Genomic DNA, 143,545 nt, shown 5'->3' with positions numbered 1-143,545 from the left:
GGTCTCTGTTTTGTTCATCCTATACAAGCCAGGCCACCATTGTCTCCTCGTGACCCCGGGGTCAACTGAACTCACCTCGCCCGACCACGGCCCATTCAGCTGTGAAGCTTCACATAGGACAAAAACATCTCACAAGAGCACTTCAAGCGAGGGGGTGGGAAGACACACACACACACACACACGCACGCACATGGACAACCAACACGCTCTGCAGTGGTTTGGAGTCAGGAGCTCATTTTTGTTATATTGTGGGGTTTTTTGTTTTTAAAAAGTAGCAAGAGCCACGTAGAGGGAACACAAAGTGATCAAAAATTGAATTTCAGTGTTGATTTATTAGAGGACAATTTATTGTATAGTCAGGATGGTTTCCCCCATTGAAAGCATCCAGTTTAAATTGGCCGAGACACACCGGTCTATTAAAAAAGTCAATTATAGAAAGTAGTAATGAAGTTATCTTTGACACATTTTCTAATTCTTCCCTCAGATATTAAATACATCACTCGCCGGAGGGGAAATTGCATTTTGCTGCAGGTTAAGAATGAGGCCATCCACGCCTCCTGTCGTCTGCAGCTCTTTATTATAAACCTACGCATCAGGCTACAGGCCAGAAAGAAAAGTAGTGCATTGTGGAGAATAACTTACCACAATGTTCACCTGAAAGAAAGTCGTGTAAAAAAAACAACAAAAAACACGCTCTCTGTATAGGTTTAATTTTAGATGAGCAGTTTCCTTGTTTGATGCACAGAGCACATGTCCTGAAGATCCTGCAGTCTGGCTTTCAGAGGCAACAGTGTCCCTGGTGGAGGGAAAGCTCATGGAGGCTGACAGGTTGAAAATGTGCGGCATGATGTGGCTGAAAGAGCATGAAACATGTTCACCCATGGATGCCGTGCTCTGAGCCACAGGAGACACTGCCAGACAATTAAACGCTGAGAGCTTTTATTATAAAAAAAAGAAGGAAGGTTGGCATCACCTTTACACAAAGTTTGGTAGAGCTACAGGCAGATTTCACACATTTACTGCACCTGCAATGAAGACACTGCAACTGTTCATCTACATGAGCGTCCAGGGAAAGCATCTGAGATTTTTATGCATAGACTTTTTGTATTTTGTGGTATTTTTTTCCATGTAGAGAAACTCATCATGGTGCTGTTGACTGCAGAATGACAGTCACTGTCCCATGAGCATCATTACCAGACATGCTCCCCCGAGCAGCAGCACCTCAAAAATTATTCAGAAAACTGTTTTGAGTTTGAAGTTAGTTTCATATCAACCACAGCTAAAATGTAGCAACAGAAATAGGCTTTAATGCTGAGTGAGACAACAGGGGTCTTAACAGAATGCAAATAGCGGCGCTGCTAATGTTGCCCCCACTGCTCTGCTTAGTCATTTTGTCACCGCGGCGAAAGTTGTGATTTATCAGTCGGCTTGAATTCAAAGTTTCATTTCTCCTTTATATTCTGTTCATTTTTTCCGTGTGTCCGTCATTTTCACTTGTGCTCTGGTTGGTTTCGGAAAGCAAAGAGAGAAACACTGAAGTAGAGACGACTGACACGTTGTCCAGTTTTTTTTACATCTTTAACAAGAAACAAAACCATTTCCCATGTTTCCATTACACTTTTAAAGCACAGCCTCCTGGTTGCATATTGAACATTGTTTAAAATTAATCATGTTTTACAGAACCAGTAGTGTGTACATGAAAGCAGCCTGCAGCACAAAAAACATTTTAAATAAAGTTTACACAATTCAATTGTGAGAAATTCACAATAATTAAAAAATTGTGTTAGTGTGCACTTGTTTTTCTTTTCTTTTTCTTTTTTTAGATTTATCAATAAATTAAATAAAACACATTTACTGTACAAATTAAGCTGCTGTGTGCAGTGGCAGTGAGAAATAACAGATTTGTTTGAAATATACAAACATTAACGAATTGGCGTTTGCCTGTCGGGAAGTATTCAGATCCTTTACTTAAGTACAAGTACCACTACCACCACTTAAAAATACTATTACCGTTACTGATAAAGTTCTGTATTCAAAATGTTAAGTAAAAGTATTGTCAGGGAAATGTACTTTGAGTATCAAAAGTAAAAAGTAAAGGAGCTCAACACAAAGAAACAGTAGTGTGTATGGTTATTTTCTTAATCAAAAGAAGTAATATCTGCACACCTACTCCATGTCACAAATGTTTAATCAAGATGTTTCGATCCTACTTGGAACAAAACGTTGTCTTGAACTTCATCAGGTCAAACTGACCCTTTGCTAAGCCCCGCCCCTGAACGTAGACTGGCCAATCATAACGTAGCATCAGGCCGGCTCAGACCAGGGTCCGACAACAACACAGCTGTGCTCCATTGACTCTAATGCAATAATTTCAGATTTCCTTCATTGTCAGGCTGGTTTTGTGGATTTGGAGCTAAATGTTGAGCCTGGGGCACGTCGTGTATTAATGATACTTGTTACCTGGAGAGGTTGGAAAAAGATATACGTTTCTTCCCTGTTCCAAAACCAAAATCAAACCCTGCAAAGTGTAGGGTTAGCTAACGTTAGCTAGCTACTGAAGATATAGCTTACTGAATGTATACACATGCTGCTTTTGCTTTTTAATGATTATAACAGTGAAACAAAGACTGACCCTGCTGTACAGGAACCAGTGAAGGGAAGCAGGGAAACTTCGCTGATATTCAGCCAGCTGTGTGTCATCACAGTGTGCGCAGATGAACGTTGTTTGACTTCCCCCGGAGATCCCTGCCCATCTGGCGGCTGAGGTCCGGGTGCTGGCAGCGGCACAGGAGTGAAGCCAAACACCGTTCATCTGCACACACTGTGATGCCACACAGCTGGTTCAATATCAGCAAAGTTTCCCTTTATATTCATTGTCTTCTGTGGCGATCAGCAGTGATGTGGTGGCTCACTTTTACACTGTGATCTGTAGCCTATAGTTTGGCTTTAGCTTCTAACTATCTTTGTCTTTTTAACCTGTTGTTGCTGCTGAGTCAGTTTGACCCCTCTGTCTGCTTCTCTCTGCAATCACTGTTTCATTTTTCCAAAAATATGGTAAGGGCTTAACGAAGGGTGAGTTGACCTGATGAAGATACTTGTTGGATTGAAACGTTGCGATAAAACTTTTGCGGCACGGAGTAATTATGCAGGTGTTACTTCTTTCCTTAATGTATGTATTGTATGAATGTATGTATTTTTTTAAAGCCTATGTGATGTGCGTATAATTATTCCCCCTCAAGTATTTCCTTGATCAAGCCATGTATTGTTTGGTTTGTAAAATGTAAGAAAATTGTAAGAAATGCATCACAACTACAGCTCCAAGTTTCCAAGCTCCAAATTCAAACGTCTTCTTTTGTCCATCCATAAGTTCAAACAAACCTCAAAATGATTCAGCAAAGCAGCAAATCTGAGAAGCAGAAATTATAAAATGTTTGTCATTTATGCATGAAAAATTACTTAATCAATCAGTTATCAAACAATAGCTGATTGATCAACTAATTGTTAGTGCCCCCTGACAGTCGACCAAATATTAGTCGACCAGAAAGATTATTGGTCGACAAGATTTCATTGGTTGCTTAGTCGCAGAAGAAAAAAAACAAACAACAAACGAAAGTGGAACTCTATGAGGAGCTGCACCTTGTCAAAATGAATCAAAACCTATATGACTGGACCATGTGGGAATTTAATTTGAAAGGACACAGGAAGTGGCCACGCTCAGCAGTCAGACAGGAGTCACGTTAATTTCCAGGGCTGGTACCTGCGGTTATTCCACAGGCTAGTTAATAACATGTCGGGTAGGAAATCCAAAGTGTGGGATCATTTTGAGAAGGTGAAGGATGAACCCAAGGTGATATGTAAACTCATCTTCATTGGTCGACTACAAACATGACGTATCATCTGAAACATGGAAGTAGCTACATGCCCATTAGCCACTTAGCACAATCATTACTGCTTTGCCGACAGCGTCATTAACAGGCGGCTCGCTCAGTGTGTGACGTGCACTTGTAGATAAAATATAGGCCTATATTAATGAAGGTTCATTAGTACGGTTTTGTATTTCTCTGTAATGTAGCACAGTGTTAACAATGTTACTGACACTATTCTTTCTCACACCTTCAACTCAAACCATTGTGTTGCCCCACCCAAAATATATCATTTAATAATCAAAGTAATATCGGAAATGTGCGGGCGACTAGTTGTCTAATGGCCCTAAATGACAAGTGTTGGTTGATTAGGAAAAGTCTTAGTCGGGGGCAGCCCTACTAATTGTTTAAGCTCAGATTTGTTGACTGTTGTGTAGTGTAATTTCTTGAAGTGCATCATATTGTTAAAGTTTTGTATGTAAAGTCTAAACTGTGGCTGCTGTATAAATGTAGCGGAGTAAAAATCACAATATTTCCCTCTGAAATGGAGCCGAGTGGAAGTATAAAGTGTCATGAAATGGAAATACTTCTGTAAAGTATCTCAAAGTTGTACCTTAGTACAGTACTTAAGTAAATACACATCCAACCACTGGTGTTCGCTGTACGCTTCAAAACGTATTTCACAAAACAAACTGAACACAGCTGAGTGACATCCTCCAACACATCAGTTTCCTCTGTGACTGTCTCTTCAGAAGAAAACAGCATTTTGTGCACTTGTGGCACAAGAACAAGGAGAAGTATATGGTCTGTTCTCTCAGACCAGGCCTATGTATGATCCCTCAAGTGACTTTTCCTTACACCCACTAAAAGGTTAAAACACTAAAGCAGTGGAGGTGCTGTGTGTGTGTGTCTCCGACAGTTTAGGATTATCCGCCAAAGCCTGGCATTAGAGCAGCAAACATTAGACTTTGTAGTAGATGTTGGTGGGACTCTGGGGCGTTATCTCCTGAACTATGTACACAGGGGGCCCGTAGTCGCTGCTCACACGCTCATAATGGCGGCAGAGCATGCTGTCAGAAGGCCGCAGAGGAAACACGACATCGCTGCGGTCCGAGCCGTTGTTGTCGCTGCCAATGCTGTCCCGCTTCGCCACGGCCAAAGTGTTGAGGGACACGGAGGCGGACTGCTGGCTATCTGGGACACAGCGTCGGTGACGGTTCCTCCACAGCACGACCAGCAGAATTATGATGACCAGAAGGAGGATTGCACCGCCAGAGACGACCCACATGAGCAGTCCTGGCTCCGAGCCGCCACCGCTGCCACTGGGGTTTGTTTGTCCTGTTTCTGAGTCTGTCATGAGAAACACAGAAGTGACAGAAAAAAGGAAGGAGAAAGTGAGATGAAAGAGTGAACTGGGGCACGAGACGGAGAGATTTAATAACAGTTTCTCCCAGTTTGTGCCCTGCATGGTGCAGCCTGATCAGTGTGTGTGTTAACATGAAGAACTCCAGTCAAAGCTGCACACGGGAGAATATGCTCTAATCTTTGGTGTCTTACTGGTAAACAGCCTGTTGTCTTCTCTCTGGACGGACTGATTATTCATGATTAGGGAAGGTTTGGGTACAAGTTGGAATATGGAAACAACAAAATACAAGGAGACACGCTCTGTGTCCCAAATTTCTAGTTCTATTCAGCACTATAATTTATTGTTTCAGCAGTTAGTATACAACAAAATCATCTTTACCTTTTTATACTTTTATTGTTAATCGAAGTGCAACTTTGCAGATATAAATAGATGCCAATTACACTTCACAAATATACATTTTTCCCCATGAGCTGCTCCTCAGTTTCCTTTGTGAAGTGCAATTAGGTCTGCATGCAGCCTTGTTGGAGTGTGCTTTATTTTGTCGCTTTTCTAACACACTAAAACACACTACATACTAAAAATCTGCTTAAAATCAGGCTGTAGAATATATTTGTGACACAGCGAAGAAGGATATGTACTTCATTAATCCCTGAGGGGGAATTCAATTCAGTTTTTTTCACTCACAATACACACATGCACAAATATGACCTATACATGCATTAAATGGAGTGACGTCAGGGCAAGGGGGCTGCCCACAGACAGACACTGAGCAGTTAGAGCGTCAGTACCCTGCTTGATGGCACTTTAATAGTGCCCAGGAGACAAACTGGGACCTCTCCAGCTACCAGTCCACGCCCCATATTTGGTGCTGATGGGGAGTTGAACTGGCAAACCTCCACTTCCCAACCCAAGTCCCTATGGGCTGAGGCACTACCGCCCCTAGAATGTTAGTGTGGTGCACGCTAAGGTCTGCTGATGCAAACCTCCTGCCCCTAACCACCGCACCTTGGGGGCCTTTTCCATTGCTGCTCCCACCCTCTGGTACTCACTCCCTAAAGTCACCAGAGACTCCTCCTCACTCTCCACCTTCAAGAAAACCCTCAAATCAGACCTCTTCAAAACTGCCTACGACTGCCTTTCTGCATTATTTCCCTCTCTACCTCCCTGTGGATTATTTCATCTTCTTTCTTTTTTGATTGCTGTTGTTGGTCTCTGTAAAGCATCTTTAAATATCCTAAAAAGTGCTTCATAAATCAAATGTATTACAATTTATATTCATTTTTATCACTCCTTTCAAATGCCGATTCAAAGATGCCTTAGATGTAAGAGACAAGTGAAAATCTTTTGTGAGCTAAATTCAAATAAATCCATCTGCAAAGGACTATTCTAGTGTTTTTGCATTTTACATAAACTTTAAAGCACTTTCCAAAGCATGTTTTCTCCAGTGTAGAAAATTAAAATACATTATGAATCACCTGTGAGAGAAGTTTATCAGTAGAGCTAAAGGATACGTCTGTGATATTCTGTTTTTTCTTATCAACAAATCCCATGAAAAGACAAAAAGTAACAATTGATTGATCCTGCTGTCAAGTACTGTCCGAGTATCCAAAGTCCGATATAGCCTTACAGAGCTCTACTGCTGCCCAAAAACATTTAAAAATATATTACTGAGCCTCTCCGTTTGCATGATTTCATGGGCAATGTAGATTTACTTTGAGTCAATCCCGTGTATACAGGAAATACTCATTCAGAACCAAATTTGTGGCTGAAAATAGGCCCTAAAAATACAATATAGACTCCTGTTTGGGTAACCATTACTAAAAACTACAGTGCCTTATCATTAAAAAAAATTAGAGCATCTCTTTTCGACCTTCTTTTCAAGATTTACATCTTCGGTTGGGTTTAGAGACAATGTAGGAAAGTTGACTGAAGATAAACTAACATTGTTGTTTTTGTAACGAGAACATCACCAGCATCATCCTTCCTAAATATATTATGTGGCTAACAGGCTAAAACACTCAAAAATATAATTATGGACCCTTAAATTAAAACACAACACAGATCACATGTGTGTCAACATTAGCAGTACATCTGTACATATTTTCCAGACAATATTTTTGCTTTGTGTTTGTACCAGTTTTGCCTGTTATATCCTTTTCCTTTGCAGAGGGGTCCTTGGACTTTGGTCGTGTGGGTGGGAATCTGGTGGGGGACTCCTGGAGGGTTGAAGGTGGATCTGAAGAGTCTGGAAAATAAAAAAGGACAGCTTAAAATAATACCAAAACGTCTACAAGCACCAAACTTCACATCTTCTCATTTTCGCTGCATGTGTTTTTGCATTTCTGTGTAAGTGAGTTTACGTCATGTCGAATTGTTCCTAATTTTGTCTTGTGAATCGTTAGTGTTTGGTGTCACAATCAAAGCAGGAAGAGGTTTTTCTTTAACCGATTATTTTTGCACTGACAGTCATCTAAAAACAAACTGCAGAAGAAGGAGGAGAGAAACCATTTTCTAACCTAACCAGACCACAAGAAGCTGCGTTCTGAGTCACCACTGGGACTCTCGTTTCTGTCGGGAAAAACTATCACTAACACTTTCACCTTCTCCACCCACACATCACCAACTGAATTCAGCCAATTCAAATTCTCCTCTGGGGATTTTCCCAACAGGAATTTTGGGAAATTAAGGGAATCACAAGCGTAAAGGGAAACTCCACTAAAGTGACAGTTGTATATTGTCCCCTGTCGCTCTGGAGAAAAAAAAGATCGAGCGACAGAAACGTTCATTTTGTGCCACTTCATACCTCAACTTCACAATATTTCAGAGGAAAATATCATGATTTTTACTCCACTACATGGATTTAATGTTTTTCAATAATATAAAATATACTAAGCTGATCAAACACACACCAACCTTTGAAGCTTGTGACCACTTACAGAAAAAAAACAAAAGAAAAACAAAACAGTGTGTGGTTGGGCCGCCTTATTGTATTTCCAACACATTCTCACTATAACCTCGTCACATATTGACGTTTGGTCATGGACTTTCCACGTCAACATACAACGTGCGAAGTACCCTGGGTACGTTGGTGCCACTCGCCACATCCACATTCGGCTCACATTATCTACTTGCACTTCATGGTTGGAAAAAAGTGAAAGTAAAATAAATAATAGAGGCAAATAATAATAAATAATGATGCTAAATCAAAAGGGAAACTAAAATGATAGATAAAACAGGGTATGTGGATCAATAATTAAAAAGGATTGGGCATAACTATACTCGTAACAGGTTGCCATCTTTAATCGAATGTTACTTTCTGCACGTGTAAGTAATGTGTGATCTTTTCCAACAGTACATTTTCCATAGAATTTCCATGAGTACCAGGGGCGATTGCCCTGAGACAACAAGGGAGGCTGAACTTCCCCTAAAATTTCATAGAAGAAATGGTCAAATATGCACTATTGAATTTACATTAAAATAAGAATTTACATTGCATTAAACGCACGCTAGGATGCGTTTAACATCATGACTATGATGTTCAAACGTCAGCTGTTTATCAGCAGGTTTCAAACGCGACCTCCCTGTCACATTCTCCTGTTAGCACGGTGGACGCGGAGCCTCCAAGCATTCCTATGAGACAGCGCTGAGCAGGTTTTTTTCATGCAGCAAAGCGAGACGGTCATTGGATAAATGCAACAAATCGTCACTTCCAGGGAGGCTCAGCTTCCCTGGGATCTAATGGAGCGGTAGGCAGGAGAGGACGCTCGGTGTATGCATGATGATTGGAGGAATTGTCTAAAAGGCTGAACTCCTTTGTGATTGACAGCACTTTGGAAATACACACCGGCATCGGTGAGTGGAGTCTTCTGACAGAGTTGCTTATCTCCATAAGCGATATAGTTCATTTTGACAGTTAAACCCATCGGAAAATCTTTGACGTGTGTTTTGCTGTGGTTCTATGGCATGAGTGTGGCTGAAAGCGGCTTCAATTAACTGTTCCTTTTATAAGTTACTGCCTCGCTACAATATGACAAATTTATGATGTAAACTTAAAGTGAGCTTCCCCTGTTTGAAAGACGAGCACCCGCCACTGATGAGTAGGAGAGTTTGGGTCCAGCCAGCGAATAGTGATACATTTGATAGCTGCAGCTAATAGAGAGTAGTTCCCTTATTACTTCTGTAAGAGTCTGTACTTTGTTTCATAGTGAAATCCGGCATAGTATACCTCTAACAATCTAATAATGTGATGATAACATGTCAGTCAGTGGGACAAAAGTAGCCTATTTATGTTTTCCTGATACTTCTGTACTTTAGCAGAATATTTTAAATGCAGGACTTTAACTTGTAATGGAGCATTCTTAAATTGCTTTATTGGTACTTTTACTTTCTGAAAGATTTGAATTCTTCGTCCACCAATAAAACTTTCACACGTGCCTAATCTTTAAGGAAGTGCAATATTTAAAGCAGAGTCAGGTGAGAGTTTCGATGAAAAATACAGAGGCCTAAAAGCTACAAGAACAACACTTCACAAATGACAGAATAACTGCTGAGATTCATTTAACAGCATGAATAAATGCTATCCACAGTGTGCAAATGGCACTGAGCAACCAAAACAACTGAGAAATGTGGCCTTTAAGTGAACTACGGATAAAATAAAATCAGTTTATATCCCCTAAGATTTCATTCAGGGGTTTTTTCTAACTTGTTTAATTAAATTTATTGATTCATCAGTTAAAGTGTTCACCAGTGAGCCATCTTACTTTCAACTGCACTCTTTTAAGTTCAGATTTTGTTTCATTGCATTCTTTAATCCTCAGTGTTTTACTCACACCAACATGATTAGATTTGTTTTTTAGTTTAAAAGGCAAAATCCACAAATCCAAATCTAAACAGAAGGGTTGCGACACCAGCAAAGATCTAAACACAAGACCGGGAGCCGCATGAATTTTAATATATGTAGAGATTAACACGAGATTACAACTAAATCTGAGTTATTAATGTTTCCCGTTGCTGTTTAAAAGGTTTGTTTACATCAGTGGCGGTTTGTAAACACAGCAGGAAAACAGCCCCCGTATCTCCAGTTTTGATCAGACGAGCAACACACAAAATGCTTATTTTTCATCTCGAATCCTTGAATAATTTATATGAATAATACTTCACATTCCTGGGGTCAAAAAATAAAATTTGGGGCTTTAACAGATTTAGCTTTTTAAGTTTTAAGCAGCAGCACAGCGCAGCAACATATGTATAAACAAGCTCACTGTAATGTGTCTTCACATATACATTTAATTGCCTAATAAAAAGATGAATAACACCACTGTGATGTTATCCTGATATGTAAAGATATGCAAAAAACAATATGTTTCTGTGTGGGTATTACAGAGTGATTTATCCTCAGGACGTTTAAAGTAATGGCAGTGAATACGTTCAGAATCTGCTTTATTAAATTTTAATGTATATTACGAGAGCACAAAAAGAATCATCCGCTATTCTGATGTTAATACAGGGGGAAAGATTATTGACTGCCACAGCCGGTCCGAGTGATCGCATGCAGGATAATACAGACGGCCTTAAGCTGCCAGCGGTTCGAATTAAGGACTAGAGATAATTCATGACGGCGATCTCTCGTCAAGAGAATGAATAGATGATCGAGATTATCTGACCGCTTAATAACTCCACAGAGGAGGTGATGTTATAATAACCAGAGTGAGACAACTGTTTTTGTCACTTTAGCATTGTTTGTCAGGTATCTGTGTGTCCTTTTGAGTCACACACACGCTGGCACACACACACAGACACACACACACACACACACACACACACACACACACACACACACACACACACAATACTTACTCTGGCCGACTCTCAGCACCAGCTTCATGGATTTGGTTTTACACACCCCTCCATTAGTATTATCCAGACCCTGCAGAGAGCCTGCAGAGGTGGCTGACATACGCACACACACACACACACACACACAGAGGAAGATGAGGCAAATATTATTAAACAAGTATTGTTTAGCATTTATGTTTCATTAGATCATCACAATACAAGATTATCAAGCGATGCAATTATACATTATGATTTCTTCGCAGACGGTTGAGCCAGTTACCGAGCGTTGCATCACATAGGAAAATGCAGACACACTGTGATGTTACATAAAGTATATAGATGATCACAAGTGTAAATAAAAAACCACAAACCCCATGTGGTTTAACCGGGGCTGCACCAAATGCTGATACATTTGTTTGGTGTATGAATGTTAAAGGATGATTCATCTGTTGCACCACGTTCACTTTTTGTAATGCCTCAAGTGACTTGAAGCGTTTGCAGTATCGTCCTGTTGTTTGGTTAATGTTATTTTGTATTTTTTATGTATGTTTATTTATGAATAACAGTTAACATCCTGTGACGCACGGCAAATGTCAGATTTTTTTCTGATAATAAAGGGAAATCTTCTTAGTTATCGTCTTTGTGTTTTCCTGTGTTGCTTATTTTTTTGATTGTACAGCACTTTGGCCAGCTGTGGTTGTTTTTTAAATTCATTCATTCATTTTCCATAATCTCTTATCCTGTTAGGGGTTGCGGGGGAGCTGGAGCCTATCCCAGCTGACATTGGGCAAGAGGCGGGGTACACCCTGGACACGTCGCCAGACTAACACAGGGCTGACACATAGAGACAGACAACCATTCACAGTCACATTCACACCTACGGCCAATTTAGAGTCACCGATTACAACGTACATGTCTTTGGACTGTGGGAGGAAGCTGGAGTACCTCGAGAAAACCCACGCTGACACAGGGAGAACATGCAAACTCCGCAAAGAAGGGTTCTTGCACCAGGAACCCTCTTGCGGCACGGTGCCGCAGTGGTAAGAATTGTTGCCTCACAGCAGGAAGGTTCCTGCTTTTAAATGTGCTTTTTAAATAAATTTGGATTGAATAAAATGTCGGAAATCAGTGTGAAAATGCACATCACAAATTTCTATGTGACATTTTCATTTTGCTTGTTTTGCATGAATAACAGTCTAAAATAAAAAAAGATATTTTGGTTTGTTATCTCATAAACAAGAGCAGCAAATCCTCAGTACAAGAAGCTGGAAGCAGAAAATGTTCAGCACTTTTCCATGATAAATTACTTAAAGTCTTAATCAATTATCAGAATAGTTAATTATTTTCTAGCTGCTGACGTGTAGTCTCGGCTTGAGATGCAAAAAGTGGTGGACAAAGTGAATAAATAAGTTTTTATCTTAACTAACATAGAAAATTACTGATATATTAACACACAAACACACACACCAAGAACTCTTGCTCACCCCGTCACTCCCACACACACACATATAGACTTGTTAGCAGCATTTAGGTCAGATAACAACATCTCACAGTCTACAAGCCACGTTGCCATGAAAGCTCCCATCAAATCTGCCTGATGCTGTAAAAGCCTTGTGTGATTTGGGGCATGTAAGCCCTTGGAATCACACTGGCCTGCCAGAGCGAAGTGTGCTGTCAGAGCGTGGCGAGGCGGATGACACTACATGGTCAGACTTGCTCTCTATCTCATGCATCGCTTGCCACTAAGATGCTGGTTCAACCGACAGTGGCCCAATAACGAGGCCACGTTTTTTTGAGTCTCACGCAAACTGACAAACTGAGAGGGAGCCGTGGGTGACGGCTTCCTCTTCTCCCACGAGAAGAAAGAAACAGTTGCTAGCATTGATTCACATCCACCTGTAGGGACCAGCAGCTTGTGTCTCCGTACTACTGATTTTAAAGTGCTCATATGCACCGTGACTCACTCCAGATTATCACGTCTGAGCTGAACATGAGGCGTGAGGTTGCGCGCAGTGACTCACAGGTGATGTAATAGTCCCTCCCCTTGAGGAACTCCAGACCCCACAGGTTGGGGCTGAACTCCTGGAACTTGAAGGTGAACTTTACATCCCGGTGGGGCTTGTCACAGTTCAGCAGGGGCGTGTCGGTCTTGTCAATGGTGCAGGTCTCCATCTGACTTCTGGAGACCAGGTACACTCGGTAGAACTCCTCCTTTTCCCCCAAGGAAGCATCTGCCCGGGGACACACAATGTCCATCTTGTCTCCGATCTGAGGGTACAGGATCAGACCCTGACCTGGACTAAATCTGTGTGTGAGATAAGAGGGTAAGAAATAATGCAGAGTAAAGCATCATTGTTTGTTTCTCTGTTTGGAGCACAAAGTGAATCACAAACAAACAACTGTCTAATCAACAGAAACATACAAGGGCGTAAGTTTTGCTTCAACGTTGGGGGGGGGGACATATGACATTTGGGGCGTCCTCTGCCTGAAAATTTTGAGCATCAGACACTTAACTTCCTGCATTCTACTACGTTTTTACACACTATTTTGTGCCTTTTTGGCATCATTCTAAGGAGGAAACATCTCTAATTTCGTCAAAATAAAAGTCCTTTACTACTTTCATGTTTTTTTTTTGTCTACTGCGTCCCCCCAAAGAGCCTAGTCTCACTCCGAAGTCAAAGTCCAGCAATTGGGCATTGACTTGCAGTGTCAGAAACCAACAAAAAGAGGTGTTTGTTAACGTCGGCATGATACGCGGCAAGTGGCTGTTATAGTTTAATGGCGCCCGGTGGAGTCAGGGGGAAACGCAGCAGGACAAGGACGAAAGTTAAGGTGGCGAAAGTCCGAATGGGGCAGGCGGGAGGGGTGGTGGATGGGACCAACAAACATCGACTTTCACCCGAGAGAGTGGCGTTTGTAGCACGAAAGATTCTAAAGCCAAACCCTGTTCTTTTTTCCTAAACCCAACCATGTGTTTTTGTTGTTGAACGAAACAAAAAACGTCAATTCGCTGTGTTGTAGCAACATAGTGCGTTTATTTTGAAAGAGACAGTATGCTAATGTTAAATTTCCTGTGAAATCAGAAGTGTATTTTGAAAGAAAACAATGCATGTAACAGGCAGAACTTGACCAACCAATGCACCCAGGGTACCTTGTATTCGTACCTGGACGTGGAAAGTCCACGACCAAATGTCAATATGTGACGAGGTCGGAGTGAGAATGTGTTGCCCCAAAATCTACGGCTATGGGAGCATTTGAGCTTTGCAACCAGATCCTTTGGATGTTAATGCTCTAAAACCTCCCTTCAATATAATGAAAATACAAAAAACAGCCTGAGGTGACATCTTTACATGTTTAATAAACAGGCCAAAATCCAAATATGTTCAACTTTAAAACTGAAATGATTTGTTGATTAATTGGTCAGTCAATCAACAGGAAAAAAAATAGGAATAATTTGAGTGATTTTTCAAGCAAAATTTCCCCAAATCCTCTCAGTTTAGCTTTTGTCTTGACAGTAAACTAAATAAATGTGGGTTATGGAGTGTTTGTCAAACAAAATAAGTACTTTGAAGACAACATCTTGAACTTGAGGAATCTCTGATGCCATATTCAATTTAATCATGATAAAAAACCTCAGACTGGAGGAGCTGCAACCAGAAAATATTTGGCATTTCTGCCTCAAACATGAGTTAAACCTATTAATGTGTTATCAAAACTGCTGACGATTAATTGTCTGTGATTAATCAGTTAATTGTGTTAGCTGCTCAAAGCTGTGATGGCATGATTTGCAGTGACGTGGTTAAATCTCAACTTAATCAATTAGGTCACACTACAAAGGACAAGGCGGCAGCAGCAACAGCAGCAGCAGCAGAAAGTTGCACCACATCTCAAGTGTGAACCTGCTTCCTCCACTTACTTTGTGTTGGAGCTGCTCCAGTGGATGGACTCCAGAGTGACGGCACGACATGAGCTAATGATGGCCAGCAGGGTCACGGCACCGCAGCTCCATGTGATTCTCCCCATCACAGGAATCAATCTCAGGTCCACAGCGGCTCAGTATCATAAAACAGAGTAGAAACAGGCTAAAATGTGTTCCCTCTGCATGTCTCCGGCGGCTCCAGGTGCGCGCACAGGACACATCCCTGACTGAAACCCCAACACCAAGTTGCGACTCTTCCTCCTGCGGTTCAATGAGATCTTCCACATTGTGCGTAATTGGCTAGAAAATCATCCGTGTGACGAAACCCGTGTATTGAGGACAGAGATTGTGAGGAGTATTTCAGTCATCAGCTGACTGACCGGTCCGCCCATGTACACTGGAACATGCGTAGGGGAGACCGGGGCTGGTTGGCACACTGTGTTTTTTTTTTTCACATTAAGATACTGAGATTAATACAAAGATCAATTAACCGTTTTATTTCTTTGGTGGAAGTGATAAAAGATTGGTTTTACCCTCTCAACACCTTTTAAAAATAAATTTTGCAGAGAAAAAAAAAACACTTATTTTTCCTATTTTTCCTTATTTTTTCTAAGTTCTCATCAGAATAAGATTTATTACCAAGCAGGTTTTCACTTACAAAGAATTTGTTTTAGCCTACATGCATACATTAACTATACAATAATCATATTAACTCTATCTCCGCCATTGAGGAGATAGTCCAGCAATCCGTGTTTTCACTGTTTTAAAATAGGGGGCGCTGTTACACACCTTCTCCACAAACAAATGAAGAAGAAGATCTGTTGGAAACCAGAGGAAGATGTTTATAGCAATATAGTCCCTTGTAAACCACACAAAAATGACGGCGCCAACGGAAATGTTGATGGACTCAGACTCTGATAATTCCTGTTTTGATCAACATTCTGAATGCGATTCAGACGAAGAAGCAAACAACAAAATGGGATGACCACGACGGTGACAGTGACTCACGGAGAGGGAGACAACAGAACGCTGAACGATCACTGAACATGGCAACGTGTGCCGCCACAGCTAAAAGAGAATATAATTTTTATTTACAGTATTATTATTTTTCATCTATACAATTAAAACTGACATAAAGAAATAAAAAAAAAAAAAAAATTAAATTTGAAATTGATTTTATAATTGAAAATGACAGTCTTTGAGAAAAATGTATTTTTCTCAGCTTTTTGTTTTTCTTTTGTTTTTTTTTTTTGTTTTTATGAAAATGCACAAATTCAAGAGTTGATTAAAAAAAGAATGGAATGGAATAAGATAGAATAAAAATATTTTCTGTGTATAAAAACAGAAGTTCTGTTCTCTACTTTCATGCATACACTGTTTACATATTCACAGAACAAATTATTCTGTGGGCCTTTGAAGACTGGTGAATATGATCAAAAATACTGGCGGTGGCTGGAGACTTAAAGATAACACTCTGGCGGGGAAAGTGTCAAGACAAAATAAAAATATAGACAATGTACTCCAACAGTCAAGAACATAAATATAGAATAGAAGAAGTACAAAATAAATATGATAAAGATACTAACATAATAACATGACAAATATGTACAACATAGCTGTGACATAGTGAGACAGCTGTACAGCTTTGTGCAGGATGTGTGTGATATTTAATTTATCATATCAACTATTTTATATGCAGGTAACAGCTTTGATTTCTTGTTAAAAGATTTAATGATTTTTCCCTCACCTGAATTAAACACTATAAAGCCCTTGAGACTATTTAATGATTTACATGAATTAAAATTGACTCATCATGACTGGAAGTTTATGATAGGGGATTTTTCGTGGGGAAAAACAGTGATTTGTGTTCTGAATAAGCTTTTGTGTCCAGGAAACCTACATTCGTTTGCTTTTGTTTGTGTTATTCACTGCATTCTCCTACGCTGCACCTTGGACACGGAACAATCTTCACAAAGATCTAAAATTAGAAACACTTATATCCATTGATGAATTGAACGGCATCGTAAAGAATGCGGTGACAGAGACATGTGCTTGTTTTTCTTGAGAGGCCACTATGTTTGAATAGTGTTTTTTTATTGTGGATTTTTGTGTTATCTGTTGTATTTGTTGCATTTTAAAGTGTTTTAATTGGCTGCTACCTCGGCCAGGTCTCTACTGTAAAAGATTTTCAATCTTAATGGGACTTCCTGGTTAAATAAAATAAAATAAACTACTTCTTACTGTTATATCATATTCAATATAACATTGATTATCAGGCGCAGTCTGTTTTTTCCACCATTTTAGTTCCCTTTTAGTAGCCCTTGTACTTTTGTACTCCCATTGTTACTCTGTTAGGCACTGGTTTTTGCCTCTGTTCCTAGAAAACACTTATATCTTGTATATTTGTACATTTTGCCAGATATTTAATACTCTATTGTTTCTAAAACTGGGCCCGTTGAGCGACCCTGACCCGGGGAACCCACTGGTTGTTACTGGTTGTGAATTGTTAAAATTGTGGCTACTGTACTGTTTACACACAACAGTTAAATACTGAGCAAGTTTAGTACTACTTTAATTTTCAACTCAGAGTTTTAATTCTTGTCAGTGACATGGCCCATGAGGGAGCTCAGGACAAGAGAATACAGCTGTGATTGATGGTGCATTTTGTGGTTTCCCCCTGTTTGGGAGGAAACATTGATGTGGTGACAAACAGAAAGAAGAGCTATGACTCAGTAGTCACCTTAAATGAACCCACTCTGCCCAGAATAAAGACAGACTTTAAATGAGGACATAAAGATGTTCATCTACCACTAAACAGTGAGTAAACTCCTCAAATAAAGAAACGGCGACCACACGAGTTTGGGAAATCCTCCTGTTTTGTTGTCTTGTGGATCAATATCATCATTAGATGGAGGGGTGGGGTGAAATTCTGTGAATACTTCATCAAGCTGTGTTCCCCTCCTTTTCAGAGGATCTGCACTAATGACAAAGCGGTTTAACAGACTGTACAGGACGTGTGTCACCGAGACTAAAGAGCCACAAACGATGGCTAAACTGCTCAGAGATGTCTACGCCTCTGTTGGAAACTGACTGTGTTCAAAGTGCTGGCAACATCTTTTCATATGTATAATTCATTTAAACCTGACATCTTGATGTCGACTACACAGAAGAAAACAGATTTTTTTTCCTCATGTAAACACAAAATTATACAGGTCACACCAAACAAACTTCGGGTGTTTATTTCTGATTTTATTTTCTCGTCATGCATTCAGCAGCCAACATACATTTACAAGGAGAGTCCAAACAAAACACAAATTCAGGAGTCAGTGGAACGGCATAAATTCACCTCTTGTCTGAACACAGCAAAAGGTGAAACAGGTGGTGAAAGGTGAATCAAATCATAAAACAAAGCTCGGTATGTTCTGGGTGTAACAATGAATTTCTTTTTTCACTTGTTGAACTGTGATTGACATTTTTGTTTTTCCTTCTGTGTCTGTAATCGCCGCAGTTGCAGATACAGTTATCTCTGCTGGAGCTAATTACTCACAATAGATAAATTAAGCACAAAGGAAGGCAGATTACAATCTATTACACAATCTGAACCACCAGATATTACAGTGAAAATCCCCTTCAACTCAAAATACAACTGTGAGAGCCGCATATCCCCCAAACATGAGGATTTTATGAGTTATTAAAAAGGTCTTTGTTGTGATGATGCGTTTGTTGTCACATCATGGTTACCTAGATTTTGAAGCATACATTTTTTTAACCCATCAAAGAAACACTTAATACTTCTACTTCTACGTCTACACAGTGTAACACCATAAGATGTTCCTTAATGCCATGATATATGTCCAAAAAAAGGTGCGGACGTGAGCAGAACTGCTGTAAATTTGAACTATATTCTCAATCCAATCATAACGGAGGCAGGGAAAAGTCCATCTGCACACACCTACGAGGAGGTCTGATCAGCCAAAATATCTGCTGTACCTATGTGGGTTTACATTTTAAATCATGTTGCACCAAATAAGACTCAAAGATACGCTCAAAGAAGGGCGATGAGGAGGTCTGGGCACCTTAGGCTCCAAATAAACTGTTTATTTCTCTTTTTTTAATGCTTAAATCTTCAAGAAATCTTCAGCTTGCACACTTGTCCCTCTCCTAAAACACTCTAGACTGCAGCACCTTGACATCTTCACAGTCTTTTGTACGTGTTAGTCCATACATGTTTCACTCTGTGTCTGTTTCTGCCTCATATTCCATCAGCTGCATCATGACTTCTTCCTCCCAGTGTACCAGCACCACAGGTGGCAGTGTCGGACGCAGCCGTTGGTGGTTATCTCCCAAAGTGAAGCTAATGCTAACATGTTAGGTGTCTGCCAATGAACAACCCCTATCACGATTAGCATTAACCTCAACCTGGGATGAGACTTGACGGCCGTTTCATCGTCCACATGCTTACCTCAGAGTCCGTGTTCAGGCTGCTGACAGTCTCCTGCAGGGGGTGACAGAAGCATTCATCAGTGGTTGGCTTTGAGAGATCATTTAGACATTTGAATTGCAGATGTTTCAGTCACTACAATGAGGCAGCAAGTGGACATTGGTGTGACTTTGTGGTAACCTAGGTTACAGTTACAACAGCAAAGATATTGGAATGAAGGATTACAAGAAAATTGCCTGTCACATAGTTGAATTATACACTTTTTTCTTTACTTTTAGTGGCAATAAAATCAGGTTAGCCTACTTTAAAAAAGGTCTTGAGGAAAAAATCATTTAATTTCTATCTAAAGTTTGACTTTGCCAACAGAATTGCCCCAGTTAGACAACAAAAAATACAGCACCATATCCACTATTACCTTCCTCGTGTCTTCCCTTAGCAAATTTTGAAGGAAACTCTTATTACAGACTATTCCCTTTCATCCAGCCTGACGTGTTTAGTATCATCATGATATCTGTGACCCTCTAAAGGATCTCGGAGATTAAAAAGTTTAAATCAGGCACCTGGCCGTGTGTTCACCAAATTTTCACAGCCTGAAACAGCCCAGGTGTGAGGCAGCTGAAACTCTCAGTAAAGTTTTGTTTCTGTAATCGCTCCCCTGAGCTGTTGAGACTTACAACAGGATGCAGCAGGTGCTGCTGTGTGCCGACTCTGGTTGAGGATTAAGATACTAATCTGAGCTGTTGCTGTCAGGAAGTGAGCCTGTGTGTGTGTGTGTGTTTGTTGTAATGGTAGTTAGGTAGTTACTGACCTGCCTTAACTTCCTCTTTCAGCAACTGGTGTCTGTCTCCTTCTTCTTCTTCTCTGCCGAGCGCCTCTTCCTCTCTCTTATGCGTGCTCTCCTCCCTCTGTATCTGTCTCTCTCTCACTCCCATTGTGCAGTAAACCAAAATGTGGGTTTACATGTCTTTTATACACTTGCGTGTGACTCATGTGAAATCCCCCGTCTGACAGAATGACTATCAAAAAGAAAAAGAAAATCACGCAACAAATTTGCAGTAAGATGCCATTTATCTTTTATGTAAATGCTGCCTACAGGAGAGAAATTCGATTCATTTCTCGAGCTTAAACAGGTTATTTACAGTTATGTTACAGAGATGATGGCAGTTTGACATCACGAACTTTAACACATCAGGAAAATAGAGGAAACACGTGTAAAAACTGAACCTCTTTAAGCGCATGTGAAAGTGTTTTTAATGTGATAGTCAGGAGACAAGTAGAAGTAAAAGTAAAACAGATATGAGCCACAGAGGCAGCCGTTATCGTCACACATCAAATGAATAATACCAAATTTGACATATATGGTAGTTTGAGCTCTGTCTGTGGAACCAAACCCTGTTGGCTGCTTCAATAAAGACTGGCTTGATGATGGAAGATGACTTAAATACAACAGTTTCCTCACTTTCCTTCAAGAAATAAGACTCTGTAACTGTATCTCTGATCCATACAGTACATACTCATCAACACACTGTTCCAGCAGTTAGTGCACAAAAAGAAATCAACAAAGTTAACGGCTCTAAACTCATAGGAAATGACATATGTGCGACGTCAGACATCCATCAGTCAGCAAGTTAAACTTTAAATATGATACCTATATTCTGGTGCTGCAAGATCTTTCTGGAGATAAATCGTGGTTGTCTCACCTCCACCCACAATTTATTTTAATTTTTTTTTTTCCAGCTCCTCCATTTCCTCTGTGCACTGCACTGGGTTTGCATTGGTCTGGTTTCATTTAGTCACTTTTCCAGTGTGGACACGCTGTATACTAAAAATCTGGGCAGACTGAAGGCGCAATGTGGATTTGAGATACGAGTCTACAGCCATACAGCATCTCTTTGAGGCTGTATTTAAGACACGGTGATGGTTTGAGCTAAATATTAACATCAGCGCGCTAACATGCTGATGGTTAGCAGGAGAAATGTACTATGTTCACCAGCTCAGTTTGTTAGCATGATAGCATTAGCTGATTAAAGGTCCAGTGTGTAGGATTTAGGGGGACATACTGGCAAGAATGAAAAAAAAATATAATAAGTATGTTTTATGTAGTGTATAAGAATGGTTGTCTTTTTATTACTTTAGAATGAGCATGTATATCTACATAGGGAGTGGGTCCTCGTCCTCGAAGTCCACCATGTTGCACTGTCATGTTTCTACCGAAGCCCAGAACAGACAAACCAAACACTGACTCTGGGTGGGGCCACTTGCGACAAGCAGCATCTGAAAAACACACTTTATTCAGTGTTTTTACAGGTTTGAATCAGCGGGTCTGTTTGTTTCGGAGGGGAAGAGACCTCTGCGGATAGTTCGGCTCCTGGTAGAAACCTCCTGAAAGACTGGATCTTAAGTTATTGAAAGAAAAGGTGAGCACATATTAGCAGGTGCTGGGCTCGTGGCCTGCCTCAGACGAGCCGAACAGTGTTGGAGAAACACTGATTTGAAGGTGTTTTACCGCCTCAAATCACCACGTACATTTATTTTGGAGAGGAAGTGACCTTTGCGGATAATTCGGCTGAACAATAAACACTAAAGGAATTCTAACTAGGAGAAGTTTAAGCTGGTTGCAATCTGCAACCCTACCCTCCATAGATGCCACTAAGTTCTACACACAGATCCTTTAAAACACACAATAAAGCTGAGGAATGTCTTTAATTTTAGCGTTATATTGTTGCTTAAAAATCAAAAAGAAATGGACACATTATAAGTTTTGACTTGATAATGGCACTAAAAGTTCATTAACATGTTTGCAGTTCATTCTGATGGGGAATATAAATGAATGTGTACCATTTTTATGGCAATCCTTTCAGAAGTTGTCCAAAATTATTGGTCAAAACCTCAAAAATCAACCTCATAGCCGTGCTACAGGATAAGTCACTTAAGTCATGTCTGTGTTAAAGTTTGTGCCAGTCGTACCAAGAGATGTTGACATTTTGATGGTGGCGACAGATGAAAAGTCAGAGGATGACCAAAGAATTCATCATCTGGGAAACATGAAAATGCAGGGCAATCTTTCGAAAAGTTGAGATATGTCACTAGAAATCATAGGAACCTCATGGTGGCGCTTGAGCAAAAGTGGAGAAAAAAATGGGAAAGCTGTCAACAGCTTCAGTTCCCGATCTATGCTCTTGTCAAAGCCACCAGACTCCATTGACAAAAACAGCAATTTTAGCACACTGAACACAGGAGCTTCTGCTCTACCACGCTTCAATCAGCTAGTTGGTTTGTGTTATAGTGTGACTTTGGTGAATCCAAACTAACCCTTTTACATGCCAAAGTCACACGATAACACAAAACAAAACATAAAGAAAATAACTGAATATGGCAGTGGTAGACCAGCGGCTTCTGTGTTCAGCAATGTTAAATCACTGTTTTTCTCAATGGAGTCTGGCTGTGAAAAGAGCGATGGAACGGCTTCACTTTCCCATTGGTAATCACTGTCTGACATTAAGGTAACAGTGAAAATAATGTCATTATAGCGTACAATTAAAGTAATATTGTGTTTTTAGGTGGCTGAAATATGTTTTGTCGCTGACCCCTCCACAACAGTGCATTCCTTAGCTTCTGTGTCTGACTCCAGCCTGCTTCTCCAAACTGGGGGTGTGCCGACTGTTGTCTATTGTATGTAATATACTGTCTATAGATACATACAGCCCCACTTTAAAACAACCAAACTATCCCTTTAAAGCTTTTGAACATTTTCATAGATTTTCTGTCTGGGATCACTTCACTGAAGTCACGGTGATGCTAAAAACGTATATATATACATATATATATATATATATATATATATATATATATATATTTACATCTTTACTCGCAGATATTACGCATCCATTTCTTATCAAGCCACCTGTACAATCACTGAGCGTTATGACTGTGCAAGGTCGTGAAATGAATTGGATTTTTGCGTGACAGTTATGGGAGTGCCACCTGCGGGGATTTTGAAAGAGACCCCTTTCCACTAAATGACTGTGATCCTGCACTATATCCCCGTTACATATCTCAGATGCCGCCTATAAACTGGCCCAGAATCTTGCTGCCCGCAGTGTTTGCTTGTGGTAACCCAGTAACCAAGTCATACTGCTCCGTTTCTGAGAAGACAAGGTGCCTCCCCATCCATTCTCACTCTCTATCCCTCCCCTCCCCCCCCCTCTCCTCTTTCTTTTTCTGACTCTGTGCTGCACACTTTGGCCTCATGCAAACCTCTTTTCTTACACTCATTCACTGGACTTGTGTCGTTTATATCACATCCCTGTGTGCGTGTTAAAGAGGAAACACATTAGAACACGCAGACCGGCGGTGTCGTAGTTAAAGGGAAAAGGCTGAAAGTACATGAGGAGGCGGGGGAAGAAGCAGAGATGCGGCAGGGACCCTCCCCTTCATGTACTGGAAATTCACAATGTGTAATATGCCAGCTGAGGAGGCTTCAAACGCACTCCTCACTTTTTCTGTCTGGCTCTCTGTCTCCTACAAGATTACAAATTCAGGGAGGAAGTCTCTTTATAAGTTTCCATTTTCACTTTAAAAAGAGGCCGTGTGTTGTCTTGGTCATCAGAAGACATTATATCACGTGGAAATAGATGTGTTGAGAGGCAGTGTCGACTCAAGAGGAACTGACATCATATGTAGATGTTAAGGGGAAAGCAGATCCTAATCTTCCTCTGAAGTCAAAGTGAAGGGACTAAACATAAAATGTTGTCGAGAAGCCCTTTATCACCTTCACTCATGACCTTGTCTTCTTTCGTTTCTTTTTTGAGCCACTGCTGTAGAAACCAAAAAATGAAAGCCAGTGTGAAAGTTTGTGAATTAGTGCAAATGTATCTTCTGTGTTGTATTTATGTCACGTCAAACATGGGAGGGGGAGATACTTTCTTTTTCTCTCTGTTTGTAAAGCAGAGCTTTGTTTCAGCGTTTCCACGTGGGCAACCCGAGGGCCTGATTTCACTGTTTTCCTGTCATATATGGTATACGCATGAGAGGCCCGACAGACACTCAGCTGATATGATCTGATAACATTTCCAGCTCTCTATGCCGTCATCTTGTATTGGTCTGTGTGTCCTCAAAGTGTGACATGTGTGCCACCACAGGGGAAATTTCTCACAGAGACATATAGCTTATTTTCATATCATTACCAATATCCATTTCAGACTGACATGCGGCTATTGTTTTTACTCCAAAACAAAATCAAACAACTTAAAAACCCCACAAAGAAGCAAAGAGCCCAGAGCTTTCTTTCATTCCTGTTCTCTCACAACGACATATAAGTGCTTGATTTCCCCGACCAAAACCCCTGTGGCTAAAAATAGCAGGTTTAAAGGAAGTGTGGGTGAAGCTTCAGAGGTGGAAAGACCAACACTGGTTACGATTAAATTCCACAAACTAATTTAAATATACGTACACTTCTCAAATTTTTGGTTATTGGAACTGATAGGCTACGCTGACTAATTCCAAGAAAATCAATTTTAGATCCACTGTTCATAATCGTATCTTAAATATCTGCATAACAAAATGTCACTTTTATTAAAACTTCATGTATGAAGTTGTTTGCTTTTTAAATGCCACACTATGTGTCATAAATGTTACACATAACAGGTCTGTATTATAATATGCCTCCACTGTCTTCAGAAACTAAAGAGAAACTATTTGTCTTTCAAATATATAATATAAATATAATTATCAAAAGCATTACTTTAAAAATAAACATTGTTCTATACATACATCCATATACACTGTACATACAGACATATAGACATTCAATCATATATACACACACACACATACATACATACATACATATACGGTATACATATTGTAGGTTGTTATTCTTTTTACACTGCTATATAAACATATATTTGTACCACGAGGGACATTATGTACATAATCCTTAATTTTTCTTATTTCCATTCTGTATCTCATCTTATAATCTATCACAGAACATATGTATAATAACAAGTCTGTATAATATCAGTACACTATTGTTCAAAAAGCAAAGCACATACATTTGCCTTTGCACTATACAATATATCTTTCTACTCTTGTGAGGAGCACCTGCAACGCCAACGCATACATACATATGTGCATACATACATACATACATATTGTGCATACATACACACGTACAAACATACATACATACGTACGTACGTACACACACTATGAGGGGTCAAATGTATCAGTGTATGAGGGGTTAAACGTATCAGCGAACACACACACACTGCATTCACTGCGTACTTGATACGTGTAAATTGCGTGTGCAACCATCACTGTGTACTTGCTTCGCGTGCACTGCGCGTGCATTCACCATGTACTTGTTACACATGCAATGCACATGCAATGCCTGCACACACCTAGATGTGTGGTTATTGGACGTGCGTGCGTAGACACGTCATGTAATCACAGGGGTCAAAAGTGTCAGCTGTTGAAGCAACAACGCGTCGTGTTACAGACATGTGACACGTAGCATCGCTATGCTAACTAGCTTGCTATGCTAATCAGACGTGCGTGCGTAGACACGTCATGTAATCAGAGGGGTCAAAAATGTCAGCTGTTGAAGCAACAATGCGTCGTGTTACGGACGTGTGACAAGTAGCATCGCTATGCTAACTCTGCTAATTGGACGTGCGTGCGTAGACACGCAGGTGTAGTGTATGTGTAGCGTTTGTAACGCGCTGTGCACGCATACTGATAAGACGTGTGAGCACGTCGTGTGAGTGGAGCGCACAACGCCTGCGCGTCATGTAGCGGGCGTGTGTGTAACACTCGTGTCTCCATAGTAACCCTATGTAAAATGTAGGAGTACGCTCACGCGGTTTGATTAGACCTGATGTGTCCTAAGTAGGCGCAAGTGACGCGTTGTAGTGTGGTTGGGTGAAACGTTTGACCCCTCATACACACACACACACACACACAAACAAACAAACATACTTCTACAAAGCTACAAATTGTGTGGGTTTCAGGCTAAATTTGATCCATTTATGTGTGTTTCAAATATATTAAACTAGTTTTAAACAAGTACAGCCTGCTGAGTTTCAGAGTGTTTCTCCTTTCAGTGGTCGCCAACCATTAGAATATTTTATGCAAAGAAAGACTAAGAGGACAGAATGAAGTAACGTCCACACTGTACCTAAATGCATCTTTTCAAAAGCATAAAGGAAAATGTTTCAGATCTTCACATGCCTTTCACAACCCATATAATTATAATAAATGAAAGGTTAATCTATCAGTAATGTTGAATGGTCATTTATGACTATGATTCCTTTATCAATCTGTAATCAAAATATACTTTTGTGCCTTTGATACGTTGTCTGTATATATATATATATGTATATATATACATATATATACACACATATATATAAAAGAAAGAGCATTATGCAAGGCAAGGCTGTTGCCGCAGCAGCCTGGGTTCGACTCCAGCCCGTGGTCCTTTGCTGCATGTCACTCCCTCTCTCTCTCCCCCCTTCACGCTTGTCTGTCCTATCAAATAAAGGCCAAAAATGCCCCAAAAATATCTTAAAAATAAAAAAAAGGTCGTATCTCCACATTAAACCAAGCCTTTTATTTCTAAACAATTACTTTTAGTCAATGTCTGCTTCTGTGAAATTATGTTCCGTATGATATAGTCTCATTCTTCCAATCCTGCTCAAGTATTTTGTAATAAACTGATGTGCACAGTTGTGTCCATTCAATGCAGAATAGATAGAAATAAACACTGAAATTGCAGTCATGTTTTTCTGTCTTCTTTTGTTGTTAATGAACAAAGGCAGGCTGATTACAGTAACAAAAAATAACTGCAATGTTTTAATAAAGATCAAATACATTTGTGATAATCCAGATTCTGTTAGTATTTGTACAGTTTGAATTAGCCCTATAGTGATTGACTAACAAAATGTTCCTCAGAAAAGTGGCTGTAAAGTTCCTTTTTCAAGACACAGTATACAGACACTTAAAAAAGAAATATTTCTTTAAATGTCACAGATGTGTTAAATGTAACAATAACATTCCCAAAAATGACTGAAGTAACTGTCTTTGCTGTCTTCACTCCAGATGTGAGTCCTGTAAAGCTGCTCGTGTATTTAGAGTCTTCACAAAAAACAATGGATCAGGGATATTCAACTTGCTTTGCACAGGTGCCACTTTTTGCAAAATGGCAGAAGACCACGGGCCAGTTATTAAAAAAAGAATTAATAATATTTATCAGCATATATATAATAAATGAATTGCCTGTTCATCTTTGCCAAGAGGCAAATCCAGTTGCAGCAGTCCAGCACGGGTCAGGTGTACGCAGGGGTGCTTCTGGGATTTGAGGACATTCAGATCATAGCCAGGACTGGGGGAATCCTCCTCTACCACTTTCCTTTTGATTAGAAGCTCAATTTAATGCTTTTTTCATTCACTCTGGCACCTTATTTACAGTCACAGTGCAAAAAGAATATCAGTATAAATTAATGTGTTTTTCATTGTGAAGTAGAAAATGGTCTGTGGGCCACCCGGCACCCTACTGTGAGACAGATTTGGGACACAGGCCACAAGTTGATTATCATTGCTCTAAATCCTACAAAAAACACATTTCAGACAGAAGTGACTCATTCGATTTCTCCATTGTTTACCAAATGAGCAGCACTGCCATCTACTGGTTAAAGTTGGCTATTGCAGCATAATTATGGACTTGTGTAGTGCCATTCTATTTCCACCACTCAGCGCGCTGTCACGCAACTTGACACATTCACCCATTCACACACACACATACACACATTCATGCACTGGGGACCATGCAGGGTGCCACCTGCTACTCTACCCACTCTACCCACTGAGCCACAGTGCCCCATAAATCAAAAGTGCATCAGTTTTGTGGCTTCAGATCACAACACTGCAGTAAATTGACATCAAAGCACACACTGATATAAAGGCTCACTTTTCATTAAAAAAACAAATATGTTAAGGACATAGCCTATTTTCTCCTTAGAAAAATATGTTTATTTAATCCTTATTTAACCAGGTAAGTCCTGTTGAGATCAATGGTCTGTAGTGGTTATTCTTGATCCTATATCACCACTGTGGTGACTGAGCAAAAATATGTCTGAATCAACACATCCTAAAAATCCAAAGTCCACAGAAAAAAATTCCAGAAATGAATCAGTATTTATAATAAACAAAAAATTAATATAATGCTCAGAAGATGTACATTTTTTTAAAAAAAAAAGGTCAGTCTCCGCACCAGGCCTTGAGGATGTGAGTCAAAGACTTCTTCCTGCTCCAGCCACACCCTCTAGGCAGCCTCCCTTTGCTTTATCTCCATACATGCACAGCCACTAGATGGGGTCAACTCAGAGAGCAGAAAGAGGTTACAATTTGTTTGCATAATTGTGGCTCCTGCAGGTCTCTTTTACAAGGGAGACCTGGCCAAGACAGCAGCATACAAAATGATACAGCCAAGCAAAAACATTAAAAAAAAAAACAACCCACAGTAACACATAGAGATGTTAGAACGCCTACGCACAATGACAAGACCCGACCGACTTAGTCATCCTTGAACTTATGAGAGCTTCAAAATCAGACAGAAAGACCGATTCACGTAGTTTCAAATCTTTTTGAATGTTATTCCAAATGAGAGGAGCAGAGCACATACAGTCTTTCTTTCCCAGCTTAATCCGAGCATTAGGAACAGACAACAAAACTTAGTCTTAAGATCTCAGGCTAAAGCTTCAGTCAGATCTCTGTTCAAATAAAGTACAAATGTATGGAGGGAGTTTACCCAGTATGGCTTTAGAAATGAACAAATACCAGTGAATGAGCCTGTGAAAGGTCAAAGAAGGCCAAACAGCCCTGGAGTAAAGCGTACAGTATAGAAGTAATCCCTCTAAATCATCACTTATGACCCAGTAGAGATGTGTTGCAGTGTATTTATCTCTAGACTCTACCCTCTGCCTGCATTTTCTTATTTATAAAAAGGTAGTGACCAGACACCAGACAGTAGGGGTTAGGCATCCAAGAGACAAAATAAAAATATAGTGAGGCGAAATGCCAAAAGAGTGAATCTAAGGGGTTGACTTTTACTTTCACTTGTGCTGAAGTGAGTGAGTGTGTTTAGGCCTACAAACAGCAACGAACAGTCCTGCATAGTAGTGATGGCCAAATGAAGGCTCATGAAGCATTTTCTTTATTTTCTGAGCCCACTAGATGGCACTCATGGCTTAAAGAGAGAGGCTCAAAGAATGGCAATTTAGTGTGCTTTCAACCTTTTGATGAACAAAAAGCGCCATCTAGTGGGCTCAGAAAATAAAGAAAATGCTTCATGAGGCTTCATTTGGCCATCACTACTGCATAGTATACCATATATTCATTTATTTATTTATTTGTTTTTCACTCCCATTGCTATTCCTCTTTGTCTTCGATGTATTTTGCTGTAAATTGTTTTTTGATGTGTTTTTAACCTATTTCTGTAAAGTGACTTTGAGAACTTTTTAAAGTGCTGTATAAATAAAATGTATTATTATTATGTATTATTAAAGGATAAGAGTGATGATATAGATTCTTGTCAACAAAATCCATAAAAAGACCAAGACCAACAAGTTTTATCTGCCCAAAAACTACTGAAAACACATGAAAGAGTCACACTGTTGCACTGGATGACATTTTGCTTTGTTACCATAAACATGGGAACTGTTGTTTATTTAGACCCAAACCCACACTCTCAGCCCTGCTGCTGTAAATACCTACTAAAGCTGTAAATACCTACTAAAGCATTAAAACTACATTTGAAAAAAGCATCCAACCTTTACCTTGACATTCTCTGATGCAGAATGGAAAAACATTGTTTCTAAAATTTTTACTTCTTCTATTTGACCTCGCTGTAGCTTTATTCAGTTAAAGCTTATTCACAGAGTATACTGGACTTAGATGAGGCTTGTGAAAATAAAACCTGACATAAGCCCTCTCTGTGACAGATGTCATCTAGCCAACACCACTCTTATTCATATGTTCTGGTTCTGTTCTTCTTTGACACAGTTCTGGCAAGCTACTGTCAAAACCTTTTACTCTGTTGCAAATGAAAACATTGACCCTTGCCCTGTTGTTACACTTTTTGGTACTGTACCCAGAGACTCATCTATACCCCTAAAACTAAGTATTGCTCTTGCTTTCTCAAACCACTAGCCGGGCGTCTCGTTCTTCAGAATTAGAAATTACATAATGCCCATTTGTTTATTCAGTGGATGAGAGACCTGATGAGCTTCTTGCACCTGGAGAAACTTAGATACACAAGGAAGGATGATTGAGAAAAGTTTGTCAAAATTTGGGGACCGTTCTGGTCTCATTTCATCTCTTCGAGACCTCGTGAATTCTCCTCTCTTACCTAAGACTGTATTGTCTATGTGGTTTCATACATGTGAGCCTTGAATTAACCTTATCGTTTTATCTTTATCATGTAATCCATTCTTCTATCCATTGTATTAACTGCTCTTGCACCTCATGTCACTGCTCGATTTTATATTTATATTGATGTCTGTGGTTTGTGACCAGTTTACGTCTTCAGTGGACATGAATGGGCTTGGGGCTGAGAGCATAGCAGGCTGGGGAATTTGGGTTGAGAGACGGACAATTGTTGTTAGTTTGGGTCTGTTCTTGGGATTTGTTGACAATAACTAAATAAACAATTTTGCCAGCCTTCTGTTGAGAAATTACAGCTACGTAAGGCATAATTCTGAGTGCTCATTTTAGCTGAAAACAAGCGCTTTAGTGCATTCAGAAGAGCCTCAAAATCTCTACTTAATCAAATCCAGTCCATGTCATGGTAAAGCACAGTCAGTGACTGCAGCGTCATTAGCAACCTACAGAGTTTTTTTTTTTTTTTTCCGGTGTTAAAACCACATTTTCTCACTCTGATGATGGCATCCGTCACGCTAAGCCTCCAGAGAGTGACACATAGACAGCCAAGATGTTTATTTAAACAGAAACAGTGGTGGGGTGAACACCCTGTTATGTAACGCAGGCACACTGACTTTTAATACAGTGGAGTTTAATTCAATTCAAAGGGGCTTTATTGGTGTGCACATTTACACTGCCAAAGCAAGTGTAGATTATAAACAAGATATACTTACAGTAAATAAAGACCTACTGGACATTTATTTAAATACATGTCACTGCTGATGGGGAAACACCTCTGACACACCCAGCAAACAAGAAATGGTGAAAACCCTTCTAAGACTGAACACGTCCCCACTCTTTCTCCTCATTTCCTGTCACATCTCTCACCATCTACCGTCTAATTAAAGGTCCAGTGTTTTTAAGATTTGGTGGCTTCTAGTGGTGTGGTTGCAGAACTGGACTTCTACCACCTGCCAAGTGCGCAGGAGAACTACGATGGCTGAAGCAAAAACTCGAATGGCACTCAAAACACAACATGGCAGACTTCATGGAAGAGGACCTGCTCAGTTTGTAGATATAAACAGCTCATTCAAATGTCACAAAAACACGATTCTTATTTTCAGGTGATTATAAACTAATAAAAACATGTTGATCGAAGAAACAGAGTGTTATATTTCTGTATAAATTAACTAACAGTTAAGTTACAGTAATAACACATTCACTCTGGAGTGCTCTGGATGATTAAACGGTTCATTCCAACAGCATTACAAATTTACAAACGGTCCAGTTTGTGCCAGAGTGCAGTCCGACATTTGGAAAGAGTGTTACTGAATGCACCACTTGCATCATCTTCCTCCATTGTCTGCAACAAGCCAACAGAACTTGCTAGCTAGTGCTAGCTAATGTCTGCGGAGAACTGTTCTGCCTCCAGCTAAGCCCTGCCCACCAAAAATGTCATACTGTTTACTATCAGTAAAAGGGTCCATAGATGCCCCACCTCCTACACAATGGACCTTTAAGGCAAAAAAAAAAAAAAAAGTGGCTGAAAAAATATTTTAAATGTTCAAATAAAGTTTCTTCCTGAAAGGCTGTGAAACTATTTTCTGTAGAAGTCTTTTCCAGAGAAACAAGCAAAAGAATGAAGAAGTAAATTTGAGAAAATTAATTTGCAACACTGATGTAATTCTATATAATGTTACGTGTTTTATGCACTCTCATGAAATGTGGTCTGTTATACGTACAGTGTTGCTGTTCCTGTTTTAATGTATTTCATGTGTTTCTTGTAGTCGTCATCACACCTGCCACAGACTACAGTCAACATTAGGCAAATTAGTTAAACTAAAACCTTAACAGAAATGTTTATTAATGTGCACTGACCCTGTCATAAATGGTCTCTACTTTTTTATTTCCCTGCTGAAAGTTTAATGTGTAACTTTGTTTAATTGTATGGCTGTAAGATTCACAGAGGAAACAGAGGAAATGACATTTCAAAGGTCATAAGATGATCGAAACTAATGTTTTGAATGTTCATAGATTTCATAGATATGTTTGTAGGAAGGAGTGTGTGTGTGTGCGTGTGTGTCGCAATCACACAGGAAAGAGAGAGAGAGAGACGGAGAGAGTGAGAGATTGTTCTTATTACAGCAGGCGGGCACTCCTTCGTTCTTTATCTCCTGCTCCATTTCTCCCACACACAAGGCAGATAAAGCAGGTAAGAAACCAACACTTTAAATTAACATCCAAATGAAACAAAAAAACTTTTTAATGCTGACTTTAAAAACACAGATTGATCCTAAAATCCTAAACTTCTTGGTTACTGTAGATTTTCGAAATCTGACCTTTATGAGTTTTAAATCAGGGAACCACATGCTATCAGTAACTTTGGCACAGGTGAGCGGCGCCGCTACTGTGTGGAGACCAGAGGATGTGTGTTTCATTAACACAGGAGTGTTTGCGTGCATGCTGCTTTCATTCCAGCTGCACACAAACAGGCCTGGTCTAGATGTACATTAAGGTAGGGCCCCTGGTTCCGGTGGGTGCAGGAAAAAATAAGAGATTCCTTTCTACTGTAATCATTATTACAACACCTGAAACAAGTCCTTAAGCGCGTGTGGGTGTGTAAGTATGTGCTTGTATTATTCAAGTTGCGGAGACAAAAATGTTGTCACATTGTGGGGACTAAACTCCCATTTGCAGACAAACAGCTGGTCCTTGTGTGTTAACCATTCGATTCTCTATGGTTAAGAAAGGGTTGGGGGGCAAACGTGGTGGTTTTGGTTGAGGTAAGTCTGCAGCCGATGAATGTAAGTTGGTGCAATGTCCTTTTAAATGATGTAATCAGGTGTGAGTTAAAGAGATATGACGCAGACTTCACAGTGCACTCGTGTGTAATCTGATAAAATAAAGTATGCAGTTGGTATTTCATCTTTTAATGCTGGCTGCAACACAGAACAGGTTCTCAGAAATGAAACAAAACCAGACAGAAGCAAGGAAGGAAGTCTGTGGTGTCATGTTGGTGTATGATGTGGACATCGACCTGTCTGCATTTTGGGCAACTGACATGTGAAATTCATGTGCAATCATGCATGTTTCCATCTTCGTCAGTGTTGAAATGGACTGCATTAATATTGTGACATTCTATTTTTGTAGTGACGGCATCTATGAATCTGGTGACATCAGATCAATGTCTACTGTGTTTCAGTCTGTCATCTCAATGGCTGCTGTGAATGGGACACGGTTTTCTGCCCCCGCAGTAGACCGACTTCTAACCAACACCAGCAGCAGCTCCAGCGGCTCCATCAGCTCTTGGCAGGACGAGGCAGTGCGGGGAATCCAAATTGTTGCCACTCTGCTCATCTTCCTGGTGAGAATCATCTATGGCTCCAGAATGTGCCAAAATATTGGCATAACTGTTGAGATCATCTGTTGGTTATGAGTAGGGATGCGTGATAATATCAGTGCGTCAACGGTATTGGCCAATATCAGCTTTAAAACAAACTATCAGAATCGGCCAACATGCTTTTTCTTATTTTGTAGAATGAATTAAAATTACATACACTGAAAAGCATAGTATTTCATGTCTCCATCTGCTGGTGGGCCATCACGATAAGTGTATGCATGCATAATATGATGTTAATTCCACTACAGAAGAGACTTGAGGATCACTAAAATTAGGTGGGGGAAGAAGTGGATATATCGATATCGGCCAATTGAGTTGTTACATATCGGCATACGGGACATTGGCAGAAAATCCAATATGGTGTTTCCCTAGTTACGAGGTTTGGGGGCCTTAAACATAACCCTGTTCAGACCCACTGAATGGCTCTGTCAGCTTGAAATTGTGTAAATCTTTGTATGCGTTTGCTCTTAAAATATTTGAATGAAAATAGCTCAACACTTTGGGAAATACTTTTATTTGCTCTTTCTGTTGAGAGTTGGATCTGTACCACTATCATCAGTAAATATGAAACTAGAGCTAGGGGAAACAGCTAGCTTCAACATGTTTGAGGCCAAGGACCCTTTTGCTCAAAGAGAGGTTGAACAGGGACCCCCTATTACTTAGTATAAAGCTACGGGTCTTCTGTTGTTTGCACTTGCCTGCTAGCTGCTTAGTTAGCAGCAGTTGTAGCATGGCTAGGTGCATTAGCTTCACTCTCGGCACTTTCGTTGGGGGTTTCTGAGGTGGACAGTGTGTCAGAGTCTTGAAAAGTGCGCTTAAAATAATAATACAGCTAACTGGCTGATATGTGTCAGTAGTATGTTACTGTTAGCTAACTAGTCGACCTCAGTTTATGGACAGTTGCCACACAGTGATTACACGTTAGCTAGCTCACATGATTGCATAAGAAGTTAGCAATAGCAGTTAGCCTATCATCAATGTTGTGTACTGTGAATGTTTTTTTTATGAATAGGCTGATTTATTTCTACTAATATGTTGGATTCTTGTTGATGCATGTTTTAAACATATTCTAAATTCTGGGGGGGGGGGGGGGGGGGGGGAGATTAAACTCTGAGCGTCCCCTAGGCGTCGCGGACACCATGTTGAAGACCCAGGCCCCAAAGCTCACTAATTAAGACGTCATACCTTTTTTACAAAAACATGAAGTGTAAAAAAACAAGAGGTTATCTTTTTTACCGGGGGTTATGTTTGAGACTATTTCTTGGCCAGGAGCAGTGATTTCCTGGTCTTTCCAAGAAACAGTCTGACATATAACTTCTTCAAGTAAATATGTCACTTTACATTTTGGTTTTGTACTGAGATATATCATGGTAATTAGTGATCTTTAGAGGAGCTGGGAGGCAGACATTTTTACCTCTGGACAGAGCTAACAGTTTCCTTGATTATTCTTTTTCTTCATGTTTAGCTAAGCTAAGCTAAGTGTTCTCATTCAACTTTCTGCAGCAAAGCAAATCAGGGCTTTTCTTCAAATGTCAAGCTATTATTTTTAAAGTATGTCATCCTGAATGTAATTGGTTCTCTTGGTTTCTTAAGGTGGGCATGTCTCTCAACGGGCTGGTGGTTTGGGCACTGGGAATGCGGGGAAATCGTCACCTGGTGCGCCGGGGCAGTAATGAGGAGACGCGTGCTGCCAACAGTTTCCGCATTTATGTCCTGCACCTGGCCGTGGCTGACCTAGTGCTGATCCTGCGTACCCCGCTCATGTTGGGCTACATTGCTTATAACTACAGCTGGCCATTTGGCCTTCACTTCTGCCGCCTGGTCATGTTCCTGCGAGGCATGGGGTTATACGCCTCCGCTTTCCTCCTCTGTGCTGTGGCCCTGGAGCGATGCCTGTGTCTGCTGAAGCCCGTGTGGGCTCGACTGCGACGCCCCTACTGGGCTGTTCCTTTAGCCTGTGGCATCTTATGGCTGGTGGCCTTCATCTTGTCTACCCCCTACCTCAACAGTGCCTTCCTGATGGAAAAAAACGGGACATACCATTGTGTGGAGAGTGGGGTGTTTGACATGGCACTGTTTGTCACAGAAACAACAGCAGGTTTCATCTTGCCTCTGCTGGTGTTCTTGGGAAGTAACCTGGCTGTATTACTCACTATTCACCAAGCAGTGCCCTTAACACCCACCACCTCCACCCCCTCAACTGCCCGCAGGATGACCCGGATGTACCACGTGCTATTTTTCACCATGCTCCTCTTCCTTACCTGCTGGGTGCCATATTTTGTTTGTCGGTTTGTGCGGGCCTTGGCTGATGGACGACCTGACCGGATCATGTTGTATAAAAGAGCACTGAAAGGCACATACATATCTCTGTTTCTGGTGTACATCAAGTGTGCTCTGAACCCGGTGCTGTATGTGTTTGCTGCCCGAGGATTAGGCCGTGCTATCAAAGCTTCACTTGTCTCCACTATTGAAAGACTTTTCAATGAAGACTCCATGGAGTCCATACGAAGGAAGTCACTCAAGAACTCACTTAAAAACTCACAGATGTAGCAAGAGGTCAACAATGCTTTGGTGTTTTTACATTTTGATTAGTTTTATGTTGAAGTCATTATGCCTTTGATTTTTGAAAAGAGAGGAGTGTCTTAAATTTCACTTTTAGCTGGTTGGTTACATTTTTGTGCAATGTGCTCATACCCATACTCAAAATGTGAACTGTGTAAATCAAACCAAAAGGTATGCATGCTTTAGGTGTTTTACAAAAGGATCTGAAAGCCACAGCAAATGGAGAAACCAGTAGGTGTCATTATAAGTGTACTTTCTGTATATAGAGATATAATGTTGACAGATCTTAGTTGGATCGCAGTTTGATGACAATCACTGCTTTCAATTCCCTTTGAAACAAACTCTTTCTGACAGGAGAATTCCTTTGACACGGGATCTTAGGTATGAAAAAGACTGATTTAAAGTCTTGGATCAGTGGTGTCTGAAACTGATTTCAGCATTTCAGAGAAAGACAAGTGAAAATTACCACACAGCAGTGAAGTGCAAAACGAGGAAAACATCTCTCATCAAGCATAGCACCAGGCCAGGTTTCCCTACTGTCGGCAAAATACACGAAGATATATGGACGTCAGTAAAAGTACATGACTGCAGGCTTCAGAAATGCTGCTTCTGTTGCAGCATGCTGAAGGCAGGGTCATAATTTGGCATAAAAATGAATTCATGAATCATCTTGTCTGTTAGTCAATGGGCAGGGAACACCTTGATGGTAAACAAGCCAAAGTGAACACAGCATTATCTCATTGCCAGCTTCCTGGCCCCAGGGTAACCTTTGTCATATGGATTCCTCCGAGATAACGCACCCTTAAGCATGTACTGTCATAGTGTGGTCCAAGGAATATGATACTGAATTTATCTTATCACTATCAACAGTGACTCAGACCTATCAATCTGATGAAATCTGGTCAAGAACAGTTCCTTGTCCATACATCTGGTAGTAGTTGTACCAAATAAACCGATGAATGTATGTACTTCTTTAGGCTCTTTAGGCTTAGAGGAATGAAGCACACATGTAGCTTTATTACTTGTCTATATAAGCACACCTATTCTGTTATTGACAAATGGGAAAAAACTGTACATAATAGTAGCACTTTACATGTATTCTTTCTGCATTAAAACATGAATAAACAAAAGCTTTAAATGCCATCTGATTACAGGGTGGGTCCATTTTTTTTTGAGGTTTTTCTATCATTCCAGTAGCGTATGTTCTGTATTCAAATCCAAACATTCAAATTTTGGTCTAAGTACATATGTTTAAGCATCAAAATTAAATTTTCCCAAGCCCTTCTAAAAATATTCCCACATAACCTGATGTAGGTTTCTGCACAATGACGCTACCACGTATTCATTTCCCTGTCTGTCTAATGTGCCTCTTTGTAACTGACCCAAGCCTTCTTTGAGAATTGTGTGTTATGGGCTTAGCAGTATACTGCTGTGGACACCACATTATTCCAGTTTCAATCACACAACAACACAAACTAACCGATTGAAGCAGCAGTAGACCAGCAACTCCTGTGTCCTGCGATGTTAAATACTGGTATTGTTAAAGGAACCTGCTGGCTTTTAAGAGAGCGATGCAACGGCTTCATTTCCCAGTCGCAAAGGGCTGTTTGGCTGCAAGGCAAAGCAGTGGAAATATAACACTGTATACAGATAAGTACCTCACACAAGCCCACTTAAAAAAATTCAAACTACCCCTTTCACTTATTATTATTAGCGGCAAACGCTGCTGTAGCCTTCATTTCTGCTTTTTGCTAGCAGCTGAGTGGATGTTTCCATTTATAAAACACAGAAAAGAACAAAATGAGTTTCCTCAGTTGAGTGTCTGGGCTCAGCCTTGGAGATAGGGTGAGGAGCTCGGACATCCGGAGGGAGCTCGGAGTAGAGCAACTGCTCCTTCACGTCGAAAGGGATCAGTTGAGGTGGTTTCAGGCATCTGATCTGGGTCCTCCTGGGCACCTCCCATTAGAGGTGTTCTGGGCACGTCCCACTGGTAGGAGGCCCCGGGCAGACCCAGAACACACTGGAGGGATTACATATCTCATCTGGCCTGGGAACGCCTTAGGGTCCCCCAGCTGGTCTGCTGCTGCCTCAATCAGTTAGTTAGGAACACCTTAGGGTCCCCCAGGAGGAGCTGGAAAGCGTTGCTGGGGGACCGGGCCCCGGCTAAGAGGATGAAAATGGATGGACGGAGAAAAGAACGCAGATGGACCAGCCCCTTATTTATATCTGATATACAATCAGCCCATACTTACATGCACTCGTGTCTTCAAGGAAATGATTTCAATTATGAACAACTGCTTGGTTTTTATTTGTAAGTACAGTATTACAAGTGAAGCATTAACTTACTGAATGAGTTTGTGTTTTGGTATTTAGGCTCAAACGATAACAGAGAAGTTGGATATCTGAACTCTCCATCTCACTGCCAAATGCAACTACAGAGCACCAGTAAATTTAATTATAGTTTTCGTATGAAACTGAATACTGTAATAAACTGAAGGCAGGAGATAAGAGTTGACTGACCAAGGCACATAACCACAACGTCCATAAATAAGTCCATTCTGGCTGCAGTGCAGACCTTTGTTGCATGTTATACCTCTTACTCTCTACCTTTCCTTTCCTATCTGTATCTATACTATCAGCTTTGGAATAAAGATGAAATGCCAACAAAAAAATTCTGTCTTATCTCTGTATATGATGGTTTAAACTTTTCTTTTAATAACTGCTGCTTAAACTGCTGCCTGCCCCAGTGTCTTTCCTTTTTTAGTGCTGCTACAGGTGCCGCAAAAGTTTGAAATTTATTAATTCTACACATAACGGCTGCAATTTTTTTTTTGTTTAGGGTTGAGTTAGTACAGGCATCTCTTAATGTCCTTTGAAAAGAAGATTTCAAACTTGTGAAAGCAGAGATGGTGCACCACTGTTCACAGTGAAGCCGGGGTTGAAAAGCTGATCGGCAAGATTTTGTGCCTGCAGAAGCAGCGCCTGGGCGTTGTGGTTGATCTCTGATTTCTGCAGGATTTCCCCCAGTTTCAAGGCAGTGGTCTCAGAGTCGCTGTCTGGTATAATTTTTATCAATCGAGCCTAAGGAGAACAAAAGTATTAAGCACTGCTGTGTCATTTTGTGTTTCTGGTAAATATAGAGTATTATGACAGTGTTGTGGAAAATGTTCAAAGCCTTATTTTGTAGTTGATGAAAAAAACAGAGACAATATAGAACCCCAGATGTCATGTCATCTCTGTGCCTTTCATAAGACAGATTTCATACATTTTTCACAATATTACAAAGAAGTTGCACAACAGAGGGAACATGCTTAGACTTTCCTGTTTCACTGTAGAGGAAGTGCCCACTCAGACAATTCGACCACAACTTATTCACAAAAAAATATGAATGCTTGTGGAATTGTGCAACACATACAATTCAAACTGATACTACAATTTGTGAAAGTGTGTTTTGTGCACCACCCATGCTCACCTCTAATGTTGTTTCATCTTTACGTGGAGGTAGAGGGGGAAGGTTGAGACTTGCTTGTTCGGCTATCTGTAAGATCTGCGTGTGAAAACACACAGGAAGAACAAAACTGCTTGAGTACAGTTGTATATCCTCTTTATCTAACAGATAATTAAATGAAAACCACGAGACTGCTTGAAATCTGCTTTGATATAGTTCAAGTATATCATGCAAGCCAATTCCTGTAGTTACTGCTCAGATGTTTTCTCAAGAATTAACCCATTACATCAGATTCCACAAACATTTCAACATGCTGTTCAACTGAATCAACAAGAAATGCACAGACTAACTTAGTCTAGACAAGCAGGCTGATATTTGTGTGTTAAAATGCACTACCACAATTCTGTTGTCTGTGGTAACAGCCAAAGACATTTTGTAGATTTTCTTTTTAAATCTGCATGTTGGCACGTGTGAGTGTTTTGCACCTCTTTAGCTTTCTCCTCCTCCTCCTCCTCCACTTGGTCTCTCAGCGTACTGCAAGCGTGCTGTAAGGAGACAGCCTGCTCGTCTGTCCTCTCCAGAGCACGGACCACAGCCCTCAAGTCTTTCTGGAAATGCAGACACCACAACAAGACGTCATATAACACGATTACTAATGCCATTTGCTTAACTCCATTGCAGATATATAAATACTGATTTACACACTGGTGGGGCAGTTAAGTGTGACAGTTGTGCATTTTGTGATAAAAGCAACACATCTGGCACAGATGTAGGTTTATATGTTAGAAGAGATACAAATATCGAGGCACTGCATATTTGGACTCAAAGGGCCTTGGCAGCCATTTTTTATTTGTGTCTGTATGTGATCAGATCAGATTAGAACAGAAGACCACAGACATGTTTATTTCCTCTTCACTTTTTAAGGGTGCTTTTTCGAAGCTTTTAACCTGAGAAAAAATGTGAAAACCAACTAAAAGGAGCACGCATGCCCCCGTGCCTTAGTACCACAATGACAATCAATACACTTATAGAACGGCAACATGTCCAGCTGTACATCATTGGATTTGTCTTTCCAATAGCAGTACCATTGACAGAGACATTGCTGGATAAATTTCAGGATTGTCAGTAACCTCTCATCACAGGTTGCATGAGAACTTTTCAGTGTGGGTGAGTGTTTCAGGGTCGTATAAAGAAAAAAATGCCCGACGTCAGCACATTGTTTACATGTTTTCACATTGACACAGAGCTGTGCAAGCAAGTGATGACACTTTGCATTTGCATGCAACAAGCTCATAGCAGGCTTTCGATGCCCCTACGAGAGTTGTCCAGTGAGTTTCACACACACCCTCATCTGATCTAACCCCAGCTGGTTATTAAGGGTAATGCAGGTGGAAAAAAAAACATGCCTGTGATCTTCTGACACCTCATCTAATCTGCTTAACACATCTTGGCAATGAACAAATCAACCAAACCGTTTTCTTCATCATTCAGGCATATTTAGTGGCTATTTGGTGGCCACTCTGAAAATAGCTGTTACTATGCTAGGGCTTCATTTGCAATGACCTGATATCTAAATTGTTTTCAAAACATGTCAACATATATCTAGGCCAGATGTGTTGGGTTTATCACAAAAGCACAGCACAGAATTTTTTACCCTCGCTGCCTCACTACACATACATTATGCCTTTTCAAGGTTGTTGTAGCTGTAATCTCTTATTGGATCATTGTGCTGTTTATTGCATTTAGGTTTGCAGCCGAAAACTAAGTTCATTATTACGTCAGCTGTTAATTCCTTTATTTTTGTCATATTATCAATTTATTATTTTGTCTATAAAATGCTACAACATAGTGAAAACATGTTTCACTGTTGTTATTTACAAATTACATACACACAAGCTTATAATATACACACATGCACAAGCAGGACCTGTACTCATGTGGTAAATAGAGATCTCAGAGCTGCCCATGGACAGATCCCCCGAGCATTTGCGGGTGGCCTTAGCAGTGCTCCAGACGTGACCTCTCCAGCTACCAGTCCACACCCCATACTTGGTCCGTAGTGTGACTTGAACCAGTAACCCTCCGGTTCTCCAGCCAAGTCCCTATGGCCCGAGCTCCCACCCTATATAACTGTGTTTTCACAATATCACACTGAGAGTATCACAGTCCAGCTGCCGCCCCTCTCAGACTACAGTGTTTCTCACCTCCAGAGTGCTCAGATTCGTCTTTCCAACCACTGACTTCTTGGCCTCCTCCTGGTGACGCTGAGATGATTGCTCGAAATCTTTCTGTTTCTGCACTGGAACTTTGAGCTCTGCACACTGAGCAAGGAACCTAAAAATGTTTGGAAAACACATCAGAAAAAAAATTAACAAAGTGCATCTAAGACATTATCCTTTACAGTCAATGTTATTTTCTGTTCAGAACTTTGAAATAATGATGTTTGAATCAATATTACTAGATCAGACTGATTGTTGGGGTTGATGTTCGTTCATCAGCTTTAACTGGAATCCTATCATGATGGTATAATTACACACCAAGGCATCTTTTTACTTACTATTCACTTATTCATTAAATATGTAACTGCAGGGTAAGTAAATATGTAACCATAAGACAACAGGCCCATGCCATTTAGTAACATCTTAATTTCTGACCCATCTTGCTCACCTGGTTTTCATTAGGTTCAGATGTTCCTGGCTCTCTTTCTTCTCTTTCCGCATCAAAGCAAGAGTTGCTCTGGGGAAACAGAAAGTGTCCCCACAAAGTTGATTTTGACCACTATTCATCTGCAGTAATTGAAGTGCCTCCTAGTTTTGTCACGGGAAAATATGCTGGCTGATTTTAACGATACATCAACTTGTCAGCATTCTCTAATGAGTAAACTATGTAAAGACATTTTTTTGCAAATACCTCAAAACTACTTGACATTTCTGTACTGTAAACTATTTTTACCTATCATTCCACATATACACCAATAACGAAATATCTGCAATGAGCTAGCCGGTTCATCGATCTAGCTCTAGTTTCAATACATAGCAAAAAGGTACACCTAGGGTTGGGTTACATGGAGGAAAACAAATGTCACAACACTTTTGACCAGATATCAATGTTGCAAATATATTGTAGAGTATATTTAAAAATAATAACAGTAATGTGGATGTAACGACTAAGGCAAAATGTATACTTTTGCATTGAATTGACGCCGTAGCTATGTCTACAGCTGCTATGACATTTTAATTTCCCTTCGAAGATAAATAAAGTTATCTATCTATCTATCTATTTGTGGGGAAAATGTTCCCAGATAAAGACAAGGGTTTGTCTATGAATGCTGCGAGTTATAGTGAAGACGATTTGTGCACTTGCGTTTGAAATTGTCTCCATTAAGCCATACTTAATGTGTGTTTTGAATCAACTAAACTTTACAGCTCTTCACAGAAACTCTGCTGCCGAACAGTGTTCTGGAGGTGACAGGTATAACTGCAGAGAGTATAAATGCTCACAATGGCATAGGCCACGAGCATAGAGTCTGCCGCACGAGTATAAATCCCGCTTAAGTAGGTAAAGGCAAATGATAATACAGCAGTTTGGTAAGTTCAGAAAAATACATCACTTTAAGGTAATGCAGCCTTTAAAAACCGGAAAATACAACTTTCAATATTACAATAACAAAAATCTAAGATGATATCGAGTATCATATCAGGATATCAGTATAATGTTGATATATAGCCCAGCTCTGGGTACACCTATACAATCTAATCTGTAATCCAGTATAACATCTCTGCCACATATGCTACTTTCTGAAGTTTATAATGGCAGGAGTTGTCAATTCAACTACATGTTTATTACTGAGATTGTAGTTAATGCTGGTGTGACACTGTACTGCATTATTATTTAAATGTATTTCTAATATTTTACACTGTCATGTTTGAAAATGGGGTGGGCAAAACATGACAAACACCCCTCTATATACTGCCAGCTACAATTTCAGTAATAAATGTGCACTCAGTTATACTTAACCTCTCTGGCTGTGTCAATCAGAAAGTGTACATTAACACAATGAAACTCACAGTATTGACAAGTCCATCGTGTTCTCCAGAGCAACGATGGAGGATCGTGGCATCAGCTCCCACTTGTCCTGACCTTTGACCTTAATAGGGACTGAAGATGAGCCTACAACGTTTTCAGGACACAAACAGGGGCAAGACATGAAAACAAAGTAACAACAGGGCTGGTTTGCTTTGTGGTCCAACTCTAACAGTATGCAGTGTTATTGTTGCTGCATGATTTAACATTCATACACCCGAAGAAGACAATGTGGTAACGGAGCTGTTCTTACCTTTCCTCTTCTTTGCTGGTTTTGTGTGGGTGCTCTTGGTCTCGTGGTTATTTTCACTGGGCCCCGGCTCCTATAGAAACATTATTAAGCATCGTTAGGACACAAGATAACAGGAGATGGAGCAACGCAGACATGGAGTCAGTAGTAGTGTCTAGTTACATTATCTTACCTGATGCTCTGTTGCTTGTTTGTCCGTCCTCTGCTCTCTTTTTTTCTTGGTTTTCAATTTAACATTAGGTGTTTTAGATGCGGCTCGGTTAGAGCCTCTTACGGGCTTCATAACGGCTAACGTTAGCAAGCTAAGCTAACGATAACGGGTAAATAAAAAGCAAATGTAACGTTAATGTTACAGTATCTCAATATTTTAACTTCCGGCTAAGCTAATGTCAGTTAAATAAGTCACACTCGTGAAGTAACAGTAAACAGAAATATCCTTGTTGTGCGAATTAAGACGTAAATCACGTTATATAGCGTTAAGACACAAATGTCGTACACATGAAAATAAAATCCTAACCGCTTCAGACAAAGTTTTGTCAACAGTGAAGCTTCTTTTCGCGCTGCCGTGTTCGAAGCCGAGAGCACAACACGCATGCGTGAAACATACAGTATTTACCCGGGGTACCGCCTGACAGGCAGCTTCTCCTCTAAGGCTAAAGTTACATTAACAGCGCCAGACGCAATATAGCGAAGCTTCGTGTACAAAATTCAAATTAAACGTATTAATTGATTACCGTTTTACCAGACACAGCAGTCTCCCTTGAGGTATTGAACAAATATCGGCATGATACACAAAAACGCTGCCTGTGAGGTCCACTCCAGGGCAAAAATAACCCCTAACTTCGGTGGCTTGAAACCATTTTGGGAACGTGATTGTGACTTCTTTAAAAACATATTTATTTTCTAACAGATTAATGTTTTTTATCAGCCTTTCTGGAAACGGTTGTTGTACTATAGTTCCTCAGACAGCACCTTTATGTAGAGGTGCTGTCAACAGCTAATGGTAAATGACATTTTTTAATTTTACAGGTATTTTACAGCCGTTTGCTCTCCTGTCGTATGTTTACAGCAACATTTGTGGTACTTTGAATTATTTCTTTAGTACTTTGCCCTCTCCCTGTTTCCTCTTAATGTTTATCTTTGCACCAAAAAAAGAATAACACACACATACTTGCAGATACAAAGAGTATTGTGGGTTTTCAGTAGTTTAACAGCATGACTTTGTTTCCTCGTTATCTGTTTTTTAAACTGTTTTCCTCAACAGTTTTCTTACATTGTAAAAAAGGTGACAAAGGTATACATTATCAAACTGGGAGACTTTCCAGTACATTATTTTTAGTTGGTTTGGAGACCAGGCAGTCTTCAAGGGATCTATTACCTTGTCAATACCAAAAATTGTGGCCGTGACTGTCGTACACATGGGATCCAGTTTGACCATAACTTCGTAAATCTTTGGTAAACACTTGTGCAAACAACTATTTTAAGTTTTTGATTTGTTCTCAGTTTAGTGAAATCTGTAGAAATTTGTTTTCTGATATACAGACCTTCAAATTCAATACTGTCAAAATACACGAGCCCACATGCGAAACTGAAATACACAATCTAGTTTATTCGTTTTTTTTAAGCAGCAAAACAACAAACTGTCCAATACAGTGATGCGTTTGTGTAAAAAAACAAAAATGAAACAAGACTCCCAAATGTGACTGAATATTTTGGTTGCCTCTTCAATGGTGTGGTCTGGATGACACTCTATCAGTCTGTCCCTAAGGTCCATCACACCCTCCACTTGTTGTGAAATTTGCCGCTGAAGCGTCCGTGGTTGTGAAGCTCGAGGGGGCTGAGCACCTTCCTGATACCCAGCATGTTTCCTTGCACTATCTCCTTAAAGGTCCAGGGATTCTGGTTGTTTTGCTCCCTTTCACGCTGCTTCTGTTTCATGGCTGCCAGGCTCTCCCTGGTCACCACCTATAGAGAGAAGCACAATGTGAAGAATGGCTGGGTTATACTGAGGTATTTAAAGATGTTCAGCTGTAAAGTTCAAGTCTCCCTCTATTAAAAATGTGTTTTGCTTATTGTTACTTCATGTGGAACCTCAGTGCACATTTCCTGAGATCTATGGGACATATTTATTAGTGGTGCGTTACAACCACCAGAAGTACACAGTGTAGTGTATTGAGAGGGGATCCCTATTAACTGTTACACTGCCGAACGGCATGTTGGGTACAGCTCATTCTCCGTCACTCGCTGCAGTACATTCAAGAAGAGTGAAGACAGAGCGACTGGAGATGTCACACTGAAGCAAACTTTACCATTTAAAGCATCAGCAGTGTAACTTTCTAAATGAATGCTTTTGTTCCAGGAAATAGCCTGGCTTTGATATTGAGGCCATTAAATGTTTGTGGTAGCTTTTGCAGCCAAATGATGTGTATATTCTATCATTGCAAGGAGACGAAACTATGCCATGGCTGGTGTATTGCTCAGAACACAAGGAGGCCAAGCAATCGGCCCGTTCCAAACAGGCCAGTTTTGAATGGGCACTACAGTCGTATTAGTGAATTCTTGATTTGAGGTAGAAGGAGTAGATGAAGGAGCAAATGTTGAGAGAGGCGTTTCCTTTATTTAGCCTAACCTCACTAACTATGTTTACATGTGCAAAATATTCCAGTTTTTGACCTTATTCAGACAAAGACAACATTCCTGCTAAGCTGTTTACATGGCTACTGTATAAATGACCTGCCTACATAAATGACCTGCCTATTTGCACTGTTGTATCGTATATATTGTAAAATTCTATGTTTTTAATGTTGTATTGTGTTATGTTATGTGTCTGTATATGTCCTTGCTGTGTTTGAGAGAAGCCATACTCTGATTAACACGCCCTGATTATCATGTCAAACTATGGAAAAGTGGAACAGCTGGAGCAGCTTGTGCCGTTTTGTTTGTTTGCATCAAAACAGGATTTTTTTGTGTTTAGTGTTCCAATGGTTGCAGACTTGCCCGATAATGCGAACACAGCCTCCCTCTTTTTTATTCCCTGAAAAAGTCTGTGTGGTGATATCTGCACATGTCCAAAAACCTGTTACATCCAAGTCTTTCATGATGTATTAAACTGCTGGACAGTTGGTTTGTGTACAGAGCATTCATGACAACAAGGCACAGAGCTGATCGTAAATGAACAAGAAGCTGTGTGTTGCAAACTGTGGTAAAAAAAAAAAAAATGATGGAGATGCATTATTCAAAATGCATTGTATACATGTCCAAAGAATGCTCCTAAAGCCTGAATAATGTCGGCATATCCCAAATATCTTAATCAGAAAAAGGCATAGTTCAGAATATCCAAACAGAATATGCTGTTTATATGACTCCTGTCAAATTCAGAACATTGTCATATTTGGAATAATAGTAGAATGTTATTGTGCATGTAAACATAATCATTGATATGAATGGAGTGGACAAAATAAAAGAAATACCCGTTGGTATCATGCGATATAATTTAACAGCAACATGACCAGAGAGTTGAATCAACACCTCTCTAAAACAGTAGCTGCGTCTCAATTCAGGGGCTGCAGCCTTTGAAGGAAGTGAACTTTGCGGTTGACGTCGGCCACGTCCTTTGAAGATCACATCAGCCAAACCAAACGGCCTTCAAAAGGGGGCGGTCTGGTTTGCGGTGAATTTCCTGGTTGCATCACCAGTTGTGACCCATTGGCTTTCCTGTTACCTAGCAACCAGCTGCTCTTGATGAAAGAAGGAGTAAGCTAGTAAGTTAGTTAGCCCTAAATCATGGACCCAGAGACTGTCATTATATTTTTTTTATTTATTTAATATTTAAGGAGACCCTACTGTCTGATATATTTCAGGCTGATGGGACTGTTTTCAGATAAACTTAATAAATTAAGATTGTTTAAGCTGTGCGCTTTTAATGTTAATGACAGTTAACTAATAGGGATGGGTCACGATTTTCGAATTTCGAATAGTCGTTTTATTTTTGAAAAAACGATTTTTTAATGCGACTATTACTATTCACCGTCTTATTCCCCCCCCCCCCCCCCCCCCCCCTTTATTTGACATGCAATTCAGCTCCTAACCGCACTAGGGCAGTATAGGATTGCTACAGCAGTGTGAGATGGGCTACCAGCTAGTTTGATGCTCTTCTACAAACAGGAGAAACATGCAGAGACTACTACTCCGCGAGGAATGTCCGCAGTCATTCGGGCTTTCATAGTCAAGCGCACTTCCACGTTGTAGTTTCCTGTAAAAATGTCAGTGAAAAATCCCCACGATGTGAAAAATACATGCCGAGCAGTCACCGGTGTGCGGAGCGGTCATAAAATCTGAGCTTTGCACGCACAGGGCTTGCAGACGTCCGCTTTGAGTCCATGCGGACCTCCGCGGAGTCTGTTCCGTGTACGTTCCGCCCGAGTATGTTCGGGCCTTTAAAGATGAATGGATCTCTGTGTGCGTGGCTCCGGGAGGGGGGCGCAGGAGGGGGCAATTATTCGAAAAATTGTCAAATAGTTGCCATGATTTTCGAATAGTGTTTTTGCCTGTGCTGCCCATCCCTATTAACCAACTAGTTAACAAATGTTCGTTACCTTAACTTAATATATAATCATCACCAGCGTGCAATGCATCTTGGGATAGGCTGGGCCACGAAGGATTCATCCATTCATTCCTCCAAATTCTGGGAAAGAAGGCTGCATTTCTTGGCCGCATTTAAAGGAGCTTTTGAAATGGGACAGCCTTGGTCACGCCGATGTGATGCAATCGGTCTTCAACTGTAGCCTTTGAAGGCTGCAGTCCCTGAATTGAGACTCAGCTAGTTTTAACAGGAACTGAACATTTTAGCCTTCATGAAGGCTTTACTGCAGGACTGTTGTATTAGACTGCATTAGGTTTTTTGCATTGGGCGAACATATTAAACTGGCACTGCTCAAGCTGAATTAACTGAATTAAAGAACAGTATATACATTATCTGTCATCTCACCTTGGCACGGAAGGGTAGCTTCTTTGCCACCTCAGTCAGGATGTGCTCAACCTCCCCCAGCTCCACTTTTCCTCCCACCTCCACAATAAGACGACCGTAACGGACAGGTGTCACATAGTGGTCGATGGCACCCTTGCCCCCACCCATGCGCTGACCCAGACCTTTACGTGTGATGGGCTTATAAGGGGCACGGATGCGCCAGCGGGCGAATGTAGTCTGGGAATCCATCTTGCGGTTGATGGTGAGACGCATCATCTCCATGTGACCCCAGTGAAGGTAGCCCCCTCCCAAGGCCTGCGCATCAAAGAGGGAGAGACAGAGAAAGAGGGACGTCACTTTAAAAAGTCACACTCTTGCTAACCACTTTCTGTTTTGTTTTTACTTGGAAACAAGAATTAAGTTAGGGGGTGTGTGTGGGAGGGAAAGCTATGTTGTTCTATAAAGTTGTCGATTTCCCAAAGTGCTATTGTTCTTGATGGAAGACTGGTTATAATTTCAAGTTATAAAATATGTTTAATCACAGTTCTCATGCAGCGTGAGTCATCTCCTGTTTTGCATAAATTTAAAACTGATGTGAAAAGTTACAGTGTAATCCTGGACAGGAAATAAGACATTATCTAAACACTTTATATTCATGTCCTGTAAAGGTTGGGAAATATTTGACAGTTGGCATTACGGGTCTGCTAATATACAGTTACAAAAGGCAAGATATAAAATACTGCAGGTAGGATGATCTTTACAGATTTCACCACTTCATGCAGCTGTCAGATGAACAGCAGTGTTTACAGAACATTAATGCACTCACCACAATAGCGTATTGTCCTGAGGAGAATGAAGTTGCTACTGTCTCTGGGCCTTGGATATCCCGTAGCCTCTTCATCTCTTTCCTGGCCTTTACAACATTGGGCACCTTGTCTAAAAACTTAAGTTTGGGCTTCTCTGGCAGCACCACACCTTAAAAACAAGAGTGAGGAATCGTGAACAACATTAATAGACAGCATCAGGCAAACATGTCTAATTTAAAACCACATGTCTAAGATTTAAAAAAAAAGAGTACAAAGAAGAAAATGAAAGGAAGATGAATGATTACCACTGTAGTCTGGAGGAATGTCATGTGTCTTCAGGCCAGCAGCGAGGACTTTCAAGTGGCTGTATAAAAGACCTGCAGAACACAAAGCAGAATACAAAACTGTCATCTTAGTGCTAATATAGTATCGCTCAGTTTAAAAACATGGTATGCAGGAATGGTAAGTTACTGTAAGTAAACATGCTCAAACATGCTCGTCAGGGAAAGTTAAAGCCAACCACAGATTCACTTTTGTTTTGGAACGAGCTTTGTCCACTTGGCATTTATCTTTGCTGTATTTGCTGCTTAGTCTTTTTTTTAAGATTTTTTTTCGGGCATTTTTTGCCTTTAATGGACAGGACAGTTAAGTGTGAAAGGGGGAGAGAGAGAGGGGATGACATGCAGCAAAGGGCCACAGGCTGGACTCGAGCCCGGGCAGCTGTGGCGACAGCCTTGTACTTGGGGCGCCTGCTCTACCACTAAACCACCGACGCCCCGCTGCTTACAGTCTTGAAACTGGTTATTGCCTTTTTATAAAGTCCCAACCTCACACGCGTGCTTGTGCCCAAAAATGTCCAGAACATATAAAATAGGAAGAAAATAAGAAAATACAGGCAGAAGGCCAGGTCTCTGCCCTTTTTTCTTTTTTTGTCCTGTATACTATATGTTTAAATGTGATAATTTAAACAAATGTTTCTCCAAGGTGAACAGCAGAGACAGAGAAACTGTAGTGACTGTATAGGTAATTCTGTGATATTTCCATTTAAATAGAATTAAACCCACTTTGGGTCTATTGTGCTATAGTTTACAACAACTTTAAGACTTGACTAATTCTAAATTGCGTGTGTTTCGAAGCTTAAGGAGACAGTTGTTAGTTGTTACACTTGTTTGAGACTCTTCTTCGTATGTCTCCACGTAAAAAAAATGTTATTTGGTTGGCAGCTTTGTCAACATTAAAAGTCCACTGCCCCTGGCTGTCCTCAGTCAGCTTGTTAACACCAGCGTGTCTCCATGTACAGTCTGCATCTGCTTTAAACCACAGTGTCAGTGATTTATGTTTTTACTTTTTACTAAGTATCAGTGCTGCATGTTATTGCAATGGTCTGTTTGTAGGACTTAAAAACTCAGAATGCTGCTTCTAGGGTCCTGACAAAAACACAGACATATGACCACATTACTCCAGCTCTAAAATCCTTACACTGGCTCCCTGTCATTCTGAGAATCGATTTCAAAATCTTGATGCTTGTGCATAAATCACTCTGTGGCTCAGCGCCCAAATATATCTCTGACATGAATTTTTTTTTAAACACTTGTGGAGGTGTGTCACTTTCAAAATGGCTTCTCTGTGTATTCCATAGCTGTCACCCACCTGTGCCCACTTATTAATCACGATTTGGGTGACACCCTCTACCAAGCTTTTAAAATGTCTTGCCTGACTCCTGTCCACCCTTTTGCACCCTGATGAAGACCTTTGGGTCGAAACTAGTCGGTGTTTCAATGTAAACAGCCATGTTTTGAAATAAAGGCTTTTTAATTCAATTCAAACGCATCTGTTCCTGCTCCACACGAGTGCCTGAAGTTCATTTTTTCTTCCTATATTTCTGACATGCTTGTGACATGCACCTTCCAAGACCCTGAGGACATCTGGGGCCGACCTACTGACCGTCCCAAGAGTTTAAAATCAATTTTAAATTCCTCTTTTATCATTACACTTCTGGTCTGCACGTTTGCTTTTTTTTATTTAAACCATTAGTAATTCATTTTTACCTTTTATATCTTTTTTCTCTTCCCCCTTTTACTGTAAATCTATATCCCTTATGTTTTATATTTAATTGCTATGTAAAGCACTTTGAATTGCCCTGATGTATGAAATGTGCAGTACCAACAGCTGCCCGGCCTTGCCATGTTAGATGTTGGTAGTATCTCAGCTTTTTTTTTTTTATATTACTCTTCTGCAAGCTAACATTTGTCCAGAGGCTAACTTCAAAGCAAAAAAAAATCACTCTGACAATCTCTTACATTTACAGCAATGCTTATTAATGTGTACTTACAGCCACTGTAACATCAACAATACATAAACATACAACGCACAATGAATAAAGAAGCTAATTTGTTAACGTAGCCTAAGTGTCAAGTTAACGTTACGTTAGCTAATTTTCGTTACCTTGCTGGTGACCGTTGGCTCTACAGATACCGGTCAGTCCACCGACAGCAGCCTTCACTAAGGAAAACATGATGTAACGTTAAACGTTTAATGAGACACTATAAACACCGAGCTGTCACTTCGTGGGGTCCATACACGAGCATTTTAAAGAGGTTTACTCATAAAACTGTTATGAACACCATGCTCTGTACAAGGTCGCTGCCATTGCTGTTTTCTTCTTTACTTCCGCCAGAAGGAGACACACTTCCGGTATTTAAGCCTTTTCACAATTAAAGCCTACTAACGTTCATAAGTCCTTTATTTATATATAAATAAATATATATAAATAATATCTTTTATAAAATAAATATTATACATATTAATATATATATATATATATATATATATATATATATATATATATATATATATATATATATATATACTATTAATTTTCTAAATATATTATTTCTATCTATCTATCTATCTATCTATAGTTCCACTTTTCACTAGAGCATGTTTCTCCTATTTCATGTTGTGTTGTGCTACTTTACTAAAGTTTGCAATAATTTTTTTTCCATAAGAATTCTACATTAAATTCATTTTTTTCTTGATTGAGCTTTAAATAAAACATATTTTACCCAACAGAATATTTGTATTTATAATCTGGGGACAGTTTTCATCCAGGACCCCAAATCAATTGTTTAAAGGTGTCACTTTAAAAGAAATGTTGAGAGGCTCCAGCCAGACTTGGGTATCAGTCCAGAAACCAGCAACATTAGGGCAGTAGAAAAACAAATGCAACTGCTCTTCCTCTTCCTCATTGCAGAATCTACATAGTGATGATTTTTCAACATCAAACATATGACGTTGTTTTATAATTTCATAGAAAATCTTCATTACTCAGTCACTCAAACTCACATTTCATCTGCAATACACTTGAAGCAACATATGTTTTTTCTAGAGCTGACGTTTGGCTAATTTCAAAGCAAAGACAGGTCTCAGAAGTACAAATTTGGAGGATAGTTTATCATAAAACAATCCTACTCAAACTGAGTCTTATAAATAAAGATAATAAAAGGCTTTTTATTAATTAAAAATGTAACCAAATTATCATTTTGACCAGAAGATGGTGGTGGATAGGCAAAGTTATGGTACTACTACAACTTATCCTGAAGGGTCGTGAATGCGCGTGCAGTATCCAGTATCATGCAAATACATCCAAAGTCAAAGGGTAGAGTCATTAGGCTTTATTCTCATGTGAGACTTAATGACACTCTCACTATGTTCACATTTGTTAAATTTTACAGCAGAAATATAAGTTCAATTATCTTTTGCTGAGGTCCCCTGCCTGTAATATGCTATGCCACAAAATGTCACACTGAACGTTTTGCACAGAGTTGCACAAAATGCTGCACATTATAGAAGAACTGAACAGACCGTTGAGGCAGCAGGTTACAAAGAAGCTTATCTGAGAGTTTCTCATGTGTAATATCACACTCATTTGTGTGTCAAAATCATGGTTTACTTCTGCAGTCTGAAAACAGGAACATTAGTTTTCATTCTAATGCCTACTGTATGACTTTTTTCTGCCCGACCAGGGCAAGTTGTCCTTCCTCCTGCAGGTCGTGGCTGACCTCTTGCCAACTCCAAGCAACCTAAAGATCTGGGGTAAAGAAGAAGACCCATCCTGCAAACAATATGGAGCGGCTGTTTGCACCCTGAACCACATCTTGACTGGATGTCCCAAGGCACTGGGAGAAGGCAGATACAGATGGAGGCACAACAAGATCCTTGTGGAAGTTGCCAAATGGACAGAGCTGCAGAGGGTTAAGGCCAACAAACACCAGGCTTCACCACCCAAAGCGGTCAGTTTCCAAAGGGAAGGGGTCAAGACTTCTAGGGCAAGAACAGCTGCCAAGAGCCTGGTTTCAGTTTTGAATTGAGCCTCTGACTGGGAGATGCAGGTGGACCTGTAGAGAAGACTCGTCTTTCCTGAAGAGGTAGCAGTAACATCACTCCAACTAGACATGACCTTAATATCAAGGAGCATGAAAACCATCTTGGTTGCCGAACTTACAGTCCCTTGGGAGGATAGGCTAGCCATCTCTCAGTTAAAGAAAGCAAAGTACCAGGACTTGATTGATGAGGCCCTTGTCAAAGGGTGGCATACATCCTTATTTCCTATTGAAGTCAGCTACCATGGTTTCCCATCAACATCAGCACACTATTTCTTACAAAAGATCTGTTTGGAACCCAGACAACTAAAGAAAGCCACCAGCGAAATAGCCATGGCAGCCAAGACAAGCTTGGTATGGTTGACCAAAGCCCGGAGCTGGAACCCCTCTCCAGACGTAGGTTTATCCTAGTCTCCACTGCCCCACGCAGCTGGGGTGCAAGAGGTATGTAGTCAGGTTCAGACCTGGCTCAGGGAAAAGGATGTCCCTGCCTTACATAGTCCCGGGTCCAGCTGCAGGGAGCGGTAGGGAGACGCCCTTAACCGCTGCTCCACCATCCTGAGATGTTCTGGGTTTAAAGGGGCAAAACATTAAGGAGGGATGGCCCCCAGCTGACAACCCTGCAGCTGGTACCTGTGAATGCTCCTACCATCCTGCCACCGAGGAATAACATCCAGAGGAGGAACATGTAACGCCTTATCAAACGTAGCTCTAGATTCTGCTCGTAGCAGAGCATTCTTGATGTTTATTACACCCCACATGGTCTAAGCTGATTGCGGTTGTTTTTACACAAAGTGTCTGAGAAAGTGAAACCATTAACTTTAACCACATCCTTGCTGTGCAGCAAATCAGCAACACCACCTCTCTCAAACCACACAGTTAATACAGAAATAACTTTATGTTGTCCCAAAAAGTGCTGACAGTGTGACACTGAGCCAACAATATCAGAATCTTGAAACTGAAGCGGCTAAATGGAATTCAGCTGCCATTAATTTTATTATTTACACCAGTGTTTTTCCTAATACAAAATGTCTCACGCAAAAAAGGCCTATTGCAAACATGCCAGTTTTAGTGTTTTGTGTGTTTACATATGAGAAACAAATGTACAAAAGTTGTCTATATGATAGAATTCTTTTTAAATGTTTCACATGCTCTGATAATGCACAGATGAGGTCATCCTCCTCTTAAATGGGTTGCCAGGGGTTACAGCTGCCATTTTAGGTGAGAAATCAACTTTTCATGCAACACAGCTTTAGGAATATTTCCCGTAAGACAGAAATTACTCAGACCAACGAACAACAATTGGGGCGTGGTTGGTGCAGTGTTAAATTCCTGCATCTTCTAATGGTGGAGTTATAAGGCAGTCCTGGTGTAAGTAACCCAATGTGTTTTTTGTATGATTATACAAAGGAGATACTAGTGAGTTCAGAGGTGCTATTTTTGTTACCTTAAACCTTGTTGTTACCTAAATATTGCTGTTGTCCCCGGCTTCATATGAAAAGAGGAAAGATCGCTAGCTGCTAGGCTAATTTATACAATGTAAAATGTCATACTCTTGTGCTAATAACATTAGCATGTTGTATTTGTGGGGAATAGAGAATGAGATCGCCGATACAAGCGGCTGAAATGAGTTTCCTCTGTGGGGTGTCTGGGCTCAGCCTTAGAGATAGGGTAAGGATCTCGGACATTCGGAGGGAGCTCAGAGTAGAGCCGCTGCTCCTTTGCGTCGAAAGGGGTCAGTTGAGGTGTTTCGGGTATCTGATCAGGATGCCTCCTGGGTGCCTCCAGCTGGGGGTGTTCTGGGCACGTCCCACTTGTAGGAGGCGCCGGGACAGACCCAGAACACACTGGAGGGATTACATATATCTTGGAACACCTTGGAGTCCCCCAGGAGGAGCTGGAAAGCGTCTGGGGTGCTTTGCTTGGCCTGCTGCCTGTGCGACCCGGCCCCGGATAAGTGGATAAAAATGGATGGTTTTTCAATGCACTCTAGCACCATACTTTTATTTGAAGTGACTTTTTTATTGTGAATGTGAGGATGGTCCCACCACCAGGCACCCTACAGCAGGCCAGATTTAGCTGTAACTGGTGTATCACTAATGTGGGATGTTGTTGGTTTCAGTCACATCCACTGAGTGGTGCCGTAGTACAATACAGAAACACAGTTCAACTCAAAGCTGAGCCAAACCATGAGGTTTAAAGTTATGATGGTGTGTTTGTAGTCATCCAAAATCAAATATCTTAAACTCTTGTCATTGGAGGATGATATAAACCCAAAGTTAGTTCCTGAAACTTTATGCCCTGTCATTGGTTCTCTTTTTCTGTTTCGCTGTTTGTGTGTTTGTGCCTCCAGGTGATAAGTCCTTGTCAAACCAGTCTGACAGGGCAACCGCTTCTCTTGTTCCAACAGCACACATCTGTTTTTGGCTGCACCACCCACACACTGCAAGCATATTGGTTTTGTCAAAACCTAAACGCCCCTTGCCCTTCTCTCTCTTGCAACATGAAGGTGACTGTTAGAGGATAATAAATAACCTACAGAAAAATGATATTATTTAGATTTCTGTCAGTAGTTAGTAGTATTATGTGTTGTAGATACTATGAACTATAGCTAGAGCTGCAGAAAATTTCCGATTGTGACAATTTGGCTAGATTTGGAAACTCTTACTGATCAAACAACCGTGAGAAATCTTGTTTCATTTAGGGAATGAGGATCCCTGAGAAATGGAGTGGAATAGAGGACAAGCCGACACACGCCATGTGGGCGGATCAAGAATGCTACCTGAACAGCAGGAGCTGCAGTGATAGGTTTAGAGCGCTGTCAATCATCCGGAAGCGGTGCGGGCGCACCCATCGGGCGCATCTCTCTCAGGTTGCTGTCGGGTTTCCATGCAAATACGCACCGGGCGGCTCCGCTTCAGTGTTTTATCTTGAGGGGAAACGGCTACACACAGAAGAATCAGTGAGTTAGACGGAGAAAATGCAAGTGTCGGCAATGGAGAGGAGGATTTCTACCCTGACTCTGCTCTGTCTGGGTGAGTATTTCTGCAAGAGATAGAATTTCTGTCCTTTGCGCCTTACTGAGCTGCCACACCTGTTTACGCACCTCCAGGTATTCTGAAATGGAACAGGCCCAAGCAACCTGCTTATACAAATGGCCTTCTCACAGGTTTATTGTAAAATAAATCTAGTTTGTTGTTTTTTTTCCAAAAGTTAATTTAGGCAAACACATTTGTAGAAATCATGGAAGCTCTTGAGATCAACATCATCCAATTTTAATGTTTTTGGTTCGACCTGTATTCTAGGTGTTCTCTCTCACGCGACAGTGGTTTCCAAAAGGCATATGGGACTTGCTTCAACATCAAGGGTGTTAATCAACCAAAGATTTACACGATTATTTTCAGTGTGAAACCATAGTCTTGATTAAAGAATTTGGTCTCTAAAATGTCCACTACAAGTTCCCATAGCTCATGGTGACGCCTTGAAACGATATAAAACGTATTTTTAACACAGCACAAAATCCAAAGAAATCTAAATGTATTTAGTTTGCCTTAGAAGGGTAAGAAAAAGCAACAATATTCACTTCCCTGTGAATTTCTGTAGTTTTTTTTGCTTTTAAAAGCACGCATAGTCGATTTCTTTTTTGTCCATTGACTAAGAGTTTCAGTTTTAAACATGTAGTAAATTATCTGTGCACAGCTCAGTTTCCGCTGCTGTATCATCTGCATCAAAGCCTGTAATGCAGTCAGATTGACATGATAACTTCCCCACCGGATGTTATAATTGACAGGCACCAGCCACATGGTAATAATCAATATTCTCTTTTAAAATGTATTGCAGTGTTGTCAGGCGTTGGTGCCCTCGATGTGAACATACCTAAGGAAGTGTATGAGTATGCCAGAGGTGACAACATCACACTGCCCTGCAGCTTTAAACCCAAGGCTACTAACCCCCCAATGATCGTCATCTCATGGTCTGCTGAGGGTGCACAAGCCAACGCTGAAGAGGTCAGACTCCTACAGTGTGTTTCTATGTACACATGTGTATGATTCTTTTATCTGTCAATCAATAGAACTTTGTTTTCCTCTGACTTTAATGTTCCTCCATTGCTCTCATTGTCTAACAGACCTTGATCCTCACTTACTATTCTGGTTCCAAAACCCTTGACATCAAATCGCTGTACGAAGGCCGGGTGGCCCTGGACGTAGATGTTCCCAAGGGAAAGGCCGACCTGAAGCTGTCCTCCATCACACTAGCAGAGAACAAGGTGTTTGAGTGTCGTGTCCAGATTCCCGGTGACGATGAGGGCAAGCCGGCTGACACTGCTCGTGTGGTGGTTCTAGGTAAGGTTTTGTTTTGTTTTTAAAGAAATATTCTGTGTGTTAAAAAGTGAATGTGAAAAGAGTTGTGTATTGCACGTTGTTTCAGGTAATATCAGGTATTGTACTCTAAGTATTGGAAAGCTTAGTGAATATCATGTTAAGCATTTAAATGTTCTGTAATGAAAGCTACTGTGACACGTCATGCTTATAGCAATGAAGGGCAAAAAAACTAAAGTAAAAGTAGATTATCAAAAAGAAACATACTGTGATAACCACTTTGCTTCCTGTTTTTTAGAACATTGGTTTAAACAGAAAAGGTGGTGGGTTTACCTTCCTGTTGTGTTACGGAGGGCTTTATTTGCATGGGAAACATACAATTAAATTGCCAAAGTAAGTGTGAAATAAAGACAAAATTATATGCACAGTAAGTAAAGATCTACCACGATTTGGTTTATATACATGTTGCTAATGACTAAGTAACACCTCTGACACACCTACCAAACAAGAGAAAATGTACTTCAAAGCCTGGGGCACATTCAATCTCAAAACGGTGTGCATCATTTTGCTACGGCTTCCAGACTGAACGACATACTTCCTCAAAATGGTGGGAAACAGCGGGCAACGGACTTTAAAGTATGTCATCTCTCGTTCAGTGGGTGTGTCAGATGCGTACCCCAGTCAGCAGTGATGTGTATATAAACCAAATTCTGGTAGGTCTTTACACACTGTACACACAGTTTTGGGGTTTATTTTACACTTGCTTTGGCAACGTAAGCGTGTGTTTTCCATGGAATAAAGGATGTTGAAGGACAAATCACACTTTTTTCCCCCTAGTGGCTCCATCTACGCCCATCTGTAAGATCGAGGGGAAGGCAGAGTACGGCCAAAACATCAACCTGACCTGTAAGTCTGAGGAAGGCTCGCCGCCACCCACTTACAAGTGGGATAGTCGAGATGTCAGGAATGTACCTCGTGTTCCACTCCCAAGATCCACAGACAGTAAGTATCAGTGACATGGTGTCTGACAAGAACATACAAGTCATCTGTCAGCACACAAAGGTCTACCTACCTCTGCAGAAGATCCACAAATCTAGATTTATACAAGTAATATAAACTAGTCCATACCCATTGAGTGCACAGTTGCCCACGTACAGTTTCACATGGTGTGTGTTTGGGATACAGGTCATAGGAAATTGCAGATGAAATAGTCAACTGAACCCATTAAGAAGAGCAATGTATTCAGTTTTTGTGAATTTGATAGTACGATTGCTTTATTGAAAGTACAATAGTACCATTGCCAATACTGGGATAGTTAAAACTGTACATTAGTAGTTGAGGTAGCACGTTGAAAGGCAGATAGTTAAAGTGTTTATATGTTGTATTGACTTAAAAGTGGGGCGCACTGGTAGAATGACTGACTTACAGAATGACACACTGACAGTTTCCATGATTATGTACAGCATACCATACCATGACTTAGTCATACCAAAAATTAGAAAAAACAACAAAACATTCGGCCACAGGGGGAGCCACAGCGATTGGTCGAATTGTTGCCATTTTTAAGCATTTTTCTGTTGTTATAGCGCCACCCAGTTGCCAATTAGAGTTAAATTTCTCCAGTCACCTTGAGGCGTCCTGTTCTACATATCTACCAAGTTTAGCAAAAAATCGTGTTTAGTGAAAATTAGGCCTAGATAAGAAATTAGCTCTCTAGCGCCCCCATTTTGTTTGATGGGGTCAATAATGGAGGGCTCCCCTCAGATTATGTGTGGTCATATGCCTACAAAGTTGCGTGGTGATCGGTGAAACCCTTGAGATGTTATACACCTTTATGTGATGAGCCACGCCCTCCGCAATATTCATTGCCTTATAGAAGCTCAGTTTTAGTAAGTTTTCCAACTTTTGCCAAGAGGGAACTTTAGATATTGGTCCCTAGATTATGTTCACCATGTTTCATGCAGATCAGTCAAACTTCCTAGGAAGAGATCGATTTGAAGTGTTTTTCAAAAAATTCAAAATGGCGGAAAATCATTTTACAGTCTTCTCAGTGTACTTTTGTGGCAACACTGTTGTAAAATGACCTCAAACAACATAATCCATATATGGTATTTCTGTATTGCAGTTTCTTGCTACTTGTTGTAGCTAAATGTCTGATCAGCTAAAATCAGAATACAGTACAATAACATTTTCAATTACTACAATAAAAAGCATTGATTACTGATTGGATTTTATTAAAATGCAGCAGCGCTGAACAAAGTCTATAAATATTAAAACAATAAAATCATGATTACAGTGATGCCTGTATGTGACTGCCTCTCTTTCTTTCAGAGGACGGCATCCTGTCTCTATTCAATATCTCCAAAGAGGCATCAGGATTCTACATCTGCACCTCAGCTAACAAGATCCGCTCTACTACCTGTAACGTCACCCTTGCGGTCATGCCACGTGAGAGACACCTTTTTTTATAGCAGCTTTTCATTAACAGTCTGGCAACTTGGTGTTCCCACTGAATACATCTTTAGCAGTGCATTATAATACCTTTGTTTTCGTCTTTCTCTTCTCTCAACTCGTCTTCCTTCAATCCTGCAGCTTCCATGAACATTGGCTCCACTGCAGGGATCATTGGTGGAGTTGTTGCCGCTTTGATCGCACTCATTATCATCATCTATTGCTGCTGCTGCCGTAAGAAGAAGAAGGAGGAGGAATACGCCATGGGGTAAAGTTTTCCTCCCTTAAAGACACACTCACGCTGACTGATAACCAAGATGCTGTGATGTGAGCAGCCCAGTCCCTCCAGGATGTTGCGATGGCAACAGTTCACGCAAATTCTGCACGACCTTGCAATTTTGTCCAGTCACCACAACTTTACAGCAAATTTGACTAATTAGAATTGGCAGAGTCTTATTTCATTATCGAGCCACGCTCATCTCTTCCCTGTTCCTCTCTCTCTGTTCATCATGAGACTACTGCTGCACCCAGGACAGAATCACACACACTGACGTGGCTAACTGTTAGCATCACATGGCTAACGTTACCCAACATTTATTAAGGGGTTAATTGACAGAGCTGAGTTGTTTCTGTGTCTGTGTGAGATTGTTGAGACCATTTACAGGCTTCAGATGTTATCTGCTGCTGCTGTGTCAGCTCATGCTAACTGGGCAGAGAGGGCAGGAGGAGAGCAGCTCAGAGTGATGGACCCTCAGCGCTGCATTGAACAGCTGTCCCCCTCCCAAATAACCCCCCACCGTCACCTATAGATTCTAATTCTGTGGGAAACACTGAACGCTCATGAAGATAAGCTCTGAATCTGAGACAGCATCACAACTGTTTTTGCAATTATCACATGCCCCCGTAATTTCACTGCAAAATGCATGCATGGCAGTTTTTTAGAAAAGCTCCTGTGAAATAATTTCAGACCGAAACAATCACAAAAACAGCTCACGAAATCTTGGAGGGACAGATACAGTCCATTCATGAGGCTAAATGAGCAGATTTACAGGCTGAGGAATCAACAGTCTTCTGTTTTCAGTCTTCACAAAATATTAAAAGCCAAAATACTTCATTTACAAAGGAAAAGAGTTTCCAGTAAATAATGAAAAGGTCAAGAAATGTAATTGAAAAAATGTACAGTTATGCTGCCGCTTGCTCACAGAGCATCTGAACATGCAGGATCCAGGGAGCCGTTTCAACATTTTATTGCAGGTAGGGTAGTCGAACAGTTCAATGGTGGTTGTCGGATGATTTTTTTCTATAACAAGGAATATTAAAAGAAAGTGTCACTCCTCTGCATTATGTTAAACAATAATAATAATGAAAATAATATCAGAAAATTAGATTTTATTTACTCTTTCTCTTCATTAAACATCAGTTTAAACTCAGGAATCTTAGAACAATTACACAAAACGATGTGTTAACTTTAAATAATACACACAGGATTAACACAGTAAAACATTATCAAAGTGAAAAGTCCTCTCTTTGTTTCACCTGGGATGTTGGGAGGGACTAAAAAGAGTCACAGGCCTGGAGGGTGGAGTTTTATAATCCCGGGGGAGTGGTCTAGTCAGGAGTGCAGGTGATGTGGGTAGGGTGGAGACTTGTGTTTGAAATTGTATTACTAGATATTTCCGTGTAAGAATATCTGTACGATCCCCCCCAACCTGATGTTTTAAACTCTGACTTCCTCTTAATGTTTGTAAATGAATCACCAAAACAGACACTTCCAAATATCATTCATTCCAGCTGACATCATGAACAAACGCAGGAGCCGCAATTCAACATACCACATTAACACACCTCAGATATTTGCACTTGTTCTGTTTGTCGAGGTCTTATTTGTTCCATTTGATCAAATTACTTTCATCCTATGTCTGTCTCTCATTGTTTGATACAGCCTGTATATTATGTGTTTTTGTACTGAGCCGAGCCAAAGACAGATTTTGGGATTTCAGAAAAACACAAATCCTTACACTGTTCACACAAGCAGCCTGAGAGATGTGATGTGAACAAAGACAATATCCCACTGATGTCACTGAGTCATATATGTTGACAGGATTAAGTGCATTAATGGAGTGCAGAGTGTTACTACAGACTATCTTGCAATGGGATCACACCAGCCGCAACCCTGATCCACGACTTAAAACCAGTGTGGGCCCCTTCTCTACTTCCTACCCCCCTCTTCCAGGCCCCTTGTTAGGACCACACCCATTTTTAAACTCGGCTTTCAGTGTAACAACCAACCTCATGATGATCATGCACGGTTGTGACACTGTTTCATTTATAGATCAGTCCACAGACAGACAAAGAAATACAATACACTGAAACCCCTTCACACCCCAACATCTGACTGTTGTGTTCTCTTTCCAGAGTTCGAGGGGAAGAGTACAGCGACAAAGAGCCGCCCAGAAATGGTGAGAGTCGCCGCGCTGATGGGCAAGAGGACAATCATGGTTATGATGACCGTGCGAGGAGTCCTGGCGATCGCAGTGACCGCTACGAGGAACGGCGCGAGCGCAACTACGAGAACCGTAGGGATGTCGACAACCGAGGCAGGGATTATGACGATCGGCGCAGCGACTACGATGATCGGCGCAGCGACTACGCTGATCGGCGCAGTGACTACGATGATCGGCGCAGCGACTACAACGACCGCCGCAGCGACTACACTGAGCGACGTGACAGGTACAGTGATCGCAATGAGCGCTATGACGATGAGGGGCGCTATGAGGATGACCGCCGCTATAATGATGACCGCAGGGACCGCCGTAATGATGACGATCGCTATGAGGAGCCCTATGATGATCGCGATCCTGACAGACCACCCGTGCCAGCCAATAAGCCACCGAGGAAAGACTACGATGTCTAAATTCTCCAACCTGAATCAGCCACTGTCTTCAGTCTCCTGTTTCAACTCCACTGACTTTACCCCAATGAGAGCCAGTTACGTCACACTCAAGGTGTGACCTGATTGGCTCAAACAACATTTTTGCCACCATGGATGTTGTTGTGAAATAATTGGCTCGAACACCACAGCTGTACCAGATCCAAGAGGAAGCAACATGTGTCATTTTATGTTTGAGATAGGACTTAGGACTTATAAAGAAATAAAGAAATTTCCACCATAAATTAATGCAGAAGAAGCACAAATCGGTGCAGAAAAATACCACCAGAATCCAGGAAATTAAGTCGTTGATACCAAAATGTCCTACCCTTTAATGAAGTGGGGGGCACTTCATATATACCACCCCCCAAATGTTGAAATGAAACCTACCCCCTTGTGTGTTTTAAACAGGAGCCCTGTTTTCACCAAACGCTTTTGGTATGGTACCTTTGGAACCAAAAGTAATCCTTCAGACTTGGTAACTAGACCCTAGCATTTCCACCGCAAACAGTGTGGGTGGGGTTGTTGTCGCTCACTGCTGTCGCTTACTGCTCCATCCAGCTCTGTATTTCCTCATTACCGGTGACGCAGATGGAAGTATGCGCTACCTTTTAGGACCAGATCTGTGTGCTAGGTACCCCAACAGAGGGGGGGGACCAAAAATGGGGACGCACAAAATGGTTCCATTGGTACCATCCACAACTTCTCACAGTGGAAACTTGAAAAAGCTCACCGAACTCAATCGTACCGTACTGCTCGGTGGGAACAGGGCTAGGGAGTAAGTTGGTGAGGTCAACAGTTACAAACTAATCCAAAAATTAGGTGGCATTTTATCATTAGATTTGATATGTTGGCATTATTACATAAGAATGCCAGGCCTTACTATGTCTGTCTCTGTTTGTCTTGATTTTAGATGACTCTAGCTGTCGGGTGAAACTGTTGGTAGTTTGTTGTTTTAGGAAGCTACCTCCGCACTACAGAACAGGGCTTTAGATTTGTGTCTTTGTTTATGCTTGATAGAGTCATTTTTGTTTGTATACTGTCTATCTTTGTACAGGAACATATGTTAAACCAGTTTTAATGTCCTCTCTGGTTGGTGCTATCATGTTTTCTGCACCATGATTTTATAGAAAGTAGAACTAAAACTTCCTCTTCCTCTCTTTTTTTAAAATCTTAAATGAATATAACAATTTTAATGCAGTAGGCCAGTGATACTAGGCTTAGGTCCTGCAGGCCTAATGTGGCACACGATAGCGTGCTGGGGGCCAGCTGACCATTTTCACAATAAAAATAAATTGATGCACAACAAGAATTGTTGGCACTTTGAATGTAGATAAGATTCCAGAGTGCATAAACATGCATCAATATAGAGTGTGTTTCTAAAAAAGTGCCAGGAGAGGATCCTCCAAACCCCACATCAGAGGTCTGATCTAGTTGCTGTGACTGGATTTACATCATTTATTAATTTTATCACATAAATATTATTACTGTTTGTATATTAACTGGCCCCTAGCCTCCTGCAAAGGAAGTTGAGTATCCCTCAGTAGGATATATGACCTCCTTTTGCTGTACGACCCTCAAATATGTTTTTAATTATGTCGAATTGTTTTAAAGAGAGATTTCTGTTGAAATGAAATGCAATGGAATATGCAAAAACAAATGTTTTTTTATTATCTTAGCAATTGTAAAAGCTTTACACTGGGGTTTATGTTGTGAAATATTGTAATGCATTCTATTAATGAAATGTGCTGTAAAAAATAATGCTGAAATAAAGTGAACAAAACTGCTTCTTGTAATTGTATGAATCCTGAACACTAGATGGCAACATTACACCTCCCAACAACTGAAGTTTCATATGATTACAATTAGTCCTGGGCATACATGTGGAGCACAACGGAAATATATTTCTATTTGTAGAAGCACCAGTTGTTGTATAGATAGTTGTTATTTGGGGGATTCATTCACATCTTAAACTTTACCCTCCATCACCTCCACCATCCATTGTCTCATTGTCTCTGGAAATAGCGTCCCAGGCCCCCTTCACCACTCTGCTGTGTAAAGTTACACAACTACTCAACTAGTACCGGATATGTGGTCATTTGAACTTCAAAATAAAATAACTTAAAAAAAATCTGCCCAAAATATATTTCTGGTATTCTGCTACATTATGAACAATCCAGACTTCTCAGGTCATCTCAGACAGGTCTGGTCAGCTTTCTGTCTCCAGAGTCAAAACTAAACATGGAGAGGGAGCATTCAGTTTTTATGCTCCATATAACCAGAACACACTCACAGAAAACTGCAGGTCCGCTGCAACTCTTTTAATTAAGGCTGAAGACTTTTATGTTTGCCCCTTTTATTAAATCAAATACTTGATCATGTCTTACACTTTTATTCTTATAGTATCTGACATGGTCATCGTCTATTTTAACTTGTTTTTATTTCTCTTGGCTCTTTAATGGATCTTTTTAATTGTATTTAAATGTTATTTTATAGTGTGTTTCTTTTGCACTTTTTAGGTCTATGTAGAACATGTGAACTGCCATGTTGCTGAAATAAATAAACTTCCCCTGCCTTAAAACATATGACAAGCCATCAGTGTGCGTTATTCTTTTCAGTGATAGTAGAAGCAGTTACTGATATTTTATTTTTAACTTTACCCATAGGTCAGCCTTAAAAAGCTACTACTACTCATTATGAATGTTGTCCTCATTATTTTGAAATGTTCAATATTTCAGTTGTTCAGCTTTTATTCCAGTATGGTGTTTGGTTCTGTGCCCAAAGTCTTTGTAGAATGGGTATGTTAACTATATGAATATATCATTTGATTTGAATGGAATGTGTCTTTATTTGTATATTACACATAAGTAGGCTAACTGACTAAGTCGTACTTGCCATCAGATTAATGCAATATACACTAAAGCATTTGATTCAGTTTTCAGACTGGTTTTATTTCACTGGCAAAATATAAGCAGACTATAGCAACACTAGGAACCATGTCGTGCACTCAGCAAATAGTCTTGCTCTTTGTGTCTTGCTGTAGCCTAATGTGTAGGTATCTGTTAATTAACGGTGATGTAGACAGCTTACCAGAGCAATGAATGAGTGACTCTGAAATAATGTATTATTAATTATCATTGTATTGTATTATTAATCAAAACTAAAGGAACTTTGCAGGTATTTAAAAAATATACTTCTGCAGGCACCATTGCAGTAACAGTATTGGCCAGCGAGTTATGGTGAAATGATGCCAAAAACTTGTAAAGCTCAACATGGTCTAACCACCAGTTATATAGCTGAGCTTCTGACTACCTATATGCTCCAAGTCGTGACCTCAGATCCCCAAGCCTACCCTCCCTAGTGGTTCCTAGAAGGAGGTTGGTAACTAAAGTTGACCACCAAGGCCCTGAGGCTCTGGAGCTGTCTGCCTGAGGAGATGAGGCTGGCTAGCCCATTACCCATTTTTAAATCATTGCTTAAAACATATTTTTATAGGAAAGCTTTCCCTTTTAGTGCCTGATTTGTAATTTTTGGTTTGTGTTTTATTTCCCTTTGTTCTATTTTTGCCTCTGTACACACAATTTTTCTCAGCTCATAATATTTTTAAAACAAATATTGCATTGTTATTGCTGTCTTATTTTCATGCACTTTGTGAAGCAAAGTGCTATACAAAAAATTAGATAATCAAATTCTTAATTAATAAATGCTAATAATAATACCACTACTACTACTACTACTAATAATAATAATACTAATAATTATAATAATGACAATGACAACAACAATAATAATACTAATAATACTTATACTAATATTAATACTACTACGACTATTATCATTATTATTATTATTATTATTATTATTATTATTATTATTATAAAATCTTACACTTCAGTAGAACACAGGTCGTAATTTTCCCTCAAACCTTAGAAACACTTGTTTTTTCATTTACTTCCTGCCAACAAAGCTTTTATTTGGAAAGCCCTTACCGGAAATTGTGAGTTTTATTTTGACGAGCTTGACGCAGGTCCGCTGTGGTCCTGCTGAGCGCGCGCCGCGGTCCCGTTATGTGCCAGTTAACTGCAAACACCGTCCAGGGATGAGACGGAGGAGAAAACAAGACGACGGTCACCAGAAAACTTTCAGGGAAATCACCTGCAGGACTTGGACAATGTGTTTGTTGCCGAAGTGGTGGATTTTTATCGTTTGCCTGACAGGTAAGAGAAGGGATAAAAAAGAAGGAGTCCACTCTGTTGGTGGTGTAACAGGTTGTTTAACTCAGATGTTTGGAGAAACAGAAAGATAGCGTCAAGACAGAGCCTGTACGGACACATTTAGCATTCAGACTTTCTGTCCCATATTGATATTAATGTTTTGAAAGATGAACGTTGTGTATTCTTCCTTAGCACACCAAGGTTCGGTTCATTTTGCCGAAGCTGCATTATTTCACACAGAAAAGTATAAAAGTAAGTGATGCTAAGTTACAGCTCGGTGCTCTGTGGTATGCTAGCAGTGCTGCAGTCAACTGTTAATTAACGGTAGTCATGTGTGAATGATCCGAGCAGGAGCTTTGAGGCTTGTGGATCAGAGGGTCTAACTTCTGACAGATTCAACTGGGTGCTTCAGTGAAATGACACTTTACCACTTAATGTAGGTCGACTTAGTAAAGGAAGGATTTCTACATAGCACTGCAGATGCATGTAAAGCCATGGATGATTATGATCCAGAGATGATCATGGGTAAGGTTAGATAAAACGTGATGATCCCCAGGAGGGAGATTTAACATCACATAGTTATATTATAGAAAATAATACAGATAATCAAATTATTTATATTAATTTAATGTATTTAATTATATTTTGATATATAAAATATGTATAAAAATACCTCATAATACAGCTGTATTGTTATGTTACAAAGACAGTAACAGACATTAAGAAGTAACACAGCATATACACCTGCACCCTTTGATCATTCCTCAACCCTGACCTTTCCCGACCCCATGGGTCTTTCTCTAAATTCTACTATACCATATAGAGTAGAGTAAAAATGAAGACAAAATACAACTACCAATTCATACCATTCTTCTAGTTAAGTTGAGTGCCCCCTTCCGAGCCTCAGGCATGATATATCCTGCCCCTTCAGCCTAGCAACAGAAAGCTCCACAGATAAAATTTCTATTAAAGAGTATTTCCACTGCAGTGCATGCTGATAACCATAGCTTTCTTTGAGTGTGATTAAAGTTCTGCCCAGAATCATCATCATTGAGTAGCATACATGCTGGAGAGCAGTCAATCTGAGCGCCAAAAATTTCAGATTGGCGTTTTGTTATTTGTTAAAATCCTGAAATGTCTGCTAGCAATGTATACCCAAATTATACCATTGATTATATATTGTATTTTGGGGCTTCCTGATGTTCTACAAACTGTATACATAGACACTGTAGCTGAAACATTTGTCAAATAATCAATTAGTCGATCAACAACCTAGGAATCTGCAACTTTTTTGATAGTCATTAATCATTCAAGTCTTTTTAAAGCAAAAAATGGCTCAAATGTACTGGGTCCTGCTTCTCAAATGTGCACATTTTCTGGTTCCCTTGGTCTTAAATGATTGTAAAGTACATATTTTTTGGTTTTGGACTGTTGGTTTGAAAATGCAAAACATTTTAAGATTATATTAGATGATATATAGGTGCATTGTTCTAATAACTATAATGAAATAAACCATAACGGGAAAACATATAAATACGATATGATAATTATGCAATACATATGCAACAGGAGCAATAGCATCATGCAATATACTGTATACTAAAGTCATTCAGTACACTACAGTGGCATCTGGGCCAATTGTTGCACATTTAATAATGGGTTTCTTTAAGTAGTGTCATTTTTCATTAAACAAAATGCATTCTTAAAGGCACATAACACATCCATCTCCATGAAAAGAAAAGCAGGTGCAATGACAGATCAGTGAAATATCTGTAATTTTTGTTTTAGGAAATTATTCTCCCCACACAAAAGCAGATAAATCAAGGCAGCAATATTTATTACTGCTACTCAAATCTCTCAAACATTCTCAGCAAGGCTCCTCTGTCCAATGTTACAACAGTAACTGTCTTTCCCCTCCTCCTCCTGCTTTCATTTTCTCCTCTGGAGGTGGCTGCCTCTGAAAACCAATAAAGCCCGGATCGCCCTTCAGCCTGTGATCTCAGGAAGACCAACCTCCTGACTTTTTTTGTTCCAGTTCTCAGAAGTCTCAGAGAAATGTTCTCCCTGAGGAGTTTATGTTTAAGTCAGCTTGATTTGTCTTGGTCTGAGTTGCTGCTTTTACTCCCAGAACTCACAACAATCCAGGCCAAACTTTTACTGTAAAACAATATGGCTTCAGAATCAGGTGACTCAGATTAATTGATGTGAAAAATAAAAGCGCAAAAGTACCATGCAGTGTGCATAGACAGTATCTAAAGGCTTTAACTACTAAAAGTTTTATTTTTTAAATTTACAAAGTGTAAACTGACCTTACAGTAGCCTACTGAACAGCAAACAACTTAAAGGGGAGATTCATGTCCTGAGATTTTATTTACAATAATTTAGAAAAGAGAAATCAGCAAATCCTCACATCTGAGAGGGTAGAACCAGCTAATGTAGTCGATTAATTATCTGTCAATCAGCTAATCGATCGGCTGTGATGTTTTTTAATCAAGAGAAGTGTCAGTATATGCTCTTGTAAAAGTCTGTAAACAGCCAAGAACAGATAGTCTTGGTGAACATAACATCGTGCTAGATGTCGTTTGTTGGTGTTCTTGATGAAATCTGTCGGTTCTCGGACACCAGGTGAGGGTGTTCAGTCAGATTCACTCTCAGTAATAAAAAGAAAACAAAACTCCTCCAACAGGCCTGGTCTGGATTAAATGAAGCCGCCCCCTCTCATCCCTCATCTCATCCCTGCTCACTGGTCCAGTTCAGTAACACCTCCCACTGCTTAGCCTGAGAAACACACACACACACACACACACACACAGCACCAGCATGCACAGATGTTTCTGGGTGTGTGGGGGTGTGTTTTCTCACATGGACACCTCTCTGGTGTGTGTTGCTGTTGAATTGCTGAGCTGGAGCTCCTGGTCGTCATGTGACCCGGATTCAACTCTGCTCACAGACGGGTTTCACCAAGTAGAAGCAAGTCAACACAGCCTTGTTTTTCTGCCATTCATTTCATTCCAGCTAAAAGGAAAATAAAAAATAAGTAAGAAGGTATTTCTTGTTGGTGTTCATCCTGTCATGTCACTACCTCTTTTTGGGAAAGGGAGGTGATGCTGTGTATGACTCAGTCAGAGGTGCCTGTGATTTGTCAGGTATTTTTATTCTTAAAGTGAGCAAACGGATACATGTGTTTCCTTAAGCCTGGACTTTGCATCTGAATCATCATGTGTTGCTGTCTGCTGATGTAGTCCTCGAATCCCCCTCATTACACATTCCCAGTTATTACTGAAACCTGTTTTATCTGGCAGATCTGTGGTGTTTGTATAAGCTGGAGGTTTTCAAAGACACTGCGTCCCAACAACAACAGATTGGCACCAATAACAGTATTCTGATTTATTTATTAGTAGTTCCTGTTTGCAATGTCCCCATGGATATCCAGACAACAATCACTGGAGTATTGTAATACTATAGAAAACTTATCTCCTCATCCTCCCACAGATGTCCTCCCTCTCCGTTGCTCGGGGGTTCACGTGTTTGTGAGAGACGAGAAGAGGTATGCTGTGTTGTTCCAGTCAGTGGTTCTGCCGTGTCATTACAACACCGTGTCCACCCAGACCCCTGTGGTGCAGTGGGTCTACAAGTCATACTGTAGGGACCGCACGCGGGATTCCTTCAACTTCGCCGACAGCCTGAGCAGAGGCCAGGGAGGAGGTGGGCTGACAGGTGGAACCAGAGGAGTCGCCGGAGGGTACGAGACGGGGATGACGGCGAGCTACCTCGACTGCGCTGACAGCAGCCGGACGGTCCGAACTGTGGCCTCCATCTCTGGCTCCTCGATCACACTGTCAGAGTACTACAAGAGCAGAGACATCTCCATCATCAACAGTAAGATTTATGTGGCACTATTTGCACCTCTGGTTCTGTTTCTTTGATGTCCATGCTAATAGTTATCTTGAATCTTTTCTTTACAAATGACTCAGCAGCTGTGTAGCAAAGTCAACACATTTCTTTTAGAGCAATGGGCTGAATTTTAGCTCACCGGCTTTAGATGGAATTTCACTTCATATGCTTGTAGTTTGCAGGTTGTGCTGGAGAATTATTGAGGCCAAATACTGTGGACATGTGATGGCTGAAACAGCCCGCCGTATAGGATTAGCTTTTCATTCAGTGTATCACAATGTGCTTTTTACAGAAGCAGAAAATGTAGTGAAATATACATTGGAAAAAACAACAAAGACATTGAAGGAAAAACAAATGACACAAATATAAATATAGAGCAGCATTATGAAACTAACTCGAAAGCATTTTCTTAGTTTTGGTTTAATGGTCTGTTTTTTGCAGTGTCCAGGTTACTTGGTGCATAAAAGAAAAAAGCAGCCTCTCTGGTTCTTTTGTAACATATTGATCCAAACTAATGTTCTTATTTCTTCTGCTGCCAAGCCTGGCAAGTTTTATGCAAGCCATAAATTGGAGCACTGGCCCAACCTGACCACACATTCCTGATTTAATGCCCAGCATGAAGTCAGTGAGATTCTGCACACATATAGTTGAGGGTGAGGCCTTACTGAAAACCTTGACAGCTTTCAGAACAATCAGGTTACATAACACAGAAATAATAAGTACATGACCACCAGTAGCGGTTGTTTGCCCACTCCACAGTTTGGCATGAGAAGAAAAGAGTTTGATATTAGACGTTAGAGATGGGGAGGTTGATTCTGAGGGATACAAAAAAGGCAAAACTCACCATCCATCCAGTCAGGAATTACTAATCAAGTGTGAAGTTTGGCTTGTACATAAATAGAAAGTGCCCCAAATACTGCAGTTAAAGCATGTGAGAAGTATAATAGATTACCATTGCCAAATGTATCTCAGTAACAATCCTAAAATGGAATTACACATTTAGACTCAATAAAAGCATTTAGATTGTAAAACTGAACTTTTTACACATGTTTACATATGATTTTCTAACACTGCCTTCGTAGATATGTTGGTATTGGCTAGGGTTGCAGTGATATACTGGTTTTAAGGTATACCATGATATAGAAGTTAGCAGGTATCATACTGTGTCTGTTGCTATAATATTGAAAAAAATGCAACTGTAATAAAAATCTACCCTTTATTTTAGTTATGTTCAAAGGGGAGACTTTTTAAACATACTTTATTTAACAAAATGGTTTCAAGTTTTAATTATAGTAATAAAACGCTTGTTCAACCAAAAATAACCCCTCTGTTTTCATCTGGTCATTCTATCATATCGGCAAAATCTCATACCATTGCAGTATTGGCACCCAACAGTAAAACTGCATTTCCACCAAACACTTTTGGTATGGTACCTTTGGAACCAAAAGTAACCCTTCAAACATGGTACCTAGACCTTAGGTGTGCTTAGCATTTCCACCGCAAACAGTACCCTTGAATTGTTGTCACTCACCGCTCCGTCCAGCACTCACTGTATTTCCTCATCACCAGTAACACAGAGGGAAGTCTGCACCTCATTTATCGTCCACAGAACGGGGTTGCACGCAGACATTTTCAGGACAAAATAAACAGGCTGCGGTGAGAGTCTCTCTCCATGGGATTTTTAAAAAGTGGGTAGTGGGTTTGTGCATTTAGTTTTTAGTTTGTTATTTTGGGGGTTTAGTGTTGTCAGAGCCCGCAGGAATGATGCTCCGACACACTTTTTTTGTTCACATAACCCACCTGAAATTCATATATGTCTTTCAACACTTGAAGATTCATTCATAACTAAAAGTGTATGTCATAAAAAAATAAAGTGATAGTCAAAGTTGTCATATGGAATAAAGTTAAGGTTACACCTTAAAAGTCGTCGGCAGTTGGCCCGACAAATTAAATTATTTTTTCCTCCGACTACAGCTGTTGTGAGAGGCAGCAAAACATCCTTTATTTTATAGTCACAGTCTACTAATGAAACTCTGCACGGTATGAACAGTGGTTACACGATCCTCATAAACAGCCACAGCTCAGCGCTGAGCAGACTGACCGCGCTAGGTACCCCAACAGAGCGGTGACCAAAAATGGGGATGGGTATGGAACGGTTCCATTGGTAACATCCACAACTTTTCACACTGGAAACAGAAAAAAAGCTTACTGAACTGAACTGTACCTCTCAGTGGAAACAGGGCTTAAGTCAACTGATATGTAACACAAAATTGCTGAGAATGTGTGAAGAGTACTAAAATTTTACATGTACATGGTATTTTGAGCCCTGGCCTCAGTAATTCAATATTGGCAGTAACCTGTCAGATGCCTTGATGTTTAATCTCTGTGTTGCCTGTTTCTTGGCAACAGAAAGGGGAGCTCCTGCTTCCCCACATAGCCATGACTGTATTAAGTATTGCTATAATCACTTGGTCAATGCTTACTATTTATTTTATCAAGATATTGAGTTGATGTTAGTAGTTGTATCAGTTATACCCTTGTATGTGCTGCAGTCACAGGAATAACAATATTCTTGGTATCATCTGTTAAAACTGTGGGGTGTTCCCTGCTGTCATGAATGATTGTGAATTTTTAAAGCATTGATGCTACCCTTGCTACCCTTAAAAAAGACCCTTAGCTCAAGTAAACACAATTAAATCTCTCCTGCTAATAAAGGCAATAGTGTAACAAAATATTGCACCAGTTTACCGCAGTTTAGCCACAGGAGTTCATACTTATGTATGCATGATCCCCCTTATCCTCAGTCCTACATTATTGTCTTACTATCATGTCATTTGAGGATCATCTTAGGGACACTACTGTGCTTGTTGAAGACAGAGAGGTAGCCTTGTTTGCAGGCCTCAGATTTATGGAGCTCTAACTCTAGCCGAAGAATCAACCTTCTCTTCACCAGCCAGGGACACAGACAAAAGAAAGGGGTTTCATGCTGTCCTCTCATTCATCCTGACCTCTAACTCTGTCCCTCTGATGTACTTCAATGTCCCGCTTTTATTTCCCCTCTCTAGATCTCTCTCCACATCCCACCAACCACACACACATTTCTCTTGCTGTAAGGCTTTTCTTTCACTTCGTCTTTTCTCTTTTTCTGTCCCACACCACCTCCTGTCCCGAGACAGGTCAGGACAGCAATGTTAAAATGGACAAAAAAAAAAGCGAGAGCTTGAACTATGTTGCCTTTAGAGACGCTCAGTCACCCAGACTCATGTAATCCTATTCAGGGTCACAGCAAGTCTGTCCCAGCATGCACTGGGCAGAGTGGGGGAGTTCTGTTAATCACATGGCTAACCCAGAAAACCCAACACACTGACTTGCGCTCATGGTCCTTTAAAAGTTCGCAGTCCAACTGACCTGCATGTCTTTGGAGTGTGTGACCCATACACTATAAAATTGTAGGCTGAATGAGTGGAGCTGTGTTAAAATAGAGACAGTAACAGTGGTGCAGGCTGGTCAGCCTGTCTCTCCTCTCCCTTCCTTGGCTAACAGGAAAAGGAAGTGAATTATACAACCCTATTTCCTGTCTGCTATGTTTTCATGTCTGACCACCTCACAATGGAGTCAGCAGCCCAGTTTTGTGTTATTTGTATATTGGATTCACAGGCAAAGCTATATTTAAACTGTTTTTAAGGCTTTTCCATGAAAATGACTAATGCAGTGTAATTTCATGCATTATTCTGACCAAGTTATCACAAATATACTTTGTGGCCAAAAGTATGTGGGCAACATTGTCCAGTTTTTCATCGCTAGTCTGGTTTTCTGAGTTTGCTGTGGAAGAACTTGACATCATCAAACCATGTGACCACTGACTGTATATAAAGATGGACAATGCATCTCCACTTCCTTCCACTGTACACAAATGAAGCCAAAATATCAGATATGGCTGCTGCCATCTTGTGCTGGTGATGTCATTTGGAGCTTGTTGGTGAAGATTCTCAGTCATCCAGGTCATGGTAATCTTAAGTGCTATAAAGTAGGAAATTGGACTTGCTTGAGTTTCTTGAAGATGTCCTTACAGAGTCTGACTCTGTAAGGGCACACACCTACACAGGGTTTAAAGCTTGCAACTCTGCACCAGTCCATCAGAACTGAAGAAACCTCTTGGATGAGAAACGTCTTGAAGAAACTCAAGCAAGTTCACTTGCTTACGATATAGCACTTAAGGTCATTTGAAGCTGGTGTGTGTACAGTAGCGATTCCTGAGCAGCACCACTGATTGCAAGCACACCAATTGGCACACACAGCTGTCAATCATGACGTCAAACCTGCTTTCTATAGCATCAAACAACTAGTTATAATCAAACGTATCAAAAAATTAAAACTTAGAAATATATTTGACGTGTTATTTGGTTTTTAGTTTGGACCATGTCTCATCCGCTAACATAGAGGTGGTGGGGTTTATGACCTGAACTACAGTCAGCTACCAGGTAGCGATCAGGATGTTTTTGCTTCCCTTATGGGGAGCTGTCATGTCGTCCATCTTTATTATACAGTCTATGCCTGTGACTGTGAGCCAAGCCGTATCACCCAACACCAATGGTCGCCCTCACAAATGCTCTAGTAGCTGGGAGCAAATCCCTGCAGCCAGGTTCCAGAATCTTGTGGGAAATCTTCCCAGATAAGAAGAGTGGAGGCTGGTAAAGCAGCAGATAAATACCAGTGGTTTTGAAATGAGATGAACAATGATTTGGGTTTCCATATAATTTTTGACATTTAGTGTCTCCAAGTGTGTATCCGAATTGTCAGGAGTCAGCACCAAAAAAATCCACCATTTGCATGCTTTTGAAAATGCATGTTGAAAGAAGAAAAATACATTTTTATATCTTTATCATGTTCATTTACCTCTTTGTCTTTGATGGTTTCTTTTCACCCCCAGCAGTGTAACAGTGAGGTCACGGCTCTATGGTTATGGTCTATTTTCAGGGGTACAGACAACAATTAATAAAGAGAATACAAGAAATGACATTATTGCATTTTTTTTCAAACGTGAAGCATTCATACAACAGAGGGGCAGTTTGGGAGGATTTTGTTTCACATCATCTTCTTCTTCTGCAGAGGCAGACTTGCGCATAGGAGAGGTCCAGTGGGGCGACAGTGGAGTTTACATCTGTAAAGTGATCATATCTGATGATCTAGAGGGACAGAATGAAGCCTCTGTGGAGCTGCTGGTTCTTGGTAAGGTCACACTTCTCTCCCAACATGCCTATTGTGCAGAAATAATTGTTTCCAGTTTTGGTTCAAGCTCTGGCAGATTCATCATTGTTAAACTTTGACCTGCAAATTTATAAGACTGACCAATTTAAACAATGTGTTATTGAGTCATTGATTCTAGTGGTGTCCAATCAACTTGTAGATGTAATCAGACTTCATGCTGCAGTATCTCTGACCAGCACTGTACAGTGTAAACTGTGTGTAATTAATCACAAAATAAATTGAATTTTTCTACGAGCTGCTGTTACATAACACGGCCTCATAAGCTGGCCTGTTCATCACAGACAGCACAACACAGGCTCATTAACGAGTAGATTTATAACAAACAGTGGCACTTCTTGGGCAGTCTGGCCTAATCTGTACTCATAGCAACTGCATTCACTCATACTGTACGTTGACAGGAAGGTTTTGAAACTCAGTTAGTGCAGAATAGTTACCGCTTGTTTGAGTGTTTGACATGCTCCTTAATTCTGTGTGTGTGTGTGCGTGTGTGATCAGTGTGTCCCATGTTGTTGAATATTCTGCAGTGTGTTGTATCTTTACAGTGACAATGTACTTGTCTGTGTTCAGTCACAAATGTTACCATAGCAACGGCTGAGAGGCTGTGTGGCTCTTGGTGCTCTAAATACTCCTCGGCTGAACTTTTGTTTGGTTGGCACTCAGAGACTTATGTGTATGCACAGAAGACACACACACACACACACAAGTACTGGACAATAAGCTTTTACAGTTTGCAAAGACTTGAGTGCACTCTGAATCTGGTGAAATGTTGGATACGACCCCATGGTGATATGTTACAGATAAATGAAGATGACGTGATGTTCCCACATGAGTTGCCCTTTGCTGTCTCTAACGTGGCCTGAGAGACCCTTCATCTACCACAGTGCCAAAGCATTGTACTTCCTGGTTTTGGTGTAGCTAATATGGCATGTGAGGCACTTGTTGTGTTTCCATAACAACAGTTGGGGCCACTGCGACTGGCTCGGCGTCTTTTGTCTTTTTTAGAGAATGGCTTCACAGCAGAGAAGAGGGGGTAAGATTTAATGATGTGGAGGGGGGACAGCAGAGCACGGTGATACAAAAGATGGAGGGTGACACCATGTGAGACACTCGACTGATCGACTGAGAACTCAGTGGCTGATAAAAAGAAGGATTCTGCTTCTCTCTGTTCTCCCCTTTGACTTTCATTGTCCTCATCATAGCTCATTGAAACATTGAACACTGAAATATGCACGAGGCAGATAATTTGCCACGTTCAAAGTGTTCCTCAATACAAGAATCCATTGGAAATACGAAGCCTGAGTGGACATACTAATGTTAGCCCGTTTGCCAGCATAACATAGTGACAAGCCGTCCGTCTCCGTCCAAGCAGCATTTGAACATTGTTCAAAGTTTAGTCTGCACCGCGTTTGAGAGAGAGACTAAATAAGTAAGAGATATAAAGAAGAAATAACCACCACAACATTTTCATAGGCCTCCATGCTGCCTTCTACAGTTTATTTACTTGTTTTCTGGCCCATCCATGATGTCAAACAGTCTGCTGTAGAGCTGCGTACATAGCTCTGGTATACTGACAATGGGGAAAGGAGTTTATGCCTTTTTTCCCTGCATTTAAAAAACCTGCATACACGGACAAATGTGGTGGAAAAAGATAATAGTGGGATATTTTACTGTTTTAAAATGAACTTCTCATCACTCGCTGGTGGACAAATTATGTAATGGTGACATAACCTAAAATCTTATTTGATATTTCTGTAATTCAAGTTCTTTATTTTTAAGCTGACATATACACTGCTACCGATATATCTGCAATAACCGTAGTATTGTCCGATATATCAGAGTAGCTTTAATTAAATCCCAGATGGTGAATATGTGCGGATGAACATGAAAAAGGATAACCAATGAATGAATTATGAAGTATCAAACAAATGGTGTGGCCCATGATGAATGGATGAAGGAATATTATGTGAGCCACTCATCCATGAATTAATTAATTAGTTAAGTGGACCTTTTTATGCATCCATTGTCTAATGTAATGTTTGAATTTTTGTTTTAGAAAGAAAGAATTATTTATGTATTTATTTATTTATTTGGCCCAGAGTCATGGAAGTATGAAGAAAACCTCTGTAGCTCACCAGTACTCCTGACCTTTGAGGGCAAGCAGAAAGAGATTTTCACGATGGGGTTTAATGAAATATGATATATAATAGTACTAAACATTAAAGTAAATCAAATGCTGGGCTCCAGAGGCCATATGAAAAATGGGACAGCATTTGTGAAGTCATGTGAGACCTGGAAAGAGAATTAACAGAGAGAAAGAGAAAATAACTTGAAAATAGATATATTGTTTTAATATGCATGTGTGTGTGGATGTGCTTTACGGTTAACCTCTATAGGAGGAGTATACGTGGTAGTGTACAAACACCACCCGCCTGCCTGGATAGCCATATAGGGCAAAACAAGCAAAGTATGTGAGAGTAAATCTTCCTGAATCACTAGCCTGCAGGCAAATTCATGTGTGAGTAGGAACTCAACAAGTGAACTGGCCTCAACTGCTTGAGCAGGAGGGAGGCAGAAGACTAAACAATAGATACAGAACTGGAGGTGCCTGAAATGCACATAATGCTAAGTTCAGCACCTAGTTTGTTCACACGGTGCTTCAGCTGCTCTTTAATAAACGTAAGGTTTCTCTCTGTTTTCAAATCCAGCAAAGAACACGTTTAGCCTCCCAGAAAGATACTGAGGTATGTGCTCTGTCAGCCAGAGGCCAAGACAGTCCAGCCTGCTCTCTGTTTCTCTAGTCCTTCTTTCTCACGCCCGGCACTCCTCCTCTCTGCAATAATCACACAATCAACAGTACAACACCAGTATCTGTTCACATCACTCTCACCTGCTCACTTTTCAAAAAGCTTCAACTTACATACTCACATATACAGTGTGCACCCAAGCAAAACACACAATACATTTTAGTTCCAGCTTGTGTGACACGCTGCCCCCTTATCTATGATGCTAATGTTTCATTTAGACATCTGCTGACCTTGTGTGGAGTCCCTTAAAGCTGTGTTAACAGACAAAAATGAAAGGAGTAAGACATGAAGCAAGATAAGCAGAACAACAACTGGCAGGTGATGATGGTTTTCAAGGGCTTTGGTTAATTCGGGTGTTCAGGTTTCGCCTTTCTTTCCCTGGAACACATATTTATGTGTAGAAGCAATCAGTCTCACCCTCCACCAAAATTTATGTAGCTGTAGTTAAATGGTCTTTATATGGCACTCAGTTAATATAGCAGCAAATAACTTTGCTTTGTAAAGATATAGTGGAGTTATGGTGTCCTGAAAGGAGAATGAAGCCACTCTACCTCTGTGTGTGTTGTAATTTGAGCTTCTCTGTTGTTTGTTATGATTGACAACCCAGCTATGCGTGCATGCTTGTGCGTGTGTATCCCACTGTCTAGGTAATCACTGCTGCTCTGCACTGCACTCATTCGGTGGTTACTGCTGATATTGGGATGACAGCATAGCAGAAGCGTAGCATCAACCTTTCATTTACCCTCTGATTATCACTGTTAGTTCTGTTAGGACTGTTGCCATTGTTAGCACTGTTTGCACTGTTAGTTACGTCAGCCACCTCCATGGTGAGAGTCATGTACAGTCAGCTTGAATCAGACTCTGAATCAAAGACGTCTGTCCCCCAAGTGCAGTTTGTTTGGGCAGGTGTGAACACAGCAATCGCACTGGGGTGCGCACCAAAACAACCAGACTGAGACCTTCTTGAAGAGGTGGTCTAGGTCCGATTACAAACAAACTCTGGTTCGGTTCATTTGCGGTGTTCTGACTGCGATCCAACTGTTCATGCTTGTTTGGGTAAAACATGAGCATGTTACAGTCCTGGAGGATTATTAATGTGCACCTCCTCCTGTACTGCCTTAATATGCACATTCAGCACATCCAGTGCATCAAAACATTGTTTTCTAGTTGGAGCCGCACCTCGTTTTCAAACTGTATGGTTTGACTAAAATGAACAATGACAGCAATATAGTCCACGATGACCAGCGCTAAAATCAACCTGCGTAGCTGTCCCTCCATTGTGACATTAGAAAGTGTCACATATATCTTGCAAGTGTACTCTTCTTCAACGTTTTGTTTACTTCCTGGATTTTTCCCGCATGGAAATTCTGACCAATCAAGAGCAGCTTTCTCTCGCAAGGCATTTTATCTGGTCTGCTTGTAAATGCTGCCGTGAGAACACGAACCGACTCTAGGCAATTATACAACTTTGTAAAAAAAAAAAAAAAAATGAGTTCCTGATTCAGACCAAAGCAAGACAACTGTAGGTCTCAAAGCACCCGGATTGTCATATAAAGCTCCTTTAAAAGAAAAGCAACCAGTGAAAGTCACTGTTCCTAGCCAAGAAAAATGCCCACTCAGAGCTCCCTGTAAAACTGCAACTTGACATTTTTAAATCTTTGTTAAAATTATTTGTTCCTCATATTTAGGTAGCAATTTCTGTAGTAAGTAATTATTAATAAGTAATAATAAGTAAGTAATTTATTTCAGATTGTGGACAGAAAAGGCTCATGTTTCAACATTATGAAAGAGCACATTTAGCGAGGTGACGTGCAATTTCAGCTGTTAATTCCAAATTAAATTAGTGGGATGATTTGTGAAATTTGGGAAAGAGAGCTTATTATTGTGAGAAACATAACCTTATGGTGCTCCAGGCCTCATCCAGGATCAACTACTCTTCACCGGACAGACAGCAGAGAGACAAACACAGAGAAACAGTCTTAGGAAGAAAACATTTCTCTGCAGTCTGTTTGCTGACTCTGGATGTGAGGAATGTTCCCACCTGTGATTTTTGCAGCTCTGCATGTAACATTACTCACAGCTCCTGCCTGTTTGTCATGTTGTCTTCATGAGAATGATTCATGTTCCAGTCGGTCTTCTTACCAGACAGATAACCTCACAGCTTTTGATTCCAGAAATCAGATGATCAGTCTGTTTATCAGTTGCTCTGATAGGGAGACTTTCTGGAACAAGACCAGAATGTCCTCTGGTGCATGCCGCTGTTGACCTGCCAACTCTCTTTATCTTCCTCTGCACCTCTTTCTGGTTTTGTCTTCCTTCTCTCGTCATGCATGCTGCTGCAAACTTTCTTTGAATCAATCATTTATATCAACTCCATTCCCCTCTCCTCTTCTCCTCTCCTGTTGCCACCTCTGCTCTGTCTCTCTCCAGGTTTCTCAGGTGTGCCTGAAGATCTCCTGCCAGACTTTGATTTGAAGATTATGCCAGGTAGGGGCATAATGTATTCTCCCCCCTCACCTGGTTGCTTCCATTCATACTAACCCTACTTACTGCTCTAACCATGCGTGTAGGAACCATTTGGATGGTGGTGGTCACTGGGAGAAGAAATTTAGAAGAAGAGGCTCTGAGACTTGGTGCATGACTTGATCCAATTATGAGAGGCAAACAAGACTTTTCCACCATGTTTGATGGTTCATACGCTAACAGCTCTGATACAGTTTACCTATATTCCTCTCACACCAGCAAATAAAACGAGTGTTTGTGTTTCAGCAATAATGAGGCTTCGACAGAATTAGTCTCACAGCTGTATTTAGCCCAGCAGACTGATCCACACCCGTCAGATAATGACCTGGTCATCACTCCCTCTAAGATGGAAAACAGCCATTATGGTCATTATAGTTATTTATGGTTGTGGTTAGCATGTCATCACACATCATTTGGACACTACCCAGTAAAAAAACACAGTGATGAAGAGGTAGGGAAGATTGTTTATGTCACATAAAATTCCTGTCATTCATATTTAATTATCACAGAGTTTGTGGCGAGGTGATAAATGAATGGATGGATTGTGTGGAAGTAGCTCCCAAAGAGACATGGTATGATTCACTCTGGAGGCTTATCTCTGGTGTTAGTGTTGCATCAGTACGTGTTGTCCATGTCGACTCCCACAGAGCTGTGCAATGTCTAACATGTACTTTGTTAGCTACAATCTTTGTGTGTGTGTTTGAGGATGGGGGAGGGCATAATGGTTGCAAATGAGATCCCATTACAAGCTAATGTGTTGTCACAGCCAGATTTTCAGTATCATCCAGAGCAGCGTAAACTGTCCCTTTCCTTCCTGTAGCAAAATCTGGCTTCCTGCGTGTTTGTGTGTGTGTGTGTGTGTGTGTGTGTGTGTTTGTGTGTGTGTGTGTTTCTCAGGCTAAGCAGTGGGAGGTGTTACTGAACTGGACCAGTGAGCATTGTGTGTAGACAATGTTGTCGTTGGTTTTACATTGTTCAATGTTAGCCTATCTGCCCTCTCCTTCCTTTTCCTTTGCTTTGTCCCTGTAGACAGATACATGTAGTTTATCTGTTGTACTTGCTTTATCACTCACTTCAGCTCTCTAATACTCCAACACTGTGTGTAAAATCTTATGATTTTTTTTAATGTAATTCATTTTCTGATTAAGATTTAATTTGTTTTGATTTTTACATTCTGAGGAAAACAATCACTTCCTGGAAAACAGCGAAAGTAAATAAAAACTCCCAATAATAAAAGACACACTTTTCAACAATCCGGCCTTCTCTAAATGAGCTGGTGTCACACAGCTTTACAGGAATTCTTCCTCGCAATACATCACATTAAGGAAGAATTTATAAGCCATCAGCCTTTCAAGCAGCTTACATGCATGTATTGAAAAATAGGTTCAAAACATAGCATGTAAAAATAATGGACGTAGATACCTTGAAGTCACCCATTGGTTTGTGGACTCCTGTTTTGAAGCCTCGAGTTTGGCATTTCAATTATAGCTGTCAAGTTTTTTGGAGCCAGAAGTGACCATATTTGGGTGAGAGGCTAGTGCTGTGGAGAAGCGAGGGGTGGATCTCACTGAGAAGTCAAAGACACTATTGGCAGCCTGTTGTCCGAAGTCGCTTGCCGCTAAATATGCATGACTTTAAGCATTGATAGAATGTAAATGGATAAGTTATAAAAAAAATTCACCTCCCGTACAGTTGTCATGAAGGGGGGAATTAGCTATAGAGACCAAAACTGATTTTTGTACCAGGCTCTAAACATGTTTATTTCTGCTGTAAATTTGGGCATTTTAACATTGAGGTCTATGGGGATTGACTTGCTTTAGAGGCCAGCCTCAAGTGGCCATTCAAAGAACTGCAGTTTTTGGCACTATTGTGTTGGCTTCATTTTTCAGCTCCAGAGGCTGCCGCTGGGTTCAACCTAGGATTTGGCAATATATCGATATTACTTCTATATTGTGATGTAAGCCAAGATATGTTAGATTTTGGATATCATAGTATTGTTAGTGCTGTTTTTCCTTTGTTTTAAAGGCAGCATTACAGCAAAGTGATGCAAAACTTACCAGACTGTTCTCGCTATTATTTGCCTTAACCTTCTTAGTCATTAGGTCTTGGGGAGTATTACTGAAATCTGTAAAATTGCCAAAAGTGATAGCACTTCAGTCAGTGCCAGTTGGGGCTCAAGACTAAAATGAAAAAAAAAGTGGAGTGAAAGAGGTGAGCTTACAAGCCCTCTGCAGCCTGCTCGTCATGTCAGCTTGAAGCCAGCGACTTTGGGTTTACAATGTAGACAAAAGTAAAAGATATTTTGATCCTTTTTTTAAACTGTCTATTGTGACTTTGACCGTGTTAGGAGTGCAATGCTAAATAAGTAGATTACTCAATAGCAAACATCCATTTTTAGTATTGTAGAACACACAGTGATCTGATTAAACCAAACAGTTTCTCTTCAGTACGTGTTAGCACTTATATAAATACAGTATTATCTATTGTATATACTTCCAGAGTGGGTGTTTGTGGCAGCTGTGGCGCTGGGCAGTGTCTTATTCCTGCTGCTGGTTGGGATTTGTTGGTGCCAGTGTTGTCCTCACTCCTGCTGCTGCTACGTCAGCTGCTGGTGCTGCCCGGACACATGCTGCTGCCCAAGACACTGTGAGTATAAACAAACACACACACACTCACACACACAGAGGTGTAAAGTCAATGCCCAGAATATTGTCTGATGATTAATTAAAAGTATGTTTGTCTGTAAAGTCTGACTGGGTTGTGTGTTGTTTTTGTAGTGTATGAGGCAGGTAAGGGCATAAAGACAGGCTCCTCCACCCCTCAAACACCTGCCTACCCTCCATACTTTGTGACTGGTGTCCCAACGATGGTCCCCATCGCTCCACCATCCCTGGTGGACAAGATGTCCACTGTCCCCCCTTCGGATGGCAGCATACTCACAGCAGGTGAGGTCTTTATTAACGAGTGAATCTGTGTTTTTAGAATTATTGAAAGACCATATCAGTGGGTTTTTTTGTTTTCTTTAAGCCTCTAGAGTTTATTCTGAACTTTGAAATATTGTATTTTCATAATCTCCAAGATTAACTTCATTTTAAAAATGCAGTCTTTCTCTTAGGCATTAACGAACTGCATGCCAAAAAAGTTCAATGAGGAACGCAATTGTTTCTTTTGGTTTCTATTTTATATTGTCAGTGTTGTAAGTTGTTGTGTTTGTTCTCATGTTACTGTATGTTAACTATCTTACTCTGCAATTTTGGCCAGAAACAATAGCAATAAAATGAAATATTGAAATAAACAACAAGCAAAAGTACTGGTATGGTTCTCAATCAACAGAGAACAAACACACAAAGACAAACATTAGTTGTCCATGCTGACGGTTCAAGTGTGTATCTGCAGTGCCGATGCATTCTGTAGGGGTCCCCTACCGCGTGCCTTCACCTCAAGATCAGGAGTCTCTCAGGGTGCTACAGTATGTAGAGAAACAGCTGGCTCACTTCAACCCTGCAAGGTCCAACAGCCACCAGTGTAAGCTCCGTAAAATCCTCCTGTGGATTTACTCTCTGAAAATGCTGTCAGGATCTTCTGTAGCATGTTGATGCACTCAATAGACAATGCATGCTTCACTATCTCTACTGTCAGTAGGGTCTTTTTGGCTTTTATCCTCTTGAGCTTGTCTTGGCATGCTTCTCTGCACAAGCATTCTGCGTATTGAATTTCCTGTAGTTCAGATGTGCATAGCAGCAGGTGTGCATGCCTTCTCACCTCACCTCACAATTCTCACTTAAACACTGATTGCTTGCAGATCTCGGCTCTTTTTCATTTTGCAGTGTCTTTGTTTCTTTAAAATTCTGTGCTTCCTTGATGGGGAGTTTTCTGTTTGATTGTTCATCTGTTGTTCGGTCATTCTTTTATTTATCAATTCCTTCATTTTGACCTGTCCAGCCTGTAGCCTGTCCGAGCTGAGCTCCCTCCACGAGGGAGACTCCGGCTTCCGCCAAACATTCAGAAACGTCCAGAAGAAAGCTCTGCCCGCCATCCCTGACCACGACCCTCAGGCTGAGCCCCAACGCTCACGTGACAACCGCAGCCCAGAGCCGCAGCGTTACCGTGACAAACCCCCTTCGCCCCAACGATATCGCGACGACAACGACTCAGAGTCCCGCCGCTGCCAGGAAGAGCCTCTTCCTCCGCGACGGTATAGCGACGACCCTCCATCCTCCTCACCGTCGCGCAGGCCTGGTCGAAGTCAACGGCAACAGAATCACAGTGACGAGGACAACCACAGCAGGTACAGATACTCGTCTGTGTATCCTGACGGTGCAGTGAGAGGACAGACAAAGCACAGTTATTACTTGCACTTGTAACCTGTCAAATATTCAGTAGTGACAAACAACTATTTTAGACTTTTAGAGTCAGTTTTGAATTGGACTTTGGGTGGGATTATTTTGAGTGAAGTCTTTGTTCGGCACAAAAGACGATTAGTAACCAGGTTACCTGTGTACATGGCCAAGAAATTCCCCAGGAGAACTCTAATAGAGAAAATACAGTCTCTCTAATCCCCTACCTGAAAGCGGAAATGGGTTTTCCCAAATACAGTAAATGATGTTTAAGCAATCAGCTTACCCAACAAAGCTAGCTGTAATCCATTTACAGAAGTGTGTTAAATCACAGCTACTTATAAATCCATTCAAAGATACACAGTACTCATACTATTGTTGACCGCATGATCTCATGATACCTTCCTCTCCCTGTTGGTCCTCTCTCGACCTCCTGTTGTGTTTTGCAGGTGGAACCCTCGTTCAGAACATCTGCACAGAAAGACATACCGTACTGCTGGACGAACCGGCTCACTGGATGAGTTGGAGGAGTTTGCTGCTTCTTACAAACAGAGAGGAGGCAGAGGGCAAGTGAAAAGGGAAGAAGACAGAGGAGAATACGAGATGGATTTTCTGGAGTTTGGTCGCTATCCCTCCTACCGTAATGGTCCACCTCAGCATTACTACAATCATGAAAATGAGCTGGGAGACAGCAGCGACCGCGAAGATCATCCCAGACGAAACAAGAAAAACGAACATGACATAAGCCCACTTCAGTCACCCAAAAAGAGGAGGGGCACGTGGGATAGCGAGCGCCCCGCGCCACCTCCACCCAGAGTCAGTCCACCATCAACCTCTTCTCAAGAGAAGGACTACGATGGCACATTCCTGAACAGCCTGCTGGAGCGTAAGGCTAAGTTGCGAGGGGTCAGCCAGGGGAAGACTGGGGCCCGGGGTGAGGAGGATTCGGACACACCCTCAAAGGGCAGCTCAAAAAAGAGCAGCGGGGAATCTAGTCGGCACTGCAGCCGCTCGCCCAGTAACAGGCCTGAGGCAGATTCACTGCCTCCTTACTCAGACACAGAGCGAAGCAGAACTGACAGGCCATCTCCACGGCCGCTCCCAGCAAACAGTCGCCCCTCTCAACCTCCTGTTTATTCCCTGCCGGGGCGCAGAGAGGAGCCCAGAGACAAGACGCGGAAAGTGGTAAGTTACATTTAAGACTATACCTTATTGGTAGGCTTGAATACTGGCAATGCTACACTGCAGATCAACAGCAGTGAGTAGAGCTAGTAATATTGCATCTTTTATAGTTATTGAAAACTAGTTACCGGTGTATAATTGATGAAAATGTTAACACTAGGCTAACGACGGAGTTTTTAACACTCAATGTTGTATTTTCCTGCTTTTAGGGAGTCTACTAGGGCATTTCCACTGAGGGAACCCAGAACTTTTTCAGTTTTTTTTTTGGAGGAACCAGGGATTAAAGTTAGTTTCTGTACATAGCTCCAAGTGGCAAAAAGTCCCAATGTTGGGGGTAGAACTCTGATGGTTTAGGAACATATTCAGAAAAGATTATATATTTAAAACCCTGGAAAATTAGCGTATGTCACATCATCTTCCCCACATGGGATCCAAGCTCTATGGTTTAGAAACTCTGACTTACAGTGTAAAAAAAAATGTAGGACTACAGTAGGCTAAGTGTTGTTGTTGTACCTTTGACAGGTCAGGTTCAGACGCTACTACAATGAAAACTAGGTAGAATACTTTGTTCTGTATACAACTACTCTCCATAACAATCATAACTGGTTGTCTCCTCCCTGACAAACCTGGGACAATGATGTATTCAGCATCAAAGACTAAATTTTGTCGCAAAACGGAGCTTTCAGGGGCTTCAATCAAATTTTTATATAATTTGGAAAATGTTGTAATGCAGTTTGTCCCAGGTTCTCCATAATAACCCTGTTTGTCTAATGCTTACTGTCTTGTTACTCTCTAATTCCACTGAAAAAGATACGTGTTCATATTTTGGTGTAAACTCTCTGCTCCTGTTCCGATCACTTACACTTTTTTATCCTTACCAGGGCACTCTTCTCAGCCGGGACTCCCTCATCGTCTGAGCAACTGAAAGCCACGCACTAGTATTTACACTCTACAAGAGCCGCTGATGAAAGATGAGAATTGACTTTGATTGCAAAAATATACAACTGAGTGTAAAGGAAAGCTGAATCAGCACGGGTGAATGACGAAACAGACGACAGACACTTTTACTACGGAGACTGTCACTGGGGTTTCTGCCTGTGACGTCGCTGAACGATGAAGTCATCACTTTTCCGTTTCTGTCTCCGGCTGCCTCATATATATCTCAGCTGGACTAACACTGAACTAATGTGGGCTGGGTGTATGACCTGGACTGTCCCTCCCAGCAGGACGCCGTTCGTCTTCCCCCTCATCCCTTTCAGAGAAGACTTGCTTTACACTTCCAGCACAATGAGTGCATTCATTTCCATTTGATGAGGTATCTGCTTTAAATAAGCACAGTTGTAGAAAAGGACGTATATAACAACAGCATTATTGTAAAGGACAGACTGTAGCTACAGCTGAATGACAATACACACCCTGTGTCATTCAGTAACACATTCAGGGACTAAAGCACCTAATGCAGACGGCTTCTATGAGATTTTAATGCTAACTAAAGCTTGAAGTAGTAACCAACAGTAAGAAATGATAATATCATGTGTATATAGAGAGGAGGTGGACAAAATAATGTATACATCTCGTGGAAAAGGACTTTTAAAGCTACATTAAGCTAAAGCGGGACTGGGCTTATAAACGCCGTGGTCGGTCGAGCGTTGGAGTTTCCCAAGTGGCTGTTGCTCTTTCAAACTGAGTTGTCGTGAACAGTCCTTAATTACTGACTTAAACATAGCTTAACCATGTCATGAGATATCAGCCCAGTCGCCAGAAGTAAATGTTGGCAAAGTAATATATACGCTGACTTGGTCATCAGAAGGGGGAGGGGACGGTGGGTGGCATGGCACCCAGGTGAGACACCTGTCAAGCTCCAGAGACCTGCAAACAACAAAAGTGGTTGTGTTTTAGTGAGTCATTGCTGTGTTTCCAACGACTTTTTAGCCTCCAAATGTGGGTGTTTTGTAGCAACCTGTTGATTGTGATAGTGCCCCAAAAGGAGGTTGTTTTTTACCAAGACATCGCTGCTTCTCCTGCCAGGATTGTGCCCCCATTTTAAGCCAAAGCATGATGTTTTCCTAACCATAACCAGTGGGTTTCTGTGCCTAAACATAACCACACATTAGCCACAGTGTTGTTGAAAGGTAAAGTTTCAAAGTATTCGCAACATAATAACATGCAAATGTAAAGTATCCATGGTTTGCAGAAACATACAATGCCATCATTTTTTCTGGCAATTGGGTTGGTGGTATACTACTTCACATTACACACATTACAAAAAGAATATTCCTGGGGCCACTACACAAAAGTGCAGATGAACATTTGATATCCAGGAATTCACATTACAGACCCTACTGACTATCAATCTAACAATTCGGCCACAATTTGGCACACTGAAAATTCACAGTCCAGCCGTATGCAAGGTTTGAACTAATATGTTATTGACAGTGGATCAATAATGTGAGAGTGGTTACTTATACTGACAAAGTATCACCAAACTCTGCGGTACCTCTCAACAATAATAAGCGTTGTAGCATCTTTCAGCTCATTGTTTTGGTTTTGTTGCCCGCAACTATACGGCTTTGGTTCCCTCCCACTGCTCTCATCAGTCTTGTTTTCAGCAGCAGCTGTTTTTAGTTTTAATAAAAAGGTCTAAAAACTGGCTTTACACCACCTGCTCAGCACCACAGACAAAGTCAAAGACTAGCTGGTGAACATAGTGGAGCTCTTGGCAGCTACTTCCCTCAGGAGTTGTTGGGAGAGCAAATCGGAGCTGATATGAGAGTGAATATTGGACTAATAATCGTCGAGTGGACACAGACAGGACTCACAATGAATGCTTATGTTGCTCTGTATTTCCTGGATATCGAAATAAACAACTGTTTGCTGAAACATTTGCCATACCAGCTTTATAACATGGTAATATCCCAGTGTGTTTACAGCTTCTACTGCTGCCCCCATCTGGCCAAAAAATGTACAGCAACTTAGTCGTACATGCAAATGAGCAGGTTGAAAGCCATGTAGCAAAATTTATCAGGCAGAGAAGAAGTCTGATTTTATTAATGTATATTTTAAAGGTTTTTAAGGCAACTTAAGATGAAAACAGAATTTAAATAATGTGTGCCCACACTGCAGGAGTGCCTGTCAGAAATGTATTTGATAGGTCAGTCAATCGGAAAGTCACAGTAACATACAGTATGCACCAAACACAGAAAGCTACATGTGGTAAACTAATACTGCAGTCTGATCTCTGACCTAACATGACCCACAGTTCTGCAGCAGTTGCAGTGGTGATTTAGTTACTCATAAGTTACGTTCCGTATCCATGAAGCAATTACTTTTGTCTCCTCCCTGTATGTCTGTCCATCTTCTATTAAAACATGTTAGTTTGCACAGATTAATGATTTTCCAAGGGACTAAAACCTGATGAAATGTTGTATTTTTTCTGTAAACCTTTAAAGTATTAAGCTGCCACTTGCCTTTAAAAGATTTTTGTACTACAGGATGACATTTTTATATGTAAACTGGGTCTATTTATGTGCGTGGTGTGATATGATCAATGTAATTAGTAAATGATTATGTTTGTTTAAGCTCTCCAGTGTGAGTGTGTACATAAACTGAAGTGCCTTCAATCTGATAACTGCAGTTCAGCCTTTTCTAATCACTGCTGAGTCAACGGCTAAACCAACATCTTCATATGTTATCAATAGGCACACACATATATGTGTGTGTGTGTGTGTGTGTGTGTGTGTGTGTGTGTGTGCCTATTGATAACATATGAAGATGCACACACATATATGTACAAAGCACACATTAGACGACTGATATATTAATTATTTGCACTAACACCACACCAAACTGTTTCATTTTTGCATGTCAAGAGGCTCGTCTTGAGAAAATCCTAATGTCAGTGTTTGAGTTTACTTCCATTGTGTTTTCTGCTGTCTGGTACTGACAACTGTGCGTGCATGCATGTGTGTGTGTCTGTGTGTGTGTGTGTGTGTGTGTGTGTGTGTGTGAGATGACTCGTTACTTTTCTGTAAAGGAGACAATGTGTAACTGAGTATGACTCATGTCTTTGTTCATTGTTGTAACCACAGACTGCCTGTCTCTACGACACAGCTGTGTCAAAACTCACATGCCAGTTCTGCCGGCTCGACCACAGATATCTGCGTCGCTGTTTGTTTTGCCATCCACATAAAATATTTGTTACAACACTTCTGTCCATACAGTATTTATTTATCGGCATGACACACGAACATAGAGACCAGAAGTGTTCATCTTTCCATCATCTCAACAAAGAAGCTGAGCAGGAGTAATGAAACACGGGTTGTGTTTCAGCTTATTGGTCTTTATATTTAGGATGTTTTAGATTGATTAGGCTCAAGATATTTATTCAGCTGTACCTGAGTATAATTCAGATACAGTTGTACTTGAATATTTAGTGTTTTCTGCAACTTTATACTTTTTCGAGAGTTATATTTACTAGTTACTTAACTTCCCAACAGTATATAAACTAGCTAAAGGTCCAGTGTGTAGGATTTAGAGGCATATAATTTTCATAGGTATGTTTTTATTAGTGTATAATCACCTGAAAATAAGTATCGTGTTTTTGTTACCGTAGAATGAGCCTCTTATATCTACATATGAAGCAGGTCCTCTCTCACAGAGTCTTATAAGTTGTTCTACAGTAGCCCACAAAGGACAAACAAACCACTGGATCTGGATAGTGTCAGTGTTTGCCTGTATGCCACCATAGTTTTTTCACCTGCGTGGCTCATGGGAAAGTTTCAATTATGCAACCTTGTCACTAGATGCCTCTATATCCTACACACTGGACCTTTAAAATTGGCTCTACCTTCAGCATTCATTCATTTTCCATACCGCTTATCCTGTTAAGGGTCGTGGGGGGGCTGGAGCCTATCCCAGGTGAGATTGGGCGGGATGCGGGGCACAGGTTGGGCTAACACATGGAGATACACAACCATTCATGCCTGGACTGTAGGAGGAAGCCGGAGTACCTGGAGAAAACCCACGCTGTGTCGGAGAGAACACACAGAAGGGTGCCCCCGCCCCGGGTTCGAGCTCCAAACCCAGGGGTCGAACCAGGAACCCTCCTGCTGTGAGGCGACAATGCTAACCACTGCACCACTCTGCCACATAATAAAAGAGTAGTAATAACAATCTAGTGATGTCATACCCTGGGGCCATTTTCTACATAAGCACTTTTACTTTTGATACAGCGAGCAAAGCTTTTAAGTGGTTTGTCATTATATAAATCCCAAATAAACAACATGGGAGATGACGTGGTGTTTTACCTGACAACATTCACTGATGATAGCGAAGACAAAGGAGCAGAAGCGCTGCTGGGTCTTAGCAGTAGTCACATACAGGTGCAATCCTCTCCCTCCTTTCTATTGGTGTATCACTTCCTTCCTCTCACTCATTAGTGTAACCTAACACAGGTGTGTGAGCTACAGCAGACAATGAGCCTGATGAGGACCTGTGTTGCAACATGTCGGCCTTTTTAATCAGTACTACCATGTAAAATAAAGGCATTTTAATTTTGTGTGCCTTGGATTGTTTTTGAAGGAGACTTGCATTTTATATTGTTTGAGAGTATACTTCACTCATTCAACGAGCTCTTCACACGATGAAACTTCTGTGCTTGAGTCCTACTTGAGAAAGGACTTGAATGCAGGATTTACTTTTACAATGTGATGATTAGATGATGAAACACTGCTGGAGGGATTATTTTCATAACATTCACAATTAATCACTTTTTGTTTATGTGTTTCCTGTCCGTCATCTGAGCTGCCGCACTGTATGTTTGTGATGGGAGGGATCGGTTAGGACACTGACCACTCAGCTTGAGAGTATGTCAGGAATGTTGTCGAGCAACTCCCTCCTGGGCTTTACAGAGGCATCAGCAGTGAAATATGACATCACCATGCACCGTAGAATAAAAGGTTTGTTTTCATATGATTCCCTCACTGGTTCAGAGTGGACGGGGCTCATTTTGTGCACCAATCAGAACTGCTTAGTCAAATCTGATCAAACCACACACACACACAGTGCTGAAGAAGCAGATGAGCTGAAGCTTTAGGTGTATGACTTCCAATAGATAACACATCATGGTGTTCATTATCTTAGTTATACATTTATAAGGAACTACTGTCTTTCTAAGGAACTACACTCCGTAAACCGTCAGCTTAGACTTACATTACGTGTAGGTATCACTAGGTTATATGTGACATTAGTATAGAGTATATTTTGCTATTTAGTTGAGTGATGACAAAACAACTCTGAATATGTCACATAAAACACTTTAAAGTAACACCAGACTGTTTCTGCTGCTGAAGTAAAGAGTGGAAAAGTAGCCTTGTTAATGACTGATGAGGTTTGTCTGATCCAAATGTGGCAGAGATAGAATCAGAGTGTAAAGTGGCAACACTGTCACTGTGGACTAAAATAAAATCCTGCTAAAATCATGTGTTTAATGTGTAAACGATCTGTGTTTGTCAGAAGCTCTGTTTTAAAACCAGTGGAAGTAGAGCCCTGAAACAATGAAATGATTCTACTGACCTCTAACAATATATAGGCTGTTCTTTTGTTTTTTGTTTTTACCTCAGACTCTGGACTTCATTCATGGATACTTTGGTCTCCAGTGATCTGAGGCTGTGATTCAATACCCTGAAGTTAAGCTGCTCCCGATCAGGTTAACTGTTCAGTATCAGTTGCCATGGTGATTTATCCTGATAAAAAGAGAACCAGAAGAGAGTTAACCCTGAAGTTACCTCACTAACTCCAAATCCTGCTTCATAGTACAGGCCTTGAGTCATGATCTCTAGTTCCATTATATTTAAGAGGCACACATCTCTACAGCCGATATCTCCAACACTCTAACTCACACAAAACAATACAGACTGATAAATAGCACTAGAGGCAAGAGGGGAAATATATATTTTTGATCTTGAAGTGAACTGTCCCTTTAAGTAAGTAGCAATATCACGGTGTATAAATGCCACGGGGATGAGTACCCCAGTATATAACTGGATTATTGATGCATTCATGTGTCAGCATCACTTTAATGTTGCAGCAAAAGGTGGGGCTAGTCTTTAGTTTATATATTACTCTACAATTATACATCATGATTTATTAATTGATAATATTTTGTGTTCGTAATCTGACTCTGCAAAGTGATTTGCAACTATAGCTGTCACATAATTGTAGAGTAAAAAGTATATTATTTGAAATAAAAAGTAGCGTAAAACAGAATTACTCAAGTCAAGTGCAAGCACCTCGTGTTCTTTTACCTTCCACTGTGCACTGTTTAAATCAGAGCTGCCATTTCACTGCACTTCATTATAGATTAAGCTGTGAAAAAGTTATATTAATTACATTTTATAAAATAAAAGTAGAGTGTGTTAAAACCAACTTCTCTATTACTTGTGTGCTGGTGTTTTAGTGACAGTTGTTTTTAGTGTGAAATGTCCTGTCAGTGCTCCTGATATGGCTCCAGGCAGATAAAGTAGCTGCAGTGGATTTGGATTTAAATTAACTGGCAAATTGCTCACAAGCCGACATCTTCTCAGTGTTTACATTTCTACTGTATAAAATCAGATGCATAACAATGGTGCACTGGTGTCTGCACTGTAAGGCCTCGGCAGGACAACAGGATATAAGGGAGAATGAGTAGGAAACACAGAGTGGATCTTGGCAGGAGCTTCCAGGAAAATAAAAGAGCTCTGAAGGGCTGCAGGTGCAGAGTGGGTGTGCTCAGAGGGAAACAGTCTGACAGTCTGAAGGACTCAGGAGACACTTCAGCTCAACACACTGCAGTAGTCTCATTCATATGCAGATTAACCCCCAGTTTTATAAGTAAAGGAATATACTTTTAAAAAGCTGCTTTCCTGTAGGGAATAAACAGCTCGGTTTTATAATGTAAACTGTGGAGAAATAAAGACTCAAACTGGAAACACACAATAATGAAGCTCAGATAAAAATAAAGTTTAGGCTGACACCTAGTGGCTGTAGTTTAGAACTACACCCTTGTGTTGAATGAATGCATGAAACCAAACTAACACTGTCTGCTGTGTCTGATATCAACAAAGGAACATAATCAACAGGGTATTTTGCTTTTTTTTTAAAATCATTTTATCTTGTTTTGTATCATGTGTTTTAGATTTAAAAAATTAAAAGAGTATGTGGAAAAAATGTGGGCACTATTATAGATCATAAACTTTGTTGTAAACCACACATAGAACATATGAAATGGAAACTATCTGAATAATTGTTGTTTTATAAGACAAGGGAGTTGTTACATACAAAATGTTTGTATATATTGTGTTGTTCACTTGTAATGCCGTACATGTCCCACTGTGCTGAGCTCTGGGGACATGTACATGTAAAACAAATATAGATGTTTTAAACATCAGAAAAGAGCCCTCAGAATAACACTTGTGATTACACTGTGTATTTAAAAACTTTGGAAATACTTTTTCGAGTTGTCAACAGAAACCTTCCTATCTGTATTCATTTTGTTTTAATTAAAAGAAGGAAATGATAATTTAATAGGGTTGTTTATTTATGAAACATGTAACGTGTTTCAGTTTTGGGAGTGAAGTAACTGAATGGACTCAGTGCTGATCTGAAATTGTGTAGCTCTCTGTTGAGTTTAAAAAAAAACCCTTAAATCAATTGTAAATTATAATAATAATAATAATAATAATAAATACATAAATAAATAAATATAGATTTTTAAAAATGATAATAATAAAAAAATAGTGGATTTTAATGTAGAGTATAATGTATTTAATTATTAATCTATTATCAATTCCCTGTCTTTGGTATAGTTGATATTCTGGGTTATCCTTTGGTTGATATAGGACAGCCAAAAATAAGCACTGGGCTTCAGCCTATTTCTTTTTTGGTTATTGACTGTGAGAAAATGTGTGTGAAATAATTATCATTTCTCCAGATGTATGTAAAATAAATAAAATAAAAAAATATTTGAAAAAACAAAGAATTAAAATGAATGTAAAAACAATTAAATGAAATAAAATTAGAAAAAAAATAAAATATTCATTCATTCATTCATTATGCAACCTTACTGTGATATCTCTGAAAACCTCCTTTGTAACAACAATAATTTTATCTCACTCATCTTCTTCAAAGGTGGGGCCCGAGTCCTTTTCCCACTGTATTTTCAGAGCTTATTTCATTTATTGCTTCCTCTGAAGATGTTTAGGAGCTGAATAAAACAGGTAACAACATCCATCCCATTTAATACATAATATAACATCAATTTGTCCTTTAGTGTCCATTTTCCTCTTTATGAATTTGGCACATCCGTCCAGAATAAATGTGAATAAAAGGACAAATAAAACAGCCCATTATTTCTCTATCTGAATCACAAAAGCCACATGTGTGTCCTATACCTTCCCATCACTTGTTTACCAGAGTAAACATTTACTTCTGTTTTAAAGGGGGGGATTTCTGAGTACGCGCTGACGTCACAGGTTGAATCCACCTGTGTTTCGGGGTGTGGTCAGAGATGACTGCAGGTATTAACCGCAAACACACAGCTCAGGACGACACAATGACCCGTGGTGCTTAACGTTGAGGTTAGATAAGGCTGCTGTTTGTTCGTTTTTTAATTTCTCATCTTTTTTTTTTTTTTTTTTTTGCTGTCTGAGGAGGTTTTTCACACTTTTCATTCGCAGCCGGAGTTTGTTTTTTCATTTCATATCTGTGTCATGATGCGGAGATTAGCTGCGGCGTGTCTCCTGCTGTCGCTTCTCAAAGGTAATTTACATTTCTTTACATACTGGCTTCGTGTTGCTTTGAAACAAGTCCACTTAACTTGTTTATGAGTTGAAAGTTTGTCGAAATATCGATTAAAACTAACCAAACAGAAGGTATCGGTCACATGTTTATGTGACACCATGACAGTCGGCCTGCTACACTGTGTATACCTGTCAGGATGAACCTCACAGAGACAAACTATTTTGGGCTTTTACTTGTGTCTATTTGTTCTTTAAATCTGTAGTCTATGATTTTTAAAGTCCTCCAGCTCAGTTTAAAGACCCACAGTCCACACTGAGGGGCACATTATCTCCACAGGTTTCATCCCAGCTTCTGAATGTTTGGTTGGTAGTTTCACAGTAAGCCATTTCCTGTCTTTGTGTCACCTGTTTTTCTGGTTCTACCACTTTGAAATGAGAACCACGGCTGAGAGAAATCTTCACACACATTTTTTCAGGCTGACCACACTTTTCCTTCTTGACTTCTCTGGCAACATTAAAGTCCCCCCTAAATGGCCAGCTTCTTTCCCAGCACATGAGGAAGATGTATGTCTTGTTACTCATATACACACACTACTGTTTGTGACAGAGTGTTTGTTTTCTCTGCCTGCCTGCAGTGTCGGTGTGTATTCAGGTGATTGTTCCTCAGCAGGAGCGCAGCACAGCTCTGTTTGCCTCAGTCACCCTCCGCTGCGACTACTCCACCTCTGCAAACCTTCAAGATGTTCTGGTCACCTGGAGGTACAAGTCCTTCTGCAAGGACCCCGTGCTGGAGTACTACTCCACAGGTAACACACAACACACACACACACACACCAAAACACAGGAGAGGTCTCACTGTATACTGTCACTCCTCACTGAGCTGTGCTGCTGACATGAAACAGAGGCATCATGCTCATATGAATGGTCTCATGTTTGCTCCAAATATTCATCATTGCCAGACGATATGTAGTCAGCCTAATTAAGATGGTGTTTTAGCTGTAGGCTCCAACTGTCTGTACTGCCCTGCCCATTTACACTATTTATTATATAGCTGCAGTTGTGACGTGCATATATTTCTAAATTTTCAATTTATATTTCTTATTATTCTCACACTGCTTTCCAGTACACATTATTCTTGTGTATGTGACAAGTACAACCACGATCCAAAAGAGCTGAGACGCTGGGTAAACATTTAGACAGAGCGCAATTATCTGCAAATATTTCTTGACCTACATTCATTTCACTACAGTACAAAGGCAAAATCTTACAAAAATACAGTACAAAGATTCAGACTGAAGAACTTTGTTTTTTTTGCTCTTTAGTATTTGTCTCGCCCCAAACATCTTTGAGGCTGCACTGACCTGTCCCAGCTCAAGTTACTGCTCGAAACACATCTTTTTACAACGGCTTTTAATGTGTGAATGATGTTGTGTGTATTTTATTGTAGTCTATTTTGTGATAGTTTTAAACCAGTGTAAAGCGTCTTTCAGTACTGTGAAAAGCACTCTAGTCATAAAATGTATTAGTATTGTGATTATTCCTGGAAATACACACTCTTCCTGAATTTGCAACACCACCTTTATTTTTTAAACAACACTCAGTTAGCGTTTGGGGACTGAGTGCACAGGTGCATCAGCTGTAGGTAAAGTTTTGAAAGTCAAATTATCTCAAGATTCACAAACAAGCCCGCCAAATTATTCAAGATTTAAAGACTCTGTTTTGGAGAATTGGTCAAGATAAGCATCGTCATACAGGAAGCATCTTCAGGCTGGTGATGCAAACAAAGACTTCTCCAAGTATTAACAAATTTCAGTTAGTGTGCTCAGTACTTTTTCAGAATCAGAATCAGAAATACTTTATTGATCCCCGCAGGAAAATTATGATTTTTTTTTTTTTTACAGTTGCTCTGATGTAAAGAATAGAGAATTATAAGAAGTAAGAACAAGAGTTTGAAATAAAAGTGTGTAATTCTAAATCGATAAATAAAATAAAGTAGTCATTCCATTTTGTTGCTCATGATTTTTATCGATTAGAATGTGATGATTTCTTTATCTGTATAAGTTTATTGAGATGATATCAGCCTGCGGGCTAAATTTCATGCAAATAGCTGCATTGGAAATATGTTTAATGAAAAAAATGTTGAACACTTATTTCCTCTGCAAATCATTGCGTTCTGTGTACGTTGTACAAGAGTCCCAACTTTTTTTTAGAATCTGTGTTGTAATAATAAATAATAATGATAAAATAATTTATACAGCACTCTTTAAAACAAAGTTTGGTTTGTTCAACCATGTAAAGCACGTTTTGGAACGAAAACATTTCAGGACTGTCAGTCTAGGATTCATCCTCTGGATATTATGAACCCCTGAACAAAGTCAATCCATCCTGTATTTGTTGAGATATTTCATTCTCGACCAACGAATGGACCAAGCACAGAGGTATACAAAGAAGAAGGAGTAGATGTGGTCATCAAATGACTGGCAACAGTGTCATTTTTTTGTTTTAATGGGAACTTTGGTTTTGCAGCGTACCAGTCTGCACTACAGTTGGGACAGGACCCATCGAATGACTGTCCAGACCGTCAGCGGACGGTGCGCACAGTGATCCAGAAGAGAGGAAGCAATGAGCCGACGCTGGGAGCAGAGTACCGTGAACGCAGGATCACCATCCAGAACAGTGAGTTCATGCAGACGCTGTTTGCCTCAGGCTCAACTCAGTAATGACAAGAATTGTTTTTGATAATATTTTGGGAGATTTTCCTCATTCGCTGTGAGAGTCAGAGAACATAGGGCTTTATAAGTAAAACTGAATTAAAAAAGAACGAAACTATTGCCAGTGTCTTGAGACTAAATGTTGTTTTAAGAACCAAAGAACTCAAACACTTTATTATCCTCAATAATAATTATTTGGTTCATCTGTTATTTTGCCTGTTTATACTTGATAATTGTGCTGAAATTATCAGTCAAATAATCAATCAGTAGATCAACAAACTGAATCTGTAACAACTTCGATAATTGATTATTCATTTGAGGGTTTTTTTAATTGCTGGCTGTGGCCATTGCCAATATTTGGTGGTTTTCTTGGTCCTCTAGTTAAGTGAATATGTTTTTGTGTTTTGCATTGTTGGTCAGAGAAAGTAGAAATTCTGTTACTGATCTCTGGGAAATGATGACAGGCATTTTCCAATATTTTCTGACATTTTATAAACTCAACATATCATTAATAATCAAGAAAATAATCCACAGATTAATTGCTAATGCAAAATATGAGGTGGAATCAAGCTAATGTGTAGCTCTAGCTTAGTACAAGGAGAGAATTTGATTGTTTAAAAAAATAGCTTCAGCAGTAACTTGACCACTGTTTAATTGCAGTTGTGTTTATGTGTGTGTGTGTGTGTGTGTGTGTGTGTGCGTGTGCGTGTGCAGAGGCAGACCTGGTGATCAATGAGGTGATGTGGTGGGATAACGGGGTGTACTTCTGCTCTGTTGATGCTGCTGGAGACACCTCTGGAGACTCAGACAAAGAAGTCAAACTCATCGTTTATCGTAAGAAACAAAGAGAAAAACATGGTCAAACACACACTCGCTGATTTTATTGTCGCCTCAAATAGTGCATTTCTATACTGTTGATCTGTTTGAACCTAAATGTGTGTGGCATTAAGGTTTGCTGTTATGAGCTATAATAAAATCAGAGACAAAAATCCAGATTTAAAAGTTATCTTGCATCTGCTTGTACACCACAATAATCATGTCTCTTCCTCTCCTCTCTCAGACTGGTTAGTAGTGTTGTTCATCATCATCGGAGCCCTCCTCCTGATCATCCTCTTCTGTGTGTGCTGCTGCCAGTGCTGCCCTCAGAGATGCTGCTGCTATGTTCGCTGTCCCTGCTGCCCGCAGCAATGCTGCTGTCCAGAAAAAGGTACAGAGTAAAGCACCATTCAGAAATTCCATGACATCTATTGCACGGCTGTCCGTCCTGGACGAGGGATCTCTGCTCAGTTGCTCCTCCTGAGGTTTCTACCTTTTTTTTTTTTTTTTTTAAGAGTTTTTCCTCACCCGCTGTGAGGATCCAAGGACAGAGGGAAGTCGTATGCTATAAAGCCCTCTGAGGCAAATTGTGATTGTGATAATGGACTTTATAAATAAAATTAAAATCGAATTGAATAGGAAATTGACCATGCTGGAGCTTAAAGGATGCTCTGACTTCCAAGAAGTGGGAGTCAGATGTGGAAAAGTACTAAATTCATATCCAATTTTGTCAAAATTATGTGGAAGACAAACAACAGGACAACTTGGGAGAGAAAAAAAATTATATTTTGACCTTAATAGTTTCATCATTTAAGGGAAATAAAATTTCACAAAAATATAAGTAAAATGTCCACAAATTTTTATAAAATGTCTGAAAAAATATTAGTAAAAGGTTTAAAAAAGTAGGAGTACAATGACAGAAAAATGTCCACAATATATTTGCAAAATGCTTAAAAAATTTTAGTGTCAGAACAATGTAAAAAAATATTAGTAAAATGTCCACAATTTTTGTAATAAAATGTCTGAAAAAATATTAGTAAAATGACAAAACAAATGTCAGAAAATAGTAGTAAAATGTTCAAAGAATATTTGTAAATTGTCTGAAAAATATTATTAATGTATCTGCAAAATATTAAAAATAAAATGTCAGGAATATATTTGTAAAATGTCCAGAAAGAATTGATAAATTATCCAGAAAATATTAGTAAAATATTTCAAAAATATCAGTAAAATGTCTGAAATATTTTTGTCAAAATAAAATGTAAAAAAAAATGTCTGTAAAATATGATACAATGTACATATACAAAACACAATCTGTGTCTCCATCATATACATTGAAATCATGTTAGGAAGGGATCTTTTAATGGCTAGTACGGACAGAAAATGATGCTTTGGAAATCTCTCAGTGTGACGTATCCCACATTTGTTGTTTGTGAAATAAAAGTCCTTAAAACCATGCCAGCCAGAGTGCAGATAAACAGCCTGTGTACTCAGAGAAGAGAAATCCTTCCTGTATTGATAGATATGAAAGAATGTGCTGTGCTCCTTTTACAGCTGTGATGCAGCATCGTATGATGAAGGAGGCTCAGAGGGCCATGGCTCCCTGGGCAGGAGGACAGCCAGTATATGCACCAATGACCCATGCCTCCTCCCAGATGAACCCGCTGCTCTACCCAGGTACACACACACACACACACACACACACACACACACACACACACACACACTGTGGCATCCACAAATGTCTTTAGATAAATAACTTAATTTTGTTTCCCTCCAGGATCTGTTTCAGGGAAGAGCATCCCTCTGAAGCCCATGCCCCTCCCTCCTCCTCAGTCCTCAGCTTACAGCATGCCCCCTCCCAGCGGTAACCACACCCCTGCCAACACCAATCACATGCTTGATTACCTGGAGAGCCAGGTGAGGGGGATGGACATGACCAGTCCCCTGATGCAGGTATGTAACTGCCCACGTTCTCAAATGTGTTTATGTAAACAGAAGAGCATCAGATTGTTTTTGCCATATTATCATTTACAACTGTTTATATGTAAACATTTGCTCCCGCTGTTCCTGTTTGCTTTGTTGTAGTATTTTTACCTTCTTTTTGGGGGCCAGACAGGATGTATATTCTGAGTTTTTAGAAGTAAAATATATATTTATATTGTTTAAATGGATGCGGAGCGCTGAGAATGCTTTTTTTGAGCTTTTCATGTGATTTAAAGGTACAGGTACACTATGTGAAAATGCTCACCAGCGAAAGTGAAAGTAAAAGCCAACGCCAGATTCACTCTAGTCTCACCACCAGACAGTCAGAGATCTCCGCCTTCTGATAGTCTGGGGACACTCCTTTCTAAAGTGTGTTTAACACACCGGCGAAAACGGCCGGCAACAAAGCAACGCCTCTTGCATTTTTGAAAAGGACACACCCTCCTGGAAATGTGCGCTCCACCTTTTCTCGTCCGCAAGGACACAAATAGAGATGGGATTTATGGCTCTTTGAGGGGAGCCGGATCTTGGTGAGCCGTTCCTTTCAAAGAGCCGTTCAAAAAACTGGCTCACTTGACTGATTTTTATATTTATTAAGTTTTAAGAAGCCAGCCTGGTGGTAACTCATTTTATCTTGGAAATAATCACTGGGAGGTGTGATGGGGTAAGATTTGGAACAAAATAATACAAAATTAGATATCCCACCAATATCTGAGTTTGAATTATTCTGAAATATTGATTATAACCTCATTTGACATGTGTGGACTAGATTTTAAAGTCTGATCTGGATTCATTGTAAATATTCCACAAGGTTGCGCCATATCACTCTGCTTTGACAGTGACATCACTATTTTGGATTTACCCTTTATACAAATTGTTTGTATGTGTGTAAAGCTACCATGACTTGTTATTCATGCAACACCGTGACCTTAACACTTACAAATAAACATTAAAAAACAAAGCAGGCTACAATGAATTTTGCTCAGGGGAGGAGCACACAGTGATATTAAAAAAAAAAAAAAAAAGAACGGTTCCCAGCTGCGACTTGGTTCCCATCGTTCATGTTAATGAGCCGTTCAATAGAATCAGTTCATTCGTGAACGTCACAACACTAGACACAAACACACAGAGAGCTTGAAAATGGATGCCGAGAGATTTAACTCCGTTTTATCAAACGTGTGCTCAGTCCACAAGATTGTGGAAATGAAGGACTTACAGCAACTTGAGCCATTTTGTACCGCTACATGTGTTTCTAGTCGGACTATGTTTGTATGTTTAGCTCTTAAGACTGACTTGTGAGTCTAGATTCACTCTTGTTTGACGATTGGCCTGTGGTGTTGGCACCAGAGTGTTGGCGGCAGATCCTGCGAGTCCTGTGGGTGAGGTGGGGTACCAGCACATTCCAGGAATGCTCAAACTGATTTGGATATGGGGAATTTGTAGGCCAGATCAACACCTTTTAGCTTTTTGTCATGGCTCTCAGACAATTCCTGAGCAGTTTTTGCGGTTTGGCATGACGCATTGTCCTGCAGGGGGGCCACTGCCATTGAGGAGTGCCGTTGACATTAGAGGGTGCGCAGTGGTGTAGTATAACCGGGTGTATGGGGTATACCTGCCTCTTTTTCTGGGCATTGACAGTATACCCACCTATCAGCCAGAAACCTATTGGAATATATAGCAGAGTATACCAACCTCCTCCTCTACCTGTCTACCTAGTAGTACTCTCACCTCATCAGCTACCACTACACTACTGGTGGTGCATGTCAAGTGGCAGCTACATGAATGCCTGGACCCCAAGTTCCCCAGCAGAACATTGCATTGTAACGAGATGATCAATGATATTTACTTCTCTTGTCAGTGGGCTTAATGTTTTGGCTGATCATGTAGAGGTCATGGCCGAGTTAGGGTTGGTTTATGCTCAGTTAGAATTAGTTTGTAAGATCTTTTGACCAACCAAATCGGAAATCAGTTGTTCTCATTTGAATTTTCTTTTTCTTTTGCTGTCATCCTCCCATCATACCCAGCCACCTCCACCCCAGCACATGCAACAGATGCCACCTCCTCCCCAGCACATGCACCACTCGGTCCCATTTTCCCCCGGCCCTCCCAGCATGATCTCTGCCCTTGATGACGGCCCCGCAGAGCGCCGCGTCATCACACTTCCACCCATCAGAGAGCCGGGTAGAATCCCACCTCCCGCACCCAAGACTCGCCCCCCGAGCTCCAGCGAGAGCAGCCGCAGCGGCTTTGGCCGTCGTGACGAGCGAGGAGCAGCGGGCAGGCGTTACCCCTCACCCACCCGGTCCAGAGGTGTTCCCAGGAGCTACAGCGAGGAGTCACTAGATGGACGGGGTCACAACCGGCCACATGTCGGCATGGACCGCCCCCGCTCTCGCTCCAGGGATGACCTGTTTGACAGCAGGTCCAGAGGAAACTACTCCCCTCCAGCATCACGGCGCACTGGGCGAGGATCTTGGAGCTCGGATGATGAGGGCAGCAGGAGAGGAGGAGGAGGGAGGAGAGGAGGTGGAGGCTGGGTTGACAAACCTCCCAGTTACACCGAGTACGAGCCTGGAAAGAAACCAGGAGGACGGAGGAATGAACGCTACTCTGTAAGACACACGCTTCTTTAGTTGCCACACACTGATGCACTTACATCAGGACAAACGCACAAATAATCAAACATAAAGTCATTATTTAAAAAGCCTGAGTCACTAAAGTTAGTATGTCTCTCCAGCCTCGCAGTGGCACCAGTGTCGTCATCTGAGCCCTCCTGAACCTGTTTCAAAGAACGTGCACGCCTCACTAGAACTGGGAGCCTTGTTGTCTGGCTACTGGTAAACTTTAATATGCCAACGTTTTATGTATTGAAATGAATCATGAGCCAACTGTGTTAGCACCTTTTTGATAAGTGAAAAGCTCGGAGAAGGATTCGTAAAATTTTGGCATAATCTTTAAAGTGTGCAGGTGGTAAAGCAAATGTTTGATGTCCATAATGAAACCTATCTGGTAGCCTAAAAGTAGTTCGTTTTTTTAGATACTGATGTAAGAAAACTATGCAAGTCTTCTGCTGAACAGATGTTTTTGAGATTTACCCCCCTCTGCTGGTTCATCATTGTAATAACAATCTTCTGAGTTGACTCAGACTAAAAGTCTCCTGTTAGATTATTCTTAAATGTTGATTTAAAGAATGTTTCTCTTCTTAAAACTTTATTTGTTTGACAGTAACATAGTTAATTCTTATAATTGATGAAGCCATAAACGTTCAGTGCAGAAGAAATAACTCTCAGGGCCGGTAAAAATATGAATTACTATTGTTAGACCCACATAAATATGAAAAGACTCTTGTGAATGTTAGAATTAGCTTTTAGCTTTTTGTTATTTTTTTGTAAATAGTTAACTGATATCTCCTGGATGTCTTGAAGTTACTGTAGTACATTTGTTTTTACTAATGATTTTAAAGGTGTGCGCCAATATCATGAACACTTAGTGCTTATAAATAACTGTAAACAGTGTGTAAATAAATTTACAAGGTGTTGCTGATGTACAAAATTAATTAATAGCAATAATGCCCAAAACTTGTTTTAATTTTTATATTATGGTTGTCAGCACAATCTGAGGATCTTATACACTGTTACTTTTTTCTCTAATGTACAGCTCTGTTAACTTGTCTTGTTTCTTTTCAACCCTTTCGCATGTACCCTGGTATATTTAGAAATGCACACTGAATGAAAAAAAAAAAACACTTACACGTGGAACCGAAGTTGATGACTTTGCCATTTATGTTTTTTTAAGGATTTTTATTTCTTTGTATTTTACACTGTACAGTCAGTTTGTGTTTATTAATTATATTGAAAATAAACCTTTTACGTTTTGGGTACAACAGAGCAGTTTATTGTTCTAATTTCCATTTAATTTTGACGTAATTGATAGTTTTTGAAGTTTTCCAAACACAAATAGTCTGTGTTGGCTCAGAAGTTGCATGTGAAGTTTACAGTATAGAAAATGTCATCACTGCACATGCAGCACAATATATTTTCTGAGACTTTGAGCCAAGAAATTGAAGGCTTTATTTCAAGTCAATTTTATTTATAACGCCTAGTATCACAAATTACAATTCGCCTCGGAGGGCTTCACAACACAGGACATCCCTCTGTACGTGGACCCTAACAGAGATAAGGAAAAACTCCCCCAAAAAAACCTTTAACGTGGGGAAAAATGGTAGAAACCTCAGTAAGAGCAACATTTCTCCGGTTTATGTCGCCACTCGCAGTTTTCTCGACAACAGCTAGCCTTAATTGATTATGATATTTTTTTCTTTCCTAAATATTCCATTTAACTTTTAAAAAGCAACTCAGGTGCTAAATATGTGCTTTGGCTGAGGCCCCTGTCAACATATGACCAAACCTATATCCCTCAGGCCTGAGTGACATAAGTAACCTGACACTTTGACACGTAGGTAGCCAACAGTATGTGTGGTGTAAAATGTACAATATTTACCTCTAAAATGTAGTGGAGTAGAAGTATAAAGTAGCATAAGTAAAGTACAAGTACCTTAAAATGTGTAGCCTAATTAAGTAGGCCTACAGTGCTTGAGGAAGCCTAAATGTAGACTCACCTCCGTGTGTACCTAATAAACTGGCAGGGTATAATGTTTTTCCTTATAAGAGTATATAATAGTAGAATACTGGTATGTGTATTTAAAAGCTTCCAGTACTGCAGTTGGTGAAAAGAAGAATTACAATGGTAATTTGGTTAAACAGAAATTTGCTAGTTAAAATATATGAAGTCAAAAGTATTTAATATTTAGACCACATTAGGTTTAGGTAGATGTAGGCCTGCATGAGTAGAAAGTGGAGTAAATGATGTGTACAATACATAACTTTGAAAAAAATGGAGCTACATTGGTCATTTGGTTAATTAGAAATCAGCTGGTTAAAACACATTAACAAACCCATTGATATTGAATTAAATTAGACTGCATTAGTTTAAGTAAATGTTCACAAATATGCCACGCAAAGTGTGCAAACAGTGATATTAGGTGATGAGAATACCCGGACCACCCATGAAAAATGACCTCATGTGTAGCTTAACACAAAGGCATCATGTAAGGACCTGTGGGGGCGGGGGTGTAGAGTTAAATCCATAAAACATTTCACATTTATTTTCTTTATCTAATAAATTTCCAACTGTATGTGTTGTGCATGATAGGAGTAAAAGTATATGGAATTAAAAGCTTCCAACACTGCAGGTAAAATATATAAGTCAAATGTATTTAATATTAAATTATATTAGACTGCATTAGTAAATGTTCACAAATATGCAACAGAGTGTGCAAACAGCTATATTAGGTGATGAGAATACCCCCTGGAAATCTGATTTAGTCGCTCAAATATATACACATGCATCCTTTGCACATAATTCTTAAAAGTACTAGAGAAGGCAGATTTAATGAGTGGAATCCATAAAACATTCCACATTTATTTTCTTTATCTTATAAATTTCCAACTGTATGTGTGGTCCATATAGGAGTAAAATTATGTGTAATTAAAAGCTTCTAAAACTGCAGTACTTTGGTAAAAACAAGAATTACCTTGGTCATTTGGTTAATCTGCTAGTTAAAATATTAAAAGTAACATTTATTTAATATTTAATTATATAGGACTACATCAGGTTTAGGTAGATGAAGGCCTACCTAATAAAATGGCAACTTTGTGTATAATGAGTTGTTCCTAATATGAGTGGAAAATGGAGTAAATTATGTGTACACTGCAGTAAACACATCAGTTGCCAGTTTATTAGGTACACCTACCTACAACTAAAGCAGTCTAATATAATCAACTTAATTTTTATTAATCCCAATGTACCTCTCAAAGTACTGAGTGACATCCATGAAACATTTCATATTTATTTTCTTTATCTAATAAATAAAAATAATAAACTGACAAACGTATGTTTTGTTCTGATGGGAGTAAAATTATGTGTAATTTAAAGCTTCTAATGCTGCAGTACTTTGGTAAAAAGAAGATTTACTTCGGTAATTTGGTTAATTAGAAGCCTGATAGTTAAAAAAAACCATTAATAAAAGTGATTAATAAATAGTAAAAGTATGAATAAAAGTTGAGAGCATGACAACAGTGCTGACTCCAGACCAGCCGTTCGTTTGGTCCAACTGCGACTGTGCAGTGGAGTTCTGTTTGAGTCGCGCTCTGATGACGTCGCACGGAGAGGAGGTGCGGGTTTGCCACGTCGGTGTCTGTGCAACGCATTTACACTGTTGCTCCTGAAACCCGGGGGCTAACTTTTCAAGCCGTTTTTATGTGTCCACCCGGGAAGGAAGCGACCCCCCAGCATCGCCGGTGCCGTCTTAGCTCGTCGACACAGCAGTGCAGCCGCGGATATTGAAGCTGGACGGCGGAGAAATGCTCGGTGCTGTCTGGACTCGTAGCCACACAACTGACTGATGCATCCTCGCTCACTTCACCCCCCCGTGTGTCGTGTGAGTAACGGAGCTGCTGGTTGGGGTTTTTTTTTTAAAGAACTATCTTAGCTTTAAATCTCCAGGCTAGCCGCTAGCTACAAGCTAACATCTCCGTATATGTATCTTAACGTCTTTGTCAAAGTGTGCTCACAAGTTTCCGCCGTGTACAAAATGACAACGCTGCTGCTGCTGCTGCTGCCTGGTGTCATGGTTCAGACAGGCAGCTTCAGTGCATGTCTTAGCAAGTCTCTGCACACACAAAAAAACTTTCCTAACAAAGTGTGCTCCAAAGACAAGCCAACACTGTAAACACTTCAACTCAGCATCTTATTAATTTTTAAAAACACTTCTCTCTCTTCCTCGTTGGTTTTTAAAAAACGGTGGATCAACTAGTCACACTACCACACTGTAAAAAAAACTCCCTGCAAGTTCTGCAGTCAAAACCTCTACTTAAGTAAAAGTACAGTATCAAAAGTAAAAGTACTTATTGCGAAAAAACGCTTCCTGTCAGTGTTTCACTGTTACATATGATGTTTAAGGATTCATCTAACTACTGTAGATGTATAAGATCCTTCATAATTTAACTCCTTTATGTAGTGTTGGATAGTTTAATCTCCAGCAATGCATCATATTCTGTAAGATCATGACATGTTTGTGGCATTGTTGTCCTGTGAGAACCACTCATCTGTAAAAATGGTGTCAGCTTTGTGATTATGCATTTCTCTAAAGAGTGTATTTAGCCAAAGACAGGTTTGCAGCAGTTTGAGATTTATATAATATAATAACCGTCTCAGATAATATAACTGTATTGCACAATTTATATTAATAGTTCCCACGACTCTTAAAGGATTGAAAACAGAGGGTGTTGTTGGTTTATAATTGAAATGCACAGCTTTTTTATTAATGGACATAGGTGTAAAAAGTCTTCTCAGGCAGTCGAGGAAAGCACGAGCAAAAGTACCCAGTATTGCTGCAACCCAAGCTGAAGAAGTGGCAGAGTTTTCTCAACACAGTTTTTCTCAAACGTTTGACACCAGCACACCTGGAGCTACATGGTTTTCACTTGACAGGAAGGGGAGGAGAAATAGTAATCTGGAAAGTAACTAAAGCTGTCCGACGAATGTAGTGCAGTCAGAAGTACAGGATTTACCTCTGATATGTGGTGGAGTAGAAGAATAGAGTAGCATAAAATGGAAATACTCAAGTAAAAGTACCTTGAATTTGCACGTAAGCATAGTAAGCGAGTAAATGTACGTCCGCCACTCCTTTTCAGCTCTTTATTTAAAGGACTTGTGTTTAGGGGAAAACTAGAAACGTGTTGCACTTCCACAAAATGGCAAAACACCGTCCCTGCAATCCCTTCACTCGAGTCAATTTCTCTAGTTCACAGTTCCTGTTTTCACTTTTGACTCTCAACCGTAATTTTTGGTCCCTTGCGAGCACGTGTGTCTGTGTGTCAACGGCTGTTTCCTGTTGAAGATTCAGCTTTAATATTGTTTAATGTCGGAGCCATACACCAACCCCAGAGTTTGCCACAGTATCATCTCCATCATGGTTCGTATCAGCGTAAAGGAAATGTTGACACACACGGAGGTTGGATGTTATCTGGCTCTGGTTTGTGTTTCCTTTTAGGAGCCTATCACTGGCTGATGAAGTGGGGCGTTACTACCTTCTTCTGTTTTTTTAAAACCCACTGAGCAGTGATGATAAGATAAATTATACACTATGTAAATGGAGTTTAGTTACAGCTACACTGTGTCCGATTGAAATCCATTAATTTACTTTGTAAATAGTTTCATTACAGATCAATCTGACATTTATTTTCTGGAAATTGATTTGTTATTTTCTCTGTTAAATGTCAGTCATAATTTCCAGTCCAGGTGACATCTTTGAATTGTCTGTTTTGGCAAAACAGATGTCCAAAAGCCAAAAAAATCCGGTTTAATGACAAATAAGATAATGAACACATGCATGTACTCAGATCTATGAAGCATGAACTAGAAATTGTTGGTCATTTTTGCCAAATGTATCGTTAACAAAGATCATTTCCAATTATTTTTATGTCAGTTGAGCACTTGATTTCACTTTTGTAGCCAAAGATTAAAAGTCTGGAGAGCGACCATATATCCAAAATAAATTTCTGATGTATTTGCGCTCTTTTAGATTAATCAGTAAGTCATCTGCTAGAAAATCTAAATTTTTGTTGATGGTGTGAGAATTGTTTGCTTTTCTTTGTCACATATTAAAGTAAACTGAATATTTATGTATGTTTTAGACGTTTGCTCAGATAAAACAAGTAATTTAAACAAGTCATGTTGGGCTGTAATGGACATTTGAACTATTTCTAAACATTTTAGAGATAAAACAGTTCATTGACGAACAAGAAAAAAGTCAGCAGATTAATTGATGATGATAGTATCCTTTAGTTACAGCCGTCTAAGATTGGAGCTTTAAAACATGTCACTGTGCAATTACATCAATTTGCCAATAACAAACAAATAAATTAACCTACATTGACCTTGTAAACAACACATGACTGTAAAAGTGCTGAGAGAAGAAGAAAAATCACAAAGCACTTGATCTTTTCAATAAATTATTCATAACCTTCCACATCCGGAGTATTTGATTTTACATGTTTATGAGAAATGAAAATGCTTTGAGAGTGACACAGAGGCTACGCTAATAATACAGGGCTTGATGTTCAGTTCTGATCATTTCCCCAGATCACATCCATGTTTGAAGCGTCCCATATCCGTCATATCTTCCCTGAAATGCCTTACATGTAACCAATAACATCACACACATGCAGGGTGGAACAGCAATAACAGTGTCTTACTCATGAAACAGGCATTAAGGCAAGCTTCATCAGGTGGGAGGTGACTGCCCATGGGTCCGAAGGGCCATTTCTCCATGACACTCTCCCAAATAGGAGCACATGGCTAATTATTATGCAGAATGACATCATCGGACCTCTCCACTATGAGATTGGAAATGGTTGGGGTAAGAACATCAGGGTAACATGGGGCAGAGTACGGTGGGTTAAGCCTTTGGCATAGTACGAAGGTCCCATGACGTGTTTCAGTGTAATAATTATCCATGTGCGGCTGTTTTGGAGAATGTGTAAGGTATTTCTGGAGCTATAAGTGTTTGTTATCAGGATGACAGGCTGTCATACAAAAGGGATTTCAGTCCACTAGGTAACTAGAGGTGTGGGTGCGGCCGGAAGAGGAGTCAGGAGTGGTGGCACAGCGATGTAGAGGGTCTCACAGAGGAGCTGTTCCTCCACAACCTTAGGATGTTCAGGGCTACATCGCAATATCTCTGTCTGTGACAACGCTGTCACGGCAGGACTTAAAATTTAGGTGATTGTGTGGCAGTTGGGCTCCGTTGGCTGGCAACCGTGGCAGCCCTACGGCTGCGGTGACCCTCTGTAGTTTCAATAGGCTGCTCTGACACTGCATGTGGAGTGACCTGCTCTTGTGCAGGGAAGTATGACGTAGAAAAAACGTGAATGTATGAGCAAAACACACGTTCTCACAGGGGTCGCGTGACCAGTGACTGGATATGTATCGGATGTAGGACCACAAAAAAAAATCAGATCTGTGTTACACAAGAGCAAAAATCAGATTTGCGTCAAATTTGCTTGTGTTGTGAACGTAGCCAAAACAAGAACTCAGTGGTCTTTGTCTGAACAGCTGGTTTGACATGTCGTAGCAGGAGACGTTCAGGTGTAATCAATATAACAACATAATTAATGGCTGCATTCCAGTTTGGCGTGTCAACAGTATTGTGCATGCTGGCTCACAGGCATACCTCGGTTGAGACGAGCATCATTAATATTATTGTCATTGGTTACACCTGCTATGAGTTAAAATGCGGGCTGTGAAAAAGTCTATTATTAGCAGTGTTTATGAATTATACAAGCAGTGATACATCTGTACCTGTAGCTGGGAGCTGAGACGAGGTTCAGGTGTCTTCTTCAGGTAGTGTTTTGGCTGGCAGGGTGTCCGTTTCAATATTTGACAGTTGCAGTGAGCACAGTGAAATTATTTTGTCTAAAGTGTCTACTGACAGCTCTAGCACTGATGAAAATGCCTCAAAAGAAATGATAGCAATCGAATGACTACTCCTCATCAGTCATTTCGTGTAGACACACACACAGACTTTGTCACTGACTCTGCAAACACCTCCAGGAGATAGTTACCCAACATTAGTTTAAAGCAGACAGGCTGCATATAGACAGTTCTGATACTTACTAGGTAATGACGGCTCTGTGTTGCCACCAGAAAGACTTTGGGATGGCTTTACTGATCTGGTAGCAGTGGTGAAAAGTGGAGCTGTTTCGATGAAATGAAACCTGTGGGGAGGAATACCAACGTACTCTGAGTCAGTTTATTAAGTAAACCTAGTTAAACTAATGCAGACAAATTCACCAGTCCTGCAGCGAACCGTACTGTCATGAATGTTACAATGTTTAGTTCATGTTTAAACTGTTTCAGAGAGGAGTTGATACAACTTTAGAGGCTGTATTACTTAAACTGAGAGGTGTGTCTATTATTTTGTCCACCCCATTTGTAACAATGCAAGGCTAAATGTCAAAAAACACCTGTCAGGGTAATGCAGAACAGTTAAACAGCACAACAAACCAAACCCTAAAAAGGACCTTTAAACATCAAACCACATTAAAACCATGTCAGCAATCAACACTTCAAAACCCAAATAAATTCAGTTTACTGTCAGTGATGGCCAAGAAAACCATCAAGTATTTGTAATTGCTATTCAATATTAGGTCTTAAAACTCCTTAAATAGTCTTAAATTTGAATTTCCAAGGTATTATACGCAACACACATTTAATTTAATTTCATTTGCCCATCTTTTACTTTCTTTTTTATCAAACTAAGTCAAGCTTTTCTGCTTGAAAGTCCACATTTCTGATGCTACAGATCTCTAAACCTTCTATAGTCTTACATAAAACCCATCTCTGCACTGAACCACACATGTACTACTTACCTTTTGCAATGCTTAAATAAGATAAAGATGATTTGCCCAAAAATCACTCTTAAATTTGGTTTAAAATTATCTTGAAAAGGTCTTAAAATCATTGAATATAAGTGTCTGGTACCTGTAGGCACCTGTGTGTTAAAATATTGACAGCCTCTGCTAAAGTCACAAAGTAATCCACTTTTAAAGCATTGAAATAAAGAAATAAAACTTTCTGAAAACTCAGAGAGCCTTTGTAGCTTAGTGGTTACACTGCGTGCCACATAACCACAATGTTGCCCGTCTTGCATGTCATACCCTACTTTCTCATGCTCCCCCTTTTTCCTATCCGCCATCTCACTGTCAACTGTTCATTAAAAGCAAAAATGCCCCAAAAAATAATCTTAGAAAAGAGCTGAGGCTATTTCATGCAGCAGATGCCATGTATTTAATTAGTGCATGTGTGTTTTCAGGATCTCATCTTTAAAGTAAACTTATCATAAAACAAAATGTGTCAGGATATGAGCGGCTCACTGCCTCCGCTGAATAATTTCCTGGGGAAAACCTTGGCAGGTTTGTGAGGGTTGAAGTGTGCCGCTGACATAGTTTATGTCACGATGACATGTCACTTCTTTCACCTAAAGTAGGTTCGATAGAGGCTGATCAAAGCAGTGCCAAACAGGCTGATGGTTTGGCATCATTGACATCTTTTTTTGGCTCTTATTTACTCATTAACAACAGTGATGATAGAATATATTTGGTGTTTCAGGCAGATCTCTTACCTGACACCCAGTATGTTAGTGTTGTTGTATGTACCAGGGACATTACAAGTCTTTAAAAAACTACAGTGAATCACACTCCTTGTATAGAACAGTCAAACATATGTTTTTAAAGATGATTGTTGACAGTCATGACTAATTTCCCCTCTCAGATTGCTAATGACAACATCCAATTTGTAATAACGTTAAATGGCAAATAAACTTGATGGAGATGGTAAAAAATTCAGCTTATTGAAAAACTGGAGCATCTGCGCCGGTCTCTAATAATCCTCCCCTGATTAACTGCACTACTGTTTACTTATCACATGTGTAAGGTAAAGCAAACACCCTGGGACAGAGCTATACTCTAACTATACTTGATTTGACTCCAGGGAGCAGTAGTGATGTTGATTACGCCTCAGGTTGTTGGTTTTTACTTTTTTAAAACTCTTGACCACACTTGTATCTGTTTACTTTCCTCATTCTGACTCGATCTCATCTGGTTTGTTTCCCTCTGCAGTGGCCTGGCTGTACATGGTGGCTCATTGAGGAGAAGGGGAGGAGTCCCGGCGGCTGTTGGTTGGTGGGCGGCGTCCGCGGTTGCCACCGTAACTGGCGACCATGCCAGGGGGTCGCAGGGGGCCCAGCAGACAGCAGCTAAGTCGCTCTGCTCTGCCGTCCCTGCAGACTCTGGTTGGAGGCAACCTCGGCAATGGTACAGGCCTCAGGAACAGGTGAGAGTACAGGATGTATTTATCACCGTTATTTGAAAAGAGATTCATCCCAAGCCTTGTTGGTACTTCTTGTGCTCTTACTGGGAATCCCCATTGGAGGCGAGACGTTAGCACGACGTGAGTGGCGCTAAGCTTCGTGTTATCCAAACCACCCTGACTCCGTCTTCCGTAAATGTCTCAGCTGTCTGTCTGTCAGTAGCTTCAAGAAAGTGAACAGCACTAACCTGCCTTCACCTTCTGATTCACTCCAGAAATATATTGAACCAAAATAATTTTCATGTCGCCTCTATGGGAAGAAATCTATTGATTCATTTATTGTATTTTCCCGCCCACCGTAGAGAGTGAGGGGAATTGGCCTGTTGTGAAACAGGCAAGCTCACGGACAGACTGGGAGCTGATCAATCAGTGTATGTACACTCAATAAATTTAAAACATATATACAGCGGGATATTTGTGTGATTAAACAGCTGTGTATGCAGATTAAGCCTCACTAAATGCTACAATAATAGAATTGAAGGGTAAAAAATGCGGGGAATGTCCGCGAGATGGTCAGTGCACAAAGTTAATATGCATTGAAACATTAAGTAAAATGTGAGCGTATGTGTTACGCAAGACGCGCGAGTGACAGACATCAAAAACACTTCTAAAAGGCTCTCAGTGGGGATTGGCCGCTACGGGCAACATTCGTGAAGTAGGTAGATGGAGTAGGTGAGATGTGACGCAAACATTCTGCATCACATTTTTTTTTTTACTATTTATGTTTTCTGTGTCTTCTCTCAGGAGCAGTAACTCGGTGGGTCTGTCTGCGCCCCCTCTCTCGGCCCTCATCACCCCGGAGCCGGTCCGCCACTCGAGGATCCCCGAGCTGCCGTTGGACAGCAGCCTGCTGTTTGAGTTCCTGCTCTTTCTCTATTTGCTGGTGGCCTTGTTTGTCCAGTACATAAACATCTACAGGACAGTGTGGTGGTATCCGTACAGTCATCCTGCTGCCTCTACCTCTCTTGTAAGAACTCACACACACACACCAAACACACACCATCACACCATCAGCTCTAATGTTTCTGGCAAATTGAAATCATAACTTTTTTCTTTCTAAGTGTATAAGTGGAAAAACGAACTTGATTCCCACACTGAACCTTTGATATCTAAAACAGTAATGTTTTAAAAATGTGAATTGATTAGTATTTAAAATATTAAGAAATGAAACTGGATTATAAAAATTCCAGTATAAGCAATTTTTTCTTTCTATGCCTCCACACTGGCGGCCACCAGCCTTGGGCAGAGGCGTTGTGTTTTCAGGTCATCTACCTGTCTGTCCGTCCATACTATTTGAATACACGATGTCACAGGAATATATTTAAATTTGACACAAACACCCACTTGGACTCAAGGATGAAATGATAAGATTTTAGTTGGTAGAGGTCAAAGGTCACTGTGACCTCACAAAACATATTTTTGGCCATGACTTAAGAATAATCTGCTATTTTTGACAAAAAAAGGATAAATTGGTGGTGATGACCTTTTATATCCAATAGGTCAAAGGTCGACTTCACTGTGACATCATAATATTCTGCAAAAACATTACAAACACTTTTCTGGCCATTATGCAACACCATAATTCAGGAACTAGGGATGTCCCAGTTGAGTGTCTTTGTCCCCAATCCCGGTCTGAGTCATTCAGTGTTGAGTATCTGCTGAGACGGAGTCCCGATCAGATCCTTATTTTTTTTAAATCTTTTTTTAACAAAACAATGAAATATAAAATAACAAACCTCTCCGTCCCTTAAAGAGAGTATTTGCCAGCATTTGTTGCCTTAATGCAGCCTTTGCCTCAGTTACCTAAATGAACTGAATTACATTTAGTTTTTCAGTTTCATCGTCTGTACATCTTTTGTGCAGATTACATGAATAAATTACACTTGTTGCCCATTTACTTGCGGAGCTTTTGTTGCATTTGCAGTTGCATAGTGAGTGTCTGTGGTGAATCACCATGCACCACAGATTAGAAGCAAAACACAAGAGACTGTCACACTGAGCTGAAATGAAACAAGCGCTCATAATTTAGGTAAATAACATAAGTAAACAGTCTCATACTGCATTATGCTGTCGTTTATGGTGTGGCTCAGCCCTTGCTCTTACACACACACACACGGTGTGGAGAGACAGACAGACAGCAGAGAGTTAGAGAGATGATGACGGCTGGACTCGTTGCAGTGCTGTGCATGAAAAGCTTCACGAGTAAAAACACCTGAGTGACCGCTGAGGTAAAACAAAAGATCAAATCCAGCTCTATATAGCTCAGTTTAGACAATCGTGATTTTTTTATTGGCTAGGTTCAGGTCTAATTTGACATGTACAGTTAAAAATGTCTCCATGGAAAACTAATGATAGTGTCTTTATCTTCTCTTTCTCAACAGAACTTTCATCTAATGGACTACCACCTGGCGATCTTCATCACAGTCATGTTGGCCAGGAGGCTTGTTTGGACGATAGTTTCAGAGGTAAACCCTCAGACCTGTACATGCAATTAGCAAACACATTTTAGCACACAGAGCCCCTGTAGGAATCAATCCCCACTGATGTCCATCTGGTAACTGTGAGCGATTCTGTCTCGTCCAGGTGTCTCAGAGCAGCGGCGGATCTCTGCTCCGTTACGTGGTTCTGATCGCAGCTCGGCTCAGCCTGCTGACCATGTGCGGCTGGGTGCTCTGCTGGACGCTGGTCAACCTCTGCAAGAACCACTCTGTACTCAACCTCCTCTTCCTGGGATACCCGTAAGTCTCTGATGCCCCTGACCCCCACTCTCCAAAGGGCAGGATGTGCATGTGCACGTTGACAGTGTTTATACCTTTTTAATATCTGTTCTGATTGGTCTCACTTGGGGATGCAATGACCGTTGTTCACACCTGATGTGTACTGTACCAGAGTACTCATGAACCATACTCGAGTACAAATCAGGTTCAGTCCTTGGGTAAGGTAAACAGTGTTCACACTGATCAAATGAACTGGATTTTGGGGTTAAATGTACTCTGATCCAGGCTCGGGTCCCTGACATGAAAGCCTCCTAAAAAATTTTAATGTGATTTTTTTTTTTTTTTGTTTTGATTCTGTGTATGCAAGAAAAAGGTCAAGAAATGAATCGATGTAAAACATTGCTTCAAACACAAAATGAGACGTCGTTGTTGTGGTGCAAAAATGTGGAAATCTTGTCAGCATGAAAGAAAAACATAAAACTAATGAGGTTTTTACCTTCAGGCCACCACACATCTACCCTTTTCCCCAAACAAATAGTTCAGGTCATTCTCAGTAATGCAGAGTTGCTGTTAAAGTGAGCATGTTGCTGTTTTTGTTTTATGTGGGTGTTAATGCTAATGGAAGTGGAAGCTGACACACCCTTCCCTTAATGTGTCTCATTTTAAATATGCATGATGTTTTCACATCAGACATCTTCTTCTTCATTCTGCCATCATTTGAAACTAAAACTTTCTGCTCTGCTCTTCTGTCCTCGCTCGCTCACCGCCCTCCTTCCATGTCAGATTTGGCGTGTACGTCCCGCTTTGCTGTTTCCATCAGGAGGGAGGGAAAAGCCAAACGGCACCAGCCGACTGCGATTACCCCGCCGACCACCAGCAGACCGACCTCGCAGAAACCCCGTTCTTTCGGCCACGTGACTTCCTCTTCCTGTTGCGAGAGAACCTCAGAGAGCAGTTTTCCAGCCCTCCGCACATGCCTACGCACACCTGCCCACCACACACACACTCACACACACCGGAGTTGATTCGAACAGAGGTGGAGGAGCTGAAGAGTGACTTCAACCGGCGCATAAAAGAAGTGCTGTTCAACTCACTGTTCAGTGCTTACTACGTAGCCTTCCTGCCGCTCTGCTTCGTTAAGGTTGGTATCTGTCATTTAATTTGCATTTTTTTATTCACGCATGTTTTTTCCACTCAGTTTTCATGCCTCCATCTCTTCCATCACTTTATTTCCCTTCTCGTTGCCTGGTTTCGTGTTTATTTTAAGGTAAATTAACCTTTCCTTTCACTTTACTCCAACAGAGCACCCAGTACTATGACATGCGCTGGTCATGTGAACACCTGATTATGGTGTGGATCAATGCGTTTGTCATGCTGATGAGTCAGCTGCTGCCCCCCAGCTACTGTGACCTGCTTCATCGCTCGGCAGCTCACCTGGGCCGCTGGCAAAAACTGGAGCACGGCTCGTACAGCAACGCACCTCAGCATGTGTGAGTGGTGCTTTGTGCACACATCAGTACACACACACAGGTTTAAATATGACTCTGTTAGGGGTTTGTGTGTAACTGTGGTGTTATTGTATTTTGCAGGTGGTCAGAAAGTACCATTTGGCCTCAGGGGGTGTTGGTACGACACAGTCGTTCTCTGTATAAGGCAGTCGGACCCTATAATGTCGCTCTGCCCTCTGATGTTTCCCATGCAAGGTTTTATGTGAGTATGTCCTTTATATCATCGTAACAGTGGATGTGACCTGTAAATTGAGACACTGAGATGAGGGTGGATGAAATTATAAGCAGTCCCTCCAGGATTTTGCAGGCTCTTTTTGGGATTGTGGCGGCCTATAGTGATTTTATAGCAGCTTCTCTGAAAAAATTGTGATGCACGTTGCTATGTTGGTAGGCATTTTTTACAATGAAATGGCAGGGGCAAGTGAAAATGACAGAAAGAGCCTGTTATTATTATGAGCATTTAGTGATCCACACAGAATTATAATCTATTTATGAATGTAGATCTCCATGAGCCGGTCTCCTCTTGCACTCTCTGCCTGGTTAGCAGTGTCTAACGTCTGATAAAGGCCATTCAATGGTCCCAACGAACTCACACCAACAGGCAGAACTTTGTCATAAAACACGTCAGTAACCGTTAGGTCAGTGTTTCTCAACTGCTTCAGCCACAGGGTGCAGATTTCTCCATGGTTGTTTGTTCAAGGTCCATATAGTTCAGTGTATTCAGCGTCATACTTGTGTTTGGCCATGTCATTGGGCTGGTTTTCTGTCTTTTGTTATGTAGCTGTCTGTTAGTCACTCACTCTACAGTAGGAAACAGCACTTAAAAGTAAAAGCTCTGCACTGGAAATTCACTGCACTTCGAAATAAAGTGTGTTTTATGCACGTCACATGCGGTCCATTCAGAATGGACCTGGGGTCCACTTTTGGACCAGGACCCCCCAGTTGGGAACCACTGTGTTAGGTAACATTAGCAGTATGATGCTATTTAATAGCCTTGTCACTGTGTGTGTGACGAAGCCAGCAGTAGTCTCATAACTAATCCGCTGCGCACAGCTCTATTAGATTGAATGAAATTAGATTTTTTTTTTTAAATCGTCAAATTTGCTGTAAATTTGCAGGGATCTGGAAAAAAAATGCAAAGTGGTGCAAAATTCACAATGATTGGCTGAATAAGGCTCAACAAGGAGTTGATTAAGGAAACCGTTAAAGTATAATACAACAAACTACACAGCTGTAGAATTGGCTCCCTGCAACCTATGAAAATGTAAAATGCACCACCTCACCTGGAATAAAGATCACTCCTGCTAACGTCAGCAGAAATGTAAACCGAATATGAATGTGAATATAATGACACCATGCAGACAATTTGAGTCCAGTTATCTCCTCTCTCTCTGTCTCTAATTCTCTGTCCCTCTCTGTCTCATGTTTCCTGTCATCTTTCATCTTTCTTGTGTCTATACTTGGCTTAAAATGCCACAAAGATAGTTTTTTTGATAAAGAAAATCTTAAAACAAGGTCTGCATACCGGGGCTTTTAGCTGCATCTCGTGGTGTTCCTGAAGTCAAGTCAGATTTATTTCTATAGCACATTTAACCGAAGTGCTTCACCATATATTCACCAAAAAAAAAACCAAACAAACAGGTCAACAGAGCAGACAACAAAGCCATGCATATACCAAGGAGAAACCAAAATAAAATTGATGGGAAGTGCAAAAACAAAGTCTTAGGGGTGCTGTCAACCAATCCCGCACACTAATGCAACTGGGCTGGACAGCCACAAAAAGGTTCACAGGCTGAGATCAATTAAAAAAATGTCAGTTTATTTAGGACAAAAGTGCTCAAAGTGGAAATAATAATAATAATAATAATAATAAAAAAGTGAATAAAAACAGCAGCAAATGTTTCAGTCCTTGACTATCATCAGTGCAAAGACAAGTAAACAGTTATTTTGAGAGGCTAATTATTGTTGGCAATTCAAGTACATTCAAAAGCCAAAGAATAAAGGTGGGCCTCGAGCTGTGCTTTGAACGACTCAGCAGAGGGGACAGATCTGATGTGGCAGGGCAGTTTGCCACAGACTCAGTTGTCATTAAGATAATATATATATATTTCTAGACTAGTATTAAAGTTTCTTTTTAATTTACACAACAACCATCTGTGCATCAGTGACTCTGATTAGAGTAATTTTGAAGCTCTGCCCGTCTGTCTGCTCTTCCAAAACAGTCTGTTTCACACAGACAAGTTACAGGTCTGGTCTGCCCGTCTAACTCTGTATTATATAATGGTTTGCAAGTGTACAGTGTGTCCCTGCGCATTACATATTTCTATCTTTTGCCCTCTATACACACTGTCATTTATTCTCTAATCTTCTCTTCCTGTCTGTTGGTCTTCCAGTTCCTGTTCCACAAGCCATTGCGGATCCTGAACCTGCTGATCTGGATCGAGTCCAGTGTGGTTTTGTACCAGTTATACTCTCTGCTGCGCTCCGAGCGCTGGAACCACACTTTGTCTCTGGGCCTTATTCTCTTCTGCAACTACTATGTCCTTTTTAAACTGCTGCGAGACCGCATTGTGCTTGGCAAAGCCTACTCCTACCCCCTGTCCTCCAACAGTCTGGGGCTCAAGTCGCAGTAAAGGCTCGGCACAGCAAGACTTCACCTATGAACTCTGGACGTGGAGGCGAGCTGGGTGGAGGTCTGGTAAAGTGGAGGACCGGAGAGGTTGATCAGAGCGTTCACGCTTGGAGGCTAAGGGACAGACTGTGAACTCATAATGGTGTTTTGATACGGTTCTATTTTTAATGCAATGTTTATATATATACCTATTTAAAAGAATATTTTTATTTTGTATACTATTTCGAGTTACGCCGGGCATTACCACGCTGACGACATTAGCATGTTGTGTTATGTTGTTGCTAGGCGACAAGGAAGTCAGGGAATGCCAGGAGGTGACTTTCACCAAAGATATTTTAAGTGCAGGTGGCCAATCACAGAGCGGAGTTGGCCTCTGGCAGTCAGTTAAACCAGACGTGCGATTCAGAGCAGTGGAAGGAGTTGTGCCTGAGATGCTGATTGGACCGTTCCGCTTCAACCCAGAGGCCCTTAAAGCGAAAATCAAGAATCAGTAAAACTAATGCAGCTCTTTTGAGTAGCAGGGTACAAACACAGTCACTGCCCTAAACTATCTTCAGCATGTTTTCAACTGTGATTTTTTTTTAAAGCGGAAGTTCGACTTTTTGGGAAGTCAGCTGAATCTGTCCATCAAATATCAGGCCGCAGCATGCAGACAGTTAGCTTAACGTTAGCAAAATCTCGAACCTCTAAAACTTCCGAATTAACACGTAATGCCACATTTGTTTAATTAGAATAAAAATCTAAGTGTAAAAATTTCAGTTTACTGTTAAACAGGGGGTTACATGTTGGGTTATTTTTGGCTCTGGGCAGTTGCCAGGCATCCACAGAGACTGCAGTAAGTTTCTGTACCTGGTAAAGAAATGGTCCCCGTTTGGTGACATGTTTATTCGTTTGTAACAGTTGGTCAGAGCCAGGCTAGCTGTTGACTTTTGTTTCCAGTCTGTGCTAAGCTAAGCTAACCCAGCTTCATATTTAATGGACAGATAAGAGAGCGGTCTAGATTTTCCCATCAAACTGTCAAACTTTTGCTTTAAGCGGAGCCTCAGTGTGGATTTTTACCACCAAGTGGAATGAAACTTTCCTACAAACTGACTTGAGATCAGTCTGTAGGAAAAACTCCTTAGGTACACTCTTATCCACTGCCTCTGCAGAGAATGCTGTATTCTTCCTCATTCACTTTTGTTAATGTGTTTTTACTATCTGCTTGTTTCACGTCATTGGCTGTTTGGAGGGTGGTTGCAGCACCAGTCTTTACAAACTCACACCAGGGTGGCAGCAAATGAGAGGGCACTGAGATACTATTGGGATCTTTAAACTCAAAGCACACCACAAAATGTTTATAAAAGAAACAGCCTGCCCCAGGCTCATATTATCTCGTCATACAGCCCTGCCTGCCCTGGCTGTTGTTACTTTAAACATGTAGAGTTTGAAGGGCTGCTGCTGTAACCAGGTGATGATTAAAGTCAACTTACTGATGTCTGACCACACTCTGACATGCTGAAATACTTCTTGCTATGATATAGCATATGACCCATTTGTATTCCTAAAGGTGATCCAGTCAATGTTTATTTTATTCAACTTTGGTGCCTGAGAGCTTAAACCATAACGGTATTGAGGACCACACCATATCAGGTCCATCTCTTTGCAGATTGGATGTAGATAACAGAACGAATGTGGCTAATGAAAAAAAGATATCTGTCGGTATGGCCCAGGAGCTGACACATCTCCCACTGCACGTAGGTCATTGTCATGACACTCATGCGGATTTGACAGCAGGGGATGTTTTGATTGGTGATGAATGCAAACTCAAAAGGCTGGAGGACTGAAGGCATCACCTCATTACCAGTTCATGTATTTTCAGTTACCAGAATGGTGTTACAAACAGGTTGCCTTGTATGTCGTTGCCTTTCTGTTAATACACGCCTGCTAAACATCATCTTACTCTGAAGTGGGTTCCTCATTAGTAGCCGCCTCTCCTTCACTGGCACCAGCCTGTAGTTGGTGCTTAACTTCGGGCAGTATTAAAGATGAGCATCAAGGTTGGATTGACTGTTCATGATTCCAATAGACTGTAGGGCTGGGTATCCCATAAAAACTACAATGCCAGTACCCTACAAGTGATACTGATACCAATAGTTCGTCATCATGTGAATGGAAGCTTTCAGTTGAGTAAAAAGCCACCAGATGCCACAGATATATAGTAAAGCCATACTTTAAATGTTTAGGTGGCATCTCAGTAGGTTGACCTGCAAACTCTGTCAAATACAAGGTGCTTGACTTCACCCCTGCGCAGACTGTATGGGTTGTAGCTGCTGTGGTGGGCCAAGAATGCTCGAGGTAATTGGCTGCAAGCACAACCATACAAACAGTCTTTTTTTTTCTATATCTGGGTACTAAAAGCTTTGAACGCCGCTTTCGTTTGACTACTTGGTACTGGGTTTTTTTGGTCAACGCCCTAAAGATATCGAGCACAGATACCCAGCCCTGATAAACATCAATAGAAAAAGCCTTTTTATCAATATTTTCACATTACCCGCCTCAGTCAAGTTTCAGGTTGAGTGTCAATGAGGCGGAGGAAACTACTTTTGAGACGAGCTAGTGTGCTCACATGTGGATCGCCGGTGCTGCTTTGTGCCTCAGAAAAAGTAGTTTTGGTTTCACACAAAGGCCATTGTTCTGCTTTGTCTGCAAACTTGACCCTTAACTCAGCTCCCCATGGTGCTTCTGCTTTGTGGTTGTTTTCCACTTGAATGTAGCTAATTTTTCAACTGAATGTTGCTGTTGACCTGAATTGGCATGATTTTTTTTTTTTTAAGTTGGTAGCACCATAGCTGATATTTGTATTTGTTTAATGGGTATACTTTCATGTCACCTCCAACGTTTCTCAGTAACAGAAAGAAGACATGTTTAAGTTTGCTTTAAATCCTGCTTCTGTCAGTTCTTACTTGAATGTTAAGCCCTTGCTCAAGTGACACGTTCTGACTGCTGCCTTTGTTTTGGTGAAACCTGCAAGATTTAAGTTGAAGGAGAGGAATGAGATTCAGAAAGATTTTATGTTCTATATCCTCTGAACCACATTGCCCTGAAGTGTACTTGATCCCTCTCTAGCCTACATGATATTTGGAGACAGGTTTTAAGTAAATCTTATTCTCTTGATGTCCATCTAAGTCTTCATAAAAGTTGTCAAATTGAGTCGCAGAGTTTGTTTTCTATGTGCCATACATATCCCAGGATGCAGTTTGAGAGTCCTAGTTGAACCTGTTGTTGAATGTGTCGCTGCTGGAGAAGTCATTGGAGCTGGTCCTCACATTTCGGCTTTTTACACTGTTCAGTTTCCCCACAGCATTTCTGAAAATGCCTTTTGACATCCAAAATAAAACAAATGGTGTTTAAACAACGATTGTGTTGTGTGATGGATGTGTTGCATTAAGAAATATGTGACACAGTTGCTTATTTCAAAGCATATATTTCATTAAATTTGCCAAGTCTGCACAACGTTGGACACCTGCAATGTTTTATCTTTGCCACAAGAGGGAGCTAAGCATTAAAGTACACTCAACAAAATGTGCTTCATATAACATCATCTGCAGCCTTGGGAAGAGTCATCAGAAGAACATGTTGAACAGTTATTTCAGCTGACAGAGTACACTTCCTTGTAGATAACTGCTGTGTCCACTGAGAGGAGATACATGATAGTTTGGACACAAACTGTTGGCACCTTTGGTTGCTGACTTGTACATTCATCCACAAAAATAATCATTTTCAGTAGAAAAACTTCTTCAAGAGTTTCAACAGTGCAATCTTTAGTATTAGCACAATAAAAAGGCTACAATGCATAAACGGAAATGGTTTTTCCCAGTCCTGCTCCTTGTCATCTGAGGGCCCGTTGTTGTCATACATCAGTTCGTGTTCCTGCTTCTGTTTTGCAAAACCACATGACGTAGATGTTTAGCATGAATGTAGCTAACTTTTTCATGTTTTTAGAGATGTGAGTAAAGATGCAAAACTAAGTACAGAACACGCCCTGTTTACATAATTTAGTGTCATTACTGGATCAGGTCTGTATTTACATCATTGACATTTGCTGCTTATGCTGCGTTCACATGGAATCAGGGAGATAGTAAATGGCAAAGTGGACGTTTGCCCTAACCACTGATGGGGGCGCTACGCATTAACAGGGGTGAAGCACATATCGATGGAGGAAAAAATTTTGAATAAACACCAGTGGAAAATAATGGAAACAGTAATGGTAGATGGCATTGCTTGTCAAAATTAAAATATTTTAACTTATTGCCATCTTCCATATCCGACTTGTCAACCTGATGTTACGAAGCTCCTTCATACAAGGCGAAAACACAGCTGATCTGGACAGTTACTGGACAGTGGTAGAAAAATTACACTACAACATCACTATGGCAACATACTGTCCTGCTGGTCTGTCAGACTGTTTGTTTGTTTATCCTGTGCCGTCCAGAAGGTGTCGTCTACCATCTGCCTGATTCCATTTGAACGCAGCATTAAAGCAGGGTCAACAAAAGAAAAAAAAAGTTTATAAAATGTTTACATTGTTGTTAAATCAGTGCTACAAATAGTGGGGTTGAAAGCATGGATTCTTGCGGCCCCAGATATTCCAGTATGATGCATGAGGATGTATCGGGCCCGTTGTTTCGTAGCTATACCGCTCACCCCTCTCGGCAGTCCACAAAGTTTCCTTTTATCCAGTAGCAGATCTGAGCGTATTTGAGAGGCGTGATTCTCACTGCTACGTTAAATTCCTGAGACGCCCCTTGTTTCTCCACCCACTGATGCCCAGAAAACACGCCTATCACCTTCCGCTCCCAGCGCCGGCGCCGCCCATCCCACATCCGGGCGTAGACTCCTGACCCGCTGGCACCGGGCTGAGCATCACAGTGCTGGTACAGCAGATCTGACGTCTCCTCACCGGCCCGACAGAACCGATACACTAGCTTGCCAGGACGGTCGTTATCAAATCCTGAGAAGTGAACTCGTCGACCGGGCAGCCTCTGAGCCGGGGGGCTGACTCCTAACTTCATGTGGCGGCGTTTGTGGGGTTTCTTGAGTTCAAGCAAAGCGTAGTCGTAGTCCATCCCGATGTCATTGGCGTTTCCTTTAATCCATCCTTTAGGCACGTGGGTGCGTTTGGCTCTGATCCACTGGAACTTCATTCTGTCGTTGGTTGGTGGGGCGTAAGGAGCGTAGCCACCTTCAACATGGTTGGTGAAGTTTGAAGGAGGGTAAAAGGAAGCAGCCTGTGCGTCTCGTTGCTTGGTTTTTAGAAACCCAACCCGGAGCTTCTGGGCTCCTTTCACATAGTTTTTACCATCATGAACGCAGTGAGCAGCTGTGAGAACATGACGGTCGCCCACCAGTGTACCAGAGCACCCAGTGGACAGCTTGACAGCCACCGAGAATGGATATTTAAGCAGAAAGTTCTGCCCAGCTATGCTAAAACGCCCATCGTGGCCGAAGATCTGTCGCTTCCTCCTGACATGTGACCGCTTAGCCTTCCCAGATGACCCCGAGGAATAGGCTGGACTGGTGTTAGAGGTGGGGTCATAGCCATAGATCCCAACAGCGGTCTCAGTGAGTTGACCGTCAGAATGGAGTGTCTCATAAGCAAGAAGATGCCGCAGGTCCCAGTAGCTCGGGCGAGGGGCCCTCTTGTGGCATTCTGGGTCACAGGGGGAGCTGACGTCCAAGCGGGCCGGAGAAAGGAAGTGAGGGGGTGATCGAGCCTCCGTCTGCTGTGGGAGGACCACAGGGACACGCTGCATAACCCACTGGGGACGGAAGGAGGAGGAGGAGGAGGAGGAGGAGGAGGAGGAGGAAAAAACAGGGGGAAGGAAGAGGAGAAATAGGAGGGAGGTAAACCTGTGGATGGACAGGAGCACATATTAGATCAATTCTTTCCAATTCACTGTCAGACATTTCTGCACAGTGATGCTGTTAAACGTGACCGGATGTCTGAGGCCCTCTGCATGACAAAACATCCTCATTCCTAAAACAAGCATCATAGATTTATAATCATAACCATGGGAACTGAGGAGGAGCATTTCAGCTTGAGGAATTTTTTTTTCATCTGCCCTGGAATTTGGCAGCTGTGAACTTCCACTGTTTTTAATGCTGCAAATATGACAGACAGGGCAAAGATTAGGCCTTACTAGGCTCTGATGGAAAATTCCTAGGGTGGCCTGAGGGATTGGCCTTAAGCCTGCAAAAGTGGATGAATAACATTTTGTTTTGCACTGAATAAAGACGCTATTTTTTTTTGTAAATGGGTTAAAGGTGATAGAGACAGTTATGTGACAGGGGACTACAATATACAGTGTTGTTATTAGAGAAATGGTGCAGAGATGTTAATGGAAACTATAGCATGGCATAACTGCATCTACTCATAACAGAGTAATTAAGTGAAAGCCATATTTAGATTCTTTATTTTAGGGGGAATCAATTTATGAGAAGTGTTCATCTGGCAGAGCAGTTAACATTAGATTTTTATTTATTAGTTTACACGCCCCCCCCCCCTGTCTACAGAGTCCTCTGACTCCTCTAGATCTCCCAGACACACGCGCAGATGAACCGGACACAGAGGAGACTTACCGGGGGAGCGCAGCCCGGGAGCGCATGGTTTGTCCTCTGCAGGTGAGCCGGTGGTTGAACACGGAGGCAAGCGGAGCCCGCGATGGGATTTTAACTGGTGAACACTGCTGCTGTTGCAAAACAAAAAAAAAGGAGGCTTCTAGGCACTTCCCTCAGGAACTGACGACTTTATTTAATCCTTGACAGTCTGGAGTTTTCCGAAAGCAGCAGCCGGGTGGAGAGCGGAGGAGTTGGATCATTGTGCGCTGCTGCAGGAGGCGCTCTCCTGACTGTGTGCGCTCACAGTGTCACATCTGCAGGCGAGGATACAGAGTGAGATATCCGACCCCGATACGGTCATGTGACGTATCACATCACTGCTGCTGGTTAATAACTCAGTCCTCTTCTTCCCCCTTCTCATACCAATATGACGAGGCTGTGATTGGTAGGCCATGGTAACGATTAGGCGAAATCAGGTCTGTGTTTTATTAAATTTGGTGATTTGTTTATAAAGGTTTTGCACTTTGTGACAATTTTCACTGCAGTGTGCTCATTGCACATCAAACAATGTTTAATCCTGGGTGAATCTAATTATGATTAATGATTAACAATATGAAAAAGAAGTAAAAGAACATTCACAAAAAAATGCAATTTAAGAATTATGCATACATACATGTATCCTCCTGAGACCCTGTGTCCTCATATGATGACATCATATTTTGGGTTCACTGCACCATACATTTCATTTTGCTTAACTCAGACCTGTTGTCCTCATTCATGGATATTTTTGTGCCATCTAGTGGTAGTAAGAGCACAATGCACCAATCCATCTAAAAACAAGATGGCAGCCATCTCTGCCAAGTCAGCCTGCAGCTGATCCCGACACAAAAGTGGACAAAGTCCAAAACCTGATCACATTTTATGGTCGAAACTTGTTTATTTATGACTAATAATGTTTGTAGTTTGATATGGCAACAAATTTGACCAATTTTAGCAACAGTAACAAGCTAAGATGCTGTTAATTAGAAAGTACTAGTCTTCAACATTGGAACTTGATTATCGTCTCGTTTGAGGACACTAGGACTTTATTGTTGTTGACAATGTTTAGTTTTCTATACTCATCAGGTCCTACTAACCCCAAATAGCTAGGAGAAAATGAATGTATATGTACATATATATAGTTTAGATCTTTTCAAGTGGGGTTGTATGAGGTATTTATCCATAGCCAGTGTATTACCTACAGTAGATCTCAGTTGGCTCGCCCCCAGTTTGGAGAAACAGGTAGGAGTACACCACAGAAGCTAAGCAATGTATTGCTGCGGAGGGATCAGCAACAAAATCAACGAAATGTTTTTAAGGCCGTCCTTAAAAAACAATATCAATTCAGCTGTACTTTGCTGTCAGACAGTTTCTGGCGGGGAAATTAGGTCGTTATATCACTCTTTTCAAAGCCAGATGACATTGAGAAAATCAGTGATTTAACAACGCCGAACAAAGAAGAAGAAGAAGGTCTACCACTGTTTCGCACAGTTATTTTTTGTTTGTACTATTGTGTGACTTTGGTGTTTGAAAAGGTTAGTTTGGATTCACAAAGTCACACAATAACAATAACTAACTAACTAAGTGATGGAGGCAGCGTCATGCCAGCTCCTGTTCAGCACGTCCAGATTACTGTTGCTAATTCTTATGGGTTACATACTTTCTAAGGAGCTATCTGGTTTGTGGGTATACGTGGAAATAAGTGGTTAATAAATGGATTTTGTTCAGGATCCTTAGTGGAAGATTTCAGAAATTAAGTGGTCCATTAAAATGGGTCTTCCTAATGATTTAAGTAACTTTGAAGAAGTGTCCTTTGAGAAGATTAACACAACAAAGTAGCACAAACTGGCAACCCAAAAGTTATTCTTCTAGGTATAAAGGTATAAAGTGGCCTCTTCATAATATTATTGTTTAGTCCAATAAAATGGGGTTTAGACTGGCTGCTCAGAGTTTACAGTCCGCTGATGTTTTGATATCGACAGGCCAACACAGCTGGACGGAGGCGTGAGCTGCCTGTCCAAAACTGTGAGAGGAAGAGAGGAAATGTGAGCGTGTAGAGAGGATGATGGAAAAGGAACTTGAGTGGTGTGTAGCTGTTTGTGTATATGATTGTGTTTGAGAGCAAAATTGAGATGCTGCTCATACAGTGACCCACTCGCCACAAAAACACTGACCCAGATCAGGCGACACGGCCTGATTCCCCCTCCTTCTCCCTCCCTGTGTCGCACAGACACGTCCACAAAGGCCATCAGACTTCTCATTAAATAATTATGGAGCACACATACGTCGACATTTAGCCCAAACACACTTTCTCACTGTTGATCCTCTGGGTTAATTAATCACAAAAGACTTTAAAGCTTTTTATTTCCGAACAGAAACCTCACTCTCTTCACATCATATGACTGTGATTATCCCCTCTGAAATATGACATTTACATTCAGAGGCGAACTCTGCTCAGTGGGCAGAGTGTGGCTCTGGTGCCAATGTTGGAAGTTTGATTTCCACTCAGCCCACCCATGCGGAAAATGTGTGCCCTGTTGGTAGATAATATGCTATGTAATGATTTCATTACTGCCACCAAAAAGACAGGGAGAAAGAAAGAAAGAACAAGAGGGGTGGGGGCGGTGAATGGGGACTCATGCATGGCTGAACAGTTAGCCAACCTCCACCCATCTCTCCATGCCCAGCAGAAATTTGTTCAAATGAGGACTGTGTAATGCCAGCAATCATCATTGGATTCTCGTGAGGCATGTGCAGAATTTAGAATGTTTATGTTTTTTTACTGCAAAATTAAAGCAGTAGTTTGACATTTTGGTAATTATATTGAGAAGATCAACACCACTCTCATGTCTGCTCGATGAATCTGTAGCCGGAGCTAGCAGCAAGTTAGCTTAGCTTAGCATAAAGACCGGAAACAAAGAAACAGCAAGCCTGGCTTTATAAAAAGGTAGCAACCAGGTGCCACACTGTAAGCAGCATACATCTATCAGGAAGCTTCTAAAATGGCAGACACAGTGCTGAAAAAATGCAAATATATACACTTCATTAGGTACACTTTGCTAGTACCGGATTGGAACCACTTTTTAGTGCATGATGGCATTACACAGTTGCTGCAGATTTGTCAGCTGCACATCCATGATGCGAATCTCCCGTTCCACCACATCCCAAAGGTGCTCTATTGGATTGAGATCTGGTGACTGTGGAGGCCATTGGAGTACAGTGAAGTCATTGTCATGTTCAAGAAACCAGTTTGAGATGATTTGAGCTTTGTGACATGGTGCGTTATCCTGCTGGAAGTAGCCATCAGAAGATGGGCACACTGTGGTCATAAAGGGATGGACACGGTCAGCAACAATACTCAGGTAGGCTGTGGTGTTTAAACCATGCTCAGCTGGTACTAAGGGGCCCAAAGTGTGCCAAGAAAATTATTTAGTTTTGGAGTTTTTTTGCAACTTGTGAATATTCGCCCATAACAGCAGTATACTTACGGGAGCTAACAGCTAACTTGGTTGACAGTAAAGTATAACAGAAAGCTGGAATAAAGTGATGTAAACACGGAGGCTCTGAGCTCTGAACCAGCGTGAACCAAGACAGCAACACTCTCTTATTTTTCATACTGTCATAGCAGCAATTTACCACTTTACTCCTCCCATTGTTAACTTCCACACCGTTTGCATTTATTTGCACCTCTTAGTGTCTTTGCATTGACTTTGTATGTACTCTGGATTATATCAATCTTCTCACCAAACTCTCTGCAAGAAGAACTAATAAAATGCTGAACTATTGCTTTAAAAATCCAGTTCAAGATCTCCTGCAAGTGATTATACATCAGCACCTTTGCCAGGACACAGGGTGGACCTGCTGGCTCATCAAACACTGCTCTGAATAACCCAAAACCCCACCCATCCCACAACACAAATTTACAATTAACACACACGCACACACATACCTCTCTCTCTCTGGAGCAGTATCTGGGTCAGGAGGGTCTGCCAGTGTCTCGTCCTCCTCTTGTCCCATTAACTCTGATCTGGTTTCTCACATGTTCACACAAAGCCAGAGTTACCTGAGGCTTTATAACCAAACTGTCTCTAGGTATTTTCTCACCATTTCGGCAGATCAGGTTTTGCTGTTTGATAAAAACAAGTTTTTATTTGTCCACATTTGGACTCATTTGAGTATCTATATATGATTTTCTTTTAATCTTCTAGGACAACAGGAAGGGATGCCCTTCCTTCCCTTTTTACCACTGCCTGGGTGCTAATAATGGAGACATTTCTGTTTGTTTTGAATTGTTATGAAAGGGCCCGTTTGTTTGGCTATGCCTGCTGTTGTCAAGGAAACCCACATTCCCCGGAGTACTGTTCATGTTAATTGTCTTATTCCTCCCACTCTCCTCCTCTCCCTTCTGGCCACGGACACAATCAAGCAAGTGTGGACGACCTCACATGTTTGAATCCTCTCTCTTTATGTCCCTCCGTGTGTCTCCGTCTCTGTCTGTCTCTGTTGCCTCTCTGTATTTCCCCGTCTCTGTGCCTCTCAGTCTCTCGTCTGAATCATCTCTCTCATCCTGGACCTCTTCGCTCGATCGTCCCTGGAGACCATGAAACAGCTGTTTGGCAAAACAAGATAACCACAGACGACTTTCTCCTTGAGAAGTTATTTGCTGTGAAATCTTAGGGGGGAACTTTAGCCAAGTTTAAAGCTCAGGGCAGAGCCAAAAGGAAGAGAGTGCAACTGTTGGCAGGAACATTTGATGTATAATTTTTAATGTGTCTTATAAAAGATTGTAAACACTGCCTCGCTCAGCTGCAGTTAAAGGACATTTGATGCTCAGTGCATTCCCAGAGTTATTTTGTGATTAAGTTTGATTATTTATTATTCACTTTCCTCTACCTTGCATCCATAGGCTACTTACTTATGTGTCATTTTGTCTTCTTTTACAAGAAAAGCCCACAATAATAGTGAAAATTGCATAGTAACACCAGAAGAGCAACTTGATACTGAAATTGGTTGCAGCTTTTGCCCCACCAATCACATCATGGTACATATTGTATGCAAACTATGTGAACTCAATGCCACGGTCACATACACTGGAATGTCCACAGCTGGGTTGTCTGTCCTGCCTGATAATAGTTTAATATTTACACTAATTCCCCTTTACGACAGGCTTGGCCTGGCTTGTCTTGTCTTGTCTTGGCTTGGCTTGGTTTGGTTTGAGCCGTCAGCCCAGCACAGCAGGGATTTGCATTTCCACTACAACACGGCTACCCACTTAAAGGTGTGTCTTAAACTGATGATGGCTTGTCTTGACTGATGATGTTTTAAAGCAGTGGACTTGATTAGACTTCTCTTTGTTGAAGAAAAGCCCAACAAAGTTCTGCCTACTTCGGAGAAGGTCCATCTCGGGCGCAGCTTTGCGTGGCTTGGCGCGTCTAAACTGACTATGGAAACACAAATCGTTATGGCATAACAACTCGGCACAGCCAAGAGTGCTAATGGGAAAAGGGCATATGTATCCTTAAGGCCAGACAACGTGGTCACTTCCTTATTAGATATTTGCATAAGATGCTTTTTTAAAATCTGAATCTGCATTGTTAACGCCCATGTTTACACTGACTTCTCCGTCTCTGTATTTTGCTGTTGCATTGCTTTGTTTCTTTGTCACTCTTTAAAGAGAAACTTGAAACAAAACTGAAAATCTTTAATTTCTGCTGACCTCCAGTGGTGTGACTTTTCCACCCTGCTGTGGTGATGTAGAAATATATTCCAAGGTGTGGTCAGTACAATGTGACATCACTTTTGGGAGTGGTTACAGTAGCAACAGAGCACACTTCTGATTGGTGTTGCAGAATTCAGGGAATATTCAAAGTGGAAACTTTTTCCATGGGAATCAATGGAAATTTATGGTTATTAAGAGGAAATTAAATAATATTTTCTAACAATAATATTATTTAAATAAAGTAAATAAAAATTAAATCAAAATGTAGGGGTTATTTACATATGCATATCATATGCAGACAGAAACAAACCTTTTACTGTATCATAAGCAGACATAATTGTAAACTCTTCTAATAGAAATGTAAAAAATCAATAATTTAGTCCAATTCAACTTTAAAGGTCTACTTCAGTAATACTCAGATTACTTCATGTGCCCATTAACCATTTTCTAAAGTACAATGAAAATAAACTGATTCACACTGGAATATATGTGTCGATATAAACAGCTCATTCTGGGGTAACAAAGGCACAACGATTCTCATTTTATAGATTTTATAGATTCAGATCACTGATGAATTTATATAGCCAATATAGTCCCCTGAATCCTAACAAAAAAAATCCTATGAACCACCCTCCAGAATAAAAGACTTCTCTCCAAAAAATAATTTCCTTACAGGCCTTCACATCCTCTCCCTTGGTTATGGACTTTCCAAGTCCACATACAATGTGCAAGGTACCCTGGGTGCATTGGTTGTTGACGTTGTGGGACACCGTGTCTTCTTTAATAATACACTTCAATTTTTACAGGAAATTTAACGCTTACATTCAGTCTCTTTCAAAATAAACGCACTACGTCAGTACGTTTTTTTTTCGTTCAACAACAAACACACGTGGTTAGGTTTAGGAAAAAAGAACAGGGTTTGGCTTTAGAATCTAACAGGCCACAAACACCGCTCTCTCGGGTGAAAGTCTGTGTTTGTTGGACCCATCCACCACCCCTCCTGCCCACCCCACTCGGACTATCACCGTCTTAACTTTAGTCCTTGTCCCGCTGCATTTTCCCCCTGACACCACCGGACACCGTGAAACTATAATAGCAACTGGCAGCGTATCATGCCAACATTAAAGGACGCCATTTTTCATCTGTGTTTGATGCTGCAAGTCACTGCCCAAGCGCCGGATTTCGACAACTTCAGAGTGAGACCGGGCAACTGTAGAACAACATGGCACACTCCGTAAAGGAGCTCCTGCTCCATATGTAGATATGAACGGCTCATTTGAAGATAACAAAAACACAATGATTCTCATTTTCAGGTGATTATACACAAATTAAAACATTGTTATGAATACTATACGGTCCCTTAAATTCTACACACTGAACCTTTAATGAAATGACCACCACCAACCTCCCAAAATGAAAGACTTCTCTCCAAACAATAATTTTCCTGACAGGCCTTCATATCCTCTCCCCGAACTTCCTCCATGTCAGACTCTGATTTTCCCACCAAATGGGTTCAATATTAAAAGGCATGATTTTTATATTGAAAAATGAAATGCAAAATGAAACGCCCCCCCCCCCCCCCCCCCCCCCGAGCTTAACTTCATGAGCTTACCTAACATTTCTGGGAATTTACCAACCCTAGTTAGACTTCTAACTAAAACATGACATAACACTAAGTAATAAGTAACACATTTGGACATTTTCTTAAAATTCACTGGATTCATCAGTGATGCTTTATGAAGTCAGAGGTGCTAAAATCCTAAACCAGAGAGGGCAGTGTAGGATTTTCTGATATATTTACATCTTTACATTAAGTCAGGCACACATCATATTGTGTGACATCATGCAGCTCAAATAGAGGAAGCAAAAAAGGGGACTCATAATGTAAAACTGCTCACAAAAAATACACCGTAAAGATTTTTTTTAGTCATAGCATTTCCTGCTCCCCCTCTGTGTATTTTCACTTACAAATGCTTTTGATGACTGAGCTTTTCTGAACAGTTCTCGCCTTCAGGAAAAGACTTTGCACAGTGACTATGGGTAAACCCCTTGGCTTGGCATGTGATACTGTGGCTCTTTGGAAAACGACTCACACCCTTGTGAAAGATACGGTGAAACACATATGACATCCAGCAGGAGTTAGTGGTTTATGTTGCTCATTCTTCTGGTTTGCAATTTGATATAATTTGATGTCCTTACAAATGCAATTTGCTTCATTTAGAAGGTAACGTTTATATGAACTCTCCTCTCCTCTGAAGTCATTTTTCGCTCATAAGTCCAGCACATGTAATTTGATCAAAGGGTAATTCAATCAAAACAGTCTTTCATTATACAGAGTTCTGTGGTATTTACCCTTCAGTAATGGGAATGCTGGTCATGGGTGCAATTCATTTCCAATAGACACATGATCTGACAGCACAGATGCAGAGGGACTGATGAGAAGGAGCCGCTCTGCTGTTAAAAAACTTTTGTTCATTTTTTTGTTTTTCTTTTCCTACCCCTGGCTCTCTTTTCCTTCTTTGCTTTGCTTTGAGTTTTCTTTGTGGCATTTCCTATGACAGCTTTGGCTGGGTCATGGACCGCTGGTGATGTGTGCCTGAAAGTCACTGCAATGTGATGTGAGGTTACAGGAAACGGGGAATTATATGACTGGTGCAAAAACTGGATTTAACTGTGTTTTTTGTGTCCTACATCATCATGTGAAATATGTGTGGGTTGCTTCATACTGGTTATGTTTTATTGAACAATAGTAGGTTTGATATAATAAGAAAACTTCCAACTAAATCATGAATCATGTGGTGTGAGTAATCATGAATCATGTGGTCTGAGTGTGGTTAGCCTGAGTAATAGAGTAATAGTGGTGACACTGAATCGGGGAGTTCCTGATTTTTTTGGTGAAAATCAGGAACTTTTATTAACATGCTGATCCTGTAAATTGAAATATGTCACTGAAATATTCAGTATAAAAGGCCACTTTCAAGGTGTGGGTGACTACATTATATGTATATATATATGTGTGCTTTTAAAAAAGTTTCTGCCTAAGATTAGCCAGCATGGCTAACCAACTTCACATTTAATGTCTGAAAACTTTTAAATCAACCAACTCTACAACATCTTAGCTGAACTAAAGTCTTCGTTTATCAAGTTTATATCACTTGATTTCATGATGAATGTTCAGTATGTAACACCAGAAAATCATGAAGGCACAACAGTGCAACTGTCACAACTGTCCGTGGGCAGAAATATTTTTCAGCAGTGACCAAAATAACCAGAAAACCTCAAAGTCCAATGCAGTTTAAGGAATATTTCTAAACTTTGGAGACCAAGGCTAGCTGTTTCCCTCTGCTTCCAGTCTGTATGCTAAGCTAGGCTAACATTGCACTGACTCCAGCTAGATATTAAATTCTCATCTCACTCAAAAAAGGAAAGCAGTTGTGCATTTTACACACAGACCATATAAATTAATAGACAAAGCCACCATAACGTCACCCACTGGTTTGTGGACTCCCATTTTTTTGGCCAATTTGTTTTTTTTTGCAGCTGTTAGTGTCCATATTTGGACTAAGGTGGAGCTGCAGAAGAGCGAGAGATGGATCTGACTGAGAAGCTCAGGACACGATCGGCAGACTGACTATCACTCAAAGCAGCCCGCCTTTAATTATGCGTAACTTTAAGCCTTAATAAAATGTTAAAGGGTGAATTAAATAACAATTCCAACCCGTAGAGTTTTCATGAGGGGGGATATTAGCTATACTGTGCTAGACCTAGCTAGACTGTGGTGATGTCTCGCAGACAGCTTGTTACTCAAAGCCACCTCGCCCCTAATTATGCATAGCTTTAAGCCTTAATTACATTTAAAGATATGATATGTAACATTTCTGCATTAAAATGTATAAATATGACTAGACCAGTATTATATATTTTGTTTACTTGTGTACTTAATGATGCTTAACAGAGAAATCTGTGATTTTAATCAAGGACATGGTCTGTGTCCTTGGGTTTCCGTCACCAGTCAGTAACGTATGCGTCAGGGTTGTGGTTGTCTGCCAGAAGCTGTCATGAATCTCTTTATCCAGTTTTAAGCCCCATTTTTAAAATACACTTTGTCGATCTTGGTTGCTTTCAACTACATGTTTTAACAAGACGAAGAATTTTGAGTCATAGGGCATTTGGATCCTAAGTTATCAGAGAAAGAAGCTCAGCAAACATTGACAGCAGCTCAGCTCCAGCCCCTGCATTACCAACCAGCGTCAGAGAAACGCAGATTTTTGCTGCTACAGAAGGAGACCTCTGTGGATAAAACCTCCTTAATATCTGGATCATAAGTTATCAGAAAATAGCTGAGCACAAATTAGCAGGAGCTGGACTAGCACCCCCTCCGGGAAGAGCCAAACAGCATCGGAGAAACACTTTTCAACGTCAACCTTTTTTATTCAGTGTTTTTACCAGTTTTAATTGCATGGTGTGTTTGTGTTTGGGAGGAAGATACCTCTGCAGATAATTTAGTTCAAGGACCAAAACTGTTGTTCATATCTTGCTGTCAGCATGTTTATGCCTCAAGTGGCCCCAAAATATTGAATTATTCTCTGAGACAACTAACTGTTCAAGCTGTCATAGATGAACTCTGTTTATCACAAAGATAAAGACAGCACTGAACCTGATATCAAATATGCTCCACAACAAAACACAGCAGTAAATCTTGTCTAAATTCTTATTCATTATACTGTTCACATGAGTTTTTTTTTTTTTTAAAGAATACCAGCAACATGCTTTTATAATTCAGCTGCACAGGCTGCCAAAAGACGCTGTGACTCAAACAGTACCCTATTCGCTTGAGGTCGCTCCCATGCTGATCCAAGTTGAGTCACTGCGAGCATCCACCCAGCCCTGAGAGAGCAACCACACACTGAGGAAAGTGACAGTCTGTCAGCCACAGAGAGACCCCAGATGTCAGGAATTCCTGTGAATCCGATCCATCTTTAAACCCTTAACAAAGGATTTTTCAGGGCTGTCAGCCAGCGATTGTGTCATTCTCAAGGCAACATATTCACCCTTGCCTCTGTATCAGTTGTGTCACTGAGAGACTAATTTCTCACAGTCAGAGAACATCTTGAGATAATAACCCGCCCCACAGCAATGGAGGATGTGTGTGTGTGTGTGTGTGTGTGTTTACATGTGGACTTTTTAGAAAGCAACAAGTGGTTCAGTGTGTGGTACAAAGTTAGCATCTGCTGCACAGGAGACACTGTATTCATCTCTCAAATGTTCCCTTCAGAGCTGCAGGGACAGTGTCTGTTAAACCTATCCGTGTGACTCAGATAACCCAAAACATTATCAACACAATGACTGTTATTCAGCTGCAGGTTTCCTGTTATGCTCACACGTCTGATAGCAAAGAACACGACCTCTTTCTTTGTCCCTCTCAGTTAAACTCTTTGCATTTGTGATGATATCACAGCCCAGCAGGGGTGGTCTGACCACACTACACAAGCTTGAACATGGCGTCTATCAGAATACCAGTAAGATCACTGCTGACCATAATAAGCACCCAGCAGACCACAATCGTCTCTCTATGCACTTCTGATGATGAAATGATCTCCATTTCTCTGGTCCAGACCCAATTAGCTCCACTGTACCGCAGGGGACTTCTGTGAGTGTGTGTGTGTGTGTGTGTGTGGGATGTGTAGGGGATGTTAATTACACTGTTTGGGATTTTGTGAGTCACTTCTTCTCAAATGGATCAGACAGCACTGAAATTCTGTTTCTAATTTTTGTATGTCTTTGTCTTTTTCTTATATGTGTGTTTTTTTCATTATTGGTATTCCACATTTTACAAATGCTCTACACTTAGTCGGGTTCATTAAAGGAAACATGAGTTTGTCTCCTGCAGTGAATTTCAGTCAGGAGCTCTGCCTTACAAAGAGCGGACTGCCATGTGTTTGTTTCTCCAAAGACAAAGTCAGGAAAAGGCAGCACCTAAGGAGTAAACAAGACTAAGGCTGCATTCAGTCTGACTTTAGCTCTGATTGGAAAAACAAACTGTCCATTCAATAAATTGAATGCGGCCAGTCTGGTGGGGCAAAAAGGGTGTCAACCATAGATATAGAATATGAGTAGAAAGGACATCAAATCAACAGAGCAGGATAGTCAGAGCACACATTTTTATGTGTATCATATCATTGATATCCTTGTAGGCTAACTTTTGTTTAAAGGGAAATTTCGGTTTATTTCAACCTGTCTCCATACGTCCTAAATTTGTTTCAAGTGACTAGTGACATAAAAATAATAGTTAGCATGTTAGCCGTTAGCCTAGATACAGCCGGGGCGCATAGTAGCGTCAGACCTGACTACTGGACTAACTTTGCACTTGAAGTATGCCTTTTCACTTACGTTTTAACAGGTCTGACGCTATATGTATATGTGGCTGTATCTAGGCTAACAGCTAACATGCTAACTATTATTTTTATGTCACTAGTCACTTGAAACAAATTTAGGACGATAGGGGACTGGTTGAAATAAACCGAAATTTCCCTTTAAGCAAACTCACTTGCAACACATTGTGAACTTACTTAGGTAGTTACTTAGTTGAGGTTTTGTAGTAACAACACATCCTCACTCCGACTTCTTCACATACAGACATTTGGATTCCACGTCCACATATGACGTACAAGGTACCAAAAACACGTGGTTAGGTTTAGGAAAGAGAACAGGGTTTGGCTTTAGAATCTTACGGGGTGCAAACACTGCTCTCTCAGGTGAAAGTCATGGTTTCACATACACGGTCCCCCCTGACGTGACCATGCACTGTTAACTATAATGGCAACCAGCCCCGTATCATGCCAGCGTTTAAGGATACCTTTTTTCATTGGTCGCTAGCGCTGGAAGTCATTGCCTACGCGACAACTTCGGAGTGAGATTGGATTTGCAGTAACAACCAAAGGAGCAGTGGACTAATACGAATCAAGGAGAGGTATCATCTGTTTCTTATCTCTGTTGCCTTGCTGCCAGAGAGGAATGAGGATTGCTGGACTATGTTTATGTACAGTCTGATTGACTAGGAAAAGAAACTTGCTGGAGTAGTTTTGCTTCACCCCTCGTGGTTTCAGCTGGGAGATGTATTCAAGTAGAGTAGAGACCAACTTTGTACAAACAAATTCACATAAGTCAAGGAAATATTCTTACAGCTATTTTCCTTATTAAAAATGAAAATACAAACTGTACACCAACTTCAACTTAATAGCCTTAAGTCAAAACACATTCCATTTAACTGAGACAGAAACCATTAAAACTCACCAAAACCATCTTAGTCAGTCTTGTATAGTGTAGATGACCTGACGTGACTTCAGCTAGATGGTCTGACATGATTCTGACCAAATTTGGTTATAAGTCTT

At 40.6% G+C, this 143,545-nt stretch overlaps 9 protein-coding genes across 13 annotated transcripts; 5 read left to right on the top strand and 4 right to left on the bottom strand.

Moving 5' to 3' along the window:
* Positions 1 to 1,570: 1,570 nt before the first annotated feature.
* On the bottom strand, positions 1,571 to 15,287 carry LOC117259410 (ephrin-B2a-like). Its single transcript, XM_078174958.1, has 5 exons — positions 14,981 to 15,287; positions 13,086 to 13,369; positions 11,086 to 11,178; positions 7,364 to 7,474; positions 1,571 to 5,207 (listed from the first exon to the last, which is right to left on the bottom strand). The coding sequence occupies exons 1-5, from the start codon at positions 15,085 to 15,087 to the stop codon at positions 4,825 to 4,827; spliced, it is 978 nt and encodes a 325-aa protein (XP_078031084.1). The 5' UTR covers positions 15,088 to 15,287; the 3' UTR covers positions 1,571 to 4,824.
* A 17,660-nt stretch (positions 15,288 to 32,947) lies between these two features.
* LOC117252185 (C3a anaphylatoxin chemotactic receptor) lies at positions 32,948 to 37,947 on the top strand. Of its 3 annotated transcripts, none has more exons than XM_033618910.2 (3): positions 32,948 to 33,054; positions 34,045 to 34,206; positions 35,836 to 37,947. In XM_033618910.2, the coding sequence occupies exons 2-3, from the start codon at positions 34,057 to 34,059 to the stop codon at positions 36,790 to 36,792; spliced, it is 1,107 nt and encodes a 368-aa protein (XP_033474801.1). In that variant the 5' UTR covers positions 32,948 to 33,054; positions 34,045 to 34,056; the 3' UTR covers positions 36,793 to 37,947. The 3 variants fall into 3 exon arrangements, with proteins under 3 accessions (XP_033474801.1, XP_033474792.1, XP_078031065.1); XM_033618901.2 differs by having other exon boundaries at positions 32,967 to 33,054; positions 33,993 to 34,206; XM_078174939.1 differs by lacking the exon at positions 32,948 to 33,054 and adding an exon at positions 33,553 to 33,625.
* Positions 37,948 to 39,082: 1,135 nt separating this feature from the next.
* Positions 39,083 to 45,157, bottom strand: cenpq (centromere protein Q). The gene is made up of 8 exons (XM_033628802.2): positions 44,758 to 45,157; positions 44,589 to 44,658; positions 44,320 to 44,422; positions 42,920 to 42,988; positions 42,457 to 42,586; positions 40,738 to 40,860; positions 40,277 to 40,351; positions 39,083 to 39,885 (listed from the first exon to the last, which is right to left on the bottom strand). The coding sequence occupies exons 1-8, from the start codon at positions 44,866 to 44,868 to the stop codon at positions 39,691 to 39,693; spliced, it is 876 nt and encodes a 291-aa protein (XP_033484693.2). The 5' UTR covers positions 44,869 to 45,157; the 3' UTR covers positions 39,083 to 39,690.
* A 1,017-nt stretch (positions 45,158 to 46,174) lies between these two features.
* On the bottom strand, positions 46,175 to 53,046 carry mrpl16 (mitochondrial ribosomal protein L16). Its single transcript, XM_033617344.1, has 5 exons — positions 52,803 to 53,046; positions 50,663 to 50,734; positions 50,378 to 50,526; positions 49,573 to 49,866; positions 46,175 to 46,550 (listed from the first exon to the last, which is right to left on the bottom strand). The coding sequence occupies exons 1-5, from the start codon at positions 52,870 to 52,872 to the stop codon at positions 46,359 to 46,361; spliced, it is 777 nt and encodes a 258-aa protein (XP_033473235.1). The 5' UTR covers positions 52,873 to 53,046; the 3' UTR covers positions 46,175 to 46,358.
* Positions 53,047 to 57,371: 4,325 nt separating this feature from the next.
* On the top strand, positions 57,372 to 66,224 carry LOC117251244 (cell surface A33 antigen-like). Its single transcript, XM_033617355.2, has 7 exons — positions 57,372 to 57,774; positions 58,580 to 58,746; positions 58,866 to 59,082; positions 59,896 to 60,060; positions 61,390 to 61,506; positions 61,651 to 61,777; positions 63,925 to 66,224. The coding sequence occupies exons 1-7, from the start codon at positions 57,720 to 57,722 to the stop codon at positions 64,421 to 64,423; spliced, it is 1,347 nt and encodes a 448-aa protein (XP_033473246.2). The 5' UTR covers positions 57,372 to 57,719; the 3' UTR covers positions 64,424 to 66,224.
* A 2,279-nt stretch (positions 66,225 to 68,503) lies between these two features.
* LOC117259583 (immunoglobulin-like domain-containing receptor 2) lies at positions 68,504 to 92,242 on the top strand. 3 transcript variants are annotated; one of them, XM_033631039.2, is made up of 10 exons: positions 68,504 to 68,655; positions 72,145 to 72,531; positions 77,656 to 77,775; positions 83,049 to 83,105; positions 85,641 to 85,787; positions 85,919 to 86,086; positions 86,538 to 86,666; positions 87,084 to 87,429; positions 87,928 to 88,663; positions 89,542 to 92,242. In XM_033631039.2, exons 1-10 carry the CDS (start codon positions 68,538 to 68,540, stop codon positions 89,575 to 89,577), a joined length of 2,244 nt encoding a protein of 747 aa, XP_033486930.2. In that variant the 5' UTR covers positions 68,504 to 68,537; the 3' UTR covers positions 89,578 to 92,242. The 3 variants fall into 3 exon arrangements, with proteins under 3 accessions (XP_033486930.2, XP_033487025.2, XP_033487121.2); XM_033631134.2 differs by lacking the exon at positions 83,049 to 83,105; XM_033631230.2 differs by lacking the exon at positions 86,538 to 86,666.
* Positions 92,243 to 98,265: 6,023 nt separating this feature from the next.
* LOC117264748 (immunoglobulin-like domain-containing receptor 1) lies at positions 98,266 to 106,850 on the top strand. The gene is made up of 9 exons (XM_033638998.2): positions 98,266 to 98,455; positions 99,072 to 99,242; positions 100,963 to 101,112; positions 101,862 to 101,981; positions 102,208 to 102,354; positions 103,518 to 103,640; positions 103,744 to 103,919; positions 105,974 to 106,561; positions 106,687 to 106,850. The coding sequence occupies exons 1-9, from the start codon at positions 98,407 to 98,409 to the stop codon at positions 106,714 to 106,716; spliced, it is 1,554 nt and encodes a 517-aa protein (XP_033494889.2). The 5' UTR covers positions 98,266 to 98,406; the 3' UTR covers positions 106,717 to 106,850.
* Positions 106,851 to 110,175: 3,325 nt separating this feature from the next.
* On the top strand, positions 110,176 to 127,193 carry tmem39a (transmembrane protein 39A). The gene is made up of 9 exons (XM_033622747.2): positions 110,176 to 110,448; positions 116,690 to 116,903; positions 117,684 to 117,906; positions 119,321 to 119,404; positions 119,523 to 119,677; positions 120,440 to 120,797; positions 120,959 to 121,146; positions 121,246 to 121,366; positions 123,558 to 127,193. The coding sequence occupies exons 2-9, from the start codon at positions 116,791 to 116,793 to the stop codon at positions 123,795 to 123,797; spliced, it is 1,482 nt and encodes a 493-aa protein (XP_033478638.1). The 5' UTR covers positions 110,176 to 110,448; positions 116,690 to 116,790; the 3' UTR covers positions 123,798 to 127,193.
* A 53-nt stretch (positions 127,194 to 127,246) lies between these two features.
* Positions 127,247 to 130,729, bottom strand: LOC117254443 (serine protease 23-like). The gene is made up of 2 exons (XM_033622759.2): positions 130,418 to 130,729; positions 127,247 to 129,688 (listed from the first exon to the last, which is right to left on the bottom strand). Exons 1-2 carry the CDS (start codon positions 130,441 to 130,443, stop codon positions 128,479 to 128,481), a joined length of 1,236 nt encoding a protein of 411 aa, XP_033478650.2. The 5' UTR covers positions 130,444 to 130,729; the 3' UTR covers positions 127,247 to 128,478.
* Positions 130,730 to 143,545: the final 12,816 nt, after the last annotated feature.

Source organism: Epinephelus lanceolatus, chromosome 2 (assembly GCF_041903045.1).
Source record: "Epinephelus lanceolatus isolate andai-2023 chromosome 2, ASM4190304v1, whole genome shotgun sequence".
Classification (NCBI taxonomy): domain Eukaryota; kingdom Metazoa; phylum Chordata; class Actinopteri; order Perciformes; family Serranidae; genus Epinephelus; species Epinephelus lanceolatus.
Note: the sequence above shows the minus strand (reverse complement) of the source record. Positions and strands in the feature narration are given on the sequence as shown.

Coding starts and splice junctions, on each gene's coding strand:
- LOC117264748 (XM_033638998.2), top strand. CDS start 98,407: ATGATGCGGAGATTAGCTGCGGCGTGTCTCCTGCTGTCGCTTCTCAAA. Junction 102,355..103,517: donor ATGCTGCTGTCCAGAAAAAG/GTACAGAGTAAA, acceptor CTCCTTTTACAG/CTGTGATGCAGCATCGTATG. Junction 103,920..105,973: donor TGACCAGTCCCCTGATGCAG/GTATGTAACTGC, acceptor CATCATACCCAG/CCACCTCCACCCCAGCACAT.
- LOC117259410 (XM_078174958.1), bottom strand. CDS start 15,087: ATGGGGAGAATCACATGGAGCTGCGGTGCCGTGACCCTGCTGGCCATC. Junction 7,475..11,085: donor GGTGCTGAGAGTCGGCCAGA/GTAAGTATTGTG, acceptor TTTATTTTCCAG/ACTCTTCAGATCCACCTTCA. Junction 5,208..7,363: donor GGATATAACAGGCAAAACTG/GTACAAACACAA, acceptor TGACAGACTCAG/AAACAGGACAAACAAACCCC.
- LOC117259583 (XM_033631039.2), top strand. CDS start 68,538: ATGAGACGGAGGAGAAAACAAGACGACGGTCACCAGAAAACTTTCAGG. Junction 83,106..85,640: donor TGATTTGAAGATTATGCCAG/GTAGGGGCATAA, acceptor ATATACTTCCAG/AGTGGGTGTTTGTGGCAGCT. Junction 87,430..87,927: donor GACGAGGACAACCACAGCAG/GTACAGATACTC, acceptor TGTGTTTTGCAG/GTGGAACCCTCGTTCAGAAC.
- tmem39a (XM_033622747.2), top strand. CDS start 116,791: ATGCCAGGGGGTCGCAGGGGGCCCAGCAGACAGCAGCTAAGTCGCTCT. Junction 120,798..120,958: donor TGCCGCTCTGCTTCGTTAAG/GTTGGTATCTGT, acceptor TTACTCCAACAG/AGCACCCAGTACTATGACAT. Junction 121,367..123,557: donor TTTCCCATGCAAGGTTTTAT/GTGAGTATGTCC, acceptor TTGGTCTTCCAG/TTCCTGTTCCACAAGCCATT.
- mrpl16 (XM_033617344.1), bottom strand. CDS start 52,872: ATGTTTTCCTTAGTGAAGGCTGCTGTCGGTGGACTGACCGGTATCTGT. Junction 50,527..50,662: donor CATTCCTCCAGACTACAGTG/GTAATCATTCAT, acceptor CTTGTTTTTAAG/GTGTGGTGCTGCCAGAGAAG. Junction 46,551..49,572: donor AGCTACCCTTCCGTGCCAAG/GTGAGATGACAG, acceptor TTCTCTCTATAG/GTGGTGACCAGGGAGAGCCT.
- LOC117254443 (XM_033622759.2), bottom strand. CDS start 130,443: ATGCGCTCCCGGGCTGCGCTCCCCCG. Junction 129,689..130,417: donor TCCCGGGCTGCGCTCCCCCG/GTAAGTCTCCTC, acceptor GTCCATCCACAG/GTTTACCTCCCTCCTATTTC.
- cenpq (XM_033628802.2), bottom strand. CDS start 44,868: ATGAAGCCCGTAAGAGGCTCTAACCGAGCCGCATCTAAAACACCTAAT. Junction 42,587..42,919: donor CTGAACCTAATGAAAACCAG/GTGAGCAAGATG, acceptor AAACATTTTTAG/GTTCCTTGCTCAGTGTGCAG. Junction 40,861..42,456: donor CGAATCTGAGCACTCTGGAG/GTGAGAAACACT, acceptor CTGCATTTCCAG/AAAGACTTGAGGGCTGTGGT.
- LOC117251244 (XM_033617355.2), top strand. CDS start 57,720: ATGCAAGTGTCGGCAATGGAGAGGAGGATTTCTACCCTGACTCTGCTC. Junction 57,775..58,579: donor CCTGACTCTGCTCTGTCTGG/GTGAGTATTTCT, acceptor AATGTATTGCAG/TGTTGTCAGGCGTTGGTGCC. Junction 59,083..59,895: donor TGCTCGTGTGGTGGTTCTAG/GTAAGGTTTTGT, acceptor TTTTCCCCCTAG/TGGCTCCATCTACGCCCATC.
- LOC117252185 (XM_033618901.2), top strand. CDS start 34,027: ATGTCTACTGTGTTTCAGTCTGTCATCTCAATGGCTGCTGTGAATGGG. Junction 34,207..35,835: donor CCACTCTGCTCATCTTCCTG/GTGAGAATCATC, acceptor TGGTTTCTTAAG/GTGGGCATGTCTCTCAACGG.